The sequence below is a fragment of the Glycine soja genome, chromosome 13 (genome assembly GCF_004193775.1).
Source record: "Glycine soja cultivar W05 chromosome 13, ASM419377v2, whole genome shotgun sequence".
Taxonomy (NCBI): Eukaryota; Viridiplantae; Streptophyta; class Magnoliopsida; order Fabales; family Fabaceae; genus Glycine; species Glycine soja.
Window position 1 is genome coordinate 21,469,175 of NC_041014.1, and position 117,419 is coordinate 21,586,593.

General features: G+C 31.5%; 12 protein-coding genes, 1 long non-coding RNA gene and 2 pseudogenes across 28 annotated transcripts; 7 read left to right on the forward strand and 8 right to left on the reverse strand.

The window, feature by feature from the left end:
- Positions 1 to 35: 35 nt before the first annotated feature.
- Positions 36 to 4,816, reverse strand: LOC114381702 (annotated as a pseudogene).
- A 124-nt stretch (positions 4,817 to 4,940) lies between these two features.
- On the reverse strand, positions 4,941 to 10,227 carry LOC114380970 (oxysterol-binding protein-related protein 4C-like). Of its 2 annotated transcripts, none has more exons than XM_028340128.1 (7): positions 10,098 to 10,227; positions 8,440 to 8,621; positions 7,745 to 7,990; positions 7,395 to 7,491; positions 6,236 to 6,530; positions 5,982 to 6,084; positions 4,941 to 5,405 (listed from the first exon to the last, which is right to left on the reverse strand). In XM_028340128.1, the coding sequence occupies exons 2-7, from the start codon at positions 8,602 to 8,604 to the stop codon at positions 5,151 to 5,153; spliced, it is 1,161 nt and encodes a 386-aa protein (XP_028195929.1). In that variant the 5' UTR covers positions 8,605 to 8,621; positions 10,098 to 10,227; the 3' UTR covers positions 4,941 to 5,150. The 2 variants fall into 2 exon arrangements, with proteins under 2 accessions (XP_028195929.1, XP_028195930.1); XM_028340129.1 differs by having other exon boundaries at positions 8,440 to 8,616; positions 10,098 to 10,222.
- A 1,324-nt stretch (positions 10,228 to 11,551) lies between these two features.
- Positions 11,552 to 18,644, reverse strand: LOC114382348 (subtilisin-like protease SBT2.5). Of its 7 annotated transcripts, none has more exons than XM_028341692.1 (12): positions 18,413 to 18,643; positions 18,190 to 18,241; positions 17,730 to 17,944; positions 17,042 to 17,186; positions 16,549 to 16,943; positions 16,205 to 16,300; positions 16,047 to 16,119; positions 15,477 to 15,762; positions 14,081 to 14,406; positions 13,572 to 13,839; positions 12,675 to 12,956; positions 11,552 to 12,326 (listed from the first exon to the last, which is right to left on the reverse strand). In XM_028341692.1, exons 3-12 carry the CDS (start codon positions 17,903 to 17,905, stop codon positions 11,920 to 11,922), a joined length of 2,454 nt encoding a protein of 817 aa, XP_028197493.1. In that variant the 5' UTR covers positions 17,906 to 17,944; positions 18,190 to 18,241; positions 18,413 to 18,643; the 3' UTR covers positions 11,552 to 11,919. The 7 variants fall into 7 exon arrangements, with proteins under 7 accessions (XP_028197493.1, XP_028197499.1, XP_028197495.1 ...); XM_028341698.1 differs by having other exon boundaries at positions 11,920 to 12,326; positions 18,204 to 18,241; positions 18,431 to 18,644; XM_028341694.1 differs by having other exon boundaries at positions 11,920 to 12,326; positions 18,204 to 18,241; positions 18,413 to 18,644.
- Positions 18,645 to 26,636: 7,992 nt separating this feature from the next.
- LOC114381823 lies at positions 26,637 to 31,999 on the forward strand. Of its 4 annotated transcripts, none has more exons than XM_028341043.1 (5): positions 26,637 to 27,281; positions 28,016 to 28,119; positions 28,796 to 28,972; positions 29,576 to 31,515; positions 31,665 to 31,999. In XM_028341043.1, exons 1-5 carry the CDS (start codon positions 27,067 to 27,069, stop codon positions 31,812 to 31,814), a joined length of 2,586 nt encoding a protein of 861 aa, XP_028196844.1. In that variant the 5' UTR covers positions 26,637 to 27,066; the 3' UTR covers positions 31,815 to 31,999. The 4 variants fall into 4 exon arrangements, with proteins under 4 accessions (XP_028196844.1, XP_028196845.1, XP_028196846.1 ...); XM_028341044.1 differs by having other exon boundaries at positions 27,144 to 27,281; positions 27,767 to 28,119; XM_028341045.1 differs by having other exon boundaries at positions 27,163 to 27,286; positions 27,767 to 28,119.
- A 977-nt stretch (positions 32,000 to 32,976) lies between these two features.
- On the forward strand, positions 32,977 to 33,969 carry LOC114380738. Its single transcript, XM_028339772.1, has 3 exons — positions 32,977 to 33,347; positions 33,441 to 33,561; positions 33,662 to 33,969. The coding sequence occupies exons 1-2, from the start codon at positions 33,056 to 33,058 to the stop codon at positions 33,551 to 33,553; spliced, it is 405 nt and encodes a 134-aa protein (XP_028195573.1). The 5' UTR covers positions 32,977 to 33,055; the 3' UTR covers positions 33,554 to 33,561; positions 33,662 to 33,969.
- A 1,491-nt stretch (positions 33,970 to 35,460) lies between these two features.
- Positions 35,461 to 40,920, reverse strand: LOC114380737 (putative clathrin assembly protein At4g25940). Its single transcript, XM_028339771.1, has 15 exons — positions 40,752 to 40,920; positions 40,524 to 40,593; positions 40,208 to 40,305; positions 39,562 to 39,700; positions 39,362 to 39,489; positions 39,167 to 39,259; positions 38,984 to 39,034; positions 38,037 to 38,102; positions 37,891 to 37,956; positions 37,685 to 37,765; positions 37,532 to 37,603; positions 37,089 to 37,274; positions 36,925 to 37,003; positions 36,346 to 36,458; positions 35,461 to 36,035 (listed from the first exon to the last, which is right to left on the reverse strand). Exons 1-15 carry the CDS (start codon positions 40,839 to 40,841, stop codon positions 35,643 to 35,645), a joined length of 1,725 nt encoding a protein of 574 aa, XP_028195572.1. The 5' UTR covers positions 40,842 to 40,920; the 3' UTR covers positions 35,461 to 35,642.
- A 2,409-nt stretch (positions 40,921 to 43,329) lies between these two features.
- Positions 43,330 to 49,017, forward strand: LOC114380801 (pathogenesis-related homeodomain protein-like). 3 transcript variants are annotated; one of them, XR_003659867.1, is made up of 11 exons: positions 43,330 to 43,825; positions 44,447 to 44,974; positions 45,403 to 45,568; positions 45,767 to 45,890; positions 45,971 to 46,083; positions 46,342 to 46,677; positions 47,107 to 47,337; positions 47,429 to 47,518; positions 47,679 to 47,729; positions 48,152 to 48,469; positions 48,576 to 48,692. XR_003659867.1 is itself a non-coding variant. In XM_028339852.1 (11 exons), exons 2-11 carry the CDS (start codon positions 44,475 to 44,477, stop codon positions 48,837 to 48,839), a joined length of 2,100 nt encoding a protein of 699 aa, XP_028195653.1. In that variant the 5' UTR covers positions 43,333 to 43,825; positions 44,447 to 44,474; the 3' UTR covers positions 48,840 to 49,017. The 3 variants fall into 3 exon arrangements, 2 of the variants coding, with proteins under 2 accessions (XP_028195653.1, XP_028195654.1); XM_028339852.1 differs by having other exon boundaries at positions 43,333 to 43,825; positions 48,152 to 48,376; positions 48,576 to 49,017; XM_028339853.1 differs by having other exon boundaries at positions 43,333 to 43,825; positions 44,453 to 44,974; positions 48,152 to 48,376; positions 48,576 to 49,017.
- An 809-nt stretch (positions 49,018 to 49,826) lies between these two features.
- Positions 49,827 to 52,806, reverse strand: LOC114381137 (tRNA-specific adenosine deaminase TAD2-like). The gene is made up of 8 exons (XM_028340318.1): positions 52,524 to 52,806; positions 52,388 to 52,425; positions 52,217 to 52,283; positions 50,985 to 51,144; positions 50,796 to 50,892; positions 50,457 to 50,557; positions 50,278 to 50,337; positions 49,827 to 50,087 (listed from the first exon to the last, which is right to left on the reverse strand). Exons 1-7 carry the CDS (start codon positions 52,569 to 52,571, stop codon positions 50,300 to 50,302), a joined length of 549 nt encoding a protein of 182 aa, XP_028196119.1. The 5' UTR covers positions 52,572 to 52,806; the 3' UTR covers positions 49,827 to 50,087; positions 50,278 to 50,299.
- Positions 52,807 to 55,111: 2,305 nt separating this feature from the next.
- On the reverse strand, positions 55,112 to 58,509 carry LOC114382408 (protein CHLOROPLAST IMPORT APPARATUS 2-like). Of its 2 annotated transcripts, XM_028341796.1 has the most exons (4): positions 58,076 to 58,509; positions 56,788 to 57,891; positions 56,118 to 56,273; positions 55,112 to 55,429 (listed from the first exon to the last, which is right to left on the reverse strand). In XM_028341796.1, the coding sequence occupies exons 2-4, from the start codon at positions 57,784 to 57,786 to the stop codon at positions 55,382 to 55,384; spliced, it is 1,203 nt and encodes a 400-aa protein (XP_028197597.1). In that variant the 5' UTR covers positions 57,787 to 57,891; positions 58,076 to 58,509; the 3' UTR covers positions 55,112 to 55,381. The 2 variants fall into 2 exon arrangements, with proteins under 2 accessions (XP_028197597.1, XP_028197595.1); XM_028341794.1 differs by having other exon boundaries at positions 56,788 to 58,509.
- A 9,270-nt stretch (positions 58,510 to 67,779) lies between these two features.
- On the forward strand, positions 67,780 to 73,494 carry LOC114382601 (RNA-binding KH domain-containing protein PEPPER-like). Of its 2 annotated transcripts, none has more exons than XM_028342140.1 (6): positions 67,780 to 68,189; positions 68,976 to 69,225; positions 69,866 to 70,014; positions 70,181 to 70,441; positions 70,850 to 71,041; positions 71,794 to 72,673. In XM_028342140.1, the coding sequence occupies exons 1-6, from the start codon at positions 67,914 to 67,916 to the stop codon at positions 71,884 to 71,886; spliced, it is 1,221 nt and encodes a 406-aa protein (XP_028197941.1). In that variant the 5' UTR covers positions 67,780 to 67,913; the 3' UTR covers positions 71,887 to 72,673. The 2 variants fall into 2 exon arrangements, with proteins under 2 accessions (XP_028197941.1, XP_028197940.1); XM_028342139.1 differs by lacking the exon at positions 71,794 to 72,673 and adding an exon at positions 72,988 to 73,494 and having other exon boundaries at positions 67,784 to 68,189.
- A 1,516-nt stretch (positions 73,495 to 75,010) lies between these two features.
- LOC114381349 (macrophage migration inhibitory factor homolog) lies at positions 75,011 to 76,603 on the forward strand. Its single transcript, XM_028340590.1, has 3 exons — positions 75,011 to 75,219; positions 75,511 to 75,711; positions 76,409 to 76,603. The coding sequence occupies exons 1-3, from the start codon at positions 75,109 to 75,111 to the stop codon at positions 76,442 to 76,444; spliced, it is 348 nt and encodes a 115-aa protein (XP_028196391.1). The 5' UTR covers positions 75,011 to 75,108; the 3' UTR covers positions 76,445 to 76,603.
- Positions 76,604 to 77,534: 931 nt separating this feature from the next.
- Positions 77,535 to 82,281, reverse strand: LOC114382437 (proline-rich protein PRCC-like). The gene is made up of 2 exons (XM_028341856.1): positions 81,238 to 82,281; positions 77,535 to 77,900 (listed from the first exon to the last, which is right to left on the reverse strand). Exons 1-2 carry the CDS (start codon positions 82,186 to 82,188, stop codon positions 77,742 to 77,744), a joined length of 1,110 nt encoding a protein of 369 aa, XP_028197657.1. The 5' UTR covers positions 82,189 to 82,281; the 3' UTR covers positions 77,535 to 77,741.
- A 2,850-nt stretch (positions 82,282 to 85,131) lies between these two features.
- On the reverse strand, positions 85,132 to 92,188 carry LOC114380794 (transcription factor bHLH35-like). Of its 2 annotated transcripts, none has more exons than XM_028339844.1 (5): positions 91,843 to 92,188; positions 91,341 to 91,515; positions 90,936 to 91,169; positions 90,491 to 90,664; positions 85,132 to 85,425 (listed from the first exon to the last, which is right to left on the reverse strand). In XM_028339844.1, the coding sequence occupies exons 1-5, from the start codon at positions 91,917 to 91,919 to the stop codon at positions 85,402 to 85,404; spliced, it is 684 nt and encodes a 227-aa protein (XP_028195645.1). In that variant the 5' UTR covers positions 91,920 to 92,188; the 3' UTR covers positions 85,132 to 85,401. The 2 variants fall into 2 exon arrangements, with proteins under 2 accessions (XP_028195645.1, XP_028195644.1); XM_028339843.1 differs by having other exon boundaries at positions 85,132 to 85,429.
- Positions 92,189 to 99,074: 6,886 nt separating this feature from the next.
- LOC114382138 lies at positions 99,075 to 100,897 on the forward strand. Its single transcript, XR_003660188.1, has 3 exons — positions 99,075 to 99,326; positions 99,425 to 99,616; positions 100,796 to 100,897. It is a non-coding gene; the product is annotated as an uncharacterized LOC114382138 (long non-coding RNA).
- A 409-nt stretch (positions 100,898 to 101,306) lies between these two features.
- Positions 101,307 to 105,525, forward strand: LOC114382137 (annotated as a pseudogene).
- Positions 105,526 to 117,419: the final 11,894 nt, after the last annotated feature.

The window sequence follows — 117,419 nt, forward strand, 5'->3', positions numbered from 1 at the left end:
TGCTTTTTCCCAGTCTTTGCTCAAAATGGCTTGGCTCAATTCACCCCAAACAAGGGCTGTTTCTGTTGGCCACACACTCTGATATAATGCACAACAAAATCTCATATCAAACTGAGAAGACATTCACAATTTCAGCAAGAGAAATTGACAAAAGCATATTTCTTTAAAATTAGCTTTGTTAATGAAGGTCTTAGTTATGGAAAGAGTGTTGTATACTTCCTTTTGAGTTTTGATACTTGACTTCACAAAGGAAGACAAAAAGAAAGACCATACTTAGTGGAAAAATAGAGGGGCATATATGCTTATTACCTCTGGATCCTTGACAATAGGAGCTTGAAGTCCAGAAAGAACTTATTTTGCATTATATATCACTCTTGCTTCTTCTGTATTAGTGGCATTCTTCACTGCTACAGTACTTAGTATTTTGAAGGATTAGGATCACATCGCGAAAATAGTATAAGTAAACAATTGAAAAGCACTGTTTTTTAATAAGAAAAAAATATCAAAAAGCCAAAATTATGCTTTCAGATGACAAATAAGTAATTAATAAAACTTCAAAGAGAGATACCTATCCCAATGACCTTCAAGTCTATATAGAATCTTCATAAACCATGAGTCAAAGATTTTCCCTTTAATCAGTCTTCGATCTGCCCTGAATCCAAAGAAAGATTGGCCTATGTAGTTTAATTCTGCCACAAGGCCTGTTTCTAGGCACCGGATGCTGACATTGCCAACCCAATCAGTCCCAGAGATTGGAAGAATTCTGATAACCAGATTAGGAGAATCCATTTCATAAGTCTCTCCATGATTGTGGAGCTTCAACTGCCGTTTGCCATGCACCTTAGTCTCTACTGAAGTACCTGCTTATTTGGTTTGGTTAAGCATAAGTAAATTTTTTAACTACAATTAGTTTTAAGTAACAGAAACATTAGAATTTAGAACATCCATGTTCCAAATCATCAACTTAGGCAAAAATAAGAATGGAAACATGTTAGACTCATGGTGTCAATTGATACTAGCTCTATATCAAATATAAAAGAGAAATTGAATTTTATATTATGACACAACATATATATGTGCTGAAGAATTTTACCAGTGAACTTTGAAACCGGAGAGTGGCACCATGTCATTTCTATGTTTTCCTTGTCATCGGTGGCATGAAGGGCAGATACCGGAGGGTGGTGTGAAACCTGCAAACGAAGCATGCATGCAAATCCTATAATACAATAATTACAATTATCTTTGAAAAAACAGAAAAGGGTGTGCAGATTTATGGCCACAACACAAGGCCATAATACGATAAAGTATTTAATTATGAATTTTGAGGCCAAAGTGAGATGTTACAGTACATTGTTACTTAATTAGTACGTTTTCGAGTAAGACATTAAGGTTTCCTTTGGAAACATGGTGAGTCTCACCAAGTGTGGGATTGTAGGGAGCAACTCCAAACCTTATTTAGAGGGCGTATGGTAGAAATGCTCCATGCAACAACTAATAAAAGTCTATCTAGTGGTGTCTTTCCACTGTTGAGGTTGTTTAACAAGTCTGATGATGTGCAATATACTGATTCTGCGTAGCACTGTAGTTGTGACTTTGGCATATTGAACACAGGTGGTAGCTGTGGAATAATACAGATTTAACAAGCAAATATCATTTTCGTTGGATTATGGATTGTTATGAAAAATATGGGCCTAACAAAGCCATGGCCACTGTTAGCTAAGGAACGTAAGGGACCCAAAATGTTTTAAGAACAAATATTTTAGGGAACTCCTATTGTGGTTACCAAATTTTGTAGTGGGAATAGATCAAAGTGTCCTTCTTCCCACCCCCCACCCCTTTCCTCTTCCCTCTTCCCTTTTCCCCATTCTTCTCACCCCACCCTTTTCCCTTCCTCTCAAATGTCTCTTTCTCCCACTTCCTCTCATTCTCTTCCCTTCCTTTATATACTTGTATAACGGAATCATGACTAATGTATTCTTAGAGGTGAAAAAAAAATAATAACGAAATCATGATTTCATTGTATTGTTAAAAATAAAAAAATAACAATGAAAATACAATTTTATTATACAAGTGTATAACATAAACTGTTTTCTTTTTCACTCCCTATAACATAACGAAATAACATAATGAAATAGCGATTCTGTCGTGTTTTTGCCTAAGGGACAATTTCCGGATAACACAATGAGGCACCCACATGAATAGTGTCAATAGTAAAAGTGGTAGTCCCAATAGGAATGAGCAGCATTTTATCCTATCCAATGGTTCTATTAAAATAACCCAATTACTTAGCTTTTATTTTAGGGATTTGACTTTGTAAAGTGAGGAGCTCACATATAATCTCAATAATTGTTTTTCTATTATTTTATCTTTTAAAGTATATTTTTCACGATCAAATCCTTATTTTAATCAGTTGAATTTGTGATTAAATACGTAGACATATATAATTAATAAATTATATAATTGCTTAAATCTTAATCATTCATTTTTTTTAATTTAAAACCATGGCTTCTCACTTTGCTTTTTAAGATGAATCCCACATTCTAGGTGAACTAAAACCTAGAATAATTCTAATATGATCATTAATCAAACAACTTTGTTTAAGTATTCACAAATTAAGGAATTAATTAAAATAAATACGAGGAATTTTTTTTAAAAAAATAAAGATGAAAGTATCTTATTTACTTATTAAATGTTTTTTTATTTTCATTTAATATCATCATTTCAATTTCTAAGCTTCAAAGAGTATCAATTGGAATAAGTTCATTTATGATAAATTACAGATTTAAACTTGTACTTAATTTTTTCATTGAAATGGATATATATAAATTATTCTTTAATTTTAGAAAACACAAGCTTTCCATATCTTTTAACTGGGGGACCACGATCTTATCCTAAAATTTTCTCAACAAAATCATTTAATTTCTATTTAACTTGCCTTGAAGCATGAGAGATCAGATCCTTGCCGCATATTCTTAAAGAGACTTAATATATGTTGTAGAATATTTGAAGCTTCATATTACTCATTGGAATCTGATTGGCCTTCAAGTGTTAATGGATTTGAGAACACAATTTTTGTGTCCTACAGGAAAACATCCAAAAAAGACTTTACTATATTTCACAATCAGAAGTATATTCTATATATGACATTGGCTTAATTAGGAATATGTTAAACTTAAAATCAAGTTTGTTGATGAAATTTACAATGATATATAATTTCTGAGAAAACTATAAGGGTTAAAGATCCATAAACTTAATTAATATCTTGAAATTTCAGTTTAAAATGTGGGGGCCGACCTTTTATATATATTAATTATTATAAATCAAAATAAAAATCTAAAATTAGTGCCAAACTCCTCTTAATTTCAGACCATATGCAAACTTTGTTCTTATGGGAGGAAATCCTTTTCATTCAAATGTGGACTTATAGGGGAGGATATAGTCAAATATTATACGAAGACGTGTATCAATGTGCTCTACACCAATCTTATATTAAAACATTTTCCCCAGCCCTCCCTCTCCCCCTCCCCCACAGACAGGTATTATGTTAAAATCGTTATTAAATCATTCACATGAGAATATCATCGTAAACATTTATGAGCTACTCACTTTGGTGATGATTAATTTCTCACATTGATTCAGATATAAAACTAGTCATACATGCAAGGAAATAAACAAGAACACATATATCTAGTTAGGAAATATGTATACAAATTATATTTCAGTCAATATGTGCTTCAGCTAGCTCTTGAATTTTAGTGACATTGCTGAAGGAAAGAGTAAATAGAGAGAAGCTGAAGTTGAAAGGGCAACTGGGCAAGTTCTCTAAAAAGGAAACAAACTAATTGATGTGACAGTTGTAAGAAATATTGCGCAGCGGACATGACACGTTCCTTTCTACGTTAGAAAGAAAAGATAAACCAAATACAAGTGAGAGTGATTAGACGTATATATATAAAGCATAATCTAATAAAACATAACAGATCGAAAAGTGTGTAAGACCAACCAAATATTTCAGCCCGCATATATATCATCGTAATTAATTCGTACATACACCAAGTAAACTATTTAATCAAGAGAAGAGTAAGACCAACAACTAACATGAAGCATCTAAATTCCTAGGTAAGAACTACTGGCTAATATTTGTCTGCCCTTGAATATTGAATTAGTGTTACCATAACTTAAGATATGATAATTGTTATCCATTGTAAATTTAAATTATAAAATAATTTATCTAATTTTTTCCTTTTTAGTGTTTTTTTTACTTCAAAGGATAAAAATTTAACTTTTTTAAAGTTAGTAAATTTATAGGTTTTATTTTATTTTATTTTTTTTATAGTTTTGATACATCAAACAAAGGACTAAAAGATGTTAAAGAATTGAAGTAATACATTTAGCGTGAGAAGTCATGCTGGAAGTCAATTCTATCGAGTATGGACACTGAGTGGATTGAGATTTAGCGTGTGATCAATTATCTATTTGTCCTATGAAATGCATAATGATTTTCAAAAAGCATATATGTGCAGTGTTTGAAGAATATAAAAAGCTACATTGTGTCTTTTGGAAGGACTAGGTCACTTCTTTTAAAAGTTAATTTAATTATATACTTAAAACTCAAACTCACTCAATGTTTAGTTAAGAAAAAATAACCTCACACAAATTAATCCGTGCGTTTTGTGATACAAGGTATTTATTTGAACTTGCAAAATAATATATGATTTATATACATTTGTGATACAAGTGATACTAATTGATTTTAATGTTCTTAAAGAAAATTAAGTAAAATTAGAACGTTTCCATTTATGTTCACGTTTCCCATGGATAGACAAAGCAAGCACGTTTAACATCAACATGCCCTAAACTAAGATTGTAGCAATTCAAGAATAAGAATCGGCAAAGCAAGCCCATTTTCCTTTCTTGGCAGTACTAATTATACTGTTAGATTTATTCATCAAACTATCTCACTATATATTAAAAATTTAAAATAATAACAAACTTAGGATTAAATGAATTTCATGAGTACAACAATGAATCTCCCAATCCCTTTGGTGTCCAACCAGAAATAAGTGCGTTTCAATTTTTGAACAGCCTAACTGTGTTTTGGCTGTATTTAAAGACATCATAGTACATAGTACATAGTACATAACAATAAATTATTGAGCTATGATGGGGGCCTCAGGGACCCATTTATGAGTTGGTGAACAGTCCCATTCCCACGTGTCTTTACCGTAGGACACCCTAAAATTCTTAGGAAACCAAGTTTCTCCTTTCATGGCTCTGTCTCTCAACACCTTCCTCTGTCTTTCTTCCACATCTTGTTTTGCTTCTCTTGCTCTTTCCCAATCTTTGTTCATAATGGCTTGGCTCAACTCACTCCAAACAAGGGCTGATTCGGTTGGCCACACACTCTGATAACAATTACCAAAAAAAAAATAAAAAATTGATAACAACCCATCTAAATTTTAAAGCAAATTAAATCTTGAAATAAACTATATAGCCCATGTTAATATTTAGATACTCAAAACATGCATATCAAAATCTTTAAATAATGATAGACACTATCAATGTACATCTGCATCTGCCTGCCTGGCTAGCCTGAAGTTTTATCCATATATAGTACATGTTTGATAAGGAACCCGACTTCTCTAAAGTCTAGAGTAATAATATCTCCAACCAGAGAATATTAAAAAGTTGTTACAAGTTATTTTATGAACTGAGTGATGCTATATGTTATTATGTTAAGAGCATTATATGCAACGAATTCAGTAATGTCACGATATATTTAATGTTTTATGTAATTTAATTAATTTCTTGAATTTTTAGTAATTCTAAAAAGTTTAATAATAAATAATTTTATATTTCACCTCACTTTTATAAAAAAAGAAATCAGATACAAAAAATAAAGAAGACACAATTAAAGAAGATTGGTTGATAAATGTAACTAAGTATCACAAGCAGATGGAGACAGAACAGAAGTTAATTACCTCCGCATCCTTGATAATAGGAGTTTTGAGCCCTGAAATAACTTCTTTTGCATCATATATCACTCTCACTTCTCCACTATTTGTATCCTTCACTTTAACTGTCCTGCATAATTTAATTTGATAAGCAATGTGTCACTATAATAATCATAATGTAGCATAACATTCTTGCAGATTTTATATTAATTTTTTATTTATTATAAATTTACTCTTCATGGCAAAGAAAAATAAATACAGCTGGGAGGGATTATACGTACTTATCCCAATGACCATCAACTTCATAGAGAACTTTGAATAATGATGAGTCAAGGATTTTCCCTTTGATAAATTTACGACTTCCCCCAAATCCTAGAAAAGAATGGCTTGATCTGTATGATATTTCAGCTACCAGACCTGTCTCTGGGCACCTTATATTAACATTGCCAACCCAATCAATCCCAGGAACCGGAAGAATTCTAATTGAAAGGTGAGGACAATTCATTTCATATGTTTCTCCATGATTTAGGAGCTTCAGCTGACGTTTACCATGCACTTGAGCTTCAATAGATGTACCTGCATATTTAGGTTGCAATATTCATGAATTTGCCGAACATAGCTATTTAGAACTTGAAATTTGACTTGAGACAGGTTAATTAAAAAACTTGTTCAAAATTACTGGAGATGAATATAAGACTCCAAGACAATCATGCTAAATTGTGATAAAGCCAGTTTAATTATTTATAAGCAATGTTTTGCATGGAATCAATCATGGCATAAGGACAAAGGAACAACATGTTAAGTTTCCACACCCAATTTAACCATCTAGGGGCAGATTGTAAAATTGTAATACTTTTATGAAATGCAGCACTTAATAGAATGGATGGTGAAACTACTTTTAGACCAAGCTAATGAAGATTGATTTAGTTGGTAAAAATAGGATTCATATTTCACAAGGATATGAGTTTGAATCCTACTATCAATGTGAGGAACTAGTTAATAAATAATCTGCAATTAAGTATCCTGTGAGGCCAGCTCTACCTGATGAGACCCTAAGATCGAACTCACCTAATCTTTTAAAAAAAAAATAATTTAAAAAAAAAACTACTTTTACACCAAGCTATATGTGTTATAAGTAAAAGCTACCAGGTTTCACTTTGCAATCTGATTTGTAGGCAAGCAAATGCATAATATGAAAAATATGTCCCTTAATTCTTTGTTGATATCTCGTGACTATCATAGAACCAGATAAATTAACTGATGCAAACTGAAAGCTTCCACAACTTTTTTGACCTTGAACATGAGGAAGTTCATTGCTGAGAAAGATTTTAATTATTGGCTAATTAATTAGGAATTGGAGAAGAACTTTATAGCAATGGTACATTATATTTTCTCTGAATTATGAGTTCCTAATGATTCTAGAAAGAAAGTGAAAGATACCCCGAAACTTTGGAACAGGTTGCTGGGACCATATCATCTCAATGTTTTCCTTCTCATCTGTTGCATGGAGGGCAGATACTGGAGGGTTGACTGATACCTGCAGACACAAGAAGGTGAGAGTATTATTAAATCTAAAATCTTCAACAAAGAGAGGGTCCAAATTTTAGCCTAACGTATGTGGCCAAAGTGTTGTTGTGTATGAATTGAGAAGCAACAATTTAAGGTGTGTTTGCTTTGCCAGTAAACATGCAGTGACACGAAGTCTAATACACATTCACCGCAATAGCAAGGCAATTGGTGCTTCCGGGAAACAGAGGTTTGGACCGAAAATCCAAACAGGCGCAAAGTACCTGCTCAACTAGGACGTTGAGATTGCCCTTGGAAACATGGTGGGTCTCTCCAAGAGTGGGATTATAAGGAGCAACACCAAAAGACGTGGGGCGTGTGGTAGATATGCTCCATGCTACTACTGATGTGAACCTGTCCAGTGGACTCTGCCCATTGTTGCATTTGCTCAGCAAGTTTGAAGATGTGCAGTACACTGATTCACCATAGCATTGAAGTTGAGATTTTGGGAAGTTAAACACAGCTGGCAGCTGCATACAACACAAAAATACTTTAATTTATCATCTGTCTAAATATGTTATCATTGGTATGATACCCAATGCCTATTAGACTGTTACCATTAGCTTAGTGACCATATAGACATACATTATTGCATTTATATATATTCAAGCTTTTAAATTGTAGTTGGAGTCATAATTTTGTCACAATCTTTGATATTGCAAAGTTATAAATGACAGTACTTGGTGTACCTATAAATAAGTGTTTATGGAAAAATTTATATGAACAAACTCAAGAACAATTATACAATACAATCTGTTGGACTAGCTAAAACTTAAAAACCAATAACATACATATTTTAGATTTGCTTTTAGTATGCTTTATTTAAGAAATTTGCTTCTAAGTTCTAATAGTGTGTAGTAATTTGCTAGGTCCAAGTTGGAGGGAAAAAAGACTAAAGTGAGTGAAAGAGATAACTTACTTGGAAGTGTGTGAGATCTGATCCTGGCCGCACGTTCTTGAGTAAACTTAACAAGCGATGTAGGAGATTGGGAGCTCTATAAGACGGTTCTAAATCTGATTCACCTTCCAATTGGAAGGGTTTTGTCAGAACAATTTTAGTTTCCTTCCCTTTGGTTACCTTCATATCGCCCTCAACCTAACCTAACCACAATGAAACATATTCTATTATTTTTTTACCGTCACATTTATATTAATCAGGAGGTCTATCGTGCATTGTGTCATTTGTGTGTATAAATAAAATTAAAATAAAATATATTTCAATTATTAAAAATATATGTATAAATAAATTAAAATGAAAAACATAATGTAACATTTATTGTTTATTTTTAAAAATTAAACAAGATATTAAATTACTTTAAAAAATTAATATGTAAAATTATTTTGTTTATATTCTGCTCCTTTATATTCACTTATTTGTATATCCTCTTTTGTTATATTCATAAAAATTGAATTGCACAATTTAATCGTCTATATATGTGTAGTAGTAGTGTGTTATAAAAACAAAGAGAATTGATCCTTTTATAAATTAATCCTCTCTCCACCAAAAAAGCGGTATTAAACCACCCAAATTCACGAAATTCGGCACCAAGCAGTATAAAAAAAATGAAGGGAAAAAAAACATGGTACGTCGGGTTATTTTTTATTAGAATTAATGTGATTTGAATTTGAACTAATTGTATATAGAAATTAATTAAGTTTTATGCTTAGGTATTTAACAAAATTGATGAAAGAAATGAATAATCTGATAATGAACTTTTGTATGAAGGCACACAACATTTTCAAAAACACGTTGTTTTTTCCGGGAAACTCACTGGCAACAGCGTAATTTTGACTTTATTTGAATCACGAGCAAAACGAGGAGGGCAAAAATATGAGATAAAAAAAAGTTTAAATATATTTTTATTCTTATAATTTAATATTTTTTATTCTTATAAATTATTTTTTTAATTCGATAAATTATGTTTATTTTATTTTTAATCTTTAAAATGCTTTAAATAACATTTTAAATATTGAAAATAATTGTTATCTAAAATATTATAAATACGAAAAATAAAATAAATATAATTTGTAAGATCTAAAAATAAAAAAATAATTTTATAAGAACTAAAAAAAGTATTTAAATCTAAAAAAAATAATAAAAAGGAAAGTCTCTGTTGTTTTTTTTATTTAAAAATAGAAAGGAAAAGAAAATAGGAAAAGCAATTAAAAAAACAGGTACAAGTACCACAACATCTCAACTAGAGTTGGCATCAACAATATTCTAAGGTATTATTGTGTAGTGGGACATTATACGAACCTTTTTTTTCTCGTTTCGTTTTCACGTTTTCACGTGACATGACAACCAAGGGATATAATATTATATTGCGTGTTTGATTAGCATGTCTATATACAAACAATATAGTGTGCATTCGTAGGAATACCACTCATTTGGCGGTCAGCAACACTAAAACCACCCTCTTAACTTAAGACGCCGGAAAACAGCCATAGGAAAACTTATAAAGAATCAAAACCTATTTGAATCGAAAACAATAGATGTTATTATTGCAACTGCGATATAATGGATCGGGCGCACACACACACACATGAAAATAGTTGAGAAACAAATTAAGGACGTACCTTCTAGTTCTACGACTTTTGATCAAGAAGAAAAAAATTGGAGACATCTATTTATTGCTACTTTGGGGTTGAGAATAAGAAAACAGTGTCATTTGGGCCATTGCGCCACAGAATGTAATGGACTTGGGACAATTCAGGGTTTATTTATATCTACGCGGGTTGCGTTTTTCTATTATTTTTTTACCCATTTTCGAATAAATTATTTCAGTCCCAGTAGTCTATAGCACTTGGCTGTTTGCACAGATTTGGAACTTGGGAGTTGGAAGACACATTGAATAAATATTCTATCACAATAAATGCAGCCAAATCATGTACTACCTCGGTCTTAAAATAAGGGTACCAATTTATTCCAAAATAAGCGTTTATTTAATTTTTTTAATTTAACATTAATTATTCTTTTTCATCAATATTTCTAATAAATGTTTCTTTAATTTTTAAATTTAATATTTGTTTTGATATTATGATATTGGTATAGAGTATTTATTAATTTTATTGACGATTGATTAATTTATATTTTTCTCATCCACCATACTCAAATCCGATACTTTAATTAAGAAGATCCTGACTAATAAATTAAAAGAATAAAACATTTAATGTAGAAATTACAACAGAACGCAAAAAAATTATGGTCATAATTTTTTCGTTTTCCAATTTTTTTTTTTTTTACTTTAAGTTACCTAAAGAGTGCCCTTAGGGATTCTCCTTAATACTAGTATTTTCTTTCATTTATTTTAATTTTCCTTGGCATGCATAAAACAATCTAGAATAATTTTTATTTTGAGACGGACTATTAATTAGGGACAATTTATAGTAGTTCAATTAGATTTGGTATATTAAGTGAATACTATCAAGCTCAACTAAGAAAGGTGTCTAAAAAATTTAATTAAGAGAAGTGTAGCAATACGCTCTCATCCAAGAAAGGATTCTTTCAAGTGCCAAAAAACCTAATTGTAAAATGTGATAATTTCATAGTTTATTTTTAAAAACTTTCACTTTATTATAATTAATAATAAGATTATTTTCTTGGGTTTGCAATATTGGATGGGTCGACCTACTCTTAGGTCAATTATTAAGCACATTAAATGTCTTAAAGATTCTAGGTTTTAACCACCTCAAATTATTATTTTAAGCAAGCTAATTAACAAAAGAACCCCGTACGTAACATACATACTACAATCAGCAAGTGCCGTGTACCACTAGTAAACGTTAGCTTGCTTGTGATATTATCGCATCATGAAATGATATTATATATCAAACCGGCCTAGGAAGAGTTTTGGAAGTCAGGAGAATGGAAGGAAATAAAGGTTAGGTTGTGGAACATATAAAACCGACCCTTCATGTATATCATATTCTTTGTGGAACATATCGTTTTACAAAGGTTAATTTATACTTTGGCCGAAAACCCAGTTCCTTGGATTCAAAGAAAGCCGTAATTAGCTTGCAAATTATGACTACTGAAATAAGAGCAATTGAATTTAACTAGCCAATAGCTTTGATAGGATTTACACCGTGCCATTGATACCTTATGTTATACAAATTATTTCATGTATTACACATGCAGTAAGCAAGGGACTTTTGTGGAATGGGGCAGTACAGGTTAACACTTGTGATGAAGCATTCCAACAAAGCAAAACTTTATATGTGGAAGAAACTGGGAGTGACCCCTTACACCTGCTTACCTTTACACCTATTCATAATTTAACATCATATATATATTTAGACGAATAAATGTAGCACCATACCTTATTCCCCACAAGTTACAAAGAATATTACAAGCAGCACTGCTTTCCTTCCCTTTGCCGACCAAACTTTACTAAGCTATCTATCGTCTGTGTCCATTGGCCAGAACAGGAATCCTCACCTTGTGCCCTCTGCTCCCTTTCATCAAAACCTCTCCAAAACTATACCTTCTTGTCACTGAGCGCACTGTAAGTGACACCGAAAACTGACGCGATGCGCCCGCTTTGATAGTCATTGCTGGAGGGTTGACTTCAATGGCAACAGCAGGTTCCATTCTGGCTGTGATCACATAGGTTTCCTCCTCGGCAACATTTGTGACAGTGCGCGTGACAACTTGAGTTCTCACAAGATAGGAAATTGTGATTGATGGGGTGTTTAAATTTGATGGTTTTCCCATGGTGGTGTTACATGGTGTATGAGTGTAGTGCCTTATCTCATGAACATCAATGCTGGGTGTTGTGCACAAGAAGCCTACATAATCCTTGTATCCTGCAAAATTGATGAAGCAAATTTATTAGAATATTCTGAGTAAAGGTTTTTTACACTGATCCAATAATGGGATTGTCATACACTGTTTGAGTAAATATCAAACAAATGCAGAAAGAAGAAGAAAGTCTCCAGCTTTGGTTAGACATATTTAACAACTAATTTTAATTACATTTCTACTCATGTTATAGAGATTCTTACTAGTGAACTTCTGGTAACCAACCAGCCAAAACTAGAAGTTCACTAGTTATAGTGGGATTCTAAACTAGAATAAAATACATGTTTCCAAATAGGGAATTTAAACATGCCAAGACAAAGAAAATAGTTATACTATAGAAGAAGAAATCAAACCTGCATCGAAGATGAGCCCAGGGTCCAATGCAGCTGTTGGATCAACATGTCCACTCCCATAATCAAAAGGAGTAGCTTTGACCAGCCTCATAGCTTCTGATTCAGAAGTTTGCTGGGCTAGAAGAGGATTCCCTGCTCTGTCTAGAGTTGTTGATGTTGTCATCAAAGCTGATTTAATGGCCGCAGGGCTCCAATGAGGATGCTTCTGCTTTATGAGAGCAGCAATTCCAGCTATATGTGGTGCAGCCATGCTAGTTCCAGATATCATGGCAAACCCCTCACCTGCACAAGCAAAAAACTGCTTAAAATGAATCAACTATATAACATATCAGTAAGTTTTTCTTCTACCTTTGTCCCTCCCTCCTTAATCATGCAATTATTCTTTTAATAATATGGTGGATCGAAACACATTTTGCCATTATTTAGAACATCAATTACTAGGAATTGAATTTATTTACATGTATGCTCAAAACAAAGAGAAACCTTAAACACAAGTATCTAATGAGCATATTAGTTTGACAGGTTTTACAATACAATGTACATGATCTCTTTTTTTTCTACCAGGAAGGTCTCTTGTCTGGTTGGTTATCTTGTCTTGTCTCAGTTATGGATAAGTTTCTCTTATTCTTCACATGAACAAAAGAAAGAAAAAAATCTGGTTCAAAGAAGCAATGCAGCATGTCTCCAACCAACAGCTTGCTCCTATGAACAAATTCTAAAGTTCAAAGGTTTTTTTTTTCTTTTTTGAGAACTTTGGAATTGAACCTCAGACCCCACACCTCACCAAACCAACCCAGATGAGCTTAAGCCCTGGTAATAAGGTTGAAATGCATAATTGTAGGTAAAAGTTTTCAGGTAACAACCACAAAAAGACAATTTAGTCAAGCCATTACTTACCAACATAATTTGGCTCATCAGTTCCATTTGGACACCAAGCAGCCCAAATCAATGAACCAGGAGCTAATATATCTGGTTTGAGAAGATCTGCCTCTTGGAAGCTGAAGTCCTTTATATTTGGCCCTCGAGCAGAGAATAATGCTACCTGTGGGGCAGATTTATGCAGAATAGGCATCAAACCATCACCGATTTTACCTTTACCTTCGAAACTCTTTACCCGCCCAGTCCAGTCTCTTGGTGTAGTGATATTATAATAATCTATAAGTTCCTGAAAAATAACAATTTGAAAGTATTAAATCACATGAAAAATAGTGCATACTTTATTATGATCATAAACAAAACAAAACAAAAAATGATTGATGGAAATGTAGAACAGGGAGAGATAAAAACAGAGGTAACTGACACAAGTACTTGACTGTGGAATAAATTAAGGGCCAAGAGAAAATGGATTTAGCATCAAACTCAATCTACCTCTGCATATATACACCAGTACAGATGTGTCGGATTACCTTAGAATTGCTGACATCTGTGATGAGAATCCCAGGAAGACCAACAGGGACTGGATCAAATTTTGTTCCTGGGGAATTGTTTTCAACACAAAGAACAAATCCAACTGCACCAAGGGCCTTTGCTGTTTCTGAGACTTTCTTGATTGATGCAGAGCCAACAACAAAGTTGAAGGAATATCCACAAAGAAGAATATTACCCTTTATCAAGTTCTTGTTTAAAAGTTCAGGTCTCTGGCAATCCGTGGGGCTATACTTCATAACTGAAGAATCTAGCAACACATCATTTGCGGCAACCAATGTGTATGTTTCGTTTAAATGCGTGGAAGCTGTACAAGTCATTATGCATATTTTAGCAACACAGACTGAATAGTGAGTATACAAAGTATACAAGGGGAATTAAGTAACATCCATATATTTGCTTTGCCATGTAAACTTGAATATACAAAACACAAAAGGGACCTTATTGCTTGAGGAAGAACACATGAATTTTGATTAGCAACCAACATACCATTCATTACCAAACCCCAATAGAACAAAACAAAACATAACTGGTGAAGGTAGTCAATACGTATACAAGTCTGCCAACATTTCATAGCATTAAGTAGTCAGTGCTTAATATTTTCAGATAGTCAGTAATTTTATCAAATCATGAACAATAACTTTTTATATCCTCAGAAAGTACTCATTGTCTTCTACCAAACAAGTACATATTAATCCTCAATCCCCAGAGAATATGTTGAAAAGCAGTCTAATACTTGGCAATGTCAGTACAATTTATTAAGTCTGTGACATATTTTATTTATTATCTTCAGCTTAAAATAAAAAATAATTTGCAAACCAATTAACAGAACATGTTGCGGATGTTTTTACTTATGGGATGAAACTTGTCTCACTAAAATGGATTGAACCACCAAAGTTGAATGCTAAATGCTAATAAGTAATCAAAATCAACATATCTGACCTATATTTAATAAACCAAACTTCATTGAAGGAATACCAAACTTTTTCATTCTGACTAATACTCTAACTTGCCACAATTAAAGCTAGTAAATGCATTTTCCAACTATAGTAAAGGAAAATATGGAAGAATATGTCATACCTTAGTCCCAACATAACAATTTGATCTTGTTTTTTTTATTCTATTAGTGGTACCCAAGAAAACGAAGTTTAAGTGAAGCAGTAATCGGAAAAAGACATGTTCTACTTGAAAATGTGTTTTTGTTTACATTTTGTTTCTTTACCTATTTTGGAAGGGGAAACTTGTGTTCACGTTCCCATAAACTACAAAGAATTTTTTTTCCAAAATATTCCACATTATATCTCCCAAGTCTCAATGCCAATCCATTAAAAAAAACAATATATCTGAAGAAATATAGTCAGAAGTTGGAAAACTCACGTGATAACCCAATTCCAGCTAAGGTTTTTCCATTTCCAAGGATCAAATGATTTTTATATCTACGATCATCAATTGCAGCTGCTACAGATGCTATCCATGGACTATATGAAACCAATGTCTTAGGAAAAGGACCACCATTTCCTGCAGCCTGTGCAACAAAGACACCAGCTTTCACGGCTCCAAGAAGTGTAGCATCAAAAGGGTTCAAAAACGTAGTCTTGGTAGCTGCTGGAGGACTGTTGGGTCCAACTGAAAGGCTGAGTATATCCACTCCATCATACACAGCCTGTAGACACCCAAATTTTGTAAATTAGAAAATTTTAGATAGAATACCAGAAGTAAAAAAATGAGATTGTGTGACAATTTGTTGAATTTTATGTTAAATGCTGAAATTTACAGCAAAAGAAAAAGTGCTGCTGCAATAATATCGATTCATAAGCAAAATCTAGTGCAAACATATTGTCTAGGTGAGAGAACAAGTAATTGGAGTGGTTGTATGTGGGGGGTGAGAGGTAGGGGAGTATTTCAAGAATTCTCGAGTCAATGAATAAATATAATATATTTGTATACCTGATCAATTGCAGCAACTACATCTGCAACAAACCCTCCAAACAGTCTATAGAGTGCCTTGTACACAGCAATCCTGAAAAGGATACACCAAATGTCTAATGCAACAGAAAGGACTGTAATTCCCAGTTTTAAAACAACAAAGGGTTATTATTCCTCACCTAGCACGAGGAGCCATCCCACTCGCTCTCCCAAATTCGTGGCCATGCATTCTCACAGGAATTCCATTATTTCCAGCCGCAATAGAGGCTGTATGACTGCCAGAGATGATGCATGAAAACAGAGGATTGTTAAAAAAATGTTATCAAATTAAAAGATATGTGTCTTTAAGAATGATGCAGCGAGTGCTAAAACTATCCACTTCAAGTGCTTCAAAGAATGAAGAACTAATGTCACTCATAAGAAGGAAATGACATGTTATAATCTCCTTCAATCTTGTAGACAAGGGAACATGTGAAGAATTCCAAGGGAAGAAGTTAATAAATAAAAACTGGCTGTGCCTAACCTTCCATGTCCATCCCCATCGAGAGGAGATGCAAAGTCAATTGAAGGGTTAAATGCCCCAGCAGCTATTGCAGCATGAGCAAAGTGTTGTGCTCCAACAATCTTCCCATTACAGTAACTTCTTTTAGTATCTGGATCAGCTTCACATTTTCCTCTATACTTTGGAACTGGCCCATATGGCTCAGCATTATGAGCTGCAAAACTTGGGTGATGAGGATAGATCCCTGAGTCCACAAATCCAATCACAATGTCTTCTCCAGCCCGATCAAAGCCACCTCCTGTTGGCCAAACCCCAGTTGGAAGCCCTAAAAATTGTGGGGTATGTGTTGTAAGTCTCCTCACTTTCCAGTCCCTCTCAACAGATTTCACTCCAGGAGCATGTCTTAGAGTTTCTGCCTACTAATATAAAGGGATAGCATAAGGAAATTAAAGTGAGGAAATGAATTCAAAATATATTAGTTAAAGAATAATAAAAGGATAAAAGAAGACTTCACCTGTTCTGGTGAAATATGAACAGCAAACCCATTAATAAGATGTCGATAGCTATAGAGTTTCTGGTATGTCCCTTCCTCAAACAGCAACCCCAGCAGCATGTCATGTTTTTTCTCAAGATGGCGAGCATAAGAAGAAACCAATTCACTGGAAGAAGTTTAAAATAGTATAAAAGGTGAGTAACCACACTTGCCAATATCCATTTCTTGGTTCATCACATACTAGAGGAGAAAAAAAAATAACAGCCAAATAATATCATTATTTTTTTTTTTTGTAAAATGAAAATTAGTGTTCAAAACAGAGTGGGGTGGTGATCATTGCATTATTATCCTTAAAAACGAAGAGAAAAAAAAAGGCACCAGCTGTAAAGAAATTGTTCACAATCACAAGTTAGCCTACACAAGAATAACTTCATATAATTCAGGTTTCGAAGAATAACTTCATATGAGCAATAGTTGAACAGTCAAACCATTACCTTTTCCGTTCCTACTTCTTAAGCGGGTCTAAACTAAATTTACTAAGGGAGAAATTAAATTAGAGTCTTCAAAAATCTATTCACATGTTCACCTCACCTAGCAACAAGTCCAATCTACGGCTCAAAAGGAAATATATCTTATTGAAGGAAGAAACAAGTCAAAGGAACATCTCTAAGTAGTAGTAATAAGAGTTGAAAGAAATGAATGCAAATACCTTGCGGTATCAATCTCCTCATCGGATTCCACAGCAGTAGCTTCAAACCCATCAATACCTCCAGTATAACTTATGATAGGCTCACCTTCAACAGTTACTATGTAAACCTCGGCATCCCCACAACCCAGAAATGCAGATAGAACAATCAACACACACCCAAACTCCAACAATCTCATTTTTGACTAACCAATCCCAACTCCAACAGCTTGCAAGATCTGTGTCAGGTCCAGTCAATGCCAACCAGTTAGACAAAACGGCAACTCAAAAATTACTGAATTAAAAACACATGCTGGTTCCATGTCTAAAACTGAAACAACCCTTTTGAAATTTGAGCTCAAAGCAGCAAACTTTACCAATGAAACGGTAACTCAAAAAATGCTGAATAAAAAACACAAGCCGGTTCCATGTCTAAAACTGAAACAACCCTTTTGAAATTTGAGCTCAAAGCAACAAACTTTACCAATGTCCACTCACTCTGATCCAAGTAGCCAGCAGTTGCTCAGTCACACTAACTGGAAGCAGAGAAAAAAGAAAAAGAAAAAAGCACGTGAAGCTGAAAATAAACACAATAAGAATAAGAATAAGGAGTAATGAAGAAGAGGAAGCAAAGAATCATTGTGAGGGGAAAAGGCAGAAGATGGTATCAAAGAGAAAAGCGAAATGGGCACGGTATGCACACGTACTTGACTTGATTCACATACACGTTAATGCACTTTCTCATTCATTCACATTGCTATGATCAGTGATCTAACGGACACAGTTGAACCCGAAAGCCATGGAATCAGAAGAAGAAGAAGGTAGAAGTGAGTGAAAGTGAAGAGTGAGAGTGTTAGGGTTTGGTTTATTTGTTTAATTGAATGTCAATGGAGTGAAGTAAGAGCATCATGGCTGATCTTGAATCTTGATGCAGGGAAGTAATATTAATATTGATGTTAATATAATGAATAATTAATATTCATTGTTTAGCATTATTATTGGAATCATTTTGTTCGCGTTGTTAGGATTTTAATGAATTTAATTAAATGGATGCTATGGTTTTTTTTTTTTTTTACTTTTAGCAAATTTCTGAGGTTGCGGTTCTGATTTGTTTGCAAATTAATAGTAATAAATAAAAGGTGGGAAAGGGGACATTCGCGCGCAGGCTGTCGGAGGCGGTTGAGGTGAAAAGACGGTAGTGCCCTTGACGTTTACGCGTGTCCGAAATCACAGGGACGGGAAAAGGGACATATACTCATTATTGCTTCTATTATTATTATTATTACTGAAATTTCCATTTCTATTATTACTTTCACTGTGGCAACTGACAAAGCCATTTATTAAAATTGGAATTTGGAGCTTAAATTTTAGTAAATGGAGAAAATTTAAATGCAGTTTATAAGTATTTTTTTCTCTAAATTAGAATTATAATTTTATCTTGGTACTTTTTATGCAAATATTTTTGTTTTTTTAATTGGAAAAAATATTAATAATATAAAAAAATATAGTATGTAATTTTTCTATTTTTAAAATTATTTTATTTCATTTATAGTACTAATGTACAGCAATCTTTATTTGTTTTCATTGCGTTGTATATCCGACGTGTTTAATAATGTGATTTATTTTACAAACAGAAATGATAATTTGATGATAAACAAACTTATTAAAAATAATATTTTCTATTATATTCTACTTACAAAATATTTATCAACATTTAGTTAATGATTAATATCTACTAAAAAATTTAATGATGTTACCTTTCAATTACAATTGTTTATTCACAATACTAAAACTTCAAACTTTGCTTGAGGAGGAGTACTAACATACTTTGTGAAACACATTATTAGAAAATTAGGAGAAATACTCATTAAATAAGAGGTGATATACCAATTTTTTTTGATAAATTTTAATTAATAATAAAAATTGTTTCTTCTAACCTCGGATATAGGAGAAAAAATAGCTTACACTTATTAAAAAAATGTTTGTAATGTCGTTTATTATTCCAATTTTGTTAAAATAAAATAAAATCATTTTCTTAAATTATCCTTTCTTTAAACTTAATATCAAGACAAAATAGTGTATCAATACATTTTAAAGTAATCTTATAAAATAAGATAATATTTGTTTATATTTGTGACAATGACACAATAATTTTTTATTTTATATTTGAGAAAAAAAATATGTTGCTAACATTTTTCTTTGTTTAAGAAATCCTAACTAAATATCACTCAAATTAAAATAATGCTAGTACACCTCCTTTTATAAAGTTATTTGTTGTAATCTAAGTAAGATTTATATTTAATGCTTTAAAAATATTTTTTTATTAAGTAAATTACAGTAATACTCCATGAGATTTTGTGTAATTACATAAATATTTTTTTCCTTTTTAACTATTATTTTTGTCTTCCCTATCATAATGTTAGTGTAAGGTTTGAAGGAACATAAGTATAATATTTTTAAACATATAAGAGGGTGTTAATTTAATATCTTCAAACTTAAAGAAAAATTAGCATAAGAAAATAAAAAAGGTAGATTTATGTGTAATTACATAAAATCTCAAGAGAAGTGTTGTCGTAATTTATTTATTTTGTTTTTTTACTGATTAAAGTTATAGTATATATAGGTTCAGGTTTCATTTTACTTTTATTAAAATCATTTTTTATTTGTTAGTTTTTTTTACCCCTCTTATTTATTATTTTGACAATTTATATATTATTTTTTTCCTTTTTAAGGTATAATTAAAAATAACAATAATTGATGTCATCTTTAAATTCTAAAATAACAGATAAATATAAATATTATTTTTATAAAAGTGACGGATGAAAAGAAAGTGAAGACAGTAACTTTTTTACATAATGATCAAACCATGTAATAAATAATATGTAATTGTCACAATTATAAAATTAAAAAATATTTATTTATGATTAAATTGTTTTAACAATTAAATTTGTTAAGAATTTGACATCGAATCCCATTAAGATTTACTATGTATAACAGAAACATTATTTTATTTTGATAATTATATTACTACTTTAATTAGTCATACTCTGGGTCATCTGACTGGGGCACCCTTTCATTATTTCCATTGCCGCGTAAATGAACCCTCCTTTAAATCGATGAGAATCATTAATAAAAGAAGTCCCCGAACTCCTATAGCACTTAAATATAAAATAAATAAATTAGGGTTTATAAGTTTTGACACTACTATAATATGATTTTGATTACGTTCGTGACTTTGCAAATTACTGTAATCATTATGGTGCTATCAATTATGCATATTATCTAACTTTGCCCATGTGAACGTTTCATGAAGATTTATTTAATAATCTTGAGAGTCAAAGGGAGAGTTTAGGTGAGTAGATTGAAAGAAAGCTTTACGTTAATGTTCAAAATTGACGGTTACTAGTTTGAATAAATTTTTACAAGGCATAGGATACGCCATATCATTTTTTGTGTGAAATAGGATCTCAGAATATTTTTATATAGAAAGTTAATGACTAATTTCATTTTTTTAAAAATCTTTTCTAATAAATATTTTTTTTATATCACATATTAAAAACTAAACTCGTGATTATATATTTAAGTCAAATATATATGTTTTTTTCATTGGGTACTAACAATTCACTAAAATAGAAATCATGTGTTAATTATGTTAGCATATGGATTATATGGTTGAAATTTTTAACGTTTTTATAAGTTAATGTGTAATTGAATCGTGCAATTTAATTTAAGTAATAGATTGAGGTTTGGATTTACACGTAGAAAAATGTTAGCAATAACTTTCTACAATTTTTTTTTGAATAGCCTATCTTAGTCGAAATTTGTTAGATGTCACAAAATTAGTATTACTCTTTATTTAACGAACTCTACTCTGCTCTTTTTTTTTTAAATTTTTTAATAATTTTGAATTAATAAAATACGTGTTGCTAACACCTAGTTTTACGTATAAAAAATAATTCATACAACAAATCATATACAAATAAAAGAAAAAGTATAACAGAATAAATATGTTATAGGGAGATAAATACAAAAGATGTTGTTATATAAAATGTTGTAAGAATTATTTTACATATAAGACAACTCTTTCAGATATACTATATGAAATCGGAAAAGCTGATTTATTGCAGGGCAAGTCTTACTTATTGACCCCTCCCCCCAAAGTGCATGATATTGGACCACACCATTGTTTTTGTTTACTCTTGATTTAATTTTTTTTTAACAAAATCAATCCATCCTCTCACTTTTCTTGCTTTTCGAAATCATCGCTCTTTTTCTTTTTTTTACAGAATCGTAATAGTCACTTAGTTCATGTTAGTTCTTTTTTTTTTTTTATCGACAAATATTATTATATTAGTTGTTAATATTATTAATTTTTATTAATAGAAAAAATTTAAACTCGTAATTTTCCTTCTCTTTTTTCTCCCTTTGTCACTGGTTCATGATCTCTGTGTTGTTAGGCTAAAAAAAAATACAATGACTACTTATATTAAGTTATTAAAAGCACTGCTTGTAAATGTTAATGACATGGTCTATAATCATAAATGAGCAGTTTAAATAGCATTTGTACTTTTAAGCATTTCAAGATTGACATTTTATTCTTCTAAAAAATGACGAGACAACGTGAAATAGATCTATGTAAAATAAATCACAAATTTAGTTACTGTTAGGAATTAGAATAAGGTCATTAAAGTCATTTTCTATCACCTGCATGTTATCAGCAAGTATGGTCCCACGGTATGTACAGTATACACACACAAAAATACCTTCCTAATTATTTTATGAATTATGGTTGTGTTGTGGTGGAACAATTGTAAGTAAGGGAACAAATTAAGATGCAGATGTAGAGATAAAAGACTCGATTCTGTTCTGTTGTGTACTGTTCTTTTGGAAGAATAATAAAAGGAAAAATGTTGAGTGGATGAAGGTGAAGTTTATATGGTGACGATTGCTTTCTGCACTGCACATGTTGGCAGACCCACTAGCCTTGTCTTTATGCTTATACACCACATGTGACCAGAGATGCCATTATCGATCCGTGAGAGAAAATGTAACTGAACGATTCCAAAACATTCATGGATTAATTATGATCATTCATACGTGAACTCGTGTAGTGTAGTGTAGTGTCATGGGAAGAGATGAATAAAAAAACACAGACACACACACTATACAAAATTATGTTATGGGGAGAAATGACATCAAATTTGGATGAATCAATAATGTTACAAATTGATCGGTGTCTAATCAAAGATCAGCAAGCACAGTCACAAATTTGTTATCATAATGACTATGTTCACACTGTATAGTATTTCTAGACTTTTTGTAATAGACTTTTATGCTGGGTACACTTATCTTTTATGGGCAGGGGATTCATAACATCTGTAACATAGTTATGGGATCCTTCTTGTACTGAAACCTATGATTGGTTTACTTCTTGCGACAACTTTTACTATAATATATACTCGTAATTCTTTTGCTTTTAAAAAAAATCTAGACAATTTACAACAATTTATACCAATTGAGCTTGATTCCTTATCATATATCTTTAATGGAAAAAGTAAAAATAAAAAAAAAATATTGCATGCATTTAATGTGACACATGTCATACAAACATGTCAAATCTTTAGTACTTATTTTCTTGGTAGAGATGTCTATACTTATTTGAATTAGAACTTAAAAGAATTAATTCCGATCAAATTAATTTCCAATGATTGAAATTAATTAAAATGCGTGTAAATAATTTGGCACATATTTATATTAAAATGTATGTTTTTATAAAGTAATTTTCTCAACTTTACAACACATATTCAAGATAGGTCCAACACTGACTGAGTGAGACCTAAAGCAATTTTTTTAAAAAAAATATATGTTTTTTCTTATTTAATCAAGTAAAATATATAAAATAATGTAAATATTCTTTATATATATATATATATAATATGGTATTTTAACCTTTCTATTTTTAATGGATCCCAAACATTTTTTCCTTCACATTCTCCTCCAAAATGAAAGGAATGCTAAATGCAGTGAGGCCCATGTTGTTTCTTATTCATCCTACCAAATGGTGGAAGAATTGAAACTTATACATTTCTTCCATCTTTTCTCAATCAATCCATTGGTTTTGACTCAAAACAAACAGAGCAAGTGTGATGAACACATACGAGTGTCACCAAACATTATTCTGACCAAAAAGAGAGGGAAAACGATAAAGAATTAAAAAGAAAAAAGTTATACTTTTTAGTATTCTACGTTGCCAGTTGATTCATAGCTGTCTGTCTGGTAAAAAATTATTATTAGTTATTAGAATTCAAAGTATAGTATGATTAACAAAAGTATAAGTGCAATATGGGAAACTGTTATTGACAAAACGTTTTGCCAAGTCTTTTTTTGTCACACTTGGTAGTTTCTACCCATGTGTAAAAGGAGTCCCCAATCCCCATTGTTGATGGATTCGTTGAAAAGGACTTGCACTCATTCATCTGTTATGAATGGGGACAAAAGTAGTTGTCACTGTGACAAAAGTCCCTAGACTTTTTTATGCCAGTTAAGGACACATAATCACCTCAAATCATCTCACTTTTTGTACACTTTTACCCCTTTTAGGGAAATTCAAGTTGATAGTTTAAAATTAAAAAATTAACTCGTTAAATGGTAACTATTTGATAAAATAAATTTGTTGTTGAAATGGTTAAAAGATATAAAATAACATAGGAACAATAAAATCATGATTTATTTTAAAAAAATAACTAATAAATTGAATAAATATATTAAAAATAAAAAAAGTAGAATTTAACATTTTAAAAATTATTACTTTAACTAGTGTTTTAAAAAATGTTATAAGTTATTAAAAAAATTATTTATCAAATAGTTAAATAAATTCTTTAGTTAATAAAAAAAATTAACTAAAATATTTTGCAAAACATATCATGTTTAAGTAGTTAAACATCAAATAAAAAATAAAATTGCTGGGTTTTTTTAATAAAAAAAATAAAATTTACTCTATAGTGACATCTAATAACTTTTAAATTTTTATCAATGCGATTTTTTTTCTTTGCTTTACTCTATAGTGACAACTAATAACTTTTTAAATTTACTCCTTTTTACTCTATAGTGACATCAAAATAAAAACTAAAATTGTTGGGTTTATTTTAAAAATGTTTTTTTTTTCTTTCTAAAACAAGCATCTCAAACGCGCATTATTTTTGTCCCTTAGTCAAATCACTGCTAAAATTTGAGGAAATCCTACATCTAGCATCTTCACACACGTGACGGGGATGGATTCATTTATACCAGAAAACATTGCTTTCTCAACTAGTATTTGCTAAAAGGCATTTAAAATGAACTGATATGTCGGCCCAATGATTCATTTGGTTCAGGGTCAAATTAGATAAACACATAAGGCCCAACCATTTCATGTTAAGTTATGGAAAGTGGAAACCCATCATCCTTTATCATGTGTTATATTAAGGAGTTCAGATGGGGTGTGGAACATTGGAAGGATGCTGTATGGTAGTGGATTCAAGGAAGAAGTGAATGGAAAATATGAAAATTCAAAACAGGGGATTTTTCTAATTTAAGAATTCAAGAGATAAAAAATGTACTTGGAACATTGAACTGAGCTAAGACCACGAACACATACCATGTTTTCTGGCCAGCTTCTACCATATCTTATTAAGTATGGAAGTTTTCTAAACTTCAAAATACAAAGAGGATGATATACTGATATTTATATTCTCTTCTAAAATTTCATCTAGCCCCCCTTCCCTTCCTGCAACCACCTTTTCTATTGCATTCCACTTTTCTTTTAGACTTTGCTTTAAGTTCAAAAAAAGTTGTCAAGTAGTACACAGGTTAAGAGCCCACAAAAATAAAAATAAGTTATGATAATTCAAACTGTTAAATTGTTTATTCGCTTTTAGTTTATTTTTTTCATTATGATTATACGTTGGACAATAGTTTCAACTTTAGCTATAATAAACTAATTTTTTTTTATAGTGTAGTTCAAGTATGATAATTCAAAGAACTCTTTGTTTATTTTTCAAGAAAAAAAGAAGTAAAATCTCATCTTCTATTCTTATGTCACAAACTTCAGATTTTTTTTTTAAAAAACTTTGAATTTTGAATTTATTAACTTATGTCACATAATAGATCTTCTATTCACTACTCTAGAGATGGGCGGATGGTGAATTTTTAATACAATAATTACAAATGAATTTTGAATTTATTAACTTATATAAATTTTTTAATTTTTTTTATCATCAATCCAATTTTAACGCAGGTGAATTATTTTTATGTGAATTTAGTACTATATACTAATCTTATAAAATAATGAGATGTAGAGAAATAAAAAAGCACACGAACTTTAAAATTAAACTTTTAATCGCATACACAAGAAATATAATTATTTATCAATATATATATATATATATATAATATTTGTATTTTTATTTTTATCTGATGATGAAATATCTTTAATATTTAATTAAATCTCTTCTCTTCATTATATTTTTTGATTCGTAATATCTAAATTTAAATTTTATTTATTTATAAGAATCTTATTCACACATTATGATCCATCATTAGTTATACCTTCTTAATATTTAATATTTTATATAAAAGATGAATTAGGACAAACTTAGATATTGATATGGCAGCTGAATTATAAACACTTACAAATTTATATATATTTATTGAAAGAATACCAATTTATATTCTATGTAAAAACAAATACAACGTATATAACAAAAACTTTATTAGAATCAGACTAATTATCATTGATTAGAAGGAGACAGAAAAAAGATTAACAATTTGGAATCAGAGAGAAGAAAATGAAAATGTACAGCTCAATTTTACCCTCCATCACAACTTACTCCCCAACACACATACATTCACCATTCCGTTTTCCTTGTTTGTTTATTCCCATATCATTCACTGGACAAAAAAACTTGCTATTCTCTCTTTTTCTCTGTCTCTTTCCTTTCTTTTTCTTTCCGCAAAGTAAGGGAAAAAAAAGAAAGAAAGACCGAGAGATTGAGAAGTAGTGAATCAGTAAAACAAACATTCCAACTCTTCCAATCATTTCCTTCTCTGCCCACTGCCCACCCATTTTCCCTTCATTCACCTTTGTCTCCTTAATTAGCCCCTCACAATAAAACTCCGCTTCTCCTTAATTAGAACCTTGCGTAGCTGAAAATTTCCAATTTTTCGCTTTCCCAGATTGCAATTCAGCTAAATTGTTACGTTTTCAGGAGTCCCGCTTCAGAAATTGGGACAATTTTCATTTATTTTTCTGCAAAGCTCGCGTTTTTTTCTGGATTGTCGTTGGTTTTGAGCATTTGGGTAGGTGAGGGGTTGCCGGATAATCATGCCGTCGGCTCTGATGGATCCTCCATTGCCGCAATCCTCGTCGGTGCCGTCTTTAAGCTCCGACGCCGCTTCTCCGGGATCGGCGCCGGATAGTCGGCGATTCGGGGATCTTAGAGGTTTGCAGTGGCGTATAAATCTTGGGGTGTTACCATCTTCTTCTTCTTCTTCTTTCATTGATGATCTTCGCCGTGCCACCGCTAATTCTAGAAGGAGGTAAGGCAAGTTCAATAATCATACCTTATTTGTTTTTAATTTTTTCATGAGGATTTAATTAAATTTCATTGTTTTTTTGGGTTTGATTTCAATTTGTGTTGTTTCTATAATCGTATTCCTCAAGTTCAGTGCCAATTTGAAAATTCTTGCCAAAGTTAGGCCGAGTTTAAGATTACTTCCTAGGTAGTAGGTATTAATGATAAGCTTAACGATATAATGTAACTGTTTTTGTTTGTATGTAATTTCCCCCCCTTCAACTCTCAATAATAACAACGAAAGGGTGCATTCATTCAGTAAAACGCTTACATATGTGTTTGGGTGAATTCATTCAGTTAATTCTTGCAATTCTTATTTTTTGGGATAATGGGGATACAATCATACAGGAAATTTTGACAATTTTCAGTCGGGAATGCTTACATATGTGTTTGGGTGAATTCATTCAGTTAAAATCGATACTAAATCTCTTTTTTGTTCCTCCTGTTCAGGCCAATATTATCTTATGTCAAAGTATTGTTTCGTTGGCTGGAATGAAGAGAAGAATAAGCTGTTTCTTCGTTTGGGATTATGGGTTATTTGCATCAATTGTGGATTCTGGATATGGATTTCGCTTTTGCCTGCTGCTACAATTTACACGCCACGTGGCGTGTAGTGTTGCCAGGACTGAGTTGTTTGATTCACCTGTTTCTTGGTGTTTGTCATAATTATGCATCTAAAACAATTGCATATTTATTCAGGTATGCGAGTTTGAGAGTGCGCCTCCTGGTTGATCCTCATATGCCAAAGGATGGAAGTAGTTCACCCAATCTTGTCATGGACAACCCACTTTCACAAAATCCAGGTAAACCTAAGCATATTTTCTCACCCCCCATTCCTGCACTTTACATGTAGATAAGTCTATATCTGGTTAAGAGTTATAAGGTTGGCTTGGTAGTGAAGGGAGAAGGGAGGAGGAAGAGGTCATGGGTTGAAATCCCCCTCACTAACAAAAACCAACAACTAACATTGGTCGATAAAAAAAAAAAATCTATATCTGGTTACAGATCCCTGATTTAGTCAGTATACTTTCTTAAATTCCTTTTAAATGGGTAGAGAGAAAGTTAGATATCTTGAATGTTAATGTGCAATATATCCTTCCACCTTATTGGCTTAACAAGAACATCATCCTTTGGTATCCTTTTATTTGTTGACAGATTATATATTTATTGCTATTTTCCAAGATTTTGTGAATATATGTATTTTCCCTAAAGGAATATGCTCCCTGTTCATTTAGTGGCAACCAAATCCATGAAAAGGTTAAGCAAAGAAATAATGGCAATCAACAAACTATTGAGGTGAAGAGGGAGCAGATAGAAAAGACAAGCAAGTAAATTGTTGCATTTTTTGTCATAATGTTGCCTCAAAACCTTGAAATACATATTACTGATATCAGTAGATTTCTAGGTAGTCTATCTAACCCTCGCTGTCTCTTGCCATTGAACTCTGTCTGTGTTGACAATTTTGACCTCTATATGCAGACAGTTCATGGAGTCGCTTTTTTCGCAATGCAGAGATGGAGAGGATGGTTGATCAGGATTTATCACGTTTATACCCCGAACATGGCAACTATTTCCAGACGCCAGGATGCCAAGGCATATTGAGAAGAATTTTATTACTATGGTGTCTCAGACACCCAGAGTGTGGTTATAGACAAGGTAAATTGCTCTGTCTAGCAACATTTGCGGACAATATGTTGAATGTAAGTGAATTTACATTGGTCTTAAATATGTTTTCTCATTTTGGGATGGTTGTCTTATTTTTCCTTCCAACTCCATATAAGAAACTATGGTTACAGTACACTCATCTTTAGTTCACTAAGCTTTCTTTTTTATCATGGGTGTCTCATTTTTCCTTCCAACCTTGTATAATTAACCATAGGACATATAATTGAATGAAAACTTTGCCAATCATAAAAAGGCACATCATATGTCTTGTTCATAGCCAATATCATGTTCTCCGGGGCATCGACAATGGGTATTAATTACTAAATCTATCATATATACTCTTTACTGCCAACAAGTTTGTAATTACTTTTGCATTGATTACTGTTCCATTCTCTGCATGCATGATTACTGAACATTATCTTCTTTGTTGCAAGATTCATTGATTAAATTGTAGGAAACCTGTTACTTGGTAAATTATAAATTCCCTTAGTTTGACTTCCAGGTTCCCATATAACTTGTTTTGATTTAGTTGTATATGTGCTGCAAATTGCTGATATCATATTATTGTGCTTCTTTCATTAATTTATTTTGTAGGAATGCATGAATTACTTGCTCCGGTGCTTTATGTTCTCCAATTTGATGTTGAGTGTCTTTTGGAAGTTCGAAAGCTTTATGAAGATCACTTCACAGACAGATTTGATGGCCTCTTTTGTCAAGAGAATGATCTTTCTTACAGCTTTGATTTTAGAAAATCTTCAGACTTGATGGAGGATGAAATTGACTCCTATGAAAATCTAACGAAAATCAAGAGTCTTGATGAGCTTGATCCTAAGATACAGAACATTGTATTGCTAAGTGACGCTTATGGGGCTGAAGGTGAACTGGGTGTTGTTTTATCTGAGAAATTCATCGAACATGATGCTTACTGTATGTTTGATGCTTTAATGAATGGGGCACGTGGTTCAATTGCAATGGCTGATTTCTTCTCTTATTCCCCTTTGCCTGGGTCCCATACTGGCTTGCCTCCTGTAATTGAAGCTTCTGCTGCGTTGTATCATTTGTTGTCTCATGTGGATTCATTTTTGCATGGCCATCTCGTTGATCTCGGGGTTGAACCCCAGTACTTTGCTCTCCGCTGGTTGCGAGTTTTATTTGGACGGGAATTTTCACTCAGCAACCTCTTGATAATCTGGGATGAAATCTTTTCATCAGATAATAGTAAAGTGGAAAAACATGCCCAGGACAATGCAGACTCAGGTTTTAGGATCTTCAATTCGTCTCGTGGAGCATTTATCTCAGCTATGGCTGTAGCAATGATGCTTCATATAAGATCTTCGCTGCTTGCAGCTGAAAATCCTACAACCTGTCTCCAGAGATTATTAAACTTCCCTGAGAACACTAACGTTGAAAAACTAATAGAGAAAGCTAAATCCTTGCAGGCTCTTGCATTAAGTACTGAGATTTTATCCTCAATGCCTTCATTTGTCGAGTGTCATACCAAGGGTAAATCAGCTATTGCAAGATCTCGCACCCTTTCATCTGAATCAATTTCACCAAAAACTCCTCTGACTTTGGTACCTGATAGCTACTGGGAAGAAAAGTGGAGAGTTGTCCACAAGGCTGAAGAACTCAAACAAGATGGAGTAGAAAAACAGGTTCCTACTCGGAAGAAGGGATGGACAGAAAAGGTAAAGCTCAGTTTGAAAAGAACAGAATCTGACCCCTCTTCATCAAGGACTAAGAGTGGTAAAAAGGAATCCAAGTTGCCGGTTAGGCGATGTTTGTTAGTAGATCTTTCTAAGGAACTTGGCTTTGAGGAAGATACTGAAAAACTCTGTTGTCATGATAATCTGTCTGCAACGGTTGAAGAGGAGCAACGGGAAGATGGCTCCGAAGGCAGCAACAACTATTCTCCTGAAGATAGATGTCTAAGTCAAAACACAAGTAGTGAGGAAAACTCACCTGTTATTTCTTGCCCAGCTAGTCCTCCTAATGAGGCCAATGATCACAAAGATGACTCCCAGAAAAGTAGTGTTGGGTCTAATTTATCCCTTGATATAATAAATGAAACTTCACTTAGTAGTAGTCCCATTGATTCACCTCTTCCAATCTCTGATCATCCTGATAACGGACCTCAGACACCAGGGAGAAATAATATTAATAATTCCGCTGGAAATTCAACCACAAATTCTGAGAGAAAATTGAACAAATTCCAGTGGCTATGGAAGTTTGGCCGGAATAATGGCGAGTTTATGTCAGAGAAAGCAGGTGATACTTCTGAGGCTGCAAAACCTGCCAACAATTGTAACAATCAAAGTAACACAACACCCTCTTCTACAGCCAACAATTGTAATAATCATAGTAACACAATACCCTCTTCTACAGCCAAAAATTGTAATAATCAAAGTAACATAATACCCTCTTCTACAGCCAATGGACACCGTAGATCTGTTAGTTGCCAAGGGGAATCTACTGACCAGAATGTGATGGGCACTATCAGGAATATTGGACAGTCAATGCTTGAGCATATCCAGGTAAGCTTCTTTCTGTTTCTCACACTCAAATTCAATGACAAGTTAATGAGTAAACTGAAGTTACAATCTGAAGATTGAAAAAAAAAACAGTTTTATTTACATGAAATGTTTCAAACATGTTATCCTAAGAACATGTTTTTGTGTGGCAGGTGATTGAGTGTGCTTTCCAACAAGACCGGGGCCAAGGAGCATCATTAGATAACATGTCTAAAAATGCTGTGGTTGGTAAAGGGCAGGTTAATGCCGTGTCAGCTCTCAAGGAGCTCCGCAAAATTAGCAATCTTTTGTCTGAGATGTGAGCCAAATCTTACATTGACGTGTCCTGTATATATATTTTGTGATTACAATTCTTTAGTGGCAATAAAATGAGTTTCTTCTGCGTCACTTCCATACATCATGAATACCATAGTTTTGCAGAGATGAATGTGTAAATACAAATATTCGATTTATCATGAAATAAACTATGATGATTCATTTCTGTTTATGATTTGAATTTTGCTTGATTGCATTGCATACCTTGGTTTGCATTTTAGAACAGCGTTGCAAAAGCAGTCCGGACTATATTGCGTTCATGTTCAGATACGTGAATTTTATATTATCATTTCACCAATCCATTTCTAGTTATAACCTCGAAATTTGAATGTATAAAATGAGTAAAACATGTTTGATAACGGCGAGATTTATGTTCCGTAAGTGTGTGGTGTCTACTTTATGTATTCTGAACTTGTTGCATTAATATTTAGAGGCAAATTTTGTCCTATAGATGATAGTTATATTTGATTCAAATAAAATTATATTTGGTGGAGAAAATAGTTATGATCTAGACAAAAGAAAATTACAATATTTTCGGTTTTATAAAATGTAAAAAAATGAAGGATCTCATAATATTAATTTTTTCTCATAATAACCTTTTAGTTCTAATAATATTTAATTTTAAAAAAAAATTGTGGTCTCTGTTATATTTTTTTGTTAAGTTTCAATTTTGATTATCCTTAACTCTTGATATGCATTATGGTCTCCTTTTTTTTGTGAATTTATCCTTTTTATTTTAGAAATTCTTAATTTTAGTCTAATCTTTAATTTTATGTCCATTTTTATTTATAATTTATAATTTAATTAATTAAGTTATTTACATATGAATAAAATAAAATAATATGACTAAAATATTAGTTTCTTAATATTTACATATCAAATTAACAACTTGAAAGTTTCAAAAGAAGTACTAATATTAAATAAAGAATCTATAAAAAAAGTATTGATTCAATTAACATGAACTTGTGAGTTGTGAAACATAATAAAATTTGCTGTGATGAGTTAATAAATTACTCAAGAAAATCCATCTGATGTGGCATAGTTGGTAACATACAATTTGTGAAAAAGTTTATGAGAAAGAATTAGAATTCAATTTTGGCATAATAAAATGTTGGATAAGAACAATAAATTTGATTTATATCTTGGGGAGGCTATCTATCTAGGATGGGTTTTAAATAATAATAAGGCGTGCATTGAAAAGGAAGAAGCGCATCTGGTTTGGTCCCATATGATGGCCAGGTTCATCTCCAACAAGACGAAGACCCACTTACTCCGTCACTCCGAATCGGCGAAGGGGGTGATAGTGTGCCATCGCCACCAATCCTCGGAAGCAACGAAGGCGAAGTGGGTGGAGATCGATGGAGTGAAGCTGTTGGAGGAGCACGTCCAGCGTGTTATGGTGAAGAAGGCCACACCCGATTGGCTTCCCTTCCTCCCCGGTTCCTCCTTCTGGGTCCCACCTCCTCCTTCCCCCTTTCTTCACAAATTCTCCATCCCCTCTCATCCCTTCTTCCTTCAAGGTCTTTCTTCTCTAACTCACTTTTACTTTTACTTGTAATTTATCTAAATCCTATTCTTTAACATACAATTCACTATTGTTTATGGTCATTTAGATGACGAATCTGGGAATTCTATTGCCACCCCTCGAGGGACAGAGGTTACTGTGCAACTCAAGGTTATGACACCCGCTGAACACGTGTCTCTCTCTGAAGATGAGGAAGGATGATCATCATGGTAAGTGTGTGTGTGTGTTGATATCATTTCAGAATAATTGTTTTTGGATTCGACTTATTTGATACCACCCTACTTAGCTCAATTAGTGTATAATTTTCAGGGTTGCAAACTAAGATCAATGAGAGGGAACTAAGCTATTTGAAGATCAAGAAGACAGTGCATGAAAATGGGAATTCCTGCACAGGTGAACTACTGCTTGCTTTCGGATTAACCCGTCTCACGTTTTTTGGTCTTAATGTTATTTGTATATACTTTGGTTGGTGACCAAGCACTTGAAAAATAACCAATGTGCGTAGAATATTGTCATGTTGAACCTTTTACACTGGGTGATGTATGTATTTGTGTAACTAATAAAGCAAGAGCTTCTTTGAGCATTCCTCTTAACGACCAAACACCTGCTCAATTCAATGAATATCTCTCTATTCATGTACATATAACTGTAGTAGACTTGATAAGGGGGAAACGGCCACTGAAGTTTCTTGAATTTTACTATTTTAGCATTGCATAGTTTCTATTAAGTTCTATAGCTAAAGCATATATTTCCCATCGAAAGGCTGCAGAGCATGCTACCGTATAAGCTAACTTGCATGTTGTTGCCATTGTACGTTAAATAGTTCTTTTACAAAAAGAGGGAAAAGGAGTGATTTATGTTTATCTCAAGAAATGTGATAAATTATTCATAGACCTATTCAAACAATACAAGAAAAAAAAGTGCTAAAATTTTGAAGATAAAAAAGTTTGTTTGAGTAGACTTGGCAAGACTCCGTAAGAATTATAAATCTGCCTCGCCTTGCTAGAGAGTAGAGACTATTTATCAAGTCCTCTAATATGATTTAGGATTTGGATTTTCTCATGTTATAATTGAAAGTGTTGTATTATTGATCCAACAATTTGTACAACAATTTATTCAACAATATTTTTTCTCTCCATCACATCACATTGCATACTTCTCTCTCTTCTCTCTCAATTGTTGTAAAATTTGTCATACAAATAACATTATTCCAATTGAAAAGAGAAAGATACATTTTTTTTGTTGTCATGAACTCACCATGATGAGTCTTAAGATGTGCGAGTTATATTCAAAAGAGATTTTAAATGTAACTAATAGATCTTCGTCAAGCATTCTTGTATTTGACTTGAGGGGCATTTGGTATTGTGGAAAGAGTCTAGCGTGAAATCTAAACAAAAATTAAACTTGAAAAATTCATACACATGCATCCATGCAGGATATTAGAGTATTAATATTGAATTTTAGATCATGCTTGCTGGGAGGAAAGAGATAGAATAAGTTTGGTTTTCGAATTTTGTTTCAGTTTGTTTTTACTTTTTAATCTACTCTTATTATCATGGTCACTTGTCATTATTTTTATTTTGGTTTGTGGGACATGAATTTCACTGTGAAAACCAGTTTTGGTTCTGGTCAAATTCACAATTCATGTCATTTATATTTGTTCAGTTAGTTTACATTTTCAATGGACGCAGTAAACACAATAAACCTAACACTGCACTTGGGTATAGGTATATTGCTAGTTCTAGACTATTTTTTGGGGGGTAAGACTGCGGGCATTACATCCTTTGTGTGTGGGATTAATCCTCCCTAGAGCATCTTAGACCCTGATTATAAGTTGCTTTAAATGGGTTTTGAACTGCAAGTACTGTACATTCATGTTGACTTCAGTTTGCCAGGGTTGTTCTGGTAAGATAAATGAATCATTAAACTTGGAATAATTGTCAACGAGGCGTGTTTTCTGTCTTGATTATTCAGTTGGAATAATAGTCAATGAGGCATGTTTTCTGTCTAGATTACTCAGTTTCAAACTTTGGACCATCGCTCAGGAAACTTTATTTTTCAAAATGCACCATTTGATGCAACTTGTAAGGGTGCAACCAAGAACGCCCGATGAAAAATGAATCATTGATAGTTATAAATAAAATGTACATGTCACACTCACCGGCCAATAATGAATGAGATTTTGATAAAGTTAGTGTTATCCTACTTAAAATAACAAAGAACACATCATTTTTGGGCAGGGGGTTGGGGGAGAGAAAAGAGGCGGATTAAGTAGGAAAGAAGCTGAACTCTACATTAAGTGGTAGTTTCCTTGATGATGCATGGAACTATGAGGATAGCTAGGCATGGGTAAGGCATCATTAAATGGATTAGAAGAACCAATAACTGGCATTTGTTGATTGTATTGAGTCTGTGGATACTGGTAAGGGACCATCATCGTGTTATATTGTTGCTGTTGTTGGAACATCATTTGTTGTTGTTGCTGAGCCATGAATGCCATTTGCACATTGGCTGGAGGTGCTATGTTGGACATTGCAAATGGATCCTGCTGATTATAATGATCGAATGGATTATGTGTAACCATTCCCTCATATCCATAGCCTGCATTTCGGAGTTGAAGTTGTCTCCTGGCATTTTCATCTTCATACAAACTGTCTAGTAATAGCTTGTCAAACCCACCTGCCTGACTCAACAAGAGAGGGGGGAAAGAACAATAGTGTTATCTTTCAGATTTAAAGGACAAACCATAGGCTTATTGAGCTTAAGATGGAAAGCACTGTGAGCTATTCTTTATATGAGATTGTCCGCAGTATATGCATTTAACAGCCATTTTCAAACAGACCTTTACTGTTATTGGCATGTGTGAAACTGTACCTATAGCCTTAATATTACATTGGTTGTAGCGTGTGCCAGTAACATGATCATTTTGATTAGCATGTCTCTTATAAACAGATGAGCTCAAAACTAAGTATGACAAGCTGGTAAAAACTAACCATTTTGCGATCTGGTGCTTGGCTTGTATGGCTACTTGGTGTTGTAACCAGTGCAAGTTCCCAACCAGAAGTTCCGCTTATGTTAGTCAAAGCAAGATTGCTCGAGTTATGTCCTACATAAAATTGCAAACTCTTGCAATTAGAATAGAATCAAGTAGCAAACAAGAAGGACGGTTAGTTAAATTATGGGCATGATTGAGGTTTAAGTAAAAAATAATGGATACAAGTTTATTTGTAATATTATCTGTGTGAAATGAGTTCTAGCATATCATCTCCCATTTCTCTTATCTGCTTTGGTATAAAACAAAAAAGACAGGCCTTCATTCGACATGTTTTCTTAACTAGTTTTCGATTTTTTATGGAGTGCCCAAATGTACATATAAGTCATATATTCTCGTTTCCACTTGGAAACTCTAACAAGCATTGCATAATTTTTTAATTTGTGATTCTTTGAGCCTCTGGAAGACTATCTCTATGTAATACTAGTATATCTTAGTGAAGCAAATTCCAATCTCCATTCTCTAGAGAGGCATGCACTATAAAAGTTTGTCTTTAATTATCAATTACTCTAGACCGTACCACCGGGTGGTACAATTGCAAGCGCCAAAGCATTGTTTTCTTCTAGTTCTTGAGCTTTTGGATTTATCTCGTTTAGACCCTGCAAAGGTGGACAAATATATTATATATTCCATCAAACCAACATCTCAAACATTCATACCATTACCACCTAACCAAAAACACACCAGCAAATCGTCAGTATCATCAGTTGATATCAAAGGAGGAAGTTCAGCTTCCTCTTCCTTAGGCTGTGTTTCGTCCTTATCTACCGGTTCTTCCTCGTTAACTTCTTCATCTGGTTGCTCACTTGCTTCAGCTTCTCTGTGTTTTGCTTCTTCTCTTTGAGGTGATTGATCATTTTCGTGATACTCCTGACGAACCACAACATACAAATACGTAAGGCCGGGTGCTATATGGCATAACTAGAACCAGAACATAGATGCAAATTGTGGAGTGAAATTCAATAATAAAAAATAAGTTATCATGGTCATTCTCCAATTCTCCATATCTATCGGTGTGGTAACAATGACTTTAGAAAGAGATGCATATTGGTTCTTTGAAGCTCATACACAAAACGCATACAAGGCACAAACTTTCTCGAATAAATTTGTAAATCACTTTTTCTTACTAGTCTCTTAGTAGCAGTCAGGGGTGCTTCTCTAATGTATTCTTCCATCGTGGCAAGAAAAGAAGCAGGTGGCTGTTTATTACGGGAAAGATCTCAGTGAAAAATTGTATATGATATCAAATTAAATATTTTTATTAATGAGCAAGAAAGAACCTGTCTCAAGGTTGGAAATTGAAAATTCCGAGCAAGGTCCAATCTCTTGCAGTATTCATAGAAGTCAGCAAGATTTTCAGCCTGCACAGTAATAATGATCATCAATTCAACAAGTATGACCCTTTAGGAAAGCTTCATTGAGCACAAGAAACAATTCAAATTGGACAACAAAGATAATGGGTCTGAAGGAAAGCATCATAGTAAACCTGTTGGCCAGCTCTTTTATAAATATGTAACGCCTTCACTGCATCATATTTTGGCATATCAAAGAACTGCAACTTTCATTAGTTAGTACAACTTGAAATTCAAGTGAAGTAATCAAAATTACATGTTAAACTGAGATAGACGTTACCACATCCACAAGATTTATGATTCCATCATTCAGGGCGCAATATATTTTGAAGCTCTCTTTCAATATCTGAATGATATTTTCCAGAAGCAGTAAAATAAAGTTAGAGAAATAATACAATGCTCAGTAAATGGATTCCTAAAAGAAAAAAAAAGTAAAAAAATATTTTTTTAGGATTAGTTTTATCTGAAATGAATTGTTAACTTTAGTAAAAAAAAGAGAAACATGCCAGCCGTTATCAAAGAAAAAATTAAGAGTAGATTTTAGCAAATCCATAATTTGCCATGAATGAACAAATAATATTAACTTTAACTTGTTTACCAATTGAAATTTCATACTTCTCTCTCTGAAATGAGAGCATATTCTAAAGAAGTCATTTTTTTAATGAAAGTAAAACAGCAGATAAGGACGAATTAAGCTGACGCAATTTTGCATTATAGGTAATAAAACCATGAGTATAGCAATTCGGCAGTCTAATTCACTAATTTACTGTATTCTTCAACTTGGAGCGCTGAAGCCATTGCTTTAATGAGTGCTATTGAAGACTATTGTTATCAATACAAAAATTATACGGACATAATTCTAGCTATAATCAAAAAGCTCTTTGGTTTGCATATATAATTTTGCAATGCTATTTCCCCCCCTACATATATCCTCTTTCAAGAGACAATTCAATTCAAAGCATTTTCAGACTTTAAATGTGAACACCCTATGGAAACTTGAATCTTCGATTTGTCATGTTGTGGGGACTAACCCCTTTGGTTGGACCTCACCTCTGTTGGTCATTTTGCTGGGATATGATATCCACAATTCTGAACATGAACAAGGTTACTGCTTTTCTTTTTTGAAAAAAAAATGTTTTACTAATTTTATTCAGTCATACAATGGATACAAAACATATTATCAGATAATACTTAAAAGTGCTATTAAAGAAAATTAAACAAGCATACCAAGGCCAGTGCATACTGGATTAGATAATTGCTGAAAGCCAACCCTTCAGGCTGCATGATATTAAAGAAAATTAAATGTTATCTAAGGGAATTAAAATGCTGTCATTTCAATGGCAAGAGATATGGTATAACAGACAAGGATCATGCAGATACCAAATCAAAGTTTTCTCCACAAATTCTTACCTCACAACCAATGAGGCGATATAGAAGTTGCTGCAGTGCAGGTAGCTGCTCCAATAGCTCTTCACTAGTCAACATCCGTGTTCTGCTATGTCCCTGTCAAAGCTGAGAGTTACTAATTTTCTAAAAGTAGTGATAAAAGTAGCATGGAAAAATTGATGTATGAATAAAATTAAAAGGCAAAGCACACAAAGACACCTGAGTTTTAGTCGGTGATGGTTTTGTTAATCGCTCAGCTTCGATGTCACATCTTAGGATTCTAAAATATTCAAGCTTTTCTTCTAAAAATAGTGCGTAGGTTCGAACCCATGCAGAGCAGTCCCAAGCTGCATAGAGAAATCTAATTATAAAATGAAAGAAAATTCAGATAACAAGAGGGCCTGGTCTGTCTAATCTACCTAGAGCACTTGAGTCATCTTTGAAATTAGATATTTGAAGAAAACGTCCCCTGCGCGCATAGTTTATGAGGTCATCTTTGAAAGTAGGATCACCCTCTCTCAATATTCTATGAATGACTATCAATGTCTTTATAGCAACCTGTCATGTGACATGCCATTATTCAGTTACAAACAATGTCAAGAAACTTTTGAAAAATTGTCGTTATTGAGTAAAATTGTGTGCAAATCCCATTCATTCCCTCTCTCTTTATCAATGATAAATTGATCCTAAGAATTATTTAGCCCCCACAATGTTACTTTCCACAAAGGTTGTATGTATACTGGACATCTCATATCCCAAGTCTTAGAGCCACAATTTGTAGTTTTGTGTTTCATATTTAAGAGATAAAAGCCCCCATAGTATAAAAATCATTTACTAAACAGCTTAAGCATTTAGCATAGTTTATTCATGACAATGGTATAGTTCACGTTTCCTTTTTCTTTTCCCCTTTCTGTGCTGATGTTTGTTCATTTTCAAGAAGAAAGCAAGCATAACAACATCTTTTTCCAACGCCGTTAAAAAACATAACACCTAACCATAAATCAAAATGAGTTGTGTTTGTTTAGCAGCTGTTAGTGCATTCAAACAGGTATTAAGAGGACTTACTATCCAATTCCTTGTCTTTGAAAGCCTCTTGGCTAGTGTGTGTATGCAGTAAGCTACATCTGCCCGAGGCTGGTGTGCTGAAGTTGCATAGAATATTTCTACATCGAAGAGCAAAGAGACAAGTTATCAACATCACAATTTGGCATTATGGTAGTAATGATCTAATCTCTAATTTCTTCCAATGCAAGCAATGAGATCGATGGAATTAAACCAAGCATAACAGATTGAAGATTAATGATTCAAGGCCTCAATGAAACCAATTTCAGGATGAAAATGAAAAACAAATCATTTTCATCAACAAAATTTGAGAACTCACTTCTGACATGACGTTCCTTAGGAGGATATTCTACGTGACTCGTAGCCTTAACAATTGCAATATCCAATTCCTTAATTACATAAAACAACAGAACAACATCAAAACATGTAAAATAGAAAATCTGAAAAATTGAAATCAATTGAGCTAGAAGATTAATTTCTAGAAAAATGTATAAATAAATAAAAATTTGATTGATGAAAACATAGAGAGATAGATAGATAATTTTACCTTGTATTCGCTATTGACCTTGGCTAGGCCAACCGTGGTGGAGTCTTTAAGAGCACCGTAGGCCTTTCTTAAGGTCTGGAACGTTCCCATTCACCAAATTATTGGAATTTGATGGAAAGAGAGGAAAAAAAAAAAAAGAAGGAACAATGAATGTTCTTCTCCTTCTTCTTCTTCTTTGTCACTCTGTCGTTTTCCAACGACAAAAAGAAGAAATCAACGACCAAAGGGTATTTTGGTAGTTTTACGCTTTAAAGCCTAAACTAATTTATAGAAAAAATTGACCAGTTTGTGTAGATTCTGTTCCTTGATTTTTATTAAAAAAACAGAAAAAGGCGGGCTCCGTTTGGTCTTGGATGAAAATACCAAAATGTCCACACTCTTTTATCTTTTGAGTGCTTACACGTGGAATCCAACTTCCACATCTTCTCTCAGATTAGGAATAGGAATAAGCACTATGCTTCCGTTCGGTTAGTAATTATTAGTTTTTAGTTTTTCCTTTTTCTTTTTAAGAAAAGAGGAAAATAATTATATATTCATAAGTAAAAAATCTTACATCATCATTTAATTATAATTTATTATATATAATAAATTTATAATTTTTTATAATAATTATTTTAAAAATTATATTGACACCAAATTATGATCAGACAATAATATAAAAATATTTTACATAAACTCTTAAGAAATTAATATTCTTTAATTTCATTGTTTGTCTAAAATATTTTTTAAGAATGTTATGCTAACATTCTAATTACATTTAGAGTTTAATTTATAGAACAATGTATATATTTATTAATTCTTTTACAAATCCTCCCATACTATTTATCTATAAAGAAAGTAGTGTCATGGGAGGACACGTGATGCAGAAGGCTGAAGCCATCGACAGAACATGTAAACAAACTCATATTAGACTAGTAGTATCATATTTTTAACAACACATTTGAAATTTGGTATAAAAAAACCACATTTATTAAACTTGTCAATTAAGTTTACCCAATAAACATATATATATATATATATATACATATATATATATATAAATGCCCACGTGACATGAATAAACTCAAATTAGAAAAAAGAATATAAGCTCCTGTGTTATCCTTATTAGATTTCATTTCAACAACAAATAGGAGGCGGTTGAGGGAGGATTGGAATTGGATAATTCAATAGCCATGCCTAGTACATCCAAACTCTTCTGCCATGTCTGTTTCGGAATCATGACCAAAGTGAAACAAGTCACGTCAGCAGCTACATCTTGTGATTTTATAAACAAGTCAACGAAAGAAGAAAAATTGTTTTCTTTTCATTATTTTTCTAGTACTTCTGATATTTATATTTGAATTCATTTACATCGAAAACTTTCAATATGTTTTAATGTCAATGTGGTCCTTATTCCCGCAGCCGAAGCACTTTTAAGCAAAATTTTGCCAAGTGGTATACTACTATTCTTAAAGCCCAATTGATTAAAACAAATTTTCCATATGCTTTTTTTTTCTTTTCTTTTTTGAAACTTACAAAGTTAGATTATTTGGGTAGTGGGGCAAAAGAATTCAGTTTCACCAGATAAATCGTTTCCAAGTGTTATGATACTGCTATTCACAGTCACATTATGGACGTGTTCCATGTTTCAACTTTCAAACATTCAGTTTAGAATCACAAATGTTACTTCATGCTGAAGATGAGGTATCTATCTAATCTTCATGGAATTGAAGTATTATCCCATCTGGAAACAATCATTCTACCCTCTTAATATGTTCTATAATTAACAATAATTTTTTTCCAAAACAAAAAATGGACTAATATAATTTGATATAGATACTTTTAAAATTGGTGTGAAAGCACAAATATTTTAAAATTAATGACATTGACGTATGTGTATCATACATATACCAAATACTGGTACACATACGCCTATCAATGTAATATGTATCATAATGTTAATTTAAAGAAAACAGCATAGTATTCAACATCGTAATATTATTGTTGCTCTCTATTCTCTTACAAAATCTATTGAAAAAAATAATAATTATACCCAAGATTAAATAAAGTTTGATACATGTTTAGATTAGTTTTTTTAGAATAAAACAAAATTAAACACCCCTTATTACGTCAATTTATGATGTGCTAAAGTGACTTTTAAGATATGTTTTAGTAAACTTTCCAATGTTACTGTGCATATAATTAAATAAAATAAAGTGTTCAAAAATGAATATAAAATCAAAAGAGTTTGTCACGAATAAATTTAAATATATTAAACTAATTAAAGTTTGATTCTTGACTACACGCATAAAAGATGATTTTGTTACTAACATCTGCATTGGTAATCGCTTTATCTTGAATGAGATTAACTTCAAATAATAAGTTGGACAACAACACCTTTTAAAGCATACAAAACAGGAGAGATAAATGAAATAAAAACATTATCATTCAGAAGAAAACCAAAATTGTTACTACCTATTCCCGTTTTAATTTTTGCTAACATTACCATTTACCAAACTGTAGCAAGCATAGCCTGACATACAGTAATTTAAATCAGTAATTTCTGCTAAGCTAAATCTATTCGGAGATCACATAAAGATTCATTCTCTTTTTTTTCTTGTATATAACCGAGCATATTTGCTTCCTATGTTGCATTGACGAGTTGAGACACACATTGGCTACACAGAATTGGCCACAGTGCCTATCATTGATTCACCAAAGAATCTGATTTTCTCAAAGAGCAAACCAATGTTTTGTTTTTCGTTTCAGTTTCCGCCACCTCAATTACTTGTACAATAAAACCACACACCTAGAAAGAAAGAAAGAAAAAGACAGAGAGAGAGAGATTCATAGAATGGGAATGGCAGCATAACAAGAAGCTTAGCAAACCGTTGGTGGCGCTTGGGATAGCAATTGGCGGCGACTGGTTCCATCAATCAACATTGGGAATCTGAGACCCAATTTCAAATTCAAACCAATCTCTCAATCAAACTTCACTTATTTAATCCTTCCAACTCATGCACTTTCAACATGTTCACACAGCTTCAGGGTCTTAGAAAGTTCTGATCTTTCACCTTATTCCCCTTCAGTTGCAGGTAGGTTTTGTTTCTTTGGCCTCAAACTCTTGTGGGGTTTGACATTTGGATTCAAAGTCAAGGTCTTTTGCCTCATCGTGTCATGGCCTTTTTTTGTTTCTTAACAACTTGGGGTGTTTGGTGTGGTTCTTCTTCTTCTGATCACAAGTTCTTGTTTTTTTCTCGATTTGAACGACTGGTTACAACTTATTTGCGATTCGAATGATCAGGGTCTTAAGTATCATACCCTGACTTTTCTTTTTTGCTAAATTCATCAAGTAAATCACGATTCAATGTTCTTTCTTCTACGAGTACTATTACTATCCATGTAATGCTCCACTCTTTGTGAATTCGTATAATGTTTGGCACTGTTTCATCCTCCCTTGATTTCAAGTATTAGATCAATTCTGGTGCTCATTTTTTTTACGGGTCAGCATTTTTCTTCTCTTAATATTATAAAGGTTATTGAGTAATTATATTTGAACAATGGATAAAAGCAACATTAATCTGCATTGCTAAGTGCAATTTCTGTCCGATCGTTGTCCTATTTATACAGAATTCGTTTTTGTGTTGGAATGTTTCAATCTAGACTATCACTATACGATTAACTTGAATGTAACTTGATCCCATTTTGTGCTTAAGTTTCAGGATTGGCACATAATAAATCAGTATGCGGGACAGTGAGAAGAAGTTAAACAACAAAGGATCTAAAAAATCCAGTCCTTTGAAGGTGCGTAAGAAGGGCCAAGGGAAGAAGGAAAAAGTGAAAGTGGGATCAAAATCTCACACAAAAAATGCTGGCACTGATATATCAAGGAAGAGGGTCATCTCTTCTCTCAAGGTCAAAGGGCCACGTAAGGATTCTTCAGATAAGAAATTGATTACTGGAAAAAAATTGCCTATGAAGAACAAAAAATCTTCACAGAAGTCATCCTCAAAGTTACAAGGCAAAAAAGCTTCTCTTAGCTCTAGAAAAGAGGGGGGAGATGCTGATGGGGCGGTAAAGCTTCAAAAAATGAAGAGGAAGAGAAAGAAGAAAAGGCCAAGGAATAATGTGGATCTTGATGATCCTTCACGCCTACAGAGGAGAACAAGGTATCTTTTAATCAAAATGAAGCTAGAGCAGAACCTTATTGATGCTTACTCTGGAGAAGGTTGGAAAGGTCAGAGGTATGGGATACTTTTTAATTGATTTTTGCTATTGTTATTATAAGAAATGCATGCTCTATGTTACTTGAAATTTATCACATGAAAAATTTAGGGGACTATATCATTTAAAGGAATTATAAGTATATAAATGGCTGGTTTATTTAGTATTACTTAAATTGAATTTGGCGATATCAGGAATTTTTATGTACTCGTTTAAGTTGAATTTATGTTTTCCATGAAAAACTTGATATGGATATGCTATATGGTTGATTATAAACCAGGATGGTTTTCTTTCTCCAAACATTTTGCATGGAAAACAGCTTGCGGCAATGCAGTGTGATCTTATCTGAAAACAATTATTAGTTATTTTGACCCAACATTAGCCCTTGACAAATAGCACTGTGGCTCATGATTATTCTTTTTTGCATTGATGGAAATTCCTTTCACAGTCGAGAAAAGATTAGGCCAGAAAAGGAGCTACAAAGAGCAAGGAAGCAGATTTTAAAATGTAGACTTGGTATTCGTGATGCCATTCGCCAGTTGGATTCTCTTGGTTCACTGAGTAGCATTGAAGATTCTGCCATTGCTCTAGATGGATCTGTTTGCCATGAACATGTGAGAAAGTATCAACACTTTGAATACTTCATTGCATTTAAATGCTTTCTGTACTCTTTCCATTTTAATACTTGTGAACCTGCTTCTCACCTTATCTTATTTTGCTAGCGATTCATTTTCTGAAGTTTAGCCGTATGAAGTGACAAGGTTCAACATATTAGAAACTGTATATTCACTTTTCTATTTTCCTACATCTAGATATTGTGTGTAAAGTGCAAGGTGCATGAAGAACTTCCAGATAATGATATTATACTATGCAATGGTAAATGCGAGCGTGCTTTTCACCAAAAATGTCTAGACCCTCCTTTGGACACCGAAAATAGTGAGTTCCCTAAGATGCTTTTCAAGTTTTCTGTTAAGATGCAACTTCTTGTGCGTTGACTACATTAAATAAAATTGCAGTTTCTCCTGGAGAGCAGGGTTGGTTTTGTAAATTTTGTGAATGTAAGATGGAAATACTGGAGGCAACTAATGCTCATCTTGGAACTCACTTCTCGTTGCACAGTACTTGGCAGGTTTTTAACCTAATAATCTCTTACATCATCTAGTTTTCTGTTTTCATCTCTCTCTATATATATATATCATCAATTTTAAATTTTATAAAATATAAGTGCATGTGTAACAAAACATGTATACAAGAGAATGTACTCGCTCAATTTTCTCATCAACTGTTATTTGTTAGACTTTGTTCTCTAAATTTTACTTCTCACTTTAAAGAATCCAAATCCATATATTCCTATTGGTTCAACTAATCCTTTCCGCCATAATTTAAGGATGTATTCAAAGAAGAGGCAGCTATACCTGATGGTGAGATTGCATTACTAAATCCTGAACAAGAATGGCCATCAGATGATTCCGAAGATGATGATTATGACCCAGAGAGGAAAGAAGACAGCCACAATATCAACATAGAAGGAACTAATGATAGTGCATCTGAGGATTTAAGCAGTTCTACCAGTCTGTGTTCTTCTGATGGTGAATGTTCTCCAATAGATGGTGTCAGTCATGAATATTTTTCTGTCAATAGCAGCATAGATTCTGATGAGTCTGAGGACAAAGCCTGTGGGCGTAGGCAGAGAAAAGCTGTTGACTACAAGAAACTTTATGATGTAAGTATATGAAGTTGTGTTTCAGAAAAGCAAATTGTAGTTCTCAATTTTGAAGCTACAACTTCAGCAATGGTATAGAAGTTACAAATTATTGGCCAAATGTTGATTATCTTAAACTTTGAGGCTGACATTTTACCAGTCTATTTACAGACATACACTGTTCTTTCTCACTGGAAAAATTATCCCTATATCTATTTTAATGAATTGGGTTGGTAAATATTTCTGTCACCTTTATAGGCTTTAGTGAATTGATTTAAAACATGTATTGCCAAATAGATGTGTCACTTATCCTTGGATGTGGTGTAGACAGATAATCATTATTCATGGAAATACTACTAAAAAATAATGTTCCTGATTTTGTTTGCTGTCCTAATTTGAGCATAGTTTAGATCATGCAAAAGAAGTTTCATTCGAGCTCATCTTTTTCAGGAAATGTTTGGGAAAGATGCGCCTGCCTATGAACTATTGAGTGAAGATGAAGACTGGGGTCCTGGCAAAAGAAAGCGAAGAGAAAAGGAGTCTGATGCTGTTGATTCTCTTATGACTTTGCATGAAAGTGAGAATAGGCATCCCAATAATGAGCACAACATGACAAGTAAAGATTCTTCAAGCATAAAGATCAAAAGGCATTGTTTTAGGATTCCACGTGATGCAGTTGAGGTACTACCAGAAACACTTGGTCATTTTATTTATAAAGGAGTTGTATGTGCTTTAATTTATCTCCCTTCTATCTTCTTATGAAATGAGCCAGAGGCTTCGCCAAGTTTTTGCTGAGAACGAACTTCCTCCAAGATCTATAAGAGAGGGTCTTTCAAAAGAGCTGGGCCTTGACACCGAGAAGGTGATGACTTTCGTCTATCTTCATTTGAATTAGCTTATGAAGTTGTATTTACTTTCGTCCCCATAGTTATTCCAATTACTTTTGTCTTGATCTTTTTGCATGTCTCAAAACTCTCTATTTGTTCCGACTTTCAGTTACTAACTTGTGCTAGAAAATGCAGGTCAGCAAATGGTTCAAAAATGCACGTTACTTAGCACTTAAAAACAGAAAGGTGTGGTGCCACATTTTGATCTCTCATTGTCCAATTTATGCAAGTTTATTTTGTCTTCCACGATTTTTACCAGAAATTATCCCATGTGTAGCCCTGTCATCCCTTCTATACATCATCTAGTTGTTTATAAAAGTGTTTAAATTTTACTTTCTCTGCTTGTAAAATTGATCTTAAACAATGTCAAGCTTTGACTTGAAGAGCTGTGGTAATTTAGATTGCAATAACTAACATCATTTAATATGCATTGCCTGATAATTAAAAACAGCTAGATGCCTTGAAAATTATATGATAAAATTTCTTATCTTCATGCCTTGTAAATTATAAATATTTTTGGAAGATATTTCCTTTGTGTGTTGCACGATCAGAAATTGTCTAGTCCTTGGAATTTGCGATGAACTCTAATTTGAGGGGATTTTGTTCAGCATCAAGCAGAAGGAGTAGCAGATCAGCTTCAGAGTATCACTTCTACAAAGAACAGATTACAAAAACAGGAGAATGTCGATCCTTTGAAATCAAAGACCTCAAAAATTACTAGGACACATTCCCAGAAGGATGTTAAAAATGTCAATGGAAGAAAGAAAATGAAGTCATCTAACAAGAAAAGACAACCAGAAATTCCTCCACCTCCAGGAGAAAATGGCATGAAGGTGCTTTTCTAATAGTGTCATGTTCTATTAGCATTGAATGCTAATAAGAGTTTCAAAGAGAGCTTTTTTTTCTCAGACACTTGAAGAAAGGAGGTCCCATGTTTGTTAACATTTTTCATTATATAGTTTTTTGCACTTGTAATTCTTTTGGATTGAGAAGGACCCAGTTAACAAGTTTTCACTTTTATTTCCCCTTCAGGACTTTATGGAGATCAGTGATGATGTGAGCTTGAAGAAACTGTTGAAGAAAAGAAAAAAGAGGTTGATAAATTTTACGTTTGGAGGAGACTCTCAGTTGGCAGAGTTGGAATTTGAAAGACTAAGCGAATTGAAGACTAAAGTAGATAGTATGAAGCAAAAATTAACTGCAATTCAAAATTACAGAGTTAAGGGTTCACCCTATTCGAATGAACCATCCATTGTATATGTACCCACAGCTGTGTTAAGGGAAAAGGTTGAATGATAACTTTAATTGAAAAATGCAGTGGGGGAATACATGATTTGTAGTTAGTTCCTGTCTCACCTTTGTAGTATTCAAAGAAAGGAACTGTTTTGAAGTTAATGATATTAATACTTGTCTCACATCACTTGGTATTAAATATTAATGATATTGGCTTGCTCAAAGCCTCCTTCAGTATGAATGATACTCCGCGATGTTGTTATTCCATGGAAAAACAGACATTCACGTTGACTTAGTCAAAGCCCTTCACCCACACATAGCAAACATAATTTAATTAATTAATTATAAAATCGTACGGAACTTGTTTTTTACTAACAAACTTGTACCCTTTCGTGGGAGTTCATAAGGGATGTAACATCAAGAAGAGAACAAGAAAATGTTTCACTGGCTACCGCTTGTGCTCAGCTTCAAATAAAAAAAATGGTTAGTGTGTTTATGGTAGCAGTGCGTCATGTGTAATGTGTAAATTGCTTTTGTTTCTGCAGTGTGAATGAAGTAAAAGTTATATTGCTTCCAATTTTTCACAGAAAGGAAACCCACTGCGAAACATGTAAGAGTTGCTTTCAATGTTGATCCTTGTGTTTCTGGTTAAAATACTAAGTACATGCATATAGCTTAACCTTTTGGATGCATTTTAGAATACACCTTGGAACTTTGGCAGTTTTCCGAGAATCTCAGACACAAAGGAATAATCGACACTGACGAGTTGTAAGGGCGATGTCACCAAAGTACATGAGTTATATATAGAACTGTTAAATTTTTGGTAGATCCTGTAGATATTGATAATATGACCTTCAAAAGTCTTTAAATAAATCTACCATCATTATGTAAAAAAAATTATCTTGATCATCTAAAAGTTGTTCGCATTTTATATAACACACTAACTAAACATCTTAACAATGATGGCAAGAATAAGAACGTGTCAATCCCCGAATAGACCATATCACCATAACTATGAATTACGTACTACGTATACAATAAAATGAAAACTTACTCACCTTCAAAAAACAAATATTTAACAAAATTAAGAGGCTTAAATTCCGTTTGGCAATTAGCATGAACTTAATCCAGTAAGATTCATTTCAAACGGCAACCTTTGATTCATCTTTCAAATCATACATGAATAATCAATACATGAAGTTGATTTTTCGAATTAAAAAGCCCGGTATGACATTTAATAACAGCATCAACCCGCCCACAATGCTATGGTAGCACAGATCCTCAGGTCATGACGGATAACCACATCAGCAACTGTCAGCAAATATTAGAAGACAAAAAACAAATTCAAACCACAGGATTAGTAACAAACAACTTTCAGCCACAAGTAATTAAAAACCTTGTACACAAATAATGAGAAGCAACCTATTGATATATATATATATATATATATATATATATATATATATATATATATATTGAAATTGAACTTCATGCCACCAACCTAGTGATATACAAATTAAACTTCATTCCTGACGTGCTAGAGGCCTGTGTGGCTTTGGAGCTGAGAAGAAATTAAAAGAGCATAAGTATTATTACTATGGACTATATGGACCACATATCAACAGTATCTGAAAGCTTTAGAAGGTTATGTGCTAGTTACAACAGATAAAAATAACTTACCGTTGGGATTTCCTTGCTCATAGAATGTTCGAAAGAGAAGGACAGCTTCTGATGCCATTATACGTCCAGTACATTTGAAACACTTTCCGGATGGAACTTCACTATTAATTAGAAGAAAAATAAGAATTATTTATTTACATACATTAGTGAATGTAGCGAACAAACATAAGAAAGGACAACAATAAAACATCCATTCAAAAGATTGCAAGATGTAACAATAATTTAACTAACAAAGTAAAAATAATAGTAGTAAATAACTTGCAACCAACAAAATAAAAAAAAAATAAAAAAAAGATCAAGACAAGGCTTGCATAGATGGTGCTGAGTTAAGAGACATACTTATTGAGCGGTGCAGTGTTACTTAAATGCAATGACAGTATCGATCCACAGCCTCCGAATTTATCATTTGAACAGCCATAAAATACTTCCTTTATACCTGAAATAATACACAAACAAATGAATTAGAAAGGACAGCATAAAGAGTGCAAATGTTATACATCGATCAACTGAAGACTTGAAGGAGCATACCTAAAATTGATAAAGCAGATGCACACATTATGCATGGTTCACAGGTAACATAAAGGCTGCAGTTTGAGAATTTTTCAGCAACTTCGGACATTGAAAGTCCATGTTTCTGCCACTGCCCGAGAAGCACATCTATAGCTTCCATTTCTGCATGCCTTGTAGCCTGTAAAAAAGTATTGAATAATAATAACAGAAATTCATGAATGATAAAACAATTACAGTAATGAAATTGAAGAACAACCAAAGAAAAGCGTGATTAAAGACTATAAAGCTTTGGTGTGAAACATGTAATAACTGTTACTGAGTTGTGTAAGAAACAATGAAAGTTTCTTATCACATGTTTGATAACATAAAATTTGACTAGAACAGTCAAATATTTTTCTTTACGATTTAAAATGAAAGTACTTAACCAAGAATCACATTCAGGGCCATCAAGGACTAGGTGAAAACAAATATTAACAAGTCATGTGATCGCTCACCCAAGTCCATAAAACCAATAGCAGAATGCCAAAAGATCACATGTAAATTCCATGCAAAATAGAAAGCTATTACCACTGAAAGCAATTTATTTAAGTTAATGTTTTCAACTAACAAATCTTCCACATTTTCTATATGTTTTGTGTCATTGAAAGAGTATGCTGTATGTTTATAGAAATTAATAATTTATGGTTTTTAAGGCCAGACTAGAAAGGGTTAAATCAGTTTTCACTATATGGCTTTTTTAAGAATAAATTTAATGGCACTTCTAATGATTATAAATATTCTACACAAACCATATTGGGGGCTCAGTTAACTTCTCTATCATGTACAGGGGCATATGAGACAAGCTTCATATTTCTCATTTTTCAGTATAAATTCTCCTTCCCATGTGGCCTTCACAACTGTTGAGATGAATAGACAGCGAATACTTATTCTATGCTAATAATGCATCTATAACAAATAACACTTTCATGCTATAACAAATAATACTTCTTCATTAGTTTCAGAGCCATAATACAATTTTAAATTTTCACTTGCAATTTGATTCCCAATTTTACTGTGAAAAAATGTCAGCTAATAATGCCTCTATCCAAGAAAAATAAACTTACAGAAGCCAAATATCATAAATGAAGGTTTCAGTAGACAAGCGTAGCATTCAAAAGTAACCCATAGTTACAAACAACGAATAGATTATTAAAGGAGCAGCTAAATATAAAACAAAATGAAAACAGAAAAGACGTCATTGATCAAATTACATTTCGTGTCTCGGTAGTTCGATTCCTGCCTGAGGCTATAACCTTGCCATCCTCAACAATTACACATCTGGCAACAAATAATATAGTTCACACAGAGTAAACAATGGCAATAATGCTCTATCCAATTGCAAGTTACACTTCCAATAGTATGAAATTGTGAAGGTAACTTACCCAACGGGCACTTCAAGAACATCCAAAGCTAACTTTGCCTGTCACATAAAGTAGAGCAAAGGTAAGAATGAACATTTGAAGGTAGACTATGTAAGGAAAGCACAATGAACGTATAAAGATGTTTTCAGAGCAGTACCTGTTGTATGGCGAGCTCCATGAATGCAAGGGTCTCGGATGAGGTCATCTTGAGGCGATGCAGAGACAAAGAGGAAAAGGGGTGGGTGATAACTCGTGAATACTTTGTTAAGATTTGATAGTTGATGTTCTCTTTCTAATATGGTATTGGAATTGGGTAGAAGTCTGGATGTGGGGGAGGATATCAGTTGGGCAATGCATCAAATACTTGGTGGGCAGCTATGATGAAGCTGTCATGGAGTATAGCATCGTGTGATGAGTGTTATTCTCTGCTTTTGGGTTGTTTTCCTTTCCTTTTATCTTTTGTACCCTCTGTTGACTTTTGGTGCACATCTTGTGCGTTTTCAATCTCAGCCTTAGATTTGTTTTAAAAGAAATGAATGGACAGGATTCATTCACATAATTTCCTCATGTCTTTTTTTCCACGGGAGTGAGTTACATTAGCCAACTTTTTTAGATCTGGATTTTCTATATTTGTTTCTTTAGTTATTTTGTTAGGATTATCAAACTTAGATCTGCATATTGGTTGTCGTATTTGATGCATTTTTGTATTGAGATGTTGGTTCTTGTTGGATCTAAAATTGTCGTATTTGAATTGTTTTAAGTTTTTAATAGTTTTAAATTTTGAAGTAAATATTAATAACTTTTTGAGTTTTTAATCTTTTAAAATATTTAACGGACACACCATTTAAGTGACTTGACGACAATTATTTTAAATAAAAAAATTTAAATATCAAGAATGAAACATAATAAAATAAAATTATTAGGAACCTATAGCGGAAAAAAAAAATATGTTAGTTACACTTAGAGATGACAACAAAGTCAATTTTGGGAAAATCTATACCAACTATCCGCCCATTAATTATTGGTATCCTTTTGAAAATTATCCACATAATTTTTTATATTTGTGGGTATCCATGATACTAACGGATAATTCAAATTAAAAAATATATAAAAAGTTTGATTATTTTAAAAGATACTTTATCAAATAGACCCTTTATTTGCTATTAAATTTAAAAATTAAATTATACTATTTTTAAATATGTATGTGAAGAAATCATATTTTGTATAATAAATAGACCCTTTTTTTGTGAAGATTTTGTATTATATATATATATGATAGTTTACAATTTAACGGGTAACAAGTACTTGCGGGTACAGATATTATGATATCTTATCTTATCTATTAACAAGCGGTAGAAAAATACCCTATCTTATCTACTATGATATACCATAAATCTTCTGTCCATGGCCAATTATATTAGCAACAAAATAGTGGTGGAGAAGAGTGGGTGCCAATAATGGTGAAAAGGTGACAAATGGTATTTTGGTATTTGCGCGTTGATAGTAAAGGCCGAAAGAAATTTTTAAGGTGCCAATGTCAATTCTCAACTCGGAATCGTTCTCTTCGGGGTGTGGTGTGGGCTATTGCTTTGTGCACTTCCTAGTTACTTCCAGCACTCTCTTTTGTTTTTTGAAATGACCAATTCAAAATGTAAAATTACATTTGGAAATACAAGAAGCAACAACCTGTGGTGTGGTAGTGTTGTTGTAACATTTCCACTGCACCACTATTGTTTCTACATTTCCATTAGGCTAAAATCTGAATATTTTGAATTTTATAAAGACGAAAAATATATTTTAATCTAAAAAAATAATGCGAGTTTGACTTGTTTTTCTTCATAATCTATCTTTTAGGTGTAATTTTGAACTATATCAATTCAGCTAATATAGAGATAGACATTAAAATAGATATGTTTTCGGCTTTTTAGTCCGGTTTTAAATCCAGTACATCACCAAAAAAGACATAACCATTGAAAAACCTTCGAGTAAGGTATTACGATAAGGATCACTTAAAAATAGGCTTGGGTATATAATAGATGTAACTTTGGGCCCAAAATTGGATTAAATATATGTATGTATATTGTCTCAAGCATAAAGAATGTAGCTTTGTAGCATATGATATGATATGAAGCGCTAAGGTAAAGTTTGTAGTAGTTAATGTTTATGATTCGATTCTAGATACTTAATAATCGCATATTGGAATAAACCATCAATGCCTAGATTGAAAAGTATGGGAGTGGGATTGATATATTTTGAAGGTGGTGGATTTTTCCTTTTTTTAAGGATTTTTGTAACAGCCACATTTTTCTTTGTACATGATATTTTGAAAATAAAAATCATATTTGAATTGTAAACAAATGTCTCTGGATAAATGGCCAACTCAACGGTCAAGTTGATTTCCTTTTACCTTTCATCGCTGCATGTCAAATCATCATAAATTCATCATCACATTAAGAAATCTGTAAAGTCGTATCAATTACAATACCCAACAATCACCGTTAACTTTTGTTGTGGGCTAGTTTTTTTTGTCCTCTTGATAACGGATGTCAGAGCCATGGCTATCCTTTGCCTTCAACTTAGAACTCATTAACACGAAGACTTCGGGTTCCTAATTAAAGTGGAAGGGAAGAAATAACGCGTGCGTTATTAATAATTTTATTTGGTAGTATATATATATATATATATATATATATATATATATATATATATATATATATATTCTTACTTTGCTTACGAGAATGTATAGACCACATGGGGACGAAGAATCTCCCTGAAGCCATAACGCGAAGAAGAGAATCAAGTGCAATAGAATCTTAGGTAATTTGCTTGGACTAGTTCGTTGCTTATCTCATCCAGCAATTTCGCCCATATCTTCTAGTGAAGGAAGGAAGGAAGAAGAACCCAAAAAGTAAAGGTTACAAAAAATATAGATAAACTCTCTTTTCCTTTTATTTATATTTTCTATTTTAAAAGTAGAGTCCCAAAAAGCATGTGTTTTACTGCTCCTACATACTATCATCTGTGTGCATTTGCGCTAGAATTGAGCCTCCTAACAAATCGTCCCTGCCACATCACAAACAAGTTACACGTGTTATTACCTCCTCGAGTGTGTGTGTCAAACATAAATGAAGCCATATTTCACAATCTGATTTCTTAAGAAAACGATCAAGTTACGATCTCTTTCCATCTAGTTTTGAATCTCCCCCTTTCTCGTTTTTTAGTTAGATATGAATTTTTCGTCCTAGTTCAGGCGTCGAGGCTACCGTGTTCAACCATCATCACATCACAATAGAATTATAGTATAATGCCGACCAAATTTTTTTACATGGGAATATATTGACAAAACAGTAACTTTTTCTTTATTTATTTATATTATTATTATTGGGCGTAATATAATGATGAAAGAATCTGAAGAGAATATTATGAAAGTGCAACCAAGACATGCGTTTGGACCTTCTGATGAAATTAAAGAGGAAAACCTAAACATTGGCAGTGGCAGGGTATCAAACTAGGTGAAAAAATAGATAGATCCTCAAAAGTTGGACAAAGTGACCAACCACCATAAACGTGGTCCACTATCCATAACAAAAAAAAAAAAAAAAAAACTGTGACGCACGCACCCACCTCATTATCCAATTATCATCACCAAATCAAAAAGCAGATTTCCCTTTTTCTTTTTCTTTTTTTTTTTAATCTGACATAAATCAAGTTTCTTCAAGTGTCCTCAACTCAACTGTGAACTGACTCGTACCTTCATTCTGGGCCGTCGATCTGCGTTGACTTTCCTGACCTGGTACCTGATCTTCTTCGAGAAGAGGCGCGTTCGCCGCTTCTCCTTGTAGCGCAGCACGCTAGCTTCTCTCACTCCTCCATTGTCCCACAACAAATCAATTTGCGACAGCCGCGCCTGCCTCCCACAACACCAAAATAAAACAAAATCGTTAATTATTCACTACTCACGCACCATACCCTCCTACCGTGTACCACTCACAATTAAATCGTGACAACCCCGACATTATGTTCTTTTAAATAATTATTATAATTATAATAACGCCACACCGTGACACAAAATAACATGCTCCGCCCAAGACAAATTTTCCTAATACTACAAGACAACAATAAAATGATTTGAAACCCATTCAATTAAATGTTACTACAACTCCAATGGAGAACTTTATTTTTAAAAACATACCACCATCTTGAAAAGTAAAGTAAAGAGGAATGAAGCAAGACATGCATGAAATACTTTACTATTTCCGTTTCAAAAGGTTCGATTCCCATACTCCACGTGATTAAAAATGCTAACCAAGGAGTTAAACTCCAAACTTTTTTATATTTTAATTAAAATAAAGCTTTTCGCTAAACACGTTTTTGTTTCCTCATAAACCTGCGAATACAGAGTATTAGTTATTGGAACTTACAGTGACGTCATTTTCCGGCACGTCGGCTAGGGGACTGTCGTCGGAGAACGGTGTTCCGCGGTCAGACCAAGCGTTCCGAACGTCGTCGTAATTCAATTTCAACATCAAACCCTGTTTCGGTTTGGGCAATTCCGCGTTCTTCAACTCCACGACGACCGTTTTCTCCGCCGGCGTGGCCACCTTCTTCTTCTTCTTCATCTTCTTCTCGGCGGCCACGGGCGGAGGCTTGGTGTTAATTTTGGGCGATATTGAAAGAATATCGACGGCCGGAAAATTCCACCAGTTTCCGTCGTCGACGTGGCGGAGAGCCCTAACACGGGGTCTCGGGAACTCCAATTTCCCGTCAAAAGGCATAATCCAGGGCAAGTTACTAACGGCGTCGTTTGAGACCTCTTGGATACTGCTCCCCATGATGCTATCGATCCCTTCTTCGATTTCCTCATCGAGAATCGATTCCGCGTCGAGGCTCTCTTCTCCGTCATCGTTCAATTCAACTGAATTGAAATTCACGATGGAGCTTATCTCGCCGGGGCTCTCACACGCCTTGTTATTATTATTCTCCTTCTCCTGCACGCTCACCACTTTGGGCCTCTCCATGATGGGCTTCGGGCCCGTTTGGTCCAAAAGAAAACACGACGCCGTTCCGTCGAAGACTCTGAACGGCAATAACGGCTCCGAAGACTCGTAATCGAAATTCTCCGATGTGGGCCTCGAGAATTTGCCTTTGCCCTGCGTCTTGAGGTTCTTCGTGGAGAACAAATTCGGGTACGCGGTGGAGAGAAGCGCCGCGGCTTCGTTGTAGGTTTGGTTGGGTCGCTTCCGCGGTGTTCTGGGTTTCTTAGTTGAGATTGCTAGCGGCGAATTGCTCGATTCGGAGATTGTTGAGGAAGGTGAAGAAGATGTGTGCGATGTGAAAGTAGATGAAGATGGAGATTTAACGAATTCGAAATCGAATCCATAGGTTCTTCCCCCGGCTCCACTCAAACACGAAGAAGACATTGTATATAATCGGGAATTTAGATTGTTCAGAATTGGAGAGGCATGGAGTTGAACTTGAACATAGGCTTGTCACTTCTGTGTTTTTGTTAAAGGGGGTGCAAAACCCTAAACCCAGAAAGTACAAGCAACAAAAGTTATTGCCTTTTTTATAAATAAAAAATGGGGAAATGAAGAAAAGGCCAAGAGGGTTGGGAATATAATAGACAGAGAGTAGAAGCAAGAAATAGAACGCTCCAGAGGAGAATCGTGTAAAATAAAAATCTGGGACTTGCTATTTTATGACTATTACCAATTATGTGAAAAGGTTGTTCGTAGGGTAGCTAAAGCAGGCAGGTATCTAAAAACACGGCATTGATTGATTCCGAAACCTGAAAAGAGAAACTGGAATTGGTGTCTGTTGAATAAGGAAGTAGTAGTACTGTGAATAAGGGAAAGGTGGCCAATAAAATGGGATTGAAGTGTATGAAAGCTGAGCAGTGTTAAATTCAGTAACAGAGAGAAAGGGAGTCACGAGGCGAAGCAGATAAAACTAAAAGGGAAAGACCCGTTGGGGTCCCTGTATGTATGTATGTATAAGCCCACCGACTGTGTCACTTGGTGGAAGAGAGAGAAAGAGAGGTTGGGGTTTCGAAATTCACTCACACACACACACTCTCTCTCTTGACACTTGCAGTGGAGGAGCTGGAGCAGTGCAGATGAGAACGAAGGAAGAGACAATGCTCAGTTTCTCTGCTGTTCCTAATGTGGGACCACTTGTATTAAGCTTATTAGTTTTTCTTAGTTTCTCTGTCTTTTACCTCTTCAATTATTTTACCTTGTTCTTTTACTATAATATCCCTCTCCCCTTTCTGATTTCTTAGCTTGTCCTTTTTTTTTCTTTAAAAAAAACCCACTACTTTTAGGATCTGTTTCATCCTTTTTCATTTATTTTTCAAAAAAACAATTTAACATTACTCAACAAGTAATTTTTCATCTGCAATTATTAAAAATTGTTTAAAAAATAAGTGTTTAGAATAACCGAAATAGGGAACAAACTTTAAAAGAGCAGAAATGTATTTGAAAGGCAAACACTTTTGAATATGTTCAAGAAATTAACAAATTATATAATATAGAAATATATTCTTAAAAATAGTAAATAAAGAAGGTCTAGAGTAAGTGGGTGTGATGAAAATTGAAGACAGAGGTGATGGAATGAAGCACTGCTTTTTGGAAAATACTATAACCATGCAATTAACTTGCTGAGCCGGCCACTGTTTAATTATTATTTGTATTAAATCATATTGGTGTGCCTTTCACATTCATAAATAAATGCATTTAGCTACCACTTATTTGTGTCGCAGGATTTGCTACCAAACCGTCCATTAAAATGAAATAATATCATTCCTCCTGATATATTTCTACAATTCGATTGATTCAATCAAAATTAGACTTGTGTGAGAATTTTTTATCGAGAAGAAATTGCACAAATATTAAACAATATCTTTTGCTTGTCTCTTAAGAAGAAAACGAATATCTGTATGATTTATTTTTTTGTCGTTTGAGATAATAGAACTAAAACTTTTCATTCATGATTAAGATGACTGAAATTCAAGTAGTTTTCTTGTAAGGGTTGAAGTTGGGCAAATTGGTAAATTGATTAATGAAAATCTTACTAAGTATGGCCGTGACAGACATGGATGTGTACCTACAGGATTATTCCATACCTTACCTCCTGCAAAAGCTTATTTTGGGTATATGAAAAAAGGGGCTCCTTATCTGGTGACGGGGCACGATTTGATTGGACGCTCAAGATTTTGGGGCTTACATGGCATGGCTTTTATGGGTAAGTGTTGCACAGTTATTCACGTGTATCAAGAAAAGAGGTGGGGTTTTGGATGTGTTTGATTCCAACACTTTTGGTGTCTTCCGCATTCCATCTGTGGCACTTAAACATGCTACGCTGGCCTTATTACCATCAACGACTCCTCATTACCATTTTCAAAATCTAGTGTTTTCTTCCACAAGCTTATGGATTACCAAGTTTTTATCCACTCTGCGCTCCACACCGTACCATTGTTCTGCTATAGCCAACAAATGCAAAAATATAAATTGATACTTAATTGTTCAAGAGATATTTAATTTAGACTTTAGAGACACTCAGGGAACATCGAGTTTCCTCGTATACGTAATAGTTTGTGAAATATCTTACTCAACAATTAGTACTTTAGCTTATGTATGGTAAAAGACAAATATTTGTTTTTATATAATTAAATTTTATAACAAAATAAATATTTTTAAGTATATATATATATATATGCTTGAATAAATGAATTATATGTTGAATTTACAACGAACAATTTACATTGTAAATATGAAGTTATTTTTAATTACTCACAATATTTAAAAAATATTGAAATTTAATTTAGAGATAAAGATGGAACAGTTTGAGATTATTAAGAGATATTTATTAAATGTTTTAAAATTTATGCTAGACTTTGCACATCATTTGAATAAAAAATCAATGTAAAAAATAACTAGTGTAAAATGTTTCGTGAATCTTATTTTTATCCTTCTAAAGTGATTACATTTTCAAATAATACATGTTCACTTTCACGTCATATTATCAAATTTATTATTAAAATGGAAAGAAAAAAGAAGTTCACCTTCAACCAAATTAATCACTTTCCAATTTCCTTATTGCATTCCTTTTAACATTTGATATGCATAAGAGAATCAAAACATTGTTATTCCGTGACAAATCCTTCTTGTAATTAGCACTGTAACTAGGGGTGAGCAGAAAATCCGTGACCGTTCGAAACCGATGCACCCGAGGTGATTAAAAAGTTAAACGGTCAGGTAAATTTTGGTCACTGGATTTAAACTGTGACCAAACTCGACTGTTTATGAAGTTGATTTAAAAACTGATATTGCAACGAGACCACTTGATATTACTACTTCCCACCCGTCACACCTATACTCCATATTAATTATGACTCATCAATCATCCCAATGTCCAGATTTCAAACTCTCTTATTCTCACTTTGCCATTTACCTATTACGTTGCCAACTCACAAATCACAATTATAATGGTAATTTACTCATATTTGAGTTAATTAATGAAATTGATAATTTTTTTGTATATTTAAAATTGTTTTACATGGACAATAATTTTATTGAAGATAAATTTGAGGAATTCTGTCTCCGTGACCAGAATTGGATCTGGAATTTCTACTTCTACATGCAACACCATTGAAATCCTGCAAAACCAGCCACCATACTCTACCATCAACATCCTGCAAAATCAGCCACACGCATTCCCTGTTACTCGTAACCTCGTTGATGCCAGGTGAGTTTCCATGGACATAGAGGTGCCACTCTTTCACTCCCTTTACACTTACGTACCGAAGATTTTGGTCGATTGAAGGCATTTAGGTCTGAAACCATCTGTAACCGACCGATGCTCAGGCCTAACTGTAACCCATAATAGAAAAGACACAATAAGAAAATGCAGTGAAAATGGAAATATGTGTTTAGAGAAATAAACCTTGTTAGTACATAATTTTAATAAATTAAAGAAACGTCAAGGAGAATTTTGTTGATGAGAAAAAGTGATCAAACAACAAGAAACAAAGAACCACGGCTCAAAAAGGGAATCAATAATAGGTTAGAGGAAACACAAATTAAAGAAGGAATCGAAGGAGAAACTCACAAGTTTCATTTGAAAGAGGGATCGTCGATTATCATTTTCTTAGGTGTAATCAAAGAAGGAGTAACAAGGGTATGTTTGGTACAAAAGATAGAGAAATTGAGAAATTGAGTAGATAAAAATAATAATAAAAGAGTAAAAAAAGATGACAAATAAAGTAATAAGTAAAGTTATTTGGTTGAAAAAAAATAGCAAAGAAATAAAAAGATGAGTTGAAATAAGTAAGAAATATTACATATGGATCCTATCATTTTTAAACTTATTTTCACCTTAATTTTTTTCTCTATAAAACAACCAAAAATATATTATTATTTTTATCTTCTAAACCAAACACAAGTTTTAAGTCATAGTTGAGTGATTTGTGAACATAGGTTGGGCACCACTAACACATGAGATTAATAATAATACGATAATAGAAAAAGCAAAGGCATTTGGGTTAAGTTGCTCGAATTTCGTATGACGTACCAAACTTAATAGCAGACCGAGATGTTTCATGGTTTGTCACATTCAACTTTGAATTAATAAATGGTTTGAATCAACCCAAAAATTTTCCTTTAATTTGGTTTGGTCTGTTATAGTCATTGGGTAGGCTCAAACTTATGATCACTCTTAGATTTACACAATATGTTTACAATAATCAAAACTATTGCTTCAAAATCTAAAGAATAAAAAAATTGTTATAAGATATTGACCGATCATTTACTCAATAATAATACTAGATCAATAGATCACTAATAAGTCAGTAAATCACTTATTAAATCATATAAACTATCATAAATCATAACAGGTTATATCTTTCCCATAAATTTTACAAAGTTTTCCATAATATATTTATAATTTGATATTTGATTTTGCTTCTAAACTAATGAAGGCCTCAACCTTCAACCATAGACGATAAAAGGCACCACCGAGATCCACTTTGCTTTCACAGGAAGAAATTAAAAAAAAAAAAAAAATAGAGCTCAGTCAATATCACTGCTGGTGAGATAAAAAGGTCTTGAGTCATTTTCCTTCTTGGAGCCAATGCTTATATAATGAGAAATAAACAGACGTTGAGTTTCAAACAACCGAAAATACCACTATTTTAACGCATTAAATAAAAACTTAGAGTTTAGTTAATAAAAAGCTTTGCTACTTGGAGGGCACATGTAATCCTCCAATATTATTATTTTTTATCTTTGTTGACAAAGACTAAATAAATAAATTTTATAAGAAACATATTATTTAACCATAAAGTTTTACACCATTTTTTTGTAGTAGCTATATCATAATTAAATTTTTATAATAAATAAATTAAACATTGCAAATATAAACATAATTTTTTCGTTTCCACATTATTGGTTTCACCTCTTGCAAATTTGCGATACAAATTCAAGATGAAGATGCTCTCAATCTCTCAATTGCTCCATTACAAATAGAAACTAAAGTAACAATATCAATATCATTTTTTTTCTCATTTAAAGCAAGTTCAAATACGTGTAACCTAATAGGGTTTTTTCCTGAAGTATAAAAGAAACTGAGGGTAGATTTATGGAATACGTATAAGTTTGCAATTGTATAATAAGAATTATTGCGAAATCGTTAGTAGAGACTAAATTACTCACACCTATAAAAGAGTGTGAAAATATAACAAAGATTACACCGTAAAAAAATAATAATAAATATAAGAATTTAACATGGTTCAACAACTCTGGTCTACGTCCACATAACCATCTCAAAAAAGTATTTCACCATCACAAAAATGATTATAAGATTGTAACACACCCAAATAATATATCACTCTACAAACTCAAGTACCTCACTCAATTGTTACAATAAATGATAATTCACACAAAGACATTTTTCTCTCAACAAAAGTGATTTTATTTCACAATCTTTCTTCCCACACACTCTCTCTTCATGTGTTCATGTGTTGTGTTTCTCTACTAATTCTTTTATCTATTTATAGTGAAGATTGTCACCAACTATAATAAATAAATTCTCTTGAAAATTGAAACAAAAATAATTTATAATGCATCCATTCAACTAAGATTTATCTAGTAAAATATAATTTTTGACTTTGTATTTAAGTCACCTAAACCATAGTAATAAAAATCAAATTTCTAATATATATGTTCCTTATCTTTTGACTTGAAACTCTATAAGAATTAAGAATATAAATTAGAGGTTGGGGGAGAAATTATGATATATTACAAAAATTATTTATTATATAATTTTATTATTTTTAAATAAAAATAAAATATTGAATATTCTTTTGTCAAACGATTGTTTTTTGTTACAATAGTCAAACAAATATTAATATAAAGAACATGTAAAAAATTCGGTGGGTAAACATAATTTGTCTTCCTTCGTATAAAGAATTGTTTTTCTTTTTTTGACGTTGTAAATAGAGTTGTTAAAAGGAATGGATGCGCTGCTCTTTTTTGTTTGCATTTCAGAATCGCATGTCTTTTTCTAATTAAGATATTCTGAGGGAAAATATCTAATTGTATATTTCATGTCGAAATTAAAATATTTTTAAAGAGATATTTATTATATATATATATATATATATATATATATATATATTATAAATATTCTAATGCTTCTTATTTGACGCATGAAATTAAAGAAGACCTTTTCCGCACATTTTTCCCAGTATATATTTTTTCACATATATTCTTATATAAAGTATTAAATCACATTAGCTACTTTTAAATTGTTATATATAATTATAATTATTATCGTATAGGCATTTTTTTCACTTGTTAAATCACGATAAAAAAAATCGATTATATTTCATTTGCCACAATTTTTTGCTTCAATCCTTAATCGTATATTGTATATTAGAGAATACCAGATTAAATGTTTAAAACTGAATAATTAATATTGTATACGTTTAAAAAACGTATATCATAAGTTTACATAAAAATTAAAATAATGAGTAGAATACTTCCAAAAAAAGTTATTTGAAAAACTCACTCATGTGATAGATTGATGAGAGTAGATATTTGGCAGTATCTTATCGTGGGAAGGGAGTAAGGAGTGACTTGGAATGCCCACGGCCATTGAAATTAGATATGCTATGGACTGTGCGATAATATAAGGTAGAGATTTCATCAAAACATGTGACTCTACATATGGCTGCGAAAACCCATTAGTTGTGCTTCATTTTATCAAAATATTATCTTCAACTTATATAAGCTTTTTAATGAGTGGATATATTGTAGCTAGGCACACCTTAACATAATCTAATTTTGCGGACTTGAGGCTTTTAATCTGATGGGATTATCTCAATGCATATGCCCTATTGGCTATTATGTATATACACACAACGATCACTTTATAAATTATAAATTTAATTAAATAGAAAATGATAACTGATACTGTGATCTTACTATCTCTTTTGAAAGATACTTATCATCTTGTACCAAAAAATATAAGAATAATAATTGTTATACGTTGAAATGCCAATTAATAAAAACTCTCTTAATATTGTATTACTAATCATTGATACTATCAATCGAAGTGAGCATGTAACTACTTATTAATCCTTGCTAAATATACTACACCAAACTCATATATAGTTTTTCTTTTCTTTAATCCGTCCTCCAGTCAAGCTTATAAATGTTAACCTTTCAAGTAAATTAAAGATAAACAAAACGCTTGTAAAGAGTGGAAATTAATTGTCACAAGTAGCTTTTCTACTTCTTTCCTTTTGTGAGTTTTGTCCCTTTTAAATATCTTAAAAACCTCATACTTTTGTTACAGAAACGACAGGAAATAAAAAAAATAAAATAAAGAAACACATAAAAGACAACCCATATATTTATTTTACTGATAGAAAAAATAGCCCATAAATAAACATTATTATATGGTACATGAATTTACTCACATTATTATTAGCCAATGCACTAGCTGTCTTAAAGACTAAGAAAAAATCATAAGTTGCCGACAAATGCAACCTTCGACAATTTTATCGCTTGAACTCAAATGTACAGAAACTATTATTATAACTAGTTATGCACATCTCAATTCATTCCAAATGAGACCCATATTCTTTCTAAGATCTATGTGCACATATATTGTTTTGCAAATTGCAAGGTCCTTGGGGCGAGTAGACCCAAGTAAGAAGAAACCTATATTGCATTGAAGGCTGAAGCTTAGAATGACCTTACAAGGTTTACACGGGTCACTGTCTTATACGGCAAGCTAGTTGATAAACAAAAATAAAGCAGATGCTAACAAAAAAGACACGTATTAGGGACCATATTTTCCATCCCCTACAAGCATGAACAGTCTTAATTGATTACTCCTTTAGTCATATGAATACATCTCAACTCTAAATGTTTCTAGAGTGGTTACTTGATGTGCTCCTGTTGCTGGAGAGGGACAAATAGCAGTTTGGTTTAAACAACCTCGAACGCCAAAACCCAATAAACTTGAAACAGTTTGAAGAATGAGACGAAAAATGCAAATAGAAATTAATAGGAATGGAAATAGGTAGGATATTTTAGTACTTTGCTTTTATTCACATTAAAAATATATTTACAAATTTAAGTATATTTACGTAAGTGACCATTTTAGTGCCTATTTTCATACTTTATAAACTCCTAAATATTTATCTGCAACCTCATTATCCATACTTTAATTAAATAAAAATGCTAACTCATATTTTTTGAGTTAGAATTATGTACAATTCTGTTTGAGTTGAATATCTTTTAGAATATAATAAGATTAAATTTATTAGGGAGTTTCTTTTTTCCATATAGTTCAAATCTAAAACTTTATTTAAGAAATTATATCATATAATTAAACATTTATTGATAAAGTTATTTCATATATACCTTAATATATATAAATTTTTTATAATTAAATATAAATCCAACATAATAAATTAGTTACAAAACATGATGTATATCCAGCGCTTGTAGTAAAAAGAAAGAATAGTTTAAATATATTTAAATTTAACACAACAAATTCATGAAATAATTAATTTATTAATTTATAAGTGTGATGTTTACACCTTTTAAGATATGTCCATAAAAAAATATATTAAATATAGCAATGGAAACATCTGAATTGAATTTAGTTTGATCTAATTAACGACTCAACCCAATAATGTATACTTGAGTTGAGTTAAATTCATTTTTTTTGTTAAATTATTCAACCCAAACCAACTCAGCCTTAATTGAAATGTGTCATTGAATCAACTTATTATTATTATATATTTGAAAAATAAAAAAATAAGAAAAATGAAGTATCTAATTATATTAGTTCAACTCATTCGTAATCAAAGGCATTCAAATATATAAAAACTAGCAAAAAAAAATCATTCACAATAAAATCACAATTAAAATGACAGTGTACATCATGTAAGAAGTTTAGAATGACTCACCCTTCATATACATGTAATATTAATGATATTTTTAAATAAAAAAAAAATTAGTGTGAATAACACAAGTAAAGGGTACAAAAGGCAAGGCCCAATGCTCTAATAATAGGCGTATAGACTAGTTTCCAACTTTCTACGCATGGCGTTCATGTGGCCTTTTCTTTTTGGGCCTTGGGCTTGACATGGAAGTCCGCAAAACTGATCTAGGTTTTTTTTATAAAAAAAAATTGGGATAATAAAATCTGTATTAATAATTTAATATTAGCTGTAAAGGCATAGTGTAGAAAATAAATATAATAATATAAAAAATAAAAATACAAGACACTCAACCCACCATGGGAGGGAGGTTTAAGAAAATCTAGATTGTTGGGGTTAATGGGTTATACAAATTTAGTAACAATTGAACAAATGTTACTTTTATCATGCATTTTTCTATTACAAAGACAAAAAGTTAGATAAGCATTACTGGAAAATATACTAACCTTATAAACTGCCAAAAAGACACACGAGACTCTTTTTTACGTGTTTATTTTTTCACCCTCACATATGTTCCTTCTCGCACAATTATGTTAAATGATTTTAATTTTACAAAATAGATTTTGGTAATGAAATGAGTTTATTTTATGCATTTTTTTCCTTTTAGCTCAACATCCTTATGTTATGTTTGGTTGAATGGAAAGTAAAAAAAAAAACTGAAATTTAAATGGAAGAAACAGATAGGAAGAATCTTTTAAATATAAATTTATCTTTGCATATTAATTAATTCAAAATATAAATCAAATTCATTTTTGTTAATAACTATTTTTACACTATTCAGTATTTAATTACATATAAAATAAAACTGGTCTAATCTAAAGTCAATTATAAAAACATTTATCTTTTTATTTTTTTTCTTGTGTATTGTTGTTGGACTTAGACCCATGAAGGAAATCACACGAAGAGCACGTGAGGCATGACGGTTTAGAGAGAATAGAGAAGCACGAGCTTTGAGCAAGCTAGTAGTAGTAGTGTTCGGAATAAACCTGAAGCTAACGAACCAATCATAAACCCTAACCCAACCCCCGCCCTATGGCCACCCTCGACCAAATCCAAAACGGCGTTTCTTCCGACAATCCCGCCGCCGCTGAACCTCCCTCCACCACCGCCGACGTCCCCCCGCCCGATGCCGCCGCCGAGAAGCGGTGGCCGGGGTGGCCGGGCCACTGCGTGTTCCGCCTCATCGTGCCGGTGCTCAAGGTCGGCAGCATCATCGGCCGCAAGGGGGAGCTCATCAAGAAGACCTGCGAGGAAACGAAAGCTCGCATTCGTGTCCTCGACGGCGCCGTCGGCACCTCCGATCGAATCGTATGTCTTCCCTATTTTATTTCTAGGGTTTCTTCTTCGATTTTTTTTTCTTATTTCTAGGTTCTACCAGGTTCACATGGAATATTCAATATTGCCTCTACAGTAGGGGTTTTTGTTCTCACTGCCTGGATGTTACAAGTTGGATTCTTTGTGCTCGCGTTTTCGTTTTTCTCAGCTCAATGCGTTACTTACCTTAGTTCTCAACTTACAATTTCATCGTAATTTCATTAATATTGTGGTGCGTTTTGGCTTGAAGGAGGTTTCGTGGTTTATAAGATAGTATTTGTGAGGTGGTTTCTGTGTGGGATTTATAGGGCTTAAATGCTTAGGGAAGGCTCATGATAGTGTCAAGGTCTCTAACTTTATCTGCAATGTTAAGGTTTAAATCTCTGGGAAGGGCTTTACCTAATCATCACTCCAATTCAAGGGTTAATTTCACAGCTATCCAGGTGGGAACCCACAGTTAAAGATCCCGCAAAATATGCTCCTGGGTGGCATGGCCTTCTGTACTCTAGGAATGCTGCTTAGGTTCCATTTTTTTTTTCATTTGCACAGTTGGTGATAAATGTGTCACATTGTTGTGTTTTCTTTATTATTTATAGCTTGCACCTTTCAGTGTAGGTGGGAAGTTGCCAAAGTGAGTGGAAGTTAACTCTGTAGTTTAGTTGGTCTATGTTCAGTTCAGATGTTGCTTCTTTCCAGATCACTGTTTTTTATATGAGGACATTTATTTGATTTGTGTGTCTCGTTCTGTTTTATCCTGATTGGTTTGAATTTTGATTTTAGGTACTCATATCAGGGAAGGAAGACCTGGAGGCACCTCTTTCTCCTGCAATGGATGCTGTAATAAGGGTTTTTAAACGTGTCTCTGGGTTTTCTGAAATTGATGCCAAGAATAAAGCATCAGCGGTTGCATTTTGTTCCGTCCGTTTATTGGTGGCCTCAACGCAGGCTATCAATTTGATTGGAAAGCAGGGTTCATTAATTAAATCTATACAGGAAAATACTGGTGCTTCTGTTAGAGTACTGTCTGGAGGTGTGCCTGCTGTCCCTGTTATTCAGTAATACGTGATACATCTATGATAGCATCCTTTTATTTTTGCCTATTCTTCCTCATATTGACTGATGTCATATAAAGTGTGCTAGCTGGTTTCCATGGAAGATTATTGAAATTAGATGTCTTTTTGTCTTTTCAGTGTTTTACCTTTTAAATGCCGTGGCTGGAATCTAGATAATGTGTGGATGTTTCCCCTCACTGCTTGCAGCTGGGTGTGGAAAATATTGAACATTCTTGTTAATAAGATAGATGCCTACTATTATTAGGCAGGTTTTATCATGGTATTTAGTAGCTACTCTATTGGGTTGTTGTTTTTCTGTCTTTTGAACCTAATTAGTTGTTACCAAATTTTTGTCTTTGGAGGCTGATTTACTTCGAATGTTAAGAGCTCAGTTTAGAGTTAAGACTATTCTAAAGTGAGAAGTAAAGATGTATTCACTATTGACTTAATTTAAAGGAAATCTCTCTTTAGAGGAGCTTTTTCCTAAGGCTGCTGTCTTCGTTAACTTTCATGCTCGGTGCTCCTAATGAAAAAGATCTTTTCATTTGTTTCCTGCCATTCTGTATTTTTTTGTTCAATGATTGAAGTGATTCTGATATCAAATCATTTTCCTGATAGATGAGGTTCCCTTTTATGCTGCTGCGGATGAGAGGATTGTGGAACTTCAGGGAGAAGCCATGAAGGTCCTTAAGGCTTTGGAAGCAGTAGTTGGGCACCTGAGGAAGTTTTTGGTTGATAATAGTGTTCTTCCCTTATTTGAGAAAACTGTAAGTTTGATATTTTCCAGCTATTAAAAATCAGGCTTAAATAGTCAATACCAGTGTATATCATGTATTTTGGGCTACTATATTATTTTATTTCATTTGAGTTGAATATCATCAAAGAATATCATGTATTAACACTAAGATGTGTGGATTGTTTGTTTTGTTCAAGTACAATGCAACAATCTCCCAAGAGCGCCAGGCAGATACTACCTGGGTTGACAAACCATCACTGCATAGCGCTTCACAACCTAGCATTGTAACTGATATTCCTCTTTCAACAAAAAGGGATTCTCTCTTTGCAGACCGTGAAAGTCAGTTGGACTCATTGCTCCCTCCTTCCACAATGTCAATGTATGGGCAAGATTCTTCACTTTCTGGTCTTCGTTCTTCGGCTCTCAGTCGACCCAGTGCCCCTCCTATTGTTACAACGGTTAGCAATTTCAAGCACCATATTATATCAATGTTCTATTTGATTTGAGAACTTCCTTGGAAACTTGTCAACATCATTGTTTCTTTTTCTTTTGTGCCAAATGTTGAAAAAATAACCGTTAGTCATAATTATGTACTAATTCTTTGTGTAAGGGCTTTTATAAATTTTGCTTTATGTAGTCCAAATTTTAAAAGAATGTTCATTAGTTTCTTATTCTGACTTATTCTACATGGACTTCTGTACCTTTTACTCTCATGATGATCTGGCTATGGGCCGAGTTCTAAAAGCAAGTCATACAATATGATTTGTCACTTTCTAGTAATGTGAACTGACAGCATACTTTTATTTTATTATTTTTGTTGATAATGATGGTAACTTCCACCTTCCTTTACTGTTTCCACTTATTAGGTAATACAAACTATGCAAATACCATTGTCCTATGCAGAGGACATCATTGGTATACAAGGGACTAATATTGAATACATTCGTCGTACTAGCGGAGCCATATTGACTGTACAGGAGAGCCGGGTGCCTGATGAAATCATTGTGGAAATAAAAGGCACCTCATCTCAGGTTCAAACGGCACAACAGTTGATTCAGGTATGAGACTTGGGCCTATGAAAAGAAATTTAGGCATTTGTGGTCCTGTTACTTTTGCTTGACAGTTAGATTTGCATAGGCATATGTGTATGCTAGGGCAGGTACTTGACTTTTCATTAAGTGTAAATGTATACAAAGGTTTTGTCTTAGCATATTCATTGTATAGTTTCTTATTTTTATCGGTTTTAATTCTTCACTTGTTGGAATGTTTTTAGTTGAGATCCTAATATCCATTTAATGTTCCTCATGTTGGCTTAAAAAATTATACTTACAATTTGATCATGCAGTTGGAAACTTGAAAGTAGTAAAAGGAGTATGAGAAAAGAGTCAAAATTGATTAATCCATTTTTTATTATAGGAAAATTAGGAAATAAAAGAAATGAAGATAGTTTTCTTGGTTTGGCATACTTGTTCATGATATGTGGGTAGGGGTGGAAGTGGGAAAAAAGAGGTGTTAGTTTTCAATTTTCATAAATACATCTATGAAGTATAAACTAACAAAGAAGGGCAAGAACATTATTAAGTGGGCATTATCTCAACTTATCAAATACTCATAAGTCAAAATATATGACAAAGGTAATATGTATTCATTGGGAAATACATTCATTCACCAGACAAGTTCAAGCAAATGATGTGAGAATTTCATCTTATTCTGGATTTTTGCTACATTCATTTATTATAAAAAAATAGTAGACTTGTCAATGTTTGTGTACTACTTTTAACTTTTGTAGTAAGTATAAGTATTTATGTAGTCAACAGTGGCCGCTATCGCGCTAGAGAGGCCCCTTGCTGCGACACGGACCTCTGTTGTGGTGCGGAGTGAAGTAGTGGCTGTCGCGGGATGACTCTATCGCGGGCTTTGTAGAATTTTGGGTCCGCAACTTCAAAATCAATGGAAATTCCAATAATGCCCTCCCTATTAGTTTTGGTTTTACGATTTATTTTGTTTGGGTTAACCTTCTGAATTCGAGCAGCAGAGACTTGAGAGAAACAAGTGAGAACCCTAGGAAAAGTGGAAAACTGCTCACCTTTCTGTTCCCTCTCCGGTGTGCGTCAATCTCCGGCATGCTTCGTGTCTTCTCTGGTGACTGTTTGTTTCTGTTTTTTTCCCAGTTTTCGTTTCTTCTCTTCTCAGAGATGGCTTTCTTTTCTTTTTCATTTTTTTCTTCTCTTGTTCTTTTTTCTTTTCCTTTCTTTTACTGCTTGCTGTCAGTTTGTTTATTCCGTTCGGCTTCTACTGATCAGCAATATTATTTTTTCCTTTTTGGGTGTTTTTACTGTGCATAGTGCCACTGCCATGGCTTCTACTGATCAACAAAAAAAAGATACCGACACAGTTGGATCTTCAACTGGAATGTTCAAGCCTACGGGTGATAGTGTTGATGTTTTTTGGAAGTGGAACAGCTTGAAAGATAAAAATAACAGGATGTGATTTTTGTCATAAAACATCTAGCGGAGGAATTACTAGAGCTAAAAGACATCAACTCAATATTATAGGAGATGTTAATTCTCTTAGAAAAGTACTATGTTTGGTTTTATGTACAATGAGTTTTTATTATTAATAATGATTAGTGCATGAATTGAGTTATGTTTCTGTTTTTGAGTGCTTATATATATATATATATATATATATACGCTCCGTGCCGTGACGACGGTATTGACTACTATGAAAAATATATTATGTTTAATTTCATGTTTATCAAGCACCTTATAGTTATATTATATCCTGGCTCCCTCTTTTGAACTGATTTACTAATTGTGGAATAATCGTTTGGCATGATTACAACCGTAATTCATTTCTTCTTTTTTGTTCATATGTTTCATTCATTCTATTTTCATACTTATTACTGACATTTTATTGGGTACTTACCATCAATGTTCAAATTCATACTGAAAGAATAGATTATTTCGTTTGCTTTTACTGATGGAAACCGCTTGTGTTACAGGAAGTTATAAGTAATCACACAGAACCTGTAGCTAGTAATTACAGCAGGTTAGATACAGGTCTGAGGTCTTCTTACCCTCAGTTGGGCAGTTCATCGTATTCCTCATCTTCCTTGTCCTCGCAACCCTATAGTGGTGGGTATGGATCTTCTGCTCTTGGAGGCTATAGTACTTTCAGACTTTGAATTAGTGTCTCTAGGTCACAATGAATTCATTTTGAGCCAAATTGTTCTAATTGCGTCTGATTGGAGAGTCGATGCTGGAATGTATTATGAAGCCACCAAAATCACGTTTTTATCATCATGTAATCGGGTAATCTTAGGTGTGGCCATAGAGTTGAGTAGTGCCATAGAAAATGTAATGAAATATTAACCATTTTCAGGATGTTTAATTTTGTAGTGTATATGTGCATTAATTTAAAGCTTAATCGTGGGATCTATAGGGGCATGAATTATAAGTTATATTTATTTTATTTTATATTTGCAATGCTAACTATTCTTACCTTGACCTATCATTGCTTAATAAATAGTGGATGTTATTTAACTAGCGATAGATTCGACTATAGATGTTACTGTCCAAGTCCAGGGCTAGTTAGGTAAGGTCGTTAAAGCTTTCTATTAAGTCTTTATGTAAAAAATCTACTTATAAAATTAAAATAAAAGTAATTATTTAATTGATATAATGAAATGGAATTATATTTTCTTAAAATTAAGAATAATTTGTAATTTTCTTAATTCTTATAAACCTTGAAGCAATAATTATTTTTTTTAAAATGTAATTTTATTGTTATTTGAATTTCATGTAAATTTAATTAGAGTATGAAATTTGCAATATTTAGTGAGTTTGATGTAAATTTTATCGAAAATATTATTATATTCTTTCTTATAATAGTTGAATAAAAGAAGTGTTGAATAATAACTTTTGAAATCATTAGTTATTAGCAGGGTTTTAAAAGCTGACCTTATTAAGGTATTGGATTAGTGGTTGAACTAATAGGTCATTGATTGACCCACATAATCTAATCTAAATTTAAAAAATATGAAAATTTCATACTTGTTTTAAAAAAAGCCACACACAAAAAAAATCCACCACAAATTAATATAATTTCATAAGCTCATTCTTAAGTTTAATCTTCAAATGACATTCATGAGTTGAAATATCAAAGTCACATAATAAAACTTAAAAACATAAATAAATAAGTTCAACTTAAGTTTTAAACACAAATTTCAAGCATATATATATATATATATGTATGTATTATCAAATGATGTGAAACAAAATATTAATAACATGTAAAAAAATTATTAACGCATAATTAGTTTAAAATTGTGCGGGTTTGGTTATTAAGAAAAGCTAAAGAGCCATATGTATAAAAAAAGTTATGACTTACACTTATTTGTGTATCTTAGATGGCACTTGGGTTGGGTTGAGTGTTTTTATTTTTATTTTCAAAGAAATCAGAAAATAAGAGTAATCAACGTTTTTTTTAAGACATGAAAACATAATGATACCTTAGAATATTTATTTTCTTGATATATGTTTTTTAAATCTTAAAAATCCGAAAATGAAAATAGAAAATAAACAATTAAATGAATCGCGACCTTATGTCAGTTTTATCTTGTTGTGGGTGTTTTCAATTCATACACAATTACCTTTTATGAAAAATACTCTGATTTTTTTTATCATAAGAGTTTAAATTTTTTTTATCGGCCACTGTAATGAACTTTATCAAAAGAATATTAAAGTGAGTTAAAAAAAAGCTTATAAAAATTATAAAGTATTTTCGTTAAAAGTTTAATGGTCAAGCAATACCATTCAATCACATATTACTGTTTCTATAATTTTTAAGATAATTTTATAAAATAAATAGATTAATTATAAATGATAATTTACGATAAGATGACAATGTAAAATATTTTTTTTCTTTTTCTCTTTCAAAAAATGTTAAATACAAATAAGTCACATAAACTCTAAAAAAAGCTCTTCCTAACATTTTTGAATTTTAATTGAGTTTCGATGTTTTTCTTCTTTCAATAATGTTAATATCAGAGAGACAGCTTATCCTTAAGGCTTGACCCAAAGCCACTCACTCGTGCGTGTGTATAGCGTAGCAGCTAATAGCAATGCCCACTTTGAATCTCTTCACAAACGTTCCTGTCGACACCGTCGTTGCTTCTGACATTCTCAGAGATGCCACCAAAGCTGTTGCAAAAATCATCGGAAAACCCGAATCCGTTAAGTCCTCTTTTACCCTTTTACTCACTCTCTTTCGACATTGTTCACCAGTTGTTTGATCAAATTACTCTATAAAAATATCTACACTTTATCTAACCCATGTCATGAAACTTATTAAGGCTACTACTTACCTTTGGCACTCATTACTATGGTTATCTGTTAACACTTCTTTCTGTTTGGTTTTTTAGTAATTTGATGGGCTACAGCTGAATAATTGTTTTGCTACTTTAATTTTTAGTATAATTTTGACATAGATTTGTGTCTATTTTTTGGGGGGTGCTATATTTCAGTATGTGATGATTTTGTTGAATGGGGGAGTGCCTATTGCATTTGCTGGAACTGAAGAGCCAGCTGCTTATGGAGAACTGATCTCGATTGGGGGCCTTGGTCCGAGTGTCAATGGAAAACTGAGTTCTACAATTGCAGAAATTCTTGAAACTAAGCTATACATTGACAGTTCCCGTTTCTATATCAAGTTTTATGATGTTCAGGTAATTTTCTGCTTTGTCCTGTGATGGCTTGTGTGATTCTGAGAAGATTGCAAATTAATGTTGGTTACCACTTACCACCCTTTGATAATATTGTCTAGCTATTTGAAGTACTTTTATGTGGGTGAAGCGATTTCATGCATTCTATAACTAATTTAATTCTCTGCCACAATGTATTGAAATGGTTTTATGCTTACATGCAATTCAATTATGATTCTTAGAATGTTTGTTAAGGAAAATTTGTGATTGGATGACAGTGTAAAAATGTTTTACAATGTAAGGGCATAAATATCAAACAATTGAATTAATATTGTTTTTCAGGGAATTGGTTGCTACTTGCTAATAACAGAAGTTATTTCAGTAGATATTGATTTCTGATGTTTAGCCATACTTTGACTGTAGTAACAGAAAATAATATTGCTACTACAGAGATAATAATATCTTTGCTAACTTTTTCTCGAAATATACTCCTGTATTTCCTGTACTGTTCTGCTACAAAAGAAGTGATCTCTATCTTGATTTTTTCCCCATTATTTTGGATTTGCTGAAGCATATTCATGAACATCATCATGGTCGGTGTGTCAACAATACCCATTCTAACAGCTTTCTTTCCATAAGACGAATGTCATAGTCACATCTTTTTTTAATCTATGTTCATTACATACTTTCTGTATCTCATTTTATTCGTTTTCTGGTGCAGCGCTCATTCTTTGGGTTCAATGGCTCAACCTTTTGATCTAACTTTTTTTCTAGTAATAGATTGTGAGTTTCACTGGGGGAAAATCTGGCTAATTCTTCTTCCTGTGGATTATTACAAATTTGTATCCATGATTGTATGAATGAATACAATTAATTTATCAAAATGGGAAAATCCGTCCTCCTTTGTTCCTTTTTATATCCTTCCAAAATTCACGCCTTCGATTTATGCTCTTCGTGTTGGATTTGAATCTTTAACTTCATAAACCATATATAGGGGTGTTTTGGATTTTAAATGGATATGGAGGTGACTGTAGCACACATCTTAAGTGTAGCTTTGCGGCATTTAACATGCTCTTTTGAAATATTATGAACCCTAAGCATATTAAGATGCAGAAAAATGTTAACATACTCTTTTTAACATTTTCTTTTAAACACTCTTTTATTATGAGTAAAATATCATACTAATCCCACTAATTAAGAGTAGACTCAGATAATTTAGTGGGATAGACCTAGAATTTCACTAAATAATGGTTTTAAAAAAATTGAAAGTACCAACTAGTATTTCTCTTTTGTTGTAGTAGTATATAAAGCAACTCATGTAAATCAAATCATCATCATACACCTTTTTCTTCTCGTTTGTTTCCTCATCCTCCAGTAGTGTGCAAGAATTTTTATCCAAATTAAGATTTATTATCTCTTTCTCAAGCCAAAAATGATAATACAAATGAAAGTTAATTGGATTAAAAATTAACTTCTCACATTTCCATTAAAATATAAGATTTTCATCCTTTATTGTGGAAATAAAAACAAATCGAAACACGACAATATTACATTTCTCGAAATATTTTTAATAGCTTATAACAAATAAACACAAATATAGAGGATCAAATATGTCGTCATGAGTTTTGCCAAATATAGAGTTTTGCCTAATTGAACAGTTTTTAAGAGACAAATAAAAACAAATTAAAAAAACCTTAAAAATAAAAATATTTTTAGTCAATAATAGTTTCAAAATAGATCAAATACTACTTAATTTGCCAATTTTCATGACATTTGATCAACTTGTAATTTTTTTTTCACAATCAAGTAATTAATTAAATGCATATGATTTTGACCTCTAAAGCAAGAGAAAGAAAGAAATGATTTTTTTTGTCATAAAAAAATGTACGGTATAAAATTCCACTGGCTATAAGAATAGAAATACATAATTTGCACTTAAAGACGGAGCAAATGTACACAGAACAGTGAAACACAAGGATTGCAACTAAATATGAAAACTTCGACTTTGCTTTTTCACGTTTCAATGTAAGTATTTCCAATATCATCATCTCAAATCACCATCCATATTTCGCTTGTGTTTCAGCTTTGGTAAGCATGCCCTTTACACGCCGCTCAGCAAGTTTCATTTCATTTTGTTTCATATCAAAGTACAATGAACCAATTTGATGTTTCCTCTTGTGCAGCTTTGTAGGCTTCCCCTTTGTCGAAGCAGGCTACAAGAGAAAAATAAATAAATACAAAATAAATGATGGAAACAACCCTTTTAGGGAGTAGATAGGAAATTACAATTGTACGATGTATAGTAACTGCTAACTAACCAAGATTTCCTATTTCTTGAAATATTTGAATCTATACTGACACAACGTTAAACTTCTAAATTCTGGCTATGAAAAAAAAAAAGTTAACCTTTTTTAATTACCATTACACCACTAGTTTTGTATTTCTATGCGCCTACAATAGTAAAAATGGTGCACATGGAATAAAATCCTCTTGGCTTTCTTTCACAAACATTCTGTTAAAAAAAATGATAACAAGGTGAAGTGGTGAATAATTTTTTAAAATTTAAAATATAATAATAACACAAGAAGAAAATGAGAAGTTTTGTTTCATTCTTTATCAATAATGAGAGAGAAAAAACACGTTACTAAGTGGCACACTAACATGCACAATTATAATTATAATGTGATGAATGCTTATAATAACATGGGGATCTAAATGATGTATGACTCGACTTCAATTGTAATTAAAAAAATTTAATTTTTATGTGATAATTTACAGGTTAGTTACGGCAGAAGATGAAGCTCCAACAATTCAGTATAGAAACAATCCAATAAGATTATGCCATAATTCCTTTGACTAAAACATAAGAAAATGACGCAATCCCACACTTACTTGGAAAGTATCCTTTGTTATACAAGCATACAAAATAAAACACATAAACTCTGAAGTTATAAAATAATAAAATGTACAAATGTGTGTGTAAACTGTAAACAGTCAAATTCCCATGATTTCTGCAAATAACAATGTTATTCATACACTTCAATATTTACATATCCTTTTTATAAAAATAAAAAAAGGAGAGAAATTCATTGTCAACTTTTCTCCATCTTCCTTTATCCTCATAAAAGGAAGAAAGACGAGATATATTCCATACGTATAGCTTAAGTGGCTTGTGAGGAGAGCAGCTAATGCATGTCACAATATGACCTAGGTCAAGCTTATGTACACACCAAAATTGGGTTTGCTCATTTAATCTAACTAAAGGCATACCTTCATTAGTAATCTTAATTTTACTTGAACTACCAACTGAATTCATCTTATGCATTTAAATTACAATGCTGATTCATTCTAAGTGTATGACTGTGCAAGTTCCTAGTAAGAGAGCAATAATAATAAAGTCCTGCTTTAATATCACAAATAGAGAGTGGTATCTAAGTATCTAACAATAGATCACTGTTAAGTAATGGGAATTTTAATGATTTGACATAATTTTTCAATGATCAACATTGCCATGTAATCTATTCTCTTTACCTTAATTAAATACAAGGCACGGAACATATCACCCATGTATAGTTCAAGTTTTGGTTTCTTGGTGTCTGAGTAGACTAACTAAAACAAATGTCGACTCCAGACTCCAGACTCCTGACTCATTTCAACATGGCCAAGCGTTTTGCTATCTCATTCAATAAAGGGGCTTGAAAACATTATTTAAAAAATCACTCTCTTAAGACTATCTATGAAAATCCCACCCTACCCAATATTCATTTGGAACTTATAGTAAAAGGAATAGCTATCAATAATCACTCTCCTAAGGGGACCTACAGTAAAAGTAATTAACTGGTACTCAATTGGAGGAGGTAGGGGGAGGGTCTCTTGCATACATTTATTAGAGAACTGCCACTCCCATGTCTCTTAAGCCATTGGAATAGGCCAACAATATTATTTTAAGAACTATACCCTATACCCTTATCATTAATTTTCAACATAATATAACTGAAGCGGAAACTCCACCTCAAATTTAATTATTGATTTTAACAAAATCTCTTAGACAGAGACAGATGGTCAAATATATCCAATTTCCTAATTCTCTAGAATAATTGATGGTCAAATGTATCTGATAACTGATTACATCTGCAGAATAATTAATATTCGAATTCCTTTTGTCACTTACTTGCCTTAGTGACTAAATTGGTCTGCCTCCTACCAAGTGTAGCATTCTCAATATATATTATCCACAACTTGGATATCTGAGTATTGGGTTTCTTCCAGTTCCAGGCTAATGAAATTAAATTATCCTTCCACATACCAAAATTTCTAAGGTCTGCTCTTCTTTCAATTACCAAAACACATAGCCCTTGAACTGAGCCAAAATTTAGTATCTGACACTCAGCTGCTTCCAGGAATAACCAAGGAGCATCAAAAGAGGTCATCCCCAAATCAAAATCATCAACAAATGGCGCTGTGTATTTAGAACTCTATTAGAGATGGGTTTCCTCTAATGCTCACAAAAATGTGGGACACTAAGTTTGAAGCCTTCTACTACCCTATGACCACTGCCTCAAGAACCCATTTAAGCATCACATGCCTTGCCTTTCCACGTTATCCAGCAAATAATATCAATTCATTTTCCTACAATGTTCAAATCTAGATCTGGAACATACAAAGAACAAGCACAAAGCATCTTCAAGGGCTATTCTAGACTGATATTCATCTTACTACAGCACAGGTGTAGTGATGTTCAATTGTGTTTTATTTATTCTTTTTAGTTTCTTTTCATGCAAATTATTTTAGATATCTAACATCAGAGATTATGATGTTAATGGCTGTTAGTCTGTAACAAAAATGTGGGACACTAATGGCTATTAGACATGAGTTTCCTCTAATGCTCACAAAAATATGGGACACTAAGTTTGAAGCCTTCTACTACCCTATGACCACTGCCTCAAGAACCCATTTAAGCATCACGTGCCTTTCCTTTCCACATTATCCAGCAAATAATATCAATTCCTTATCCTACAATGTTCAAATCTAGATCTGGAACATACAAAGAACAAGCACAAAGCATCTTCAAGGGCTATTCTAGACTGGTATTCATCCTACAACCATACAGGTGTAGCGATGTTCATTTGTGTTTTATTTATTCTTTTTAGTTTCTTTACATGCAAATTATTGTAGATATCTAACATCAGAGATTATGATGTTAATGGCTGTTAGTCTGTAACAAGGGAGGGAGATCAGGTTTTTCTAGCACAAGACATTTTTCAAATTTTCTTCAGACAGTCCTGACGTGTTAAACAAAAGACCAGCCTTCTATTGGCTGTCTATTAAATCGCCTACAGTATTTGAATATATTTCCACATCAAGCAGGCTGAACCAGCTCACAAACCATTTGAAGCACATTCTCACTAAACAATTTTCAACCCAGACAAGACTCACACATGCACTATATTAAAAGGGCATTGAATAACTAACTACAAAACAGAAAACCTAATCCCACAGCCAACAAAACCTACATCCCAACATGTAAAAACAAGTTGAGAATGAGAATACCTGATAAGTGGGTCCGAATGCAATCCCAGTTAGCTTGACCTGATCCTCTCTTGGCCGATTCTTAATCAACTCTTCTTGCTTCACCTCAATCACTTCCGTCGGAATCTCATGCCTCCCTCTCTTCCCAGGAATCCTTATCACACTGACATCAATCCCAGAAGCTTCCAGCACCGGTGGCGCCGACACGTCACCCCAATTATTCCCATACTGTCCATAATCCCCATAGGAAGCATAGGCATCACCATAATTCCCATACTGTTCAGTTCCATAAGCAGCAACCCCAGCCTTTGGTTCAGTACCCGAACTCCCTGGCTCGGCACCCGAACCAAAATTGCCATAATAACTAGCATACTGGTCAGTGGCATATTGGTAATCATCAAAATTTTCATAATCCCCTGTACTTTGATCGACGGGAACATTGCTGAAACCACCGGAATTCGATGCCGGTGGCGGTGTTTCGGTTTCGAGGATGGATTTCCGGCCTGAACCGGAACTTGCTTGAACGCCGAGAGTGGCGGTGTTCCTGGGTGCCGGAATGCTGGCGAGGAAGGACTTGACCGATGAGGTTTGCGTGGAGAACTCTAACTTTTTCTTTCTTCTGTTTCGTTCTTCTTCTTCGTCGTCGTCGTCGTCATCGTCGTGTTGTGAAGGGTGTGGGAGAGGGATGATTGGGGGCCTGAATTGCACGACGCGTTTGGGTTGTGTCTTTTCGATTTGGGGTTTAGGGTCAGGGTTAGGGTTAGGGTTAGGGTTAGGGAGGGAAGAGCTTTCGGTGGAAGGTTGTTTGGGTGGAGGAAGGGATTGAAACAGAGAAGATTTGGGTTGAGGAAGGGATTGAAACAGAGAAAGTTTGGGTTGAGGAAGGGAGGAAAACGTCGTCGTTTTTGGTGGTGATGGTTGTTGATCTTCTTCTTCATCTGAAGAGGCATAGTTCGCCAGTAGAGAATCCATGGCCACCCAACACGATTGGGGAATTGGGAATGGAAACCAATCCAACACAATCTCTTTTCTGCTCAAACCCTAGCCAACGCTAACCTTTGATAAATAATATTTTTATCTCTGATTACATATTAAATTCGTCTTAAAAAATGAAAATTCAAGTTTTACTATCTAAAACTAGTAAAAGAGTGTCACAAATCTCATCTATTCATAGATTTGTAGTATTTTTTCATGTTTGAAGATTAAAATTTAAATTTTTATTTTTTAAAAATAAATTTATCAGTAATAAATTGTTTCTAATTATTTAATTTTCACGGTTAATCTTAAAATGTCATGAAATGGTTAAAAATTATGTTAAACATGATTTTTAAGCTGACTATTTTGAGAGTTAATAAATTATTTTAAACATAATATTTTAGATAATTATGATATAATTAAAAAGTTATCATAATAAGGAGGATATAGGATAAGAGAAGTGTGGTATTGTGAGAGAGAGGATTAAATAATAGTAATAGGATGCTTCTCATTTAATTTGGAATTAAAATTAAATTTGATTTTGACTGCACCCTACTACTCTCCTTGGCCTTCACCTTTTCAATTTGTTGACGATTACAGTTTCATAGTGGGAAAAATTCAGAGAACGATTTAGGCACAAGACCTAAAATACTAGACCAACAACAATAGCACTGCGTTTCAAATTTTTGGTCATCCTGATATGATAACACAATTTTTCAATTCATTACGGTATATCAGAAATTCAAGTTTAAACTAAAAACAAAAATGTCAGAATCCATCGTTTCTTACTAATAATACAAAAAGGGGAAGTGGGTAGTGATTTTTAAATCAAAGAATGAAGCTATAAGAGTTCTGCAAACGCATCAAAAGAGGTTTTTTATTTAAGAATGCAAATACTCTTTGGGACTAAATGGAAGCAAACACTCTTTAACATTGCGCAAGAAAGAACTATTTTTTGGCTTGTTAATCAACTGGGGGCAAATTTTGTTTGCTTTTTTCATCTGGGAATGGATTTTAAATTATTATGGGAGATAAGATAAATGACTTTTGAGTTAAAGATAAATGCTTTTTTTCTAAGTGAAGTCGTAGATTTTTACTATTTCAGTTTAATTTTTTTATTTATTTATAACTTCAAAGTTATTTATGTTTTTTTTATCTTACAACTTTGAATGGTACATTTATTTTATTTTTTTATATTTTACAACTTTGAAGTCATTTTTTTTTACCTTTAAATTTTTTTGTTTTAAATTTTTTTATAATGTGGCATTTTCTTTTGTTTTGCTTTTATTTTTTTTTAATTATAAATAATTTTATTTATTTTATTATTAAATAAATATTTTTAATTTTACTTTTTATTAGTTTTATTTAATATCTTGTATATATTTTTTATATGTTTTTATCTAATATATTATACATTTTTTAATATTTTTTATCTAAAATATTTTATATAATTATTGAATATTTTTTATTTAATATATTTAGTATATTTAATATTTAGATAATATTTTAATAATATTATTAAATTTTATTTGCTTTGTAAATGAAATAAATAATATAAAATACTTAAATTTTAAAACACTTTAATTTAAAAATTTAAAAATTTAAGACATTTAAATAAAAATTACATGTTTTTTTTATAACAGCTCATATAAATAAATAGACGATTAATATAATTTTTAATTTTTATATTTCTCTTTAATTTTTATTATTAATCTTATATTAATGTTATTTTTAATTTAATAACTATTTTTATTGTTAAATTATTAGATATTGTTAATAGTTCCTTTATACAAAATAAATAAGATTATTTCATAAATTAAAAGTTAATATTAATAATAAAATATTTTAATATTTGTTTTAAAACTTTAGTTTTCTAAAATTTAAGTATTTAAAATAAAACAAATATTCAAAAAAATATATTAAATAACATTATGTTAATTTTTTATTTCATTTACAAAGTCAATCAAATTCAATAACATTATTAAAAAATTATTTAAATTTTAAATACAAAATATATTAAATAAAAAGTATTCAAAAGTAATATAAAATATTTTAATAAAAAAATATTATAAAATATATAAAATATTAAATAAAATCATGTAAAAAAATATATAGAAGATATTAAATAAAACTAATAACAAGTAAAAAAAATATTTATTTAATAATTAATTAAATAAAATTATTTACAATTTTTAAAAAAAATTGAAAACAAAAGAAAATACAGTTAAATAAAAAAATTCTAAAAAAAACTTTAAATATAAAAAAATAAAAAAATAGGACTTCAAAACTGTAAAATATAAAAAAATAATTAAACTTATAACTAAAATAATAATCATAATAATAATAAGTTGTGTTACGATTGGAAGTTATACATGACGACTTATCTTAATTTTATCATAATTTAAAATGGATCCTCAAATAATAATAAATAAATAAAATTACCTCCATTTAATAAAAAAAAAGCCGTATTTTTCATTCTCAGCACAGTACTGGTTTCACTTTTTGGGCGTGCGATTGATTCTAATTCCGTTCTATGCAACGATGAATAAAAAAGCTTGTGTCGAGGATTGGAAGAGACGAGAAAAAATATGCGTGCGGTAAAAATCACATTTAATTTTAATTTGACATTAAATTATGATTTTATCCGACGACTATTGGTTAATCCTCTCATCTTTCGTAATAACACACTCTTCTTAAATGATATATCTTTTATATATATATATATATATATATAATAATTTGTAATAGGATGACAAATGTAATTTCGTAATCACATGCTTTGTTATTTTTCTTTTCTTGAATTTTGGTATTGAGTCCGGGTTTAAAGAATTAAACATAAAGAAAAAAAAATGGGTCAAGTCTAGCTCAATTGAATTAGTTGCATATAAAAATAAAACTAGTGATTGACATTTTTTGTGATATTAAGGTGCTTTTCAAAGCTTTTTACCAGGAAGAACATGAAAATTCGATTTCATTAATTGCAGGCAACGTAAAGCTTACAACGTTAGAGGCTATCAACATACAGGAAATGAAAAAGAAGAAAACTTGCAAACTTTGGAGTTGAAGACTCATTCACTAAAGATAATTAACAGTGAGTGGGAAAAAGAAACTCAACAACCGAACAATCTCAGCTTCGATCTGAACTTCATCAGATGCTCATTGGGCTTTGAGGATCATTGAGAGCTGAAATCGCTGTCTGAATTTTTATCTTCAAAAAGTCTTCCTCTTTTTCATCTGCCTGAAAACACGTGTATATATATGAAACACTTATTTAAAAAGCAACACAAAACGCACGGGTTAATTATTATTATATATTTCTTTGTGAATATATATATATATACCTTTCACATTATGCAAATATTATTATACATCAAACATGAATCCGGCCTTTTAATCAATCTAGACGATCAACTTTCATCAATATTGTAAGATAAAGTCATCTTTTCAATTAATTTTAGACTTGAGGCATTGGATTCTACCTTCCTGATTGATTAGGACTTCAATTATTGAGTTAAATAAACATTATGTCATTACATGGATCTCCAATGCCCGCATTTAAAAGAAACTTTTCTTTTGGATTAGCTGGAAATATAATTTGATGTGACTACCATCGCAATCATCACTCGTCTTTGTTTTATTTTTAAAATCTATTTAATTAAAAAGCTAATATAGCTAAAAAAAATTATGTTATGATTGACTCAATTTTTCTTAAATTACTTTCAAGATAAAGTTTAAAATATTTTTTAAAAGAATTATTTGTAAATTTAGTTTAAAAATTAATTTTAAAATAATTTTTTCATGCCATTATCTTACATCAATTACTTTAGAATAAAAATCAAACTAAGTACGCAATGAATATATTTGTTAGAATTGTTTAATTGTTATTTAAAGTTTTTTTTTCTCTTTTCTTTTAATAAAGTTAAGCTATTTAATTTTTTAAAAATATATTTACTCCAATTATAATAAAGTGATTAGACATAAATGTTTAATATGTTGAAATTAAAATTTTATTATTCAGATAATATTCAAGTTCGATCGTTGATAATAAATAATTTTTCATTAGATCTTACTTATTTTTGACTAAACTCTAAATTAGTTTAAATTTATCGTTGACAAAAAAAAAATCTAATTTTTTTTTTAAACAAAAGTAAAAATAATTTAAGTCAACCACTGCCTTAAGGTACATAAGTTAACTTACAAATATTCTTATTATCTACAATAAAAATATAAATAGGTGAAAATATTCATTAATTTAATTTTGATGAATTCTGAATGTCACAATTATTGTGTGATTATATGGTGATGCATTTTTTTAAAAAAATAGCTATAATAATAAATTGTATAAAAAATCCATTCAATTATATATGTCAAGTATAATTAAATAAAAGCATCAAAATTGTGAAATGACAAATAAATTCTCATAATTACATTTGAATTTCTATGCTTACTTTTAACTTTTTAAGTTTGAATAAGTACACTGATACTTATCTTTCAAGATTCCATTAAAAAACTAAATCCTTAGACACATCAATTTGAAGACTAATCTAAATCCTTTATATTGAGTTCCACCATAAGCAAACCCTAGCTAACCCTAAAATGAAAAAACTGAAAACACTAACTCAATTTTAAGTTAACTAGCTCAAATTTAAACGAGAAAGGACAAGATCCAGTGAAGTATGTTTTTCAACTATAGAGAATCTCAGCGACGAAAAAAGTATATGTAAAAGTAATTATAAATATTAAAATAAGTTATAAAAAAATGTATAATAAATATAGCAACCATTGGATTCTGAGTGCAGATGAGGATCCATTTCCAGCGCGGAAATTTCATATCAACGACATAATGGTCAGTGAGATTCACCTAATCGCTCTACGTCATCGCAATGATTTTTTGGTTGAACAATTGGGCAATAGGGGAGACCAGCAAATTATCAATTGTTTTAGTTCATATTATGTAATGAAATTTAAATAAGTACATATAAATTCCTCAAAAAAAAGTATATATATATATATATAAAGAATGGTAAAATATATAACAAGAACGTGCTTAAAGTGCATGGTGACTGGGGCAGTAAGATTATTCTATTCAGATTGTGAAACACGTTTTCTATTCTCGGCCTTTCTTCTTATTACGGGGCACTACATCTACCTACAAATATATTATTCTAAAGTTGTATTTTGTCCCCTTCAATTCGTACTACTACAAGCTAGGAAACAAAGCAATATATTTTTTGTTCTTACCATGTTTAATAAAAATAAATGTAATTTTATAATTAATTATTTTGTCAAGTAGAAATGAAAATAAAAACCAAGCAAAATACCAAGAAATTGAATTTGGCTGTGGGAGATGTAAGAAACATGCTGAATATGTTTTCTTACTAGCCAAATGAGAAATAGATAATTTACATTTGACACAACTTGCACTTGCACATACAGAATGGCCAGTCCATATACAATGAAACAAAACAATATGCAGCAAATTAAGAGTCCTAATTCCACGAATCATTCTGGAACACGGTTGTTGTTCGAAATTTCAGGATAATGGGACCACTTTGATTTTTTTTTCTTATCCCGCATAAGTCATGAAATTGAGTCTATTATTTATTAATTTGTTTTCACAGAGGATATCTTCCACTGATTCTAAGCATAAAAATCAGCAAAGTGTTTGGGGAAAAAAAAAATACCAAAGTGGGAGGTGGTCATGTCTCGTGGCCTAATTTTCTCCTAACAAACACGTACAAACTTAAGCACTTGGTGGGCTAATGAAAAAAAGGTATATATTTTCTTTCTTTCCTTTTTTTTTACTGGAAGATTCTTTTATTTCTAAACTATGTATAATTAGTATTCTGAATGTTGATAAATTTGTTAAAATATATACCGTTTAAATTTTCTTAAAATAAATCAAATAGATATTATAAATTTGAAAAAATAGCGTTCATTATATCCTCTAATTAATAAAAAAAATATTGAAATAAATCATAATATTATATAGCTATACCTTGTTGCCTTTTACAGGGCAAAATTTTAGTTAGGTAAAAGTAGAAATTAAAACTAGGTCACGTATTTCCTCAATACAAGGACGCACGAAAAATGAGTATATTAAACCCATTGGAAAAATAAATAAATAAAACCCTCTCCGACAAAGGAAAACATAAAAATATTACTCCACATCCATTTAATTCTTTCACTTACTATTTTTTTATAGATATATATTTAATCCACATCCATTTAAAATATATTATATTATATTTCTTAATAAGAATTTTTATAAAATAAACTTTAATATTTATTCACATTCTTATACCGTGAGTCCGTGACACAATAGAGTCAACCCGTCCCTTAAAGACTTATGTTCACCTAATGAACTTTGAACTACTTAACTAATTAATAGGTTGCGAAAACATAGTTAGTGCTTCATTATCCATGCATCCAATAACAAATACTGATTTAATTCAACCAATTCCTTAATTTTATTTTTATAATTGGATAAATTGGTTGAATTTATACATAAATAAAATGAATAATTAGTAAATAACTGAATTGTATTGTCACCCTAACGTACAACCCAGGAGACATTTACTTTTACTATCACCAACCAACATAGATGCAATTAAGGGTGGACAAATAAGTCAGCAAAAAAAGGGGTGGACAAATACACCCACCCCTCTTCGTGATTTCAACCCTCTCACTTTAGGGTAAATAAATTAAATGTACCCCTCACTTATAGACAACTGGTCGTTTAATGATTTCAAAACATAAGTTTACGAGGAAACAAGTATAAGATAAATAATTTTCATGATTATATATATATACATAATTTTAATATATTTTTAAATTTATCTACATATAATTACTATAACTTTTCATTTATTTATTAAATTATCCCGAACCAAGTATTAGTTTTATATGTAACCAATTCAAGGTCAAAGTTTATGAGGATCCTCTAATATTTTACTAGAATAAAAAGACCTAATTAATTACAATAACTACTTAAAAAACCTCAACAAAAGAGTTCTGTTTTCAATGATCGTGAGATTTTGTAAAATCAACCAATAATTAGATAAGCTTCCTTAAATTTTATCCTAATCTCTTAATACTTATGTTTTCAATACTCACGAGATAGACATGTAACAAAAAAAAAAAGTGGAGGTAGACATGAAAAAAAATGAGTGGAGGAGAGAAAAAAAATGATAAATACTGTATTAATTGAACATAATTTATTTGGCAAAGAAATTATTTAAGGAAGAAGAGTTCTTTCGTTCAACAGTTTTTCTAATGAAAAATAATTCTAAATTTAGTTCTTTAAATTATCCCGTAAATCTTCAAAAAAAAAAAATTAGAGACCAAAATAGTTAGTTTTTTAAAAGATTTCTTTATCATTACTTCATTTTTTAAAAAAATCACTAAATTAGTCAATCAAAAATTTAATCTATCACTAAATTAAATTTTTTTTTATATACAGTCCTTGGTAAAAAAAAATAGATATGATGACATTTTAAATTTTTAAGAGACTAATAATTTGACGATGGATTAAATATTTAAAGGATTGAATTATAACAAAAGTCTTAAAAGATTAATATAGTGATAATTTAAATTTTTAAGAGATTAATTTGATAATTAATTTTTCGAAAGATTGATGAATGTATGCAACTTTCAAAATTAAATTAAGAAATTCTTTATTTATAAGATTCAAACATAAAAATAACTCATTTTTTGGGTTACTTGCAAAAATAATGACAATAACATATTGAATAATTTTTTACAAATATGAATATGGAAAAAAATTATCTTTAACAAATTCCAATCTTGATTCACCAATAGGGAAAAAAAATAATTTCTTCCGTCAAATCTAACCATCTTAATTAGCATCAATATGGAAAAGCTTTTTCCGTTAAAGTTAGCCTAACAGCTGATAAATAGCTGGTCAGGAACTTAAAGATGCTGCTGGATCATCTTTGTTTAAGGCACAATATTCAAGGGATCCTTCCTTGCTTTTTACCTCATCAATTGATTTGAATCGGACAGTACTGCCATAAGGTCCTTAATTTTCATCAATTGACACTGTAATACCCATTATCCCATTAATGGGTTTTCCACTTTTATTAAAGTGGTCCATATACGTTTCCCAGTATATAATATGTGGCCCCCAAAATTCTAGCCGATGAGTATTATTTTATATCCATATAAAGTATATATTATTCTTTTCAAAACTAATTAAATCGTTAAACTCAAATATTAAACAAGTGAATAATTTATTTATATGTTAATTTAAGAAGGGCAAAATGGGAGGGAGACTAACCTCGATGAAGGCTGTCTTCTTCAAAAGCGTGCCTGAAAAAGATGTGATATTGGCCGCAATGACTTTGAGCTTTAAAGATTCGAACACCTCACACAGTTTTACCATTGTGTCTGTCCTTTTACTACATGTCAAGTTCACCACAAACGTCTTCTCTCTCATGTATGTTACCCTCAGCTGATATCCACCAGTTCAAAACCCCCATCATTCATTGGTTATTCACTTTCGTATAACAATAATTATCTTATCACATGCAAGAGATGTGTATAAAAATAAAATATTTTTACATATTTTTCCAACTCATCGTGAACTTAATTATCATACACTCAATGTTTAAGATAGATAAAAAAAGATACTGTAGTAATGAAAATAATAGCCCCAGGAGGAGTTTATAGTAATAATATAAAATATACAAGAGAGATCAAGTACTTGTGAGTTAGAGTTATACCTCAATTATTTCAATTGATGGGGAATTTCTTGAACTGAGAGAATCAAATAGGTGTTCTGTTTTCTTCTTCTTAGACCTGAGCAGAATAGGGAGGTCCTGGTCAAATTCATAGGTTGGATTTTTGAACTTATTCCTAGATTCTAGATCCAAAATCTCAGCTTGGATTCTCTTCTCTTGTTCATGCAAGTGCTGGATGTACTCTATAGCATCCTTAATGATAGAAGCCTTATCCATCTGTGCACATTAATTGGTCAGGTGATCAACAACAAATTAAGTAATATGCAGATAGATAGAGAATACATGTACCGGATTTACTGTACCAATAATTTAACCCTCTATTCAGAAAACGAAATATATGATGAACAATAATAATTGCTAGTTTAATTAATTAAGGTGATGGAGTACCTTGGTAATGTTGGGGACCACTGCTCTAAGTGCCAAAAGCCTATCGTTGAGCTTCTTCCTTCTATTCCTCTCGGAGACAATGTTCTTAGATGCCACCGATGAAGAAGCACCGGTGCCGTCCGGGGAGCTTGAATCATAGTACCATGAGACCGCTTCCCCATCCATTATTGCCCAGCTGCATGCATACATGTGCCATCACCAAAACTAATTCATACCATCCACTTAATTATTTAATTATGTGTTATATAATCAACATGTGGTTGATATGAGTTTGGATCTTCCTTAAATAAGATATATGTATCAAATTCAAGCACATTATAGTCAAAAATTAGGTTCTCTTACAAAAATTAGTTATTGATATATACTTTGCATCAAGCATGGTTACCGTGAATGAAAAAAATATATACATACAAGAACATGATGAGGGGTTATTTGATTAATAAAATTAAGTAAATTTTGGAGAGTAATTAATTAACGAAATATGGTTGATTAGATATAATACCTGCCAAGGTCTTCGTTTGGGAAAAACAGGTCGGTCTCCGGCAAGTAGCCGTACTGATCCTCACCAATATTCTCCATGGTTTGACGACGGACACAAGCTCGTGCGAGGAATTAACGATCGAACGATTTATAGAAGTGAGGGAATAAAGATGCGCCAAGCCAAGGAGTTGGTCTTTTATTATTATTATTATTATTGGTCTGTTTTCATCACTTTTATTTCCCTCTGCTGCGTGGGATATATGTATATATAGATGATGGGAATTAATGTTGTTGTCCGTCACGCACTCACTGTCTTCGTTTCTGATGTTTGCTCTTTCCTCGAAACGTCGATCCAGACCGTCAAACAATGTCTGGTCTGTGCGGCCGCGTTATTCACATTATGAATTCAACCATACTTTTTGTACCCTTCAAAAATACTATATAACTTTAGATCTTGCATCATAAACTTCTGTTTATTTATATTTATATATATATAAAAGTTATTCATAATTACATTTTTTATCTCCTAACTTGTATTTCTTCATAATTTATCCCAATTTTTTTTTAAAAAAATTTACTCCATTTTCTTTTAATTTTTTTTAGTGAATTTTATCTTTAACTTTAATATTATTGTGGGCATGTCATGCCAACTCAATGATAAAAGATAAAATTTATAAATTTTTTAAAAGTTAGAAATAAAATACGTATTTAAATTTTGAAAATAAAATATCTATATATATATATATGATTATTTTTTTATATTTGATTATTACTTGTTAAATTGTTTAGTAGATATTAGGAGTTGGTTTGAAAGAAGTGAAAGTGGAAAGAAAAAAATTGAAAAGTAAGAAAACACTCATAAGATTTTTTTTTATTTGGTTAAAGAAAAAATAAAATAAATATTTAAAATTAATTTCAAGAAATAAAAAATGAAATGTTTTTTCTTTAATTTAATTTTTTAAAAATCCTATTTATTTTATTTTCTCTTTACCAAGGGTAAAAGTATAAGAGAATCTATACGGCGTATTCATTGATGAAGGATGTTGAAGATGTGAGGAGAATTGGAGAGAGTAGAGTAATAAGAGCAGGTAAATTTAGAATTGTAATTTATTTCTTATATAAGCTGATGTATGTATGATTTTTTGTTGCTGTTGGAAATGACGTAAGTAGGGTATAGGTTAGGTTATATGCCCCAGTCATCAATTATAAGTAGTTTACTTTAAAAAGATAATAAATAAATAAATAATAGGCAATGAACTGTTCATATTGCGGGGCGCAATTTGGTCAAACCGTTTATACCCAGCCACAGTGTGCACGAGGATGCATTTTTTCTGCTCTTCCCCGTCAATTACTTCTATGTTTTCTTTTAGATTGATAAATATATATATATATATATATATATATATGTAAAATAACCGTCTCAATCAATGAAAGGATACGTTGATAAAAAATACTGTAGTATATTAAATAAATTTAATTAACATGAACTTATTTTAGTGATTACAAAAAATATATAAAATTATTAAAATAGATATATTTTAATTTTTTAATTTAAAATGTAAAAAAATAATTAATAAAACTAATTTGTAATATTTTTTACAGTATATGAAATTTAATTTATTATATAAAATATTAATTTTATAAATTTAAGTAAATCTTTTTAGAAGAAAAAATAATTTAATTTAATAGAATTCAATGATGGCAATATATATTAAAAATAATTTAATAATTAGTCTAAAATTTATTTAGTAAATATATTATTATAAAATTTTAATTAAAGAATTTAACTTTAAATTTAAATTAAAAATCTAAAATACAAATTAAATTTCAAGAACAAATTTATAAATATTTTAAAATATCAAAATTTTACTCGATCTTAAATATAAGTAAAAATAATATAAAAATTGTTTGTTCCTTAGCCTCATATATAAGCAAATATGAAATAACTTTGTCTTATTTAATTAGACTATATATTTAAAATATCCTTAATTTAATATGAATTTTATGTTTTATATCAAGTTCTAATGAAAAAAGATAGTTTTAAAAAAATTAATTGGAATTAACATGATTTAATAAAAACTAATTTTTTTAATAAGTGTAAAATCATTTTTTTATAAGTGAGACAAGATGGAGTATTTAACTATATTATTTACTTATTTAGGAGACGTTATTTTATTTCATGTAATGAATGTATTTTAAAAAATTTATTTTCAAAATGTAATATAAATTATTTTAATTAATAAAAAATAAATTTAAAATATGATTTAAAAATATTTTACTATACATAATATTAATCAAATATATTTAAGTATTAATTACAAAATTTAAAATGTTTAAAACTTATATGTTATATTGTTCAATAAAGCTTTTGGAAGATAAAAAAATATTTTATTTAAGAAAAATCTAATAATATCAATATATATAATATTTAGTAAATAATCCAAAATTTATTTAATGAATATATTATTTTAATTAAAAGTTCAACTACTAAACTGTAAATTATTTTCTTAAAAAATTGAATTATAAATTAAGTTTAAAGAATAAATATTTATAATATGAAAATTTATTTTAACTAAATTATTTCATTTTTCAATAGTATTTTTTATTCATGTAATGAAATTAATGATAAATCAAAAACTAATATTTTTAATTTTTAAATATAAATAATTTTAAAACACATTATGATCTCACAATAGATAAATATAATTGAAAATAAACTAAAATATGTGTGAATTATCCGCATGTGAAACACTAAAATGTGGTGAATAAGTGAAAAATAATGAATGTTTTAAGTCGAGTTAGGATTCGAAAGGAGAATAACTTGAATAATTTCTCTAACAAGTTATTAAGAAATGTTGTCACTACCAATTAAATTAAATTTTTTTCTTGAACTTTAGATTTTACTTTTCATGTATTATTATAAAATTTTGGTCTAATTTTACTTTTCAGTTCCTATTGTATCAACTATGTGATTTTAATATCTCATATTTTAATTGCGTTAATTAGGTCAAGTATTACAAATGAACTATTGTAGTTCTTAAGTTTTAATTATAATGATTAGATCTTTCGAATATCATAATCATGTGATTTTAATTTTTTCATTACAAGAATTCTATCAATGTGTCATTGAGATATGATGTCACATGATAATATTGTTAACATGCCATGTTGATTGATCTGGTTGCATGATTCCTGTTTTGATACGTGTAATTTTAAAATCTCAAATTTCATAACTGTGTGATTTTATTAATGAGTAAAATCATATCATTATAAAATTACTAGACTTAATTAAAAAGGGTTTAAGTATAATTTTTACTTGTAATTTAGTATTTTTTGTTTTAGTTCTTATAAAATGTGTTTATTTTTTTTTCATAAATATTCTAGATAATGCTTTGAATAGAAAATAAATATAAATATTTTAAACAGTAAACAAATATTATTTAAAGTATTTTAAGAATAAAAAGTTAAAAAAATACATTTTACAAGAACTAAAACAAAATAAAAATAACAGGGAAAAAAACAAAAAAAAAATTAAATTACAGGAAAAAATGTATTTAAATCATTAAAATAAAAAATTTAATTGGAAATTATAAAATAATATAGACACCTAAATGTTAATTTAACCTTCACAATATAGTCATATTCTAATATTTTTAGTGTTCAATTTCAATCATGAATTTATATTTTTAATATAAAATATTAACATGAAATTTCACTTACACACACCATGTCTATGGTTGTTACGTGTAGTAGCCGCTACATGGCTAACTGTTTATTTTTTCATGCTTTTTTTTTTTAAATTGAAAAGAAAGATAACAGAAAGTAGGGAATGATTTGTAATAGTTATAAGGATAAAATAGTAATTTCCAAATGTAATCATAAGAATAAAATACAAAAAAAAATGTATACACAAAAATCCAAAAATCCTTATTTCTTTTGTATATATATAGTTAAGTTATTATAGATATATATGAGATATTTTTAAAAAAAAATATTAATAGAAGAAATAATAAAAAAATAAAAATTGAATTAATATTTACTTAATTTCTTTTTAGTAGTGCATATTATTTATAGTTTTAATTTACACATAAAATTAATAATAAATATTTTTGTTAATCTTATTCTTTATTAAATAAGTATTTGTTAAAACTTTAAAGTTAAATATTTAAATAATTATAAAAAAAATTCGGTCCCCTTTGTAATCTTAGTCAGTCCCAGCCTGGCATTGACTTTATTGAGAACTAATTGAGATTTGACACTTGTTGGCTTGATGACCACTGGCCAACTTCATGCATAATAACTTTCAAAGAAAGTCCTTATAATTTACACATCGTTAAACTCTGTCCCCCCATAAAGCAGTTACATGCATGCATTTCACTCAAGAACAAGGACGTATGTGCCATCTTTACAAATGACACCTTTGCTATAAAAAACTTCTTCATGTTCACACTCCATCGATACAAGGCTGTCAGTGAGAGTAATTCATTTTAAAGAAGTAAAAATCAATAATAATTATTATATATATATAAGTAAACAAAAAATCATAAAATTTTAATATATTTAACCAAGTAACTTGTGTACCTTATAATTATCCTCTACATATATGATTTCATGTTTTAAAATTGTTGAATGATTAATTAAAATAAATTATAAACAAGGTGAGAAATTAGAGACAATATATAAAAATAGAAAATAGAAGATAAAAATTGTTAATACATACTTATATTTTTTTATAGAGTTATAAAAATGACTAACATTGACCCACCTTAATCGACATATTTGATGGATCAATTCTATTCGACTTATTTTTCAATGAGTCTTAAAAATGCTGAAAAGGATCTATCCATCATGGATTGATGGGTTAAACAAGTTGACCCACTTAATTTTTTTAAATATTAAAAAAACAAAATTTAATATAAGATCATTTTTTTAGAAAAATAAATTCCAAAAAAATTAAATACATTTGTGTTTGTATTTGTCTATAAATTTTAATTATTTTGAAATTTTCAATTAAAAAAATTAATTTTTTTAAAGAAAAAAAATATTACAAGTTCAACAAGCCAAATAATTCCATCACAATTTCTTTTTCATGATTACACATGCAAGATAATCATTACAAGTCTAACAAGACAACAAATATTTACATGAAAAAAGTATTCCATGATCATAAAATAATCTAAAAACAATTATTAAAAGTTATTATTTTTTTAATGAGTTAGTGATTCAATCCATCCTTCCACGGGTTTAATCTGGATGGGTCAAGTCATAGGTGAACCAGATTGAATTTTCAAGCTAATAAAAAATTGTAATTTTTTAGAAACAAGAAATAATTTATTAATCTTGAATACCTTCTGGAATCTTATATCATCATAAGATTCTGTGGCCGAAAAAATGACCTTTAATTGAAAATCCCGATAGACAAAAAAGGAATTAACCTTTTGAGTGGTGGTAGTTAGATAAAACATTTCTTAGAACTCATAAAAAAAATGATAAAACATTTCTTAGAAACAATAAATTTAGTAGAATATATCATTGAGCAGCTATTATAAGATTGAAAAAAAAAATGAATGGAGTCTATGGAGAAATAAAGGTAAAATAGGACAATTAAGAGTAAATTGAGAATACTGAACAAATGTAAGAAAATTTAAAAGAGAGATGTTTAAAACCGGAAGTTAAATATCCTCCAAACTAATCCAAAAAATGCATTACTATATCATATTATGCAGTAGAGATCCAAAAACATCAGTTTTCATTAATTTATATTACGGTTTATTTTTAGACCGGTTTAAATTTAAACGCCCCTATCACCATATGTATATTGCTGAATTAAGTGAGCTAGTCTTTCTTGATAGGATTAATTACTTTGAGTACATAAAAGTCAGATTGATTTTACATTCGAATCATCAAATGCCATGGCATTATAAAATACCCTCCAGCAGACAAGTTTTTCTTTTGGAATTGAAGTTAAAAGTAACATCTACAGCTACGCGTAAAAGAAATCACGTTTAGCCAGATAATGATAAGCTTTTATGTATCGAAGGTTCACCCTCAATATTTGACCAACCCTTGCTGGCATGATCAGAATTAGAAAATTTCCCTCATCACCGAAAGCAACGTTCGACAATGATAATTTTAAATTCTTTCATCATGTTTTTTTTACAAGTTCTCTTTATTAGCTCATTAAAGATATTTAACAAATAACTATATTATTTTTAGCTATTATTGTAGGATACTCATCAACAAAACTCTTTAATAATAAAATTATTTTTAAAAAATTCAATTTAATAAATTAATTAAGTGAAGGATGCCAATGATTAAGATAAAGAGGGAAAGCAAAGGGAGGGGGAGAAGTTCTAAAAATAAGGAAAAAATCCTCCGACATTTATTGCGTGCGTTCTTTACGTTGAGGTTACAACTTAGGCACCCTTTTGCACCACCACCTATAACACTAACATTTCCATCTCAACTCTTGCTCTTTACCATAATATATCTATACCAATATATATAAAGTTTGTGTAACTATTTTACTATCCATACTTTTTAGATCATTTTTTTATTTTTAATAATATTAAAATAGTAATAATAATTAATCATCTTTAATCATACAGATTAAAACTGACTTACTTATTAATCAGATAGTCACCCACTAATCACTCTCCATTTTATCTTTAAATCATTTCTTTGAATTTTAAAATTTTCTTTTAACTTATATTAACTTTCCACTACTTTTATATTATTATTTTTTTATTCTATCATTTTTATTAATTATATTTAACTTCTATTTTTTTATTATTTAAAAAATTTAGAGAGACACGACCCTAATATATATATAAGGCACCGTTAATACTTCACCTCTTTCTCTTACTTTGGTTTGTTTCTGGGAGGAGTGAGCAAAAAATATTATTCTACGTCGTCTACATCATCTGTATGGAGATATTTGCAACCCCGTTATTACATGAAGAGGCCTAAACGACTGGCATTGGTCCTTATCATTTGTGTATCGATTACATGGCTTTTCATTTGATCGCAAATCGCTCAATAGGGGACGCCAGGTCATTTCAATATATATTTATTCTAATGTTCTTTGACATGAACAAATTAGGATTGTCAAAATTGTTATAAACTTGAAATCACTATCCTTCTTTTGTAAAATTCTACAAGAGATTTGGAAAAAGAAAAATAGTAACACAGAAGAACGCTAATCATCTTTCTTTTTTTATTTTTGCATTTAATTGTTGTTTTGTAAAAGAAATAAAAAAGTTTTAAAGTCTAGAAGGACGGGGGTGGGGTACCGTATAGCTTTTTATAGTCTCATCTCACCCCAAAACATTTGATATCATTGTTAATGCATTGATTTAAGTATTTTGAACTTGCTTTTGAAGTCTTATAATGGCTTGGATTTTTTAAATATAGTTCTTTAAGCTATTTCTCTCTCTCTCTCTCTCTCTCGACCAGGATGAGGATGACAATTTGAAATTAACAGAAGTTACTCGCTTACGAAATACAGTAAGATGTGCAATTTTGATTATCTAGAGGGTTGCTGCTATACTTTTTAGTTTTTGGGCTTAGTGATTCGGCTTAGTTTGAGTTATTGGAAATTGCAGCTAGACGATATAAAGGGCCATATGAAAGAATCGACAGAAAGTATCCAAGATGATGAAGTCAATAAATTCACCAAGGATATTTCTGTTGAGGATGATCCTATTAATATAAAACGAAGAGATATAGTAAAAGATGTCATGCTTCATGCTTGGACATCTTATGAAAAGTATGCATGGGGAAAGGATGAACTTAAGGTTTTTCTTAATATTTTCTCAACTTTCTGGTTAATCCACTAATTGATTTGAATATTATGATTGATGCTTTGGTTTGCTTCCCGCTTCTTTTTTATTAAGGGATTTGAGTTGTATTATTTTTAATAGTTTGTTAGTTACTCATTGTAAAGAAACAAGTTGATCAACTAACCTTTCATTGCAAATCATTAAGTTGATTTTTTTTAGATAAAGCATCGTTAAGTTGATTTTTATGATATACATTCATGTCATTTACACAATTTTTATTTTTATTTTCTGACTAGGTGGCCAACAAGTAAAGCCTATAAGTGAGATTAGAGAGTAAAAAGTTATTCTCTCACATTTCTTGTTACAACTGCAATAAATTTAAGATATTAACTTGAATCTGGTTACAATCACAAATTTTGTAAGCTTGGGAATGGGATGGGCTTTTTCCTAAACTAACATCACCTCACACCTCAAAATAAAACTCAACCTATCCCATAAAAAGCATATTAGAAGTTGCACCTTACCGCCCCACCCTACATATATAATATTCTTAATTAAATTTATATAACAGTCAATAATCTTAAAATTAATCTATCACATCTTATAAATTGAGATGCATTAAATTGCTAAATCAATGGAGATTTATTAGGTTATGAAAAAAGGATATTGCTTAATATGAATAAACATTAACTGCATTGCTTGCTAAGACAAAACATGGTACTTATTTAGATGAAGAGTGTGGGATGGGGTGGGGCAATTTGATGCCAAACCCACACCCACATCACAACACTATTCCACCCTCTGTCCCATAGTAGGGCAGCTCCTTAACTCTCCCTATGCAGGGTAGGATAAGTTAGGTAGCCATTAAAACTTGAAAATTTGCTTCATAAGGAGGTGGAGGCAATCCTTTTGATCCATCAAGGGATATATGAATTTTTACATAACAAGACACAATAATATGTGCACATAATTCTCTGTACAACTAAAATTTATCTAGAGTGCAGATTAAAAGCAGTAACAAATGTGTCTGTGCATGCTCTTATTTAAATCCTTTTTGTTTTATGCTAATCTAGAGTTTGGAATGGTCTTCCCTATGAAAATATTTTCTATCTTTCATTCACATTTTGGATTTTTCATTTCATCCTTGGTAAAATTTAAACTAAGCAGCTAATTAGTTTGTTATTCCTTTCACAGCCACAATCTAGGAATGGTGTTGACAGTTTTGGCGGTATGGGGGCAACTTTAGTAGATTCACTCGACACATTATTTATAATGGGTCTTGATGTCCAATTCAAAAGGGCTACAGAGTGAGTTGTACATTATTTTTAATACAATTGATTATGGAATCTGCTATGCGTGACTCAAAATGTTTGTGTATATTCTTACTTTCTTCTTGCAATCCTTTTCAACTTTGCTACAAGTTGAATTGGAGAAACAAAAAGGAGAAAGGATTTCCTCTATTTTCTACACTATTTTTTTTGTTATTGTACATAGTTCTAGTTTCTGTGTTCAAGGATTGGTTACGTTCAAAGCATCTAATATAATAAATATTGCAGGAATATTGCATTTTCACAAGAAAACTGAAGTTAGTGTGTTCGAGACAACCATAAGGTTGAATTAGAAGGTTCAATCTTAGTTTTGTTGAAATGATTTCTTTCCCTCCTAATAGTTGTTGTAACTCTGCTAATTGCAACAAATTTTGCTTTCTAGTTCATTTTATCTCATTTGTCTATTATTTTGGTCTAGAGTTCTAGGTGGCCTTCTCAATGCTTATGATCTCTGTGGTGAAAAAGTTTTCCTTGAGAAGGCTAAAGATCTTGCAGATAAGTTATAGCCTGCTTGGAATACACCTTCAGGAATCCCCTATAACAGAATTAACTTGGCATATGGAAATACAAATAACCCTACATGGGCGCGGGTATGTTTTGTCCTCACTATGTACTTCATTTATTTATCATATTATTATCTTTAACAAAAATAAGTTATGGTTTATATCAGAATGATTATTTCAATATTTGTTTGACTTAAATATTTAGATCATGTTCACCTTTAACATTAATTTTCGTTGATTGATCAATGGGATCCTTTGGTTGAATAATGGTCCGATTTTCTGTCCCGTCACTATAGGTTCTAGGTAATGCTATCTTGATTCTCACTGCATTTGTAATGGTGGAATGGATACAACTGAATGTGATGGTCTCATTTTAAGCAATAATTTTCAAAATTTGTCTAGTACACCTATAGACTATAGTGAATTTTTGTAGCTCACTCTATGTTCTTAATTGATCGTTCTCTATCACTAGGAAAACAGTATTCTTGTGGATTCTGGTTCAGAGCAACTTGAATTTATTGCTCTCTCTCAACGGACAAATGACCCCAAGTACAAGGAAAAGGTAACCTCTTATTGCTTTTTGTGTGCTTCCTGACTATTTTTTACTATAAAAATTGTCAACTTTGTATGACTTTTCCTTTAGTTGAATTAGTTCCAATATTCTAGTTTTTCACATCACTAACCATATTGATTTTGAGAATGTTATGATTTTGCCTTTTGATTATTTCAGGCTGAAAAGGTCATCAAGGGTCTTTATGAAACTTTTCCAGAGGATGTTGCTTCCTATAAACATCAATCCACTTACTGGAACAAAATCAAGTGGAGCAGCTACATTTGGTGCCATGGATGACAGGTAGTGATACTGATAATAACTTATAAGATAATATTATTGTCATATGCATGATCTTATAATTGCTGGCTACCTAGGTCTTCAAATAAAATTCAATTGCAACTTCAAGCAAGTTTTTGTTGAACTTTTTGCCTTTCATGAGCCTTACAAAACATAGAAGATATTACAAATGGGTTGTTAAAGCTTCATGAGGAATAGAACAATTTAATGATAATTGAATATGATAGACTTTAACGATCTATTTAAGCTACCCTTGTTCATGTGCTGTGATTATTGAGAATATGGAGCAAATTAGAGTTATCGATGTATCTATTCTGAAAGGATGCACGATGATTTTGAATACGTTAACATGCAACATAGTGATGGTTCACCTATTAGCAAAGATGTTTTCATGCATGCATAAACTTGACATATTTAAAAGGAATAACATTGATGAACTATACAAAAATTGATTTCTCAACTCAACTAATTTTATCTTTTGTTGATTGGTAATTGTGGCAATGTGGATCACGACTTGACGACAAAAAGAAAAATAGAGGAGTTGTCATTAACATTTATTAAAGGAAAAACGACAGAAAGATCTTTTTTATCCTTGCCTAGGTTATAGACTGCTTGACAATTTTCAATTACTTGATTCTTCAAATATTTAACAAGGTTGTCGATTTATATGTTGTAGCTTCTATGAGTATCTACTCAAGGCTTGGATACACGGGAACAAGACTGAAGTTGTAACGTTTTATAGGTAATGAACTTGGAATATTGGTTGTCCTTTGAAAAATGAAGCAATTTTATTATCTTTGGCAAGAAGTTACTGATACAACCATCTTATGTCACAAATCATACACTTGACTTTGCCTCACACTAATCTACCATGTACAAATTTTGTTGCCATAAATTTGTGAAAGAAGCCAAAGTATTATGGAATAAGCAACAAAGTATTGTGACAAACATGCCTTCACTTTCTTCTATGATTTAGTCTCGTGTTTCCTACCTGGTCTGATAAGCTACACATTTGGCAAATCCCTTTACAGTACTTCTCTGATATGAAAGTTCAAACTTTGAATTAAGCATATATTTGGAACATATTTAAATGTGCGAACAAATGGTGCATCCAGGGAAATGTGGGAGAAATCAATGAAAGGTCTTCAAAGCTTGATTTGGAGGTCAACACCATCTTTTACATGCCTAGTCAAAGGCTTGGAAATGCAGCCTTTGACTAGGTGCTATTTTGAAAAGGAAGTCTATTTTAGCCTTAGCCGAGTATGTAAGAATCTTTTATTTTGTTTCCTTTTTAGATGGATGAATTAGCATGTTTTGTTCCTGGAATGCTGGCTCTGGGATCTTCTAACTATGGCCTTGGAGAAGCTGAAAAATTTATGGCACTTGCAGAGGAGGTAATGGCTATAGAAGTATTTCTACTAAATAGTTACTCAATTTGACTAGAAACATTGAGTCTTTCAAGCTATTCAAACTGTGATGACCTCCTCGTCAAGGGGTAATGAACAAAAAGAAATATGAATAAACAAGCCCATGGAAAAAGAAAGACTTATGAAAAGGGCTAGTTGTTGCTACTCCTGAATGTTAGTAAGTGACCTTCCAAATTCCAATAGTTGGTAATATAGAAGTTGACAATTATATTTTTTCCTCTATCAACAATTCTCCTATAATTTTTAAATGATAGAAACATATAATTTCAAGTATATGATGTTTAAATATTACCCAATTCTCGATTGTTTTGAAAAACAGTGTCGCACCTTTTCTTGCCTTTTCCCCTAGGAAGTGGAATTTTCATTTAGAATAAAATAAAGAATTAGGTTGCATCTTGTGGCTAAGCTGTAAATTCTCTTTCAGGTCCAACCTCACAACATTCTAGTTTTAGATTTGATAGAATATTGTGTTATTTTTTTCAAAAAGGAAAGGGTTTTGATGATAATTACTGATTTGTGCTTGAAATATATTGGTTTCTATTGCTATTTTTCTTTCAAACTTCACTAAATTCCAATGCATCCTGTTCTGCAGCTTGCATGGACTTGCTACAATTTCTATCAGCTAACACCAACTAAATTGGCAGGAGAGAGCTATTACTTTAGCAATGGACAGGTTTGAATCTTTAATTCTCACATTGCTAGTCAAATCCCCCACGATGTTATGTGCTAAGGTTAAGAAAATTGTAGGTTGAGTGTTGGTACCTCATGGAATATCCAAAGGCCTGAAACAATTGAGTCTCTATTCTACCTTTGGTGTTTCACTGGAAACAAAACATACCGAGAATGGGGTTGGAATATTTTCCAAGCATTTGAAAACAAGTCTCGGATTGAGACAGGATATGTTGGACTCAAAGATGTAAGAAATTCATAAGCTGCTTCAATATTTTCTCCTGCATGATTTACTATCAACCCTGAAAAAGTTGTGCATGCATTTGTTAAGTATTCTCATATTGGGGTGAAATGATCATAAACTATGAATGTTCAATCAAGAACTAATTGGTTTCATAGATTTTTTCTTTCTTTCTTTCTTTCTCTTTGTTCACTTCATATATTCTAAAGAAAATTGCACAATGAAGCATTTGCCTGTTTTATACATTGTGCACTACTAAACATAACTATGGCTAATTGCTCAGGTGAATACTGGTGCAAAAGACAATATGATGCAGAGCTACTTCCTTTCAGAAACACTCAAGTACCTCTATCTCTTGTTTTCTCCTCCATCAGTCATTTCTCTTAATGAATGGGTGTTCAACACTGAGGCACACATCTTAAGAATTATGACTAGAAGTGCGCATGAAGAGAGTGGTGAACAAGAAGAGGTGTTTCCACGTCATTTGCATGGTAGAAAAGAAGGTCGAATTGATTATAAGTAGTTAAGGAGTTGTTGCTTTAGGATTCTCGTAAACAGATCTTGAAGCATAGTTCTCTACTCTCAAGTTTGATCCAGGACTTCAACCTTGTGCTGTGGACACATCATCTGTTACTATCTATGCATGAGAATGATTCATCATTTTGATTAACGATATTTCTCAGGGGACTACTTGTTTTGCTTTACCAACAGAGTTAGGTTGTCTGTCTATGGTGAACAATACTTGGAAGCTCGGTTTATTGGTGTACTTAGTAGGATAAAAATGTGGGTGTAAATGCCTAGGTAGAGATAGAGACCATTCTACTTAATTTTTTTACCATCTTTTACATAATTGTAAATTCTTGTGTATTAGTTGCAACTGTGAGTAAGTTATCCAATTTTGAAAATTTCAAATTTCGTGGCTCTTTTAATTAAAAAGTTTCTGATATTAATGCTTTAGAGATTTAACTTAGTTGAGTAGCACTGTCTATGAAAAAGATAATTCATACTAATTCTATTTACTTAATTTTTAATGGGATGCCTACAAATATGTTCCCTGATGCTTGTTCTTGTGGTTCAACCAAGTCTTCTGACTGTGCATGAGTTTTTTTTTTATTATTATTATTCTCTACTGTGTATGAGTGACTTCTTGGTTGATTTACCATTTGCATATCAATTATATACTGTCAAAAGTTCTGATAAAATAAACTTGCCCCAACAAGGTTAGGCAAGCTTGAAGTGTTGCTGATATAACCAGATGAATAAAGTGAAAAGGAATGTATTTATTTAATTCTAGAATATTGCCTCACAATAACCATCATTTCTTAACCTTATATTAAGACACAATCAATAACTTAAATGTGAATGGAAAAAACATAATTGGGAGGGGATTCAGAAACCCCAATAAAGATGACTAGCTAATATTTTTAGCAGAAATTACTCTTAGTCATCAACAAAATTAGTCTATAAATATCATCATAACCAACAAAATTCTCTTTCTTTCAATCATTTCCTTGTTAGTCTGTGTCAAGTCCTCACTCTTGTCTCTGTTTGCTCTCTCAATCTTTCCCTCTTCTTGCTTCTCCTCTCACTTTCAGAATGATCTTTTAGGTTCATTAAGAAAAATTAAAACTCACTAAACCCTTATTACTAAAACATATATAAATTAAGACCAATAGGATAATGATGTTGATAAATTTTATATTGGTGACAAAAAATATGGGCCAAGGCCAACTAAAAAGAGCACTAGAACCCTTCCAAATTCGAAAGGTACCAGAGAAGTCACCAATTATTAGAAGTGGATATATATCAACTCAATCATTTCCTTTTTCCTACTTCTATCACATTTAGCTGTACCTTTATGATACTGTGCCTGGTTTTTAGATTCTTTCTTTCTTTCTTTGCACTAAGAATGTGATATTTTATTTACTTACCTCGTGATATCAAATTTTAGCAAAAACTTGGTGGTGTCATTTGCATTCTTCCTTTTTAGGTGTGTTTTTAGATAAACGTTTATAAACTTGATTGGGAATGATTTTAATTTTATTTAAAGATGAGTTTAAATTGAATTGGATTATATTTAAAAAAAATAATCTCAAAACAAGTTCGGTATTATAAAAAATGCACACGAATATGAACTATGGTTCCAACCAAAAAAATGGTGTACGTGGATAAAATGGGCAAAAAAGTTAATGTAAAAAACATTTACCACTCACCAAAGTTGAGGTAAACTAGAACACTTTTTTTTTGAATTTGACTACAAAATCTCATCCGTGGTCCTTGAGTTAAGATCCAACTATAGGAAGCTGATAATCTCAGGCTCGTGCCCCAGTGGCCCCATACCTAATACTGTAAATGGTAAATGTGAGAGTGAAAAATGAAAAGTAAATGTTATTTTATGCTCATGCATGCTGAAGTTGAAGTTGAAGGTGAAGGGCACGCTTAATTGCTATAAAGGTAGGGAAAAGGAGGGTAATGTTCAGTGTGTAGATGAATAGAATATAATGTTCAAGAAGAGCAAAGCAGTTATAGTGAGAGGTCTATTCATTAACCAGCATTCTGTAAAACACAAATGCATTATTTTCTGAAGGAACAAGTGATGTTTTTGAAAGGTCTATTTTCAGCCCAGCAGAAACAAACATGCAGAATTTGTTTGTTCTGAGTAGTCCCTGACCTATTTTGTTACCTTATATAGATATAGATGGCATAGCTAGGCTTTTGTTTTGTTCTCGTGTTTTTTTCTCATATATATGCTATTGAAGTGCTACTACCCGATTCCTGCCAATTTGTCTATCAATCAATGTTATGGGCAACTGAGCCCAGAGAAAGCTTTATGTACATCAATTATCAATATGAGGACATACATATACTTATGTGTGACCATCTTTGTGCTACAATTTTTTTGTCTAAGTGTCAGACCAAAAGGTTGCAAAAGGGATACCGTAAAGAGAATAAAACCACTAGGCTGCTGTTGATTCGTTTTCAAAGTATGATGTTGCTCAATAATTATCGTACTGTTGCCAGAAATTTGGGATTGTGTATTTTTAATACAATCAGGTTGGGATTGTGTATAAGACAGTGTGTCTAACTCGAGAATATAATAGAGGAAACAAAAGATAGAACAGTGAACAGATTCATAAATGATAAAAATGTCCATGGCAAGTTTTTACAAAGGTGTAGGAAAAAGGTTCAATTTTTATTTTCATTGCATGAAAAAGGTTTAATTAAGTTTTTGGTTCTTGAAAAATTTGTTCTTTTATTTTTAATTTTTTTTAAATGAGATCTTAAAAAAAAATACTTCTTTATCAAATAATATTTCAATACCTTTTGTTTCTCCTATGATTCTTTTAAATATTATAAACCTTTCTTCCGTCTGATTCCTTTAAATATTACAACTTTTATATTTATTCCTATTAAATAGTATTACATATTTCCCGTTTATATATATAGTCTTCCATTCAGATTTCAGATGAACCAAATAGAAAATTTATGAAATTTAGAAGTACTAAAATAAAATGAAAAAAAAAAGGATCATCTGATGATAAAAATGCTTTATAGGGATCTATTTTGAAGGAAAAAAACATGAAATGAAAAATCACAATTTTTTAAGAACTAAATATTTAAGTAAACCTTGCAAAAAATTTAGTTTAGGGAAATGAAAAGATGACGTCTAGTTTAGTGCACAAAGAGACAGTAAGCAACTGAAGAAAACAAAATGTGGCGAGAGCGCGATTAGGAATTATTAATTGCATTACTTTGTCATGCAGGTGTACAGATACAGAAACAACAACGGGTAAAGCCAATATATAGTTTTGACTTGGGACCAGTCACCAGTGGATTGTGATGTATTCAAGCCATGTGACTGTCTCCCCTTTGGAATTTATGTTTATAAAATGAATTATACCGGATAAAGTATTTGGTCAGATTGAAAGTACACGTGATACAACCAAATCAAATATTCTCTGGATCATGTATTCATATATTTTGTATAGTATGTTTCTACTCTCAACATATGACAAGGATCATTTGATTGTGATTATTATTAATAAACTTACTTAAGAATAATTATTTGAATAAAAATGTCTAAATATGATTAGGAACTGTATTACTCAACTAGTCAGGACGTAAAGGTCCATATACCCCAAGCCGTCATTAAAAAAAAGAATGAATCTCCCACATAAGAGAAATGATTCATTTTAAAATATTCATTATATATCACCAGTAATTCTGAATTGAATCCTGACTTAGCGAAGTGTCTTTTATAAATATTTTTACGTTCTCAAACCCACATACACCAAAAAATTCAGTCAGCTAGAACCTACCAAAGAAGACCCTTCCATAAAGAAAGTTTTGAATTCATCTATGACAAAAACATGAAAAAAGAAGATAAAATTAACTCTGCGTGTCTCGCATGCAAAGCGAATGCTCTACCATATGAATTACATCCCCTTATTAGTTCATACTTATATCAACTGTGAATGCACCAAATATCTCTGATGAAAACAATTGAGCATATCTTTTACTTAGATTCACCCAATCATGTCACACATAATATTTCATCACATAAAACATTGAAACTTATCATCTCCATTCTCATTTTTTCTCTCATCCAAATTAAATAATGACGTTTAAATTATTGTTATTTAACTTGGCTCTCTAAAAAAAAGTAAAAAACCATAACTTGATTGTCCTTTCATGATTTCTCATACACTAAAGCATGCAATTAACCATAGTAATGACACAAAATGTAATTAAAACAAATTATGTAAAACTTTTTTTTTTCAAAAAATTTTTAGATAAATTAGATCTCAAAAATATTTACAGAGATACTTATAAATTGTCCATGTTAACAATAAAATTCAAAATTCAAAATTCAAACTCATGTCTTTATGAGTCTAATCCTTACAAATAGAATCAACTTTTATTGACAAATGAAGTAAAACTTAAAAAAGAACTTATCACTTCTTATGAAAGAATAATGTCAATTCATACTAACTAATATCCATCATGTACATAATGTCATAATAACTATATAATCCCTTGAAAATAACTTGACTAGCTAAAATTGATCAATCAGAAAGTAAGGCTTCATCAGCAGGGTTACTTAACTCGAAATTTATACATTAGGTGCCATAGAATGCCTTTTTATATTATGTTCATATATAGGGGTTGAGACAATAAGGAAAAACATCTTCAACCATCTAGAGGCGTGTTTCATTTTCACCAAGAAATCTTTCTATTTTTAATTCGAGACAGCTTTTGTAATTAAATATAACTGCTTTAATTTGTTGATTTATCTATGTATTCTTTAGCGAAAGTAGTGTCTCCAATACATATGTGATAAAACAAAAGAGAAAGCAAGAAAGGGATCCATGACATTTTTATGGGGATTAGTGAACAAAGAGAGTGTGGTGGCAATGATGTGGTTTAGGTTGTCATCGTTTTGGATGCAATATAGAAAGATGAGCAGAGAAAGAAAGGAACTTACTTTCATGACCTTCCCTTTTCTGCTCTTCCCTTTTTCTTTCTTTGCTTTATACTACGGTCATTTGCTTTAATCAGTCTCTTAGATTTCAGTAACAAAAGCTTCCTCCTCCTTTCTCATTTACTTCACTTTCACTTTCGATTCACCCTGTATGGTTTTCTACCAAAGTTGCAAGCTTTAATCTCATTACTTGGATCATTTGATTTCTCAACCTCAATCTCACAATATTGGTGAATTTTATAAGACAGAATAACTTAGACACTTTCTTTGTCCTTGTATGATATACTTCGTTAAAATATTTATTTACTTGCATAACTGCATATTCGTTCATCTTTGAGTTGGTTTGAGCTTACGATGAACTGATTTACGAGCTCATTATGAGAATATAGAACATGCATGTATAACTTATCGTAAGCCTTTTTCGAATGTCAGGTTAATCATTGTGTCGCCTGACATCACAAACCTATAATGCCATAAAAAAACAAAAAACAACATGTTATTTTAAGAATTGTATATTCCGCTGAGGAAAACATACATATGTATTAATGAAAAAAGCATATAACCTAGTGAAATATAATTGTAGTCAGGAGAGTATAAAGGAAATTAAATTGAAGTCTATTTGTCACGATCACCGAAGGTAAAGAATTAATAGTTAATTTTTTTTATAAAGCTTAATTAAATATAAATGGTTGGAGTGTTATGAATGTCTAGTCCCACATTAAATAACAATAAGAAAATTGATGAACATAATAAAAACATTCATAAACTTAAATTTTAAAATTTTAGTTAAAATATAATGTGAAGTTAACAGTAAATACATTTAAATAACAAAAAGACACTCAGACTCCATAGATGAAAATTGAAAGTTTATGCATTCGAAGAGGGATTGGAATTTGTTTAAATAATAATAAAAAACAATGTAATTAAATTAAATCTATTAAAAAAAACTATATTTCAGTATATAATCCATGAACCCCCCAGTCTCATCATCTCTACTATCATCTACAAGAGCATATAATAATATATATTACAGGATAGGATCGATGTGGTGCTGGCAATATTTGTATAAAGTTGCACGCTAGGTCTTCTTTTCACCTCTCCTAAAAATCTCTATATAATAACTTTTTGAGTCAGGAATGACTGGGAATTTGGTTACTTCTGGAGATCAGAGAAGTATACATCTCATGAGAATCAAAGGCTCTGAGACGCCCTATGCAACTTGTGGGTTCCACTCTCCTTCTCTCTGTAGGTCCCACCTACGTTTCCTTTATCTCACCATCTGTTTCTTCCTTTTACTCACGTTCCCATTCTGAAAGATCAATAAGAGACTTAAGGACGTGTTTGGATTTATCTTAATAAAAATGATTTTGAATAAAATTAATTTTACAGAATTGATTATGATTAAAATTAATTATAAAATAATGTGATTTTTGTTTGAATAACAAATATCAAAAATTGACTTTTTAATCAAAATTGATTTTGAACATGTAATTACTAAAATAAATTTTAATTGTTTATACATGTCTAATGTATTATTATTATTTATTATTTATTTTTATATTGATATTTTAGTGATATTGTAGTCCCTCTAATCTTATGTTTTTCAAATTTTGATCTTGATAAACGTGAACTTACAACTACTAAAAATAGTTAAGTTTGTAATATTTTTTACAGTAAAATTAATAATTAAAATATTTACAAAATGAAACTTAATTGAAATCAATAAGACGTATTGATTATTATCACTAAGAAAAAGATCAGAAGGTTTGATATAATCAAAATAACTCACTGCATTAATATTTGCAATTAAAAAACCAAATGAGAGCATTGCATTATCCGTGAGAAATGAGAGCAGAGCTGACTGGTGAGAGATGAGGGACGAAGAAAGAAATAAAGTGTAGTATTCGGTGAGTATAGAGAGAGGAGGATAAAAATGAGAACCTAACATATTAATTAAACACAAAAACGATTCTGAACGGATGCAGAAGCTAGTATTTCTTCTTCAAATTAGTTGAACTCACGTTTTTCATTTGGACTCAAGTCTGAAATTTGTTTCCAAACATCTCTAAATTGATAAAATCACGTTACAATGAGTTTGGATCCACGTTTTATGGTTTCAAACGTGGAATCAAACATGCTATTAATTAGTTAATTTTACTTAATGAGATTTCAGTTCAAAAAATAAGAATGACCTAACCTAACTTAATCAGAACCTAATATAACCTCCAAATATCTAAGATCTAAAAAAAAAAATCCTTTATCGAGTAACAGTACCTTTTACTTTTGCAGTGTTTTTGGTTAAAATACCATATAAAGCATTCTGAATTTCTGATAACCAATATCATGCATGCATATCTCATGAAATATGGATCCGAACCGTAATCGATAACTTCGTATAAGAAATAAAACTTAGCTAATTATACTAACTTATTCTAATTAACTGCTCTTGATATATTTCAGCTACTCAAATACTTTTCTCTTATTCCTTTGATCTTGGCAAGTGTATCCAAAGGATTGTACACCGGATCAGTTACTCGAATAGATTAATATTTTAGGTAAACCAAACTATATCATGACAAGAAAAATTACCACTCGTGGTTTAGTTTAATGAAAGTACATATGAGCTTGTCTTTTCTATCAAATTAACTAAGCTATAGGTGCTCCTAGCTGTGAATAAGTACTACGTAACCCTAGGAGCTGTCAGGTCATCACACGCTAGTACTGCATTTTTCCTTTCTTTTTAGAAAAAAATGTGAGAATAATGACCCTTTTCACAATAAAAGCTGTGCAACTGTAAATTCTAAATCAAATGTGTAATTGCTCAATTCATATTTAATCTGCCTAGCTAATCATGTATTTTGTGGTAAAACGTTTTAATTACTCGATAGTCAATTAAGCCCTTTGTAATACACGTGGGCCTGATCTGTCTAAGTTAATGAACCCTTGGTTTACTTTCAGGCTTTGTTGAAAATCTGTTGGTAAACATGCAAACCAAATCATTCGATTGAGTAGCAGGATTCATTAATTTTCTATGACGATGATGAGTGAACTTCACATTCGCAATTAATACATAAAAAGGGATCCTTGTCTTCCAACTGGAGAAATCCTATTAATTGTCTTCCTCACTTTTCAAACTTTAAAATTATAATGTTCCAATGATTTGAGCACTCCCTTTCAATCAAAACCATCCTTTTTGTTTTGTTAAAGGGTTGGCCATTGATGACCCCAAAATGATCAGTGAGCCCTGCTAGCTCTCATTATTACCTACTTAGTGGTGCTTTGTCTTTAATCGGAACAAGATATATAGACTGCTCAGAGAACACAGGTGCCCCCATATCCCCACCCCCGCAAAAGAAGGAAAACTTAATCTATGAAGTGATATATGATAATATAACATTCATTTAACAAAACATATCTCTCGGTTGATTCATGTGGTATAAACTTGATTATTACACATATTAAATTTTAAATAATTTAAGCATTCACATATAATTTTATAGTCGACATTTATTTATGTTTTAAAATATACTTTCATATAATAGTCAGATAAATAGTGTAGATCAAATATTATAAGTTCTATAATCATTTAAAAAATTAATATTTTGTGTTTATAATCTTAATTATTCATTATAAAACATAATGACCAAAAATTATTTTTTCCTCTCTCATGTAAATAAAGTCTTTTTTACTCTCATGCTATCTTATATATACTGACGAAGCATCCAATCCTGTGATGATAAGTGTACACAAGAGTCACAGGTATCAGTTAGGTAGATATATTCGATAAATTAGCCTTTTACAAATTAAGTAATAACCTAAGTGATACGTGATACATATCTGTGACTTTGACTGCAAAAGAGACGCTTAATGTTAATTAACCTCAAAAGTTTAATCGTACGTTCCAGAGGAACTGTTTCTTTATATATCTTTTTCATAATTATTGTCTCATCTAGTATGTTGTAAATGAAAAACGAAAAACAAATATAATACATTGAATTTGGAGAGAAAAACAAATTAAAGGGGGGGAATGCTTATTTAGGGTGCACAAGCAGAAAAATTGTGTAGCGTACACAACTAAAAAATTGCCTATTACTGAACGTTGCCTAACTTTCAAATATTGATTCAGTCCTTCCATTAATTACATAAAAAGGTAACATAAGCTGGTTTAAGTAACATTATTACAGGTTGTCTTTGGAAATGTGATGCGCTCTTTTTCGGAGGTTGCATTGCATTCCTTAATTACCACTAGGAAGGTCACACGAGGTTATGACTCCATTAGTAACAGAAATCCTATTTGGAAGCCAATTAGTGAAAATCAATCAAAAAAGAGGGAAATTAAAGACAAAAATGGTGTAATTTTTGCAAAAATGTCCACATTATTCTATTTACAAGGGGATTAATTTGCAATTGTACATAAATTATAAGACAACCTATAATTACCCTAATATCTAGATCGTTCAATAAAATACATTTATCTACCGGTTAACGTTCCACCTGTTTTTGGTACCCAATTTTTAAATTTGAGTATTCATTATTCCAATCGTACTTTGAAGCTTTACAATTTTTTATGTACTTTCCATTCCACGAACTTCCAACGGAAACACTTCTCAGTTGTATAGGCCTTATTAACGGATTTTCCGCCCCTTCTTCTTTTTAGTGCACTATAGAGTAAGGAAGTTACACAATTAGAATATTATGCTTCCATTTTTATTTTTTGCTCCTTTTGTTTCCTTTTTCTTCAATCTACCTTAAACTCTTGAACAGATCGTAGTCTTGGAATTCGCGCGATGTATTACTTCCAAGATGAAGCTCTCCCTCTAGGCCCTAGTCCTTTTTAAGATTTGTTATCTTCTTTCATTTTCTTTTAGGAATTATTAACTTAAAAGTAAAGGTTATAATGATTAATTTTTCTTATCATACGAATCATGCTTCGAATCTTGCAAGGGTCAAATTAAGGTGACTACGTTCGGTCCCATATGCTTCCTTCATGTACAGTTGGTCAAAGTTATGTCTAACCCTGCTTTCTTAGTTACTATTTTGCATGGGAAGACGTCACAAAGACCCAGTAATGTAGTTCCGAAAGATGAAATTGCAAACTTACATTCATTTATATATATGGATTAGTAATTCAAACAGTACAACCTTAAGTCCGTAGAGTGAAAAGAAATAAATAAATGAAAATTCTGAATTAAAATATAGTATAAAAATGTAAATTTCATCTTATTTTATGATTTTTTTTACTCTCTTTCTTTGCAAATTAACAAACTGAGTCTTAATTTTTTCACACTTTTTTATTTCTCTCTTCTTTCTTCCTTACATCATCCATGATATTTATCATATTTCCGTTGGTTTTTATTCCCTCTCTCTAATCCTATATATAAGTATATATACAGTGTCCTCATATAAGTGTATATACAGTGCATGTCCTCTAGGGTGCATGTGATATATATGTATAATCTCGAGATCCTACCTTATCAAATATACCTTTCATACGTCTGGATAAGAATCTAGTCTAAGTATATATAGATAAAAATAAAACCTAGAAAAGAAAGAGTTCAGTTACGAAAGCAAGAGAGAAAAGACAAACTTAATTAGATGGAGTGGAGATAATTATATTAGACGAAAGTAGTAAAATGGTTACACTACTAAAAGTTGATATTTAAACTGTTGCAGAACATGCATGCCTTCAGGGTTTTCAAGAAACCACAAAATGGAGACATATATATATAGTGCGAGCTTGGAATAAACGAAACGAGAAAACAAATGGCTGTCCATTACAAGTTTTTATAACAGTACGGAATACAGATCAGTTTTGCTTTGCTTCCTTTATTTGGCAACTCAAAAGGTTTGTTTAAGTGGGTAGTTGGAATGGGAGATGAGATTAAGACAAAAGGTGATTGCAGTTTGCAGGAAGAGAGAGAAGTGAGGCTGAAAAAGAACCAATAATGCTAACAGAGGGTTGCTTTTTGGGTAGTTGTTGGGGAATAAAATACTGTCTCTCTGCGAGGATTGGCGTGAAAAGAGAGACCACCCCAATCAATCTAGATAGCTAACATCGAAGCTGTGCAATTCAACAATCTATAACCTATGTGCATGTTAAGTTTGAGTGAATTTTATCAGGTGTAATGAGTTTGGAAAAATAACTTTAATACAATGTTGTTTTAAGTTAAACAAATTATGTAAACTTACTTTTGTAGGACATTAAGTGCATGTTTCGAAACATTTAATCAACGTGGATCAGATACTCTCTCACCTCGTCTGACCCATAAAATACGCAGAAGCAGGTCTTGATAGCGTCTTATTTATGCACGTCAAAGGCCCCAAAATGCTGAACCAAAATCGCTATAATAGTGTATTTGATTTCATGTTTTGGATGTGATTTTTTAAAAAATTTCACTTCTTAAAAATGATTCTTTCATTTTCAATAAATTTCTAAATACACTACACAAATGTATGTTTAGATAAATGTTCTGAATGTATTTTTTGGTTGCACTTTTGAAGAAGGCTATTCTTTGTATCTTTTACTATAAATATCCTAAGTTGATGTATGTTTAATTTTAGTTGGAAAACTTTGAAGTACTTTCACTTAAAACAATATTTTTTATTTATTTTATGCATTAAAATTCGGAAATGTATTGGGATTTTTAAAAGTATTTTTTCAACTTTTATTCAAACATAGCTTAAACATAACACTAAATTAAGTTTATCTGGATAAATGTAATTTGAAGGAGGCCAAAGAGTAAGCCTAACATAACCTATATCCATGTCTACTCTATATACAATTGAAAAAAAAATGTTAAAAAGAAAGAAAAAAAAACGCAATTTACCGCTTTTGCTTTTTTAAAAGAAAATAAAAAAGAAAATCTTTCATCCCACTGGCTTCTTTTCCCTTTAGTAACTTTTTTTGAATATCTGCTGGCCTTGTCTGTCTATTCAAAAGATGATGTGGAAAAGGGTGGGAAGCTCTATGAGGCCGAGTAAAAATTTTGAATTTCGGGTCCACATCACTGCAATCTCTATTCCTATGCTACTTCATTTATTTATAAATATTGTAGCAGAAAATAACACAACAATTTAATCCCGGAAACATAGTTCGTATGGCCTTTTGTATTATGACAATTAATAAGGATTGGCCATGATAAAAAAAAAATGCATGCACATTGATGTTGCAGCCAGCAGATATATACATGAGTAGCCTAAGATGACTGATGTCTCACTTTTTCATACTTTTATAAATGCATGATCGTAATGCTCCTCACAATACACAATGTTACATAATTTTCACTAAGTTGTTAAATCACTAGTTAAGTATAAAAAA

Coding starts and splice junctions, on each gene's coding strand:
- LOC114382348 (XM_028341692.1), bottom strand. CDS start 17,905: ATGAGATTGTTGGAGTTTGGGTGTGTGTTGATTGTTCTATCTGCATTT. Junction 14,407..15,476: donor AGCTGGAATTGGGTTATCAC/GTGAGTTTTCCA, acceptor TGACTTGTACAG/CTTCCACGCATTTAAACGAA. Junction 12,327..12,674: donor TGGGCTCATCTTCGATGCAG/GTTTGATTTCTT, acceptor TCAATTTTGCAG/GATACAAGGATTATGTAGGC.
- LOC114381137 (XM_028340318.1), bottom strand. CDS start 52,571: ATGACCTCATCCGAGACCCTTGCATTCATGGAGCTCGCCATACAACAG. Junction 52,284..52,387: donor GTTCTTGAAGTGCCCGTTGG/GTAAGTTACCTT, acceptor ATTTGTTGCCAG/ATGTGTAATTGTTGAGGATG. Junction 50,338..50,456: donor TGAGCAAGGAAATCCCAACG/GTAAGTTATTTT, acceptor ATTTCTTCTCAG/CTCCAAAGCCACACAGGCCT.
- LOC114381823 (XM_028341043.1), top strand. CDS start 27,067: ATGCCGTCGGCTCTGATGGATCCTCCATTGCCGCAATCCTCGTCGGTG. Junction 27,282..28,015: donor ACCGCTAATTCTAGAAGGAG/GTAAGGCAAGTT, acceptor ATATTTATTCAG/GTATGCGAGTTTGAGAGTGC. Junction 28,120..28,795: donor CCCACTTTCACAAAATCCAG/GTAAACCTAAGC, acceptor CTCTATATGCAG/ACAGTTCATGGAGTCGCTTT.
- LOC114381349 (XM_028340590.1), top strand. CDS start 75,109: ATGCCCACTTTGAATCTCTTCACAAACGTTCCTGTCGACACCGTCGTT. Junction 75,220..75,510: donor TCATCGGAAAACCCGAATCC/GTTAAGTCCTCT, acceptor GCTATATTTCAG/TATGTGATGATTTTGTTGAA. Junction 75,712..76,408: donor TCAAGTTTTATGATGTTCAG/GTAATTTTCTGC, acceptor TTTCTGGTGCAG/CGCTCATTCTTTGGGTTCAA.
- LOC114380970 (XM_028340128.1), bottom strand. CDS start 8,604: ATGAAGGTAACCAAAGGGAAGGAAACTAAAATTGTTCTGACAAAACCC. Junction 6,531..7,394: donor ACCTGTTCCAAAGTTTCGGG/GTATCTTTCACT, acceptor CTAAATATGCAG/GTACATCTATTGAAGCTCAA. Junction 6,085..6,235: donor GTTGATGGTCATTGGGATAA/GTACGTATAATC, acceptor TAAATTATGCAG/GACAGTTAAAGTGAAGGATA.
- LOC114382437 (XM_028341856.1), bottom strand. CDS start 82,188: ATGGATTCTCTACTGGCGAACTATGCCTCTTCAGATGAAGAAGAAGAT. Junction 77,901..81,237: donor CATTCGGACCCACTTATCAG/GTATTCTCATTC, acceptor TTTCTCTTGTAG/CCTGCTTCGACAAAGGGGAA.
- LOC114380794 (XM_028339843.1), bottom strand. CDS start 91,919: ATGGAGAATATTGGTGAGGATCAGTACGGCTACTTGCCGGAGACCGAC. Junction 91,516..91,842: donor CCAAACGAAGACCTTGGCAG/GTATTATATCTA, acceptor GTATGCATGCAG/CTGGGCAATAATGGATGGGG. Junction 90,665..90,935: donor CATCAATTGAAATAATTGAG/GTATAACTCTAA, acceptor GGTGGATATCAG/CTGAGGGTAACATACATGAG.
- LOC114380738 (XM_028339772.1), top strand. CDS start 33,056: ATGATGGCCAGGTTCATCTCCAACAAGACGAAGACCCACTTACTCCGT. Junction 33,348..33,440: donor TCATCCCTTCTTCCTTCAAG/GTCTTTCTTCTC, acceptor ATGGTCATTTAG/ATGACGAATCTGGGAATTCT.
- LOC114382408 (XM_028341796.1), bottom strand. CDS start 57,786: ATGTCTTCTTCGTGTTTGAGTGGAGCCGGGGGAAGAACCTATGGATTC. Junction 56,274..56,787: donor TGCCGGAAAATGACGTCACT/GTAAGTTCCAAT, acceptor TGTGGGAGGCAG/GCGCGGCTGTCGCAAATTGA. Junction 55,430..56,117: donor ATCGACGGCCCAGAATGAAG/GTACGAGTCAGT, acceptor GTGATGTGGCAG/GGACGATTTGTTAGGAGGCT.
- LOC114380801 (XM_028339852.1), top strand. CDS start 44,475: ATGCGGGACAGTGAGAAGAAGTTAAACAACAAAGGATCTAAAAAATCC. Junction 46,084..46,341: donor CGTTGCACAGTACTTGGCAG/GTTTTTAACCTA, acceptor CCATAATTTAAG/GATGTATTCAAAGAAGAGGC. Junction 48,377..48,575: donor CAGGAGAAAATGGCATGAAG/GTGCTTTTCTAA, acceptor TTTCCCCTTCAG/GACTTTATGGAGATCAGTGA.
- LOC114382601 (XM_028342139.1), top strand. CDS start 67,914: ATGGCCACCCTCGACCAAATCCAAAACGGCGTTTCTTCCGACAATCCC. Junction 69,226..69,865: donor TGTTAGAGTACTGTCTGGAG/GTGTGCCTGCTG, acceptor TTTTCCTGATAG/ATGAGGTTCCCTTTTATGCT. Junction 70,015..70,180: donor TTCCCTTATTTGAGAAAACT/GTAAGTTTGATA, acceptor GTTTTGTTCAAG/TACAATGCAACAATCTCCCA.
- LOC114380737 (XM_028339771.1), bottom strand. CDS start 40,841: ATGGGAACGTTCCAGACCTTAAGAAAGGCCTACGGTGCTCTTAAAGAC. Junction 39,260..39,361: donor CATCACCGACTAAAACTCAG/GTGTCTTTGTGT, acceptor CAGCTTTGACAG/GGACATAGCAGAACACGGAT. Junction 37,004..37,088: donor ATGATACTGACGATTTGCTG/GTGTGTTTTTGG, acceptor CCACCTTTGCAG/GGTCTAAACGAGATAAATCC.